Raw genomic sequence first — 106,111 nt, 5'->3', positions numbered from 1 at the left:
TCTTTTCACTGGACCTCGGTAGAATCGACAATAAACTAAACTATACTGTCAGAGCTGAAGAAGGGTCTCGGACCTGAAACAATAACTGTTTCTCTTTCCACAGATGCAATCTGACCGACTGAATTTTTCAAGTACTGTTGCTTTTGTGTCTTTTAGACGATTTTGCCTAAAACAACTGATTGCTAAATCAATCCAATGCTGAATGAATAACTGTGTTTTAAATGGACCTTGTGTTTGTCGTCATTGCAGGATCATTTTGCCATTTTTGGATTACTAAAATAAAGAAATATTTTGAATAAATTGTTTTTGTTTATTGCAGAAGAAAGCAGGTAAACGGAGAGGCCAAATCATCTGCACATTGATTCAACCCAAGACCATAATGTATAAGATAATTTGTTTTTACAAAGTTGTGCTTCCTTCACTCACCCCCTTTCAAGAAAGCTGTCTACTAACAACAAATGCAGTGCCTAATATACTATTTAAAAAGTGGCTTATAGTTTTGAAGATAATGAAAATAGCATGTAAAGATAACCTACGTTTTTTAAGGAAAAGTTTAACCCTTCATTTAAAGTTCATTAGTATAATGGAATAAGATTTATTAAAAAAAAATAGAATCCTAAATCACTGACCTAGGTACTTTTAACACAACATTCCATGTACACAAATGTATTTTGTCAAATCCTACCTTTATAGATGTCTTGTATCTTTGTTTATATGGAAATATATTATACCTAGTTAACAAAGCATATTTTACGCAATTATTTTGCCCACATTCACGTGACTATCATTTAAGGTTGAAAAATTAGTAGGTTCATTACGTCTCTCATTTACTTAAATGGATCAAGTGATGTCTATACAATGGCACAAATTATATTGTAAATAAATAAATATTTGTCCCACTGTTTGTGTTATTAATTGGGCGTTTCACTTTTTGTTTTTAGGGCTTATTTCCCAGATGCTTTTACAATGCTCAAAGCAAAATACGCCTTCTGAAGGCAACTTCTGAAGCATGGTTTCACTTCAGGTGCCCTATAATTAACACAGAGCATGCCTCGGCGAGGGCCTTGGGCTGGCAGTGAAAGTCACTGTTGGTAAATACGTAAGGCTTATTTCCACACATCAGACCAATGCAATTAGAGAATTATAGAACTGTTATAGAGTGACACAGCGTGAAAACGGGCCCTTCTGCCCAACTTGCCCCCACTGGCCAACATGTCCCAGCTACACTAGTCCCACCTGCCTGCGTTTGGTCCATATCCCTCTAAACTTGGCCTATTCATTTACCTGTCTAACTGTTTCTTAAACGTTGGGATAGTCCCTGCCTCAACTACCTCCTCTGGCAGCTCGTTCCATACACTCATCACCCTCTGATTCTTATTTATTATTTTCCCCTTCACCTTAATCCTATATCCTCTGGTCCTCGAGTCACCTATCCTGGGCAAGAGACTCTGTGCATCTACCCAATCTATTCCTCTCATGATTTTATACACCACTGTTGTGGCCCAAAAGTAATTCAGTTTCTTGAGTCGATGTAAACTCCTTCTGGACCAAACCTGTTATTTCCATTCCCCCACACTTTCCCCCCATATTTCTGAAAGCTATACTCTCTCAACTGCCTGTCCATTTTAAGACACAAAATATTGGAGTAACTCAGCAGGTTAGGCAGCATCTCTGGAGAATATGGATATGTGACTGTCTTTTGAGTTGGGACTCTTCCCATTTACAGTCCATTTTCCCTTGTCCATCTTCTTTTGGTTGTTTCAATTGTGCATGTAGACAGTGAGTTCAAAGGTTTGTCCCCATAACTTGAATGTCTATATCCAAAATTCTAAATCTATCCCTTTCTTATCGAGTCCATACTATTACAGCCGATTAAAGAAATTGTAAAACACACACATAGCTCCAGTGCTCACTACAATATTCAACCTCTCCCTGAACAAGTCCGTGGTCCCTGCCTGCTTCAAAAAATCCATCATTGTACCGGTACCAAAAAAATGCCTCCTCAGCCTGTCTGAATGACTACCGTCCGGTGGCCCTTACCTCGGTAGTTATGAAATGCTTTGAGAGGCTGGTGAAGAAACACATCTGCGCCTTCCTCCCTCGCAACATGGACCCGTTGCAGTTCGCATACCGTCCGAACAGATCCACGGACGATGTGGTCTCCCAGGTTTTGCACACCGCTCTCTCTCATCTTGACAGCCAGAAGGGGGGCTACGTGAGGATGCTGTTCATAGACTTCAGTTCAGCCTTCAACACGATAGTCCCCACCAGACTGGCCGGGAAGCTACTGGAATTGGGGCTCAACACCTCCCTGTGTGCCTGGGTCCTGGACTTTCTCACCGCCAGGCCCCAGGTAGTCAAGATGGGAGGGAATACATCGAAGTCCCTCACCCTGAGCACAGGATCGCCCCAGGGTTGCGTCCTCAGCCCCCTATTGTACTCCCTGTACACACATGACTGTGTGGCTAGGTTCAGCTCCAACTCAATAATTAAGTTTGCTGATGACACTGTGGTGGTGGGCCTGATCTCAGACAACGATGAGAAGGCCTACCGGGAGGAGGTGGCTGATCTAGCACTCTGGTGCCAGGATAACAGCCTCCTCTTGAACATCAAAAAAACGAAGGAGCTGATCGTGGACTTTAGGAGGGCACATCATCTGAGGACGTACACACCATTGAGGATAAATGGGGATCCTGTGGATAGGGTGAGCTGTTTTAAATATCTGGGAGTCCACATCTCTGAGGATATGACATGGACATCACACGCCGCAGCACTCGTGAGTAAGGCAAGGCAGCGCCTTTACCACCTCAGGCAATTGAGGAAATTCAGAGTGTCTCCGAGGATCCTCCAGTGCTTCTACGCAGCGGCTGTGGAAAGCATCTTGTCCGGAAATATTACCATCTGGTTTGGGAATTGCTCTGCCCAGGACAAGAAGGCTCTGCAGAGAGTAGTGCGTTCAGCCGAACGCACTATGGGAACTTCACTCGCCCCCCTGCAGGAACTACATCAGGAGGTGCAACTCCAGGGCCAATAAAATCATGGGAGACCCCTTCCACCCATGCAATGGACTGTTCCAGCTGCTACGGTCAGGCAAACGCCTCCGTTGCCATACGGTGAGAACGGAGAGGTTGAGAAGGAGTTTCTTCCCAGAGGCCATTCGGACTGTAAACTCCCATCTCACCAGGGACTAACTTTACTGAACATTTTTCCTTCCAATATTTAATATGTAAAAGAATATGTGTGTGTTTATGATTGTGTTTATAGTTTGTTTGTTTGTTTGTCTTTTTGCATAAAGTCCGCGAGCATTGCCACTTTTCATTTCACTGCACATCTCGTATGTGTATGTGACGAATAAACTTGACTTGTCTTAACTTAACTAATCCGTCAGATGAATAAATATTGCAACATTCACATTTTCATTATATTGTTGCACTCTTATTTTAGAAATGAAGGTTTAAAATGACCAAATAAATTCCATCACCAGCACGTTATGGAAAATTTATATATGGGGAGAGGGTTGGGGGGGGGGGGGGGGGGGGGGGGCATCATGACTGAAGTGTTTCTTTTTCTCTTTCCTTCTAAATTCTTTCAACCAACCCTCACCATACTTCAGCTTGCATCATTCCATTCTTTACCCTAAAACTTTGTGGGTAAAGAATGGAATAGCTGTGCATTCTCTTGGAATCATTTTCATTCCTGGGTCTTATTAGTATGCTGTTGAGAGTATGTGAAATCGGCCAATTTGCCTGTTGATTAGGTTGGCAAGTTGAACCTCGGCAAGCAATTTTTAGGATGTCGCGCAAATGATGTCCAAGTGGGACAGGCCCTTAAGGCAGCAACTCTACCACTATGCCGCCCCAAACTAGTGTTTTATGTTTTCCCACATAGAAGGTGATCAATGGTAGGTATGGAGTCTATGGGCCTGTTCCGATCCTGTATCTCTCCATACTAACCACTTAATGTCATGGGTCAGTTGCTTCCATTCTAGTTCTGGCCCTTGCACTTTGAGTGATCATGGGCCAGAAATTCCCAGGAATGTGTCGCATTTCTTCAAGGCATTGGGAACCTATCATCACCATCTTCTCTACAAAGTCCTCCAAATTCACCAGACGGTTATGTGATCCAATGTCGGTGTCCTCTCCCAAGCTAATATTCCCGGTATTGAGATCCTTAACACATGGAATGGTAATTGCCAGTCACGGTGTTCACACACCTAATGTTAAACCCTGGAAACTGACACTATTTTGCGTCTGCAAAGGAAAGAAACAAAATTACAGTGCAATGTTAAAAGACGCAACACAGGTGGATAGGGCGGTTTTCCGCCTTCCACCACGGTGAGGTATGTGGAGGGGTCACTGTGGTGAATGTTTATGTTAAAATGTCTTTTGGGTGTTCCATTGCTTTTTATTTGTATTGCTGACTTGGCAAATGAAATTCCCCGTATGTTGCAAAACCCGTATTATTGTGATTGTAAAGGGGGCAAACGGTACGCTTTCATTCATCAATTGCGGAATAGAGAGCGAGTTAGGACCGTCACTCTGCAGCTTTATAGGACACTTGGAGTTCAGTGTGCATTCTGATCATCTCATTACAGGAAGGATGTGAAGGCTTTGGAGAGGGTGCAGAGGAGGTTTACCAGAATGCTGCCTGGGTTAGAGGGTGTTATCTGTAAGGAGAGATTGGACAAACTTAGATTGTTTCCTCTGGAGCGTCAGAGGCCGAGAGGAGACCTAATAAACGTATATAAAATTAAGAGAGGCATCGACATGTTAGGACCATCAGAACCTTTTTCCCGGGGTGGAAATGTCAAAGACTAGAGGGCACAACGTCAAGGTGAAAGCGGATTATGCAGAGCAGGTTTGTTTACATAGAGTGAAAAAGTTACTTTTATAACTACTAAACCAGGTTCGCTTCTTAATAAACAGACACCACACAACTGTTTGGTAGACCAGTTCAAAACTTTACTTAACATCGGCCGATGGAAGGGAGCGAGAATTCCAGCTAAGTGACCAATATAGACACTCGACTGTCCTCGGTCCCCTTCTCTGAACAACAGAATTACATTGCCTTAAATAGGGTTTTTTTTGTCCCCTTAGCACATTTCACAGACATTAGTCATGGTCAGAGGTACAGGAAAAGGTTTCCACAGAATGCATCACATCAAAGGCCTTTTGTTTACATGTTACAAGATAACATTGGCCATTTGGTTTACGACATTTTATCTTTCTACTTCCCTGGTTCCTCTCTCGTCCTTCATAAACATTGGCCATTTGGATAATGCCATTTTATCTTCACAGAGATCACCCTAGCTCTTTCGCTGCTTCCTCGCTGTCATTTGGTCCCTCGTAAACATTGGCCATTTGGTTTATGGCATCTTACTTCACAGATATGACTAGCTGTTTCTCTCTTCCTTTCTCGCCTCCTCCCCCATAACATTGGCCATTTGGTTTACGGCATCTTACTTCAAAGAGATCTCTCTAGCTTCTCCTCTCTGCTTGTCACTTGGGAGACAATGTTATAGGATTTATTATCTCACACACCGCAACCTAAGGCAAGCCTAATTTGACAATAAATATAAGCTGTAAGCTAGCCCAGAAGCCAATTTAATATCTTCTTATATTTTTAACTAAAATTCAGCTTCATCATTCCATCCTTTTATCAAAATGTTGATAACAACTACAGTCCTTGCTGAGTACATACGAAAGACCATAAGCATCTCATCAGACAAATTAATAGTACACTAGTAACACAATCATTTCATAGTGGACAATCGTTCCACAAGTCCCTCCAAACAGTTTAAATGGCCACCAACCTCCCCCGGACGTGACACTAATATACTACCATAGGACAGGAAAAGGATCATAAAAATTGCTCAGCCTTTATTCGGCTTCGCTTGGAATTCCCCTTGTGCTGGTGTAACTGGTTCATGCTTCTCTTGTGTGGCACTGCATTTGCAACATAACAATGCCCTGTCACAAATATACTGTTTCCTAAATATACACCAGTGCCTTGGTTGTGGCAAAAACAGGTAGATTTAACTGGCCTTTGTAGATCTCTTACTGTCTGTAGTCAGGGTATCTTTGCTGTGCTTGTCATGTTTGACTTCAATCTTGTTTAAAAGGAGGTGTGTACCATCCTTTAAATGTGGGTTAGTCCGCAAGTTTGCCATTCTGAAGAAAGTTCAGTCCATGTGGGCTGGGCCACCCCAGAATAAAGGGAGCATCAATAGCCCATCGTCCTTGTTTCCACAAACTGTTCACAGTCAATCAAATGTATCCAGCGACGATGATCTTCAATCTTTACAGCAGTTCATGTTGTTAGCAACACTTGGTTGTTCTTTTCAACACAATCTCAATTTCTTCTTGTCCCAGCACCATCATCGTATAGCTTTTATGGCCTTGGTCACTGGTTTCCAGCAAAAACTCCTCCAACCTGGGAATGTAGATCTGGCAAGACATGGGTTAATTGCCGTCCATACATAATTAGTTAATTGCCCAGGGCCTGTAGGTGGCTTCCCCCCACTCTCTAGGGGGTGGACGCAGCAACTTTTCCTGCATCAATAAAAAGTTGTAAATCTTGTTCCCAGCTGAGTTTCTCCAGCAATTTTGTCTACATTTGATCCTCCAGAATCTCCAGTTCCTTCTTAACACTTCCCTGTGAACTTATTCTTTAATCCGATTATATCCGAAGAGGCTCTCCCCACCTAAATATTCAATTCTCCAAATATGTTCTCTTCCCCACTCTACTTTATCTTCTCACCTTTTATCCCTCATTGTGAGTTCCCTCAAACCCCCTTTTGTAAGTCATAAGACAATTTTTCATCTACCATCATTTCCCTCAAACAGCCCATGCTTCAAAATCTTTTTGTTTGCTTGAAAACATTAATCTTGCTTCATTTGCATTTTAAAAGACAACCTCTGTTATCATATCAAAACAATCTTTCCCAAAAGAACTCACTCAGAATCAGTAATCAATAATACATTTTCTTTTTCTCTGTAATTTTGACATTTCCAATCTCATTTAACACTTTAATCGGGAAGAGTCTTTTTTTTAAAAAACTTGGTTCAAAAGATTTATAATCAACCAACACATTTTATCATTCGAGTATAGCTCCGCCCCCCATTCATGACTGTTTCTTAACGGAGCACACCATAAACTGTCCATTTGCATTTTAAAGGACAAACTTCTTAAAGCGACACACAACTTTGCTCATTGCTTCGAATTTCACACATTCCACATACAAAAAACATTGCTTTACAATCAGTACATATACAAAAACATTGTTTTACCAGCAGTATATAATTTCATCTTCAAAGACGTCTCTTTGTAATTTACTTTCCCTTTTTCTGACAAGACTTCTGTTTACCAAAATTCTGGTTACCTAACCCTAATTGGACATTGATCCAGATTATGATTAGTCAGACTCCCCTTGACTTTTCAGTCTCCCTAGCTCTTTCCTCATTTCTCCATCAAATTTCCCTTCATCCCCAATTTTTTTATAACATAGTTGCCTGTCAGAAAAAGATTTACCTCCGGGGTAATTTTGTTTTGCAATCCCCATTGACTCTTTCCACCATCCCAGATGCCTGTGGGTGGTGTATACAGTGAAATTGCTGTTGAATATTACAATGTGCACATATTTCCTTATTAATAGTGGTTAAAATGAGGACCATTGTCTGAACTTATGACATTAGGTAGGCCAAACCTGGGAATAACTTCTCTTAACAACAATGTTACCATAGTTTCAGCAGTATTATTAGTGGTTGGTAGAGCTTCACTCCACCTGCTAAATAAATCTAAAATCACTAATCAATATTTATAACACTGGGCCCTTGGCATTTCAATAAAATCAATCTGTATGCATTCAAACGATCGTGATGGCATTGGCGTCACTGCTGAGGGTATCTTAATTGATTTGCCTGGATTACTTTGTTGGCAAATTTTACATTCAGAGGCCTGCCACCACATTTCCTTTGTTATCCTATCATTCCCTCCTTACCAGCATGGGTAAGACGAGTAAAAATGTATCGAATACACCAACTTGTCCAAGCGGGGTGTGCTGAATCAATGGCACAGCCCTCTTGTTTCCATAGTTATTATTATATATGAGAGGCGTCCCTCTGTAATGTACATACCTCCTTCATGTTTGGCAGGACCGTTCTATTTACTAGCGTCTGTTTACGTGCTGTCACCATGCATTTGGATGTACAGGCTGCATTGTTTGGATACACTATCAGCAACTCATTGCCTTTTGCTATAGGGTCCCCAGCACCAGTGTGTGCAGTACATTTAATAATGGCCAGCTGTTCTGGTAGCATCAATGCCTTAAACAAATAACGCACAGAAAGGCATTCCCGTGCTCCCAATCCTGGGGAGCTTTGTAAGGTCAGAACTTCGAGGTATAGGGATGTTACTGACGGAGCTGCCAAAGGTAAGGATGCCATTGCTACTGGTAGGGCATAGGGAGGTGGACATCTCCCAAGATTATCTAACTCCTCATCTTCACTACCAAATAGGGCCGTCATGCCAGACATGAAGTCTCCAGAGGATTTACCAGTACTGGGTTTATTTTTTACTAACCATCACCTGTTTCTCACCTCCTGTTTGTCTTTTAATTCTATTCTCTTCCTCTGCCCACTGGCATTCTAGTTGCAATACGTTCCATCCTTTCCGAGTGCTATCCTTGTTTCTTAACTCTATCCCCTTCTTACATACAGTATCCATCCAACTTCAAACTCTATACTCTCCTCATGCTTCTTCACTGCTTCTGCTTCCCATGTTTTAATTCCTTTCTTCCATTTCTTTCCTGCCTTCCTTTCCCATATAAATGTCTACATTCCATGTTCCCCCTACTGGCCAGGCTTCATCCCCTAACCGTTTGGTCAACTTGTAATTTAACATTCTAAATTTCTTATTATACTTATGATTCAAATAACACATATGTTGGACTGTTATCCAAATTAAATTAAATTAAATTTCTTTATTTATATAGCACATTTTTAGTCAACTTGCATTGACCCCAAAGTGCTTCACATAATTACATCCACACACACAGGCAAAGGTGGGTGAAGTGTCTTGCCCAAGGACACACACAGGCAAAGGTGGGTGAAGTGTCTTGCCCAAGGACACAACGACAGTATGCACTCCAAGCGGGATTCGAACCAGCTACCTTCCGGTTGCCAGCCGAACACTTAGCCCATTGTGCCATCTGTCGTCCCGAGCATTCCCCATAGATAGATAGAAAGAGAGAGAAAACAGACTTCTTAATTCCGAATCATTCCAAATATATCAACCAGGCCGACTCGCTACTCGAGACCCCAGTTTCTCAATTTGGCTGACTTTTTAACTCTTTAATATACGACCCAAGTGTCTCAACGAGGCCAACTCGATAACCGAGACCCCAGTGTCAACCTGGCAGACGTTTTAAACTTAATATACAACGCCACTTATTTCTCAATCCGACAATTCTGCGGATGTCTCAATAAGCCAGACGCACACCTCACCCCCCCCATTCAACCCGACAAATCACGGATGTCTCAACGAGGCCGATGAGCCCTTAGTAGAGATAGAGAAAAAGAGAAAACAAAGTGAGATAGACAGAGAGAGAGAGAAAGAGAAACCACTCACGTCCTTCTTAACAATATACACAAGCCCTTCTTAAAAATACATGCACAATTCTGTCTTAAAAATACATACACAATCCCTTCTTAAAAAAAAAACATATAAAACCCAACTGGTCTTACCTTTGTCTGTTTCTAAGAACCTCGGCAGGGAACCAATTCAATGTCTGATGAAGGATCACAGATGTTCCCGGGAGTTTCTAGGGAGTCGGTCTTACAAGGGGGCCGATAGAGCTCAGTTATCTCCCTTCCAATCCCGGCAACCTCTGCAACCTCTTGCACAGTCAGCCGTTGATGTGGTCCCAGCGAGGCCTGCCAAAAAAACGCCAATGAAAAAGTTACTTTTATAACTACTAAACCAGGTTCGCTTCTTAATAAACAGACACCACACAACTGTTTGGTAGACCAGTTCAAAACTTTACTTAACATCGGCCGATGGAAGGGAGCGAGAATTCCAGCTAAGTGACCAATATAGACACTCGACTGTCCTCGGTCCCCTTCTCTGAACAACAGAATTACATTGCCTTAAATAGGGTTTTTTTTGTCCCCTTAGCACATTTCACAGACATTAGTCATGGTCAGAGGTACAGGAAAAGGTTTCCACAGAATGCATCACATCAAAGGCCTTTTGTTTACATGTTACAAGATAACATTGGCCATTTGGTTTACGACATTTTATCTTTCTACTTCCCTGGTTCCTCTCTCGTCCTTCATAAACATTGGCCATTTGGATAATGCCATTTTATCTTCACAGAGATCACCCTAGCTCTTTCGCTGCTTCCTCGCTGTCATTTGGTCCCTCATAAACATTGGCCATTTGGTTTATGGCATCTTACTTCACAGATATGACTAGCTGTTTCTCTCTTCCTTTCTCGCCTCCTCCCCCATAACATTGGCCATTTGGTTTACGGCATCTTACTTCAAAGAGATCTCTCTAGCTTCTCCTCTCTGCTTGTCACTTGGGAGACAATGTTATAGGATTTATTATCTCACACACCGCAACCTAAGGCAAGCCTCATTTGACAATAAATATAAGCTGTAAGCTAGCCCAGAAGCCAATTTAATATCTTCTTATATTTTTAACTAAAATTCAGCTTCATCAAGTGTAGTGGGTGTCTGGAATGTGCTGCCAGGAGTGATGAAGGAGGCAAATACAATGGCCTGCAAGAGCCTGTTCGGTAAGCACATGGATATGGATCGCATGCCAGGGGAAGAAATTAATTTACTTTAAAGTTATGTTCGGCACAAGCATTGTGGGCCAAAGGGCCTCTTCTTGTGCTGCACTGTTCTATGAAGCAGGAGGTGATAACAATAGATATAGATATCTTTTTCTTCTTTTTCTTTTATTTTGAACGATTAAAAAAAAGAAGAAAAGAAAAGATGAAAATTATATATATACATAAATACATACACACATACATATGCATGTACATATATACATACATACATATACACATATACATAACATATATGTACATACATAAATTACAAAATCAAAAGCCAATTTCAACATAATACACACTAGACTCGTTCGAAAAGGGATAGGAAGAAGCCTATGCTTGTCAAGTCCTACCCCCATTCTTCACCATTAACAAATGCAAAATTCAATAAAATAAACTAAACAGACAATTCAAATAAAACTACTCCAATCAAGCTATTAAGAAAAAAAGAACAAAAAGAACAAGCACCATTAACATCTGTGAGATTTAAATTCTCCTTCCTCATTACTGTACTTTTCAAAGATATATCTTTTGTACATTTTTTTAAATTGCATTATATTCATACTTTGTTTAATCGTTTCGTCAAGACCATTCCACAAAACCACCCCACAAATGGAAATACACATACTTTTTAAATTGGTCCGAGCATAATGCTGTTTCAAGTTTAGTTTGAGTTTAGAGATTGAGTTTTGAGCATGGTAGAGCATTCTGAGATATCTTGGTGAACGGCTGCTAGCCAGCAGCCGTCCGTTTTAAACTCGTTTTTTTTATAGTTCTTAGTGAGTCCTGTTTTTTTGTTTGTAGGGGATATGGTCTTTTAATGTGGGGGGGTAGGTGTAACTTTATTTCTAGGTCCCTACCTGGTCGGTGTGGCAGCCTTTTCTCCGGGCTGCCCGTCGACCCGTCCTCGTGGCCTACCTGCGGGCTTGGAGCGCCATTTCCTGGCGGGGACCGCCCAGCACCTCGGCCTCGGCGGCGGCACAGCGTTGGAGCGCTGGAGCGGAGCGGAGCGGAGCGGGCGATGCCTTGCCTGGGTCGCCGCGCTGGAGTGACGCGCTGGAGCTCTGGCGAGCTGGACCGCCGAGAGCAACATCTCCGGGCTGCGGGTCTGCGGAGCGGAGAGGCGGCAGTGCGGAGAGGCGGCGCCGACTTTGTCATCGGGAGCCTGGGAGCTCCAAACCGGCGCGGCCTTGTCGGCTTCGGCAGCCGCGGGCTCCAACCAGGAAGCGGCCGTTCCAGGTGGCCCAGCCGCCGAAAGGACTCTCCCGACGCCGGGGCAAGACCACCCGGTGAGAACGGCCAGGGACATCGGGCCTCCGTAGAGGCAATTGCGGTGGCCTCAATAGGCCTGATTTTGGGGTGAACATGGGATGGGGACTGGACATTGTGCCTTCCTCCACAGTGGTATCCATTGTGGGGGGATGATTTTTTTTTGTCTAATTGTAGTCCTGTAGATCTGTGTCCAAGATGGCTGCCGTGAAGAGAGAGTGGACGCTGGCGCGCTTTGGCTGCCGCTGCTCTCTCTTCACACTGTGCTTTTGATTTTGTTTTTGGATTGAATTCTGTTTTTAATTTGTGTCTCTGTGATGTCTTTTTTACTTGTTCTATTCCGATTATATGTTTTTATTCCGATTACTATGTAAGGTGTCCTTGAGATGTCTGAAAGGCGCCCATTAAATAAAATTTATTATTATTATTATCAAATCTGGAGCGCTACCTGCAGTTTGACTATTCAAAATGGATGGGGATTATTGTGGTGAGATCTAACAACATGGAGAATAGATGCAAGGGTTTGATAATGACTGAGTTGAGGGAGCTGCTAGGTATTGTCAAGGTGTGGAAAAAAGATATGGACCTCCAAGGAGATATGAGAATACTTGAAATGGAGCTCCAAATTTCATAAATACCAGCCTCTAGGTTGGTTTAATGTCACGTGCCGAGGTGTAGTGAAAAGGTTTTTGTTACGTACTAACCAGTCAGCGGAAAGATTACAATCTAGCCATCAAGACAGTACAGATACATGATAAAGGGAATAATGTTTGGGTGTAAGATAAAGTCCAATTAAAGATAGTCCGAGGGTCTCCAGTGAGGTAGATAGTAGCTCAGAACCGCTCGCTCTCCAGTTGGTGGTAGGATGGTTCAGTTGCCCGATAACAGCCGGGAAGAAACTGGCCCTGAATCTGGAGATGTGGCAGGACTAGAGGGTCTGAGCTATAGGCAGAGGTTGGGTAAGTTTGGACTCTATTCCTTGGAGCACAGATGGATGAGGGGTGATCTTGTAGAGGTGTATAAGATCATGAGAGCAATAGGTAAGGTAGATGCACAGAGTCTCTTGCCCAGAGTAGGTGAATTGAGGACCAGAGGACATAGGTGTAAAGTGAAGGGAAAAAGATTTCATAGGAATCTGAGGGGTAATTGTTTGACACAAAGGGTGGTGGGTGCATGGAACAAGCTGCCAGAGGAGGTAGTTGAGGCTGGGACTATGCCAACATTTAAGGAGCAGATGGACAAGCACATGAATAGAACAGGTTTGGAGGGTGATGGACCCAATGCAGGCAGGTGGGACTAGAGTAGCTGGGACATTGTTGGCCGGTGTGGACAAGTTGGGCAGAAGGGCCTGTTTCCACACTGTATGACTCTATGTGCGTCTTAACACTTTTGTACCCCTTGCCTGATGGAAAAGGGAGTGACCTCTGTGCATCGGTCCCGGGGTCCAGGAATGAAAGGGAGGAGGTCTGATGTCTGAGAATTTTCCAGAGCATGTTGGTAATTGGAGAATGGTTCTGACTTCATTGGATAAGAATGCCCTGCAGTCTTGGGGAGGAATGTGATCTGTCACCTCTGGGGAAATGGTGGGGCAGAACATAGATCAAGTAGTAACGGAGGGCCCTGTTCAAACTCAACCGAGCTATTCTGGAATCTTTTTGAACTCTTGCATCTTATTTCAAGGCTGCTTGCTAGCTAACTCTTGGCCTGGAGATGGACTTTAAATATCCATTAGAGTTAAACGCTGCAGTTTTGACTAAGTAACTAGAATGTAATTGGGATGTGCACAGGGAAAAAATGATAATAAGATACTAAAAGATAAAAGCTAAATTGCAACAATATTTTAGGTTCTATTAATCAAAAAAGCTTCCTTATCTAATCCTTTAAAAGCAAATTATAATCCTACACACTTTCAAGATTAATTGAGTTGTCTCTATTATTGAGTAATAATCATCATAATCCTAATCATACTTTATTAGCCAAGTGTGTTTGCAACATACGAGGGATTTGATTTGTCACACAGTCATACCAATAAAAAGCAACAGAACACACAAAATGCATTTTAACATAAACATCCACCACAGTGACTCCTCCACATTCCTTGCTGCGATGGAAGGCGAAAAAATCGCAGTTGACGGGACGATCTTACTCTCGTAGCCAGCGGTGGGCCTCATCATTGGGGCGATCAAGCTCCTGCGTCAGGAGGGAGGGGGGGGGGGGAGATTCTCAGCTCAGGTTGGGGCTAGTCAAATATCGTGCGGCTTTTTGAGCTTCCCGACGCTGGTCTCTTACCCGAGACTGCAAGCTCCTTGATATTAAAATCCGCAGGCGTCGGTTGGAGCGTCAATCCCAAGCAAGGAATCGGCTCCGATGGTAAGCCCACGCCCCGCGGTGGGGCTCAAAGTCCGTCCCGAGCGAGGCCTCCAGCTCCACGATGTTAGGCCGGAGTACAATCCGGAAAAAATCGCATCTCCGGCAAGGTAAGAGATTGAAAAAAAGTTACCCACGACTCCCCGCCCACCCCCCACATAAAACAAACCAGAGGACACTAATACATACTTTTTAAACACACTAAAACATTTTTTTAAAAGACGGAAAGGACAGATGGACTGTTGGCGTGGCTGCTATCAAAGTGTCACCCGGTAACGTGATCATATTACCGGTAAGCTGATAGAAGCTCAACTCTAGTTTATTACATTAACATTCTATGTTATGGCTGCAAGGCACGAAATTTCATTCAGACTGAAAAGTCTGAATGACAATAAAGGATACTTGATACTTGATTGAAGAGTGTACTGACAATGGAACAATGCAATTCTTCCTGCAACAGGACCATTAATGCAATAACTCACAGATAAATATATAATAATCAATAATAAAAATAATTAGTAACTAATTCTAAGTAACAATAATAATGTAAAACTGAAGTCCACAGTGCAACCACAGGCAGTCTTGAAGATCATGGTTGTTGAGCTTACTGTGGTGGAGTGTTCAAGATCTTGATGGTTGCTGAGAAGAAGCTGTTCTTGAACCTAATGGTGATGGTTTTCAAAATCCTGTACCATCATCCTGATGATGGTTGTGAAATGAAGGCAGCAAGTATCATCAACAGGGTGGTATGTCGTTGATGATACTTGCTGCCTTTTTGAGGCAATGCCTCCTATAGATCTCTTCAATCGTGAGGAGCTCAGTAACTGTGATGGTCCAGGCTGTGTCTACCACTCACTGCAACTGGTCCAAAACGCCGAAGCGAGACTCCTGACGGGCACCCGAAAAAGGGACCACATCACCCCGATCCTGGCCTCTCTCCACTGGCTCCCTGTGCGGTTCCGAATAAATTTCAAGACCCTCCTCTTTGTCTTCAAAGCCCTCAATGGGCTTGCACACACCTACATTAAAAGTCTTCTCACCCACTACACCACCTCCAGGTCCCTCAGATCGGCCGACTTGGGGTTGCTGAATGTCCTGCAGTCTAGGCATAAGCTCAGGGGCAACCCCGCCATTGCGGTTGCAGCTCCTAGACTGTGGAACAGCATCCACCTTCCCATCAGAACTGCCCCCTCCATCGACTCCTTTAAGTCTAGACTAAAAACTTATCTGTACTCCCAAGCCTTTCCCGACGTCTTCTGAGCGAGGGCTATTTGTATATATGTATGTAGTTTGCTTGTGTATACTATTCTTATAACAAATGTGAAGCACTTTTGGTCAACGAGAGTTGTTTTTTAAATGTGCTATATAAATAAATGTGATTTGACTTGACTTGACAGTCGCTGAGTTACTGAACCAGGCCGTGTTGCAACCAGTCATTATGTTCTTTATCGTACACCTGTACAAGTTCGATTGAGTATTTATCGACATACTGAAACTCTTCAATCGTCTGAGGAAGTAGATGCGTCGATGATCATTCTTTGTCAGAGCATCGATGTGGTGACCCCACAAACAGGTCTTCAGAGATATTGATGCCCAGGAACTTGAAGCTGTTAACGCTCTCCACCGCTATTCCATCAATGAAGACAGTTTTGTGGATTCATGGATTTCTCCTGAAGTCAACATTCAGCTCTGGGGTATGAATAAGTATAGTGAGATATGGGTACAATGAAACTCTTAGAGGCATAGAACCATACAGTGTGAAAACAGGCCCAACTTGCCCACACCGACCAACATGTCCGATCTACACTAGTCCCACCTGCCTATGTTTGGCCCATCTATCTATCTATATCTATCTATCTATCTATCTATCTATATCTTCTATCTCCTATCTATACTATTACTAAAACTCTCATCTTGTCCTCTTCCGGTTTGCATCGTTTTTAAATTGGCGCATAAACGGTACCTATATCGATAGGATTTCTTCGCCACTTTACTCACCGTTCTCTGCTCCAAGCGCACCAAGTTTTGTTCCGATCGGTGGAATATTACAAAAGTAATGAAGGTTTAATAAATCGTGAGATCAGCAGATTGGTCTTCTCGCCTGTCGGTCACCATGAAGGTAAGGCCCCTTCCGGCACCCGCTGTCAATCACCGGGACGAGGAGAATAAAGCCCTGGAGGCGGTGAGTGAGAGAGTCCAGAGTCCGTGAGTGAGAAGCCCAGCCGTCCGGCCCGACAGCTGCCCAGCCTGAGAGCACCCCACACAACCCCTCCCCCACACAATCCCTCCCCCTCACACAACCCCTCCCCCCACACAATCCCTCCCCCCCACACAATCCCTCCCCCTCACACAATCCCTCCCCCTCACACAATCCCTCCCCCCACACAATCCCTCCCCCCCACACAATCCCTCCCCCTCACACAACCCCTCCCCCACACAAACCATCCCCCCCACACAATCCCTCCCCCTCACACAACCCCTCCCCCACACAATCCCTCCCCCACACACAATCCCTCCCCCTCACACAACCCCTCCCCCCCACAAACCATCCCCCCCACACAATCCCTCCCCCTCACACAACCCCTCCCCCACACAATCCCTCCCCCCCCACACAATTCCTCCCCCTCACACAAACCCTCCCCCCCACAAACCATCCCCCCCACACAACCCCACAACCCCTCCTCAACCCCTTCCCACCCCAACACCCCTCCCCCCACACCATTCTCTCCCCCTTCCTACACTCCCCCGCCAACACACACCCCCCTCCCCTCCCAACCCACACCCCCCTTGCCACACACCTACCCCCCCTCACCTCCTCCCCCCCCACCCCTCCTCCCCCCCTCCCCTCCCACACATGAAGAGGAGGGGGAGGGAGTGCTTGGGGATGAGGGAAAATGAGCCGCACCTGCACAGTTAGGGGCTATGGGTGAGTGGTGGAATATTGCATTGGGGAACGGGTGAGTGGTGAAATATTGCGTTGGGGAATGGGTTGTGTTGGGGGACCCGGCCTCCCATGTGACTGGAACCCAACGGCTCCCACAGTCTAGTATATTGCGAAAACTCTCATGTTATTTGTCTGTCTGTCTGTCTGTCTGTCTGTCTGTCTGTCTGTCTGTCTGTCTGTCTGTCTGTCTGTCTGTCTGTCTGTCTGTCTGTCTGTCTGTCTGTCTGTCTGTGGTTACTGAAATTACACCAAAACGGTACACAATAGCACTACAATTTACTCACCATTGTCCTGTGGTGTGGTGTATCAGGTTTCATTCAGATTGATGTTATATTTTACAGGTTATTCACATTTTAGGGAGATGGAGGGACAGGAAGGAGGTAGGGAGGGGAGAGGGATTATGGTGGGATGGAGGGAGTGACTGAGGGTAGGGGACAGAAGAGGGAGGGTGAGGGAGGGCACATAGAAAACACACAAAACATAAATTATACTTAAATTACACACAACTTTTACAACCCACTGTTAATATGCCATGTAGGCTGAAGCAAAACAGAATCGTCCCTCCCCACCCACCCCACCCACCTCACCCAACCCATAGTTAGATTTAAATCCAAAGTTGTGTTGCGCCATACTATCCTTGTAAGAAATCGGTGAAGGGTGTCCATGTCTTGGAAAAATGATCTGGTTTTTCTGCCAAGACAAGTCTAATATTTTCAAGATGTAGTGTCTCGGACATGTTTGTAATCCACATCTTAAGAGTAGGGACTGACGTGTGTTTCCAAAATTTAAGTTTTCGTTTTTTCGCCGTTATCAGGCCATAATTAAGGAAACGTCTTTGAAATAGTGATAGCTCAGAACAGGCTTCTGACGTACCTAGAGTGATCAGTTCCGTGTCAGGATCCAATTTTATTTTTAGTGTTTTAGAAAAAATTCCTCTCCAGAAATTACGTAACTTTATACAAGAGGCAAAAGAATGGGTTATAGTTCCTTCCTGAAGGAGACATTTATCACAAATAGGCGATACATTTGGGAAGATCTTATTCAGTTTAGACTTTGAATAATAGCGTCTGCGCAGTATTTTAAATTGAATTAACGAATGCCTAACGTTAAGAGAACAGTTGTGTATATATAGAAGGTTTTCCTCCCATCTGTCTTTTAAAATTTTTAGGCCAAGCTCATCTTCCCAAGCTCTTCTAATTACTTCTGACGATGGGGTTTGTATATTTAAAAGGGTGTTATACAGATATGATATTAACTTGTTTGAATCCGAGTTTCTATTCATACTTTCGTCTAGTGTGTCTGGAAACATAGATTGATAGTCTTGGATATATGATTTCAGATAGTCTTGTATTTGAAGGTATCTAAAATATTAGCTACCTTTCAGATGTAATTCTTGAAATGAGAGAAGAGTTCCCATCTCATAAAGATCTCCCAGTCTTTTCATTCCTAATCTTTCCCAATGTGTGAACGTTTTGTCTAAAATAGACGGCTTGAACGAAGGGTTGCTGGCAATTGGTGATAGAAGAGATAGATTTCTCAGTTTAAGGGCTGACCACTTGTTTCCAGATTCGTAGGATACTGTGGATAATCGGATTTTTCTCATATAGTGTTTTCTTCTAATTTATTGGAGAGAGAAGAATCGCGCCTATATTAAAAGGCGAACAGTCCTCTCTCTCCATTAATAACCAGTTTACCTGTTGGCATGTGTTGTCCATCCAATAGATTACGTTTTTAATATTCGTTGCCCAGTAATAGTATAAAAGATTGGGGAGAGCCAATCCGCCAATTTCTTTGGGTTTTTACATAGGTGTTGTTTATGGATTCTGTGTGTTTTATAATCCCAAATAAAGTTTGTGATCAGAGAGTCAAGTTTTAAACAAAACATTTTAGGAAGATAAATCGGTATTGATTGAAATAAGTACAGGATTTGAGGAAGGAAGATCATCTTTATGGCATTTATTCTGCCTATGAGAGACATCGGAAGCGTTTTCCAAAATTGAGTAAGGGCATTTAATTTGGTAATTAATGGAGGAAAGTTTGCTTGAAATAGAGAAGTGTATTTTCTAATTACGTGAACTCCAAGATATTTAAATTTTTGCGTAGCAATTCTAAAAGGGAATTTTAGAAGGCGTGTCGGATCTTGAGGTTTTATTGACATGATTTCATTTTTGTTCCAATTTATTCTGTATCTACATTGACTTAACACAAAAGCTGTGATCGAGGACAGTCAAAAGCCCATAACTTTCTTAAAAATTAAGAGAACTGAAAGAAACTTTCAGTTATTATAGGTTGAAGCATTCTGAAACAAATATGAAACAATCTTACTTGGATGACCTGAAATTAAAGCATATAATTAGTTAGTTAGCTAATTGTAGCTAATTACAAAATTCAATTACTAGATCTAAACATCTATCCATTTCTTAAGAATAGATTAATTTTTAAATCTCATTGTCATGGATTCATAGGCCAAATGGAAGGAATTTAATGTTTAATACCTGTAAATTAATGGCCATTTAAATCCTCGATCTTGCGAGTGGGTTTTTCTGGAACGCGATCATTTGGAACGTTGCGGTTGCAGTGAATTTAAACCCCATATCGGCAGGAAAAATACTGCCGGTTCGTATGGGGGGAAAATCATCGTTTTGCAACGTAAAATGTGAATTAAAGGCATCTTAAGGAGCACTTTTATACATAAAATAAACGGCTTTCCTTTACCTGTCCCGTTGTTGGTGTTGACGGCTTTAGAAGCTGATTTTAAAATTACTCCAGCGCTGAACTTGTCGGGCGAATAAAAAAAAAATACACAGAACGCCCGTCGGAACGATTCTTCAGCAAAAGATTGCACTCCAACGAAATATAATCCAGGATAAGGTAGGAGAAACCCACGTTTTAAACCTCCAGAACAATTTTTTATTGTACATTCCTTCTAGTTTTAGGGAGAAGGTTAACAGGAAATGATCGGAAATAATGCTATTATGATATTTGGGATTAGTTGTAAAAGGTATTAATTTTGTGTCCACCAGAAAATAGTCAATACGTGTATAAGTTTTATGTACGGATGAATAAAAGGAATATTCTCTTCCGGATGGATTTGCAATCCTCCACACGTCTGTTATATTTGTATTTTTTATATACGTATTTAGGAGTTCGCTGGATTTTGATTTTGTGTTATATCTCTTTTGTTGTGAGGATTTATCCAAATATTGATCCAAAACACAGTTGAAATCTCCCCTGATTATCAGGTTTTGCTGGGTGGAATCTGAGATTGTGGATTATCAAAGTTGGGAGCGTAGATATTCACCATAGTAAGTGGGTTAGAATATATCTCCCCAGATAATTTAACGTACCTACCCTCTTTATCTGCTATGGTGGTTTTATGTTTAAATGGTATACCCTTACGGATTATAATTGCAGTACCTCTGGTTTTGGAGATATAAGAGGAGTGATATATTTGACCGATCCAGTTAGCCTTCAGCCTGATATGAGCTCGATCTTTGAGGTGCGTCTCCTGTAAAAATATTATATCGGCATTAATCGATTTTAATTGGGCAAGAACCTTACCCCTTTTAATTGGCTCATCATTGCCCCTAATATTCCAACTACAAAATGTAATTCCTCCAGTTTTCTTCAGAGGGACGTCTTGCATTATAGCTTACATGGATTCCCTTGTTTCAGATGGGGCAACACAATATATAAAATCAACCTTCTGGATGTTGGGTGGGTGATCCCAATTGCAAAACCCTGCAGGAATATCACAAGAAAACGTGCCTTGAGAAGAATAAGCGAAAAAAGTGCTAAATAATGTAAATAATACAAACAAACAGCTTTTGAAGACACTGTGCGTGCAGCCCACCCCCTGGTGTGATATTTTGTGTGAGCTTCCGTGGATGTTAATTACATTTAGCTCCGCCCCGTACAGAGTAATATTGCAAAAAAAACCCAGACTAAACAAGATATTATATAAAAAGAAAAAACAGAAAGCAGACCGTAAATAATTTCCTCTGTTACATTTCTTCTTATAGCTTGCCTCTGAGTGGTATTTACTATTTAAATATCCTATTTAATATCCTATTTAAATTACAAAATCTTACTTATTAATATTAATATGTTAAATACATAACTGGTCAATTAAAAACCGTCAGGCTTGAAGGGGTCAATTAGAACCTCCAGCAGACTCACCCGCAGAACGAGAGCTTCTAAACCTCTTCACCTCATACTGCCACTTGCCAATACCCATTATCACCTGCTTGACCCCTCTTCCTCTGCTAGAGCCATGCTGCGACTTACTCTCCTCTCTTATTGTCTTAGCCCACCCAAGTTCCCCCCAATAGTCCACACTAAATCCAGCCTACAATAAACTACTGTTACCCCAGCTCACATCTCCTTCCTCTAGGAGGAAGGAGAAACTCCGCGGGTGCAGCAGCATCTATGGAGCGAAGGAAATAGGCAATGTTTCGGGCCGTAACCCTTCTTCAGACTCACAGCCTCATATTATCAAGAGCTTGCTTACGTAAGTCAGTATGAGTAGCTGCTAGTTACTGCAATGTCCTGCAGACCGATGCTGTAAATGGACTTTAATAAACATGTGTTGTATCTTGATGTGTGTCCGACTCGACTCATTACAGAAGTGAATCAGACAGTGCCCTAACCAATGGAAGGACCGTTCAGAAGCCTGATAACAGAGGGGAAGTAGCTGTTCCTAAATGTGGTGGTGTGCACTTTCAAGCTTCTGTATCTTCTGCTCGACAGGAGCGGGGCGAAGGAGATGATACAAATCTTTGATTATGTTGGCTGCTCTTCCATAGTGTAGATGGAGTTAATGATGAGTTTTTAGGTTTGTTTGATGGACTGGGCTACATTCACAATTTTCAGCAATTTCAATTTGATTTGGTCAGCGCTGCTCGCAAACCAAGCTATGATGCGACAGTGTGCTTGCTATGGTGCATCTGCAGGAGTTTGTAAGAATCATTGGCGACACATCACATTTCTGAGGAAGTAGAGGCATTGTGTATCTTGTTTAAGAAGGAACTGCAGATGCTGGAAAATCGAAGGTACCAATCATGCACAAACAAATTAAGTACTTAAATGAAGTCTGAAGAAGGGTTCCAACACGAAACATCACCTAGCCCTTTTCTCCAGAGATGCTGCCTGACCCGCTGAGTTACTCCAGCACTTTGTGTCTATCTTAAACACTTTTCGTTTACTTTGGTATTGTGAGCACGCGAACTCATTCACATCAATGCCATGATCTCTCCTGCTGGATAAGACGTACCCAGTGCGGTTCTGAATCAATTTCAAGCTCCTCTTTGTTTACAAAGCCCTTAACGGGCTTGCCTCCACCTACAATAAAAATCTGCTTACCCACCACACCACCTCCAGGTCCCTCAGATCGGCCGACCTGGGGTTACTGACCATCCTGCGGTCTAGGCATAAGCTCAGGGGCGACCGCGCTTTTGCGGTTGCAGCTCCTAGACTGTGGAACAGCATCCCTCTTCCCATCAGAACTACCCCTTCATCGACTCTTTTAGGTCGAGACTTAAAACTCATCTTTACTCTCAAGCCTTTCTTGAGGTCCTCTGAGGGAGCGCTGTATGCATGTATTTATGTATGTGTTGTTGATCTATGTACCACTGTTTGTAGCATGTTAGTACCTGCACCAATGTAAAGCACTTTGGTCAACGAGAGTTGTTTTTAAATGTGCTATAGAAATAAAATTGACTTACATGTACAAGTGAGTTTATTGTCATTTGTCCCTGAAGTGACAATGAAATTCTTTCTTTGCTTCAGCACAACAGAACATAGTAGACTTGACTTGACTACTCAATTGTCTTGGACATGAGTTGGTGTGGGCTTTAGGACCCAGGAGGAAAAAGGAAGTCCTTATTGGCGAGTGACATTGCTATTTAAAGATTACCCTGAGTCAGGGAAGCTGGGACCCGTCATGACCGGGCTGCGAGGCGAGGCTCCCTGTTGAAGTGGCGGCGTGACTGAGAGGGGAAGGAGGCGAACATGGAAAGCCTGGGAGCCTGCACCTCTGCACAAGCCGATGCCCTGAGGGCAGAAATGTCTTCGTTCGAGGAGGAAGTGTGTGAAGTGGATGCTGAGGAGGAGGAAGAACTTGGAGAAAGGTGACACAAAGGCAATTGGGAAGAGGGGAGGGTAGGGAGGGTAACAACTTTAACCGCGGGACGTTGTTCAGACTAAAAGCTGTCAGAGTTATAGCGGGCCCTGTGCAATCATTCACTGGGGCCACTGATCAAATGTGATTCTGGGGAGCTCCAAATCGGTTTCGCCCGCAGTTGAGTTTGGCAGTGGCGGTGTTTGCAGTGCGGGCTATTTAAAGTGACTCGGACACCAGATACCATCCACTCCCTCTGCCCCTCCTACCCGCTGTCTGCTGAAACCAAAATAATTTTGCATGAAATTGAATGTCTGTCGCATGGCCGTGTTTCCCAGGCAAGAATATGATTGAAAATATTACCACCCCTTCCTGTGGTCATTTATCTTTCTGGTGGGTAGTTGAATTAGCCGAAGGACAAGGTTAATAGAAGGATCTCTCAGTGACAAGCTGAACATCAACTGGCCGTATGATGCTTTAGATGTCTTTGTTCAAGGCTCTCTCAAATGGATATTTGTTGTATTTAGGATCAAAGTTGTAATTTATACTAGTTTGGTTTAGTTCATTGTCACATGTACTGAGGTACAGTGAAAAGCTGTTTAAGAAGGAACTGCAGATGCTGGAAAATCGAAGGTAGACAAAAATGCTGGAGAAACTCAGCTGGTGCAACAGCATCTATGGAGCGAAGGAAATAGGCAACGTTTCGGGCCGAAACCCTTCTTCAAACCGTGAAAAGTGAAAAGCTTTTGGTGCATGCTAACCGGTCAGCGGGAAGACAATACATGATTACAATCTTGCCATTCACAGTGGACAGATACAGGATAATGGGAATAACATGAATAATGGTCAGTGCAAGATAGTAAAGTCCAATCAAAGATAGTCCGGGGGTCTCCGATGAGGTAAATAGTAATTCAGGGCTGTTCTCTGGTTGGGGTAGGATGGGTCAGTTGCCTGATAACAGCCGAAAAGAAACTGTCCCTGAATCTGGAGGTGTGTGTTTTCACACTTCTGTACCTTTTGCCTGATGGGAGAGGGGAGAAGAGGGAGTGGCCGGGATGCGACTCGTCCTTGATTCTGCTGGTAGCCTAGCCGAGGCAGCGTGATGTATAAATGGGCGAGGTACAAATGGAGTCAATGGAAGGGAATACTTTTAATTCAGAGCTACTTTTCATGATTTTACATTAAAATTATTATGGGGGGGGGGGGGGGGGGAGTGGAAATGGGGGTAGGGGAATGGGACGTAAGACCAATAAGATGGATACCAACGGTTATAGTCAAACGGCTTGGAAACAGGTCCTTTGGCCCATCTATACTAACCCCACCTGCCTGCATTTGGCCCAGATCCCTCTAAATCTGTCCTAGCCATGTACCTGTCTGATTGCTTCATAAAGGTTGGGGTAGTCCCTGCCTCGACTACGTCCTCCGGCAGCTGGTTCCATGCACCCACCACCCTTTGTGTGGACAAGTTATAATCATTGAGATGTATAGTGTGGGAATGGACTCTTTGGCCCATCTTGTCCATGCCGACCAAGTTGGCAGATTGGGCTAGACCCATTTATCTGTACTTGGCCCATAGCTCTCTAAACCCGACCCATCCACATATCCTATAACAAGAAACTGCAGGTTTATACCAAGACAGACACAAAGTGCTGGAGTAACTCAGCAGGTCGGGCGGCAACGTCTCCGGAGAACATGGATAGGTGACATTTCGGGTTGGAAGTCATCTTCTGAAGAAGGGTCCTGACCCGAAACATCGCCTGTCCATGTTAGACAATAGACAATAGGTGCAGGAGGAGGCCATTCGGCCCTTCGGCCCTTCAATGTGATCATGACTGATCATCCCCAATCAGTACCCCGTTTCTGCCTCCTCCCCATATCCCATGACTCCGCTATTTTTAAGAGCCCTATCTAGCTCTCTTTTGAAAGCAACAGAAAATTGGCTTCCACCACCCTCTGAGGCAAAGAATTCCACAGACTCACCACTCTCTGTGAGAAAAAGTGTTTCTTCGTCTCCATTCTAAATGGCTTGCTCCTTATTCTTAAACTGTGGCCCCTGGTTCTGGATTCCCCCAAAATCGGGAACATGTTTCCTGCCTCTGTCCAAGCCCTTAACAATCTTATATGTTTCAATGAGAATCCCTCTCATCCTTCTAAACTCCAGAGTGTACAAGCCCAGCTGCTCCATTCTCTCAGCATATGACAGTCCCGCCATCCCGGGAATTAACCTTGTAAACCTACGCTGCACTCCCTCAATAGCAAGAATGTCTTTCCTCAAATTAGGGGACCAAAACTGCACACAATACTCCAAGTGTGGTCTCACTAGGGCTCTGTACAACTGCAGAAGGACCTCTTTGCTCCTATATTCGATTCCTCTTGTTATAAAGGCTGACATGCATTTGCTTTCTTCACTGCCTGCTGTACCTGCATGCTTACTTTCATAGACTGTTGTACAAGGACCCCCAGATCCCGTTGTACTTCCCCTTTTCCCAACTTGACGCCATTTAGATGTTCTCCAGAGATGCTGCTGCCTGACCTGCTGAGTTACTCCAATAGTTTATCTATTTATCCATATACCTGGTTGAGAAATTATATTTAACAGTTGAATTTGAAAGCACTTGGAGCTCTGACCTTATGGAGTTTGGAAATATACCATATAACCATATAACAATGACTGCAAGGAAAACAGGCCATCTCGGCCCTTCAAGTCCATGCCGAACACTTATTTTCCCCTGGTCCCATCTACCTGCACTCAGACCATAACCCTCCATTCCTTTCCCGTCCATATACCTATCCAATTTATGTTTAAATGATAAAATCGAACCTGCCTCCACCACTTCAACTGGAAGCTCATTCCACACAGCTACCACTCTCTGAGTAAAGAAGTTCCCCCTCATGTTACCCCTAAACTTCTGTCCCTTAATTCTGAAGTCATGTCCTCTTGTTTGAATCTTCCCTACTCTCAATGGGAAAAGCTTATCCACGTCAACTCTGTCTATCCCTCTCATCATTTTAAAGATCTCTATCAAGTCCCCCCTTAACCTTCTGCGCTCCAAAGAATAAAGACCTAACTTGTTCAACCTTTCTCTGTAACTTAGTTGCTGAAACCCAGGCAACATTCTAGTAAATCTCCTCTGAACTCTCTCTATTTTTGTTGACATCCTTCCTATAATTAGGCGACCAAAATTGTACACCATACTCCAGAATTGGTCTCACCAATGCCTTGTACAATTTTAACATTACATCCCAACTTCTATACTCAATGCTCTGATTTATAAAGGCCAGCACACCAAAAGCTTTCTTTACCACCCTATCTACATGAGATTCCACCTTCAGGGAACTATGCACATTTATTCCTAGATCCCTCTGTTCAACTGCATTCCTCAATTCCCTACCATTTACCATGTACGTCCTAATTTGATTTGTCCTCCCAAGATGTAGCACCTCACACTTATCAGCATTAAACTCCATCTGCCATCTTTCAGCCCACTCTTCCAAATGGCCTAAATCTCTCTGTAGACTTTGAAAATCTACTTCATTATCCACAACACCACCTATCTTAGTATCATCTGCATACTTACTAATCCAAATAACCATACGGTAAAAACAGAAAGTATTTGCATCGATAAGGGAAAGACTGGGATGATGCATCGTCAGAATTCATTAGGTCGGGCATTTTCTGTTTACGTTTCTCTGCCACAAGGCCCTGCCAACGTCTGAACTGGATACTCAGCAGCCCTTGCATTGAATCTTGATATCAAGGTATCTGTGTACCAAGTGGTTCTTGCAGAAGGCACATCAAGTATAACTGGATCTCTGCGTTCCCCGCTACCGATGTCCACCAGCGCTCAATTTGCAAGTTATAGGAGTACAATTAGGCCCATCGAGTCTACTCCGCCATTCAATCATGGCTAATCTCTGCCTCCTAATCCCATTCTCCTGCCTTCTCCCCATAACGCTTGGCACCCGTTCTAATGAAGAACTTGTCTATCTCTGCCTTAAGAATGTCCAGTGACTTGGCCTCCACAGCCCTCTGTGGCAATGAGTTCCACAGGTTGTTTAAGAAGGAACTGCAGATGCTGGAAAATCGAAGGTACACAAAAATGCTGGAGAAACTCAGCGGGTGCAGCAGCATCTATGGAGCGAAGGAAATAGGCAAAGTTTCGGGCCGAAACCCTTCAGGGTTTCGGCCCGAAACGTTGCCTATTTCCTTCGCTCCATAGATGCTGCTGCACCCGCTGAGTTCCACAGGTTAACTACCCCCTGACGAGTGTTCAATGGTTCTCTATTATTATCCCATGTTACCAATGCACATTGACTTTCTTTTTTTGCATATAGTTCAGTACAATTATTATTATACATGAGTACAATCCCAGATTAAGTACAGAATGCATAGAAACAGCCCACTAAGTCCATATGCATTAGAGTCACCAGGTCTTGGCACTATTATGTGTGAATGTGTGTGAATGTGTGAGTGTGAGTGATTGGTGGTGGTCGGAGGGGCCGTAGGCGCAGATTGGCAGCCACGCTTCCGTCAGTCTGCCCCAGGGCAGCTGTGGCTACAGAAGTAGCTAACCACCACCGAGTGTGACTGAGGAGTGAATGAATAATGCGATGTAAAGCGCCTTGAGTATTAGAAAGGCGCTATATAAATCCCATCCATTATTATTATATTATTAGCAAAGGCCCAGCTGCTGCTGGCCATAAAGGCTCATTGCTGCCATCAGCTCCATCGGAATCGTCCAGCATACCATCATCCCTCTCCGCACCCGGCCACCTTCACCCTTTGTGCCCCGGGAGCACCCCCCGCAGCCAACCTTGAGGGCACGGAAGGTGAGACCCCCCCCCCCGGACCTTCTTACCGCCCACAGATATAGGCACAAAATGCTGGAGTAATTCAGTGGGACAGGTAACATAGAAACATAGAAAATAGGTGCAGGAGTAGGCCATTCGGCCCTTCGAGCCTGCACCGCGATTCATTGTGATCATGGCTGATCATCCAACTCAGTATCCTGTACCTGCCCTCTCCATACCCCCTGATCCCTTTAGCCACAAGGGCCACATTTAACTCCCTCTTAAATATAGCCAATGAACTGGCCTCAACTACCTTCTGTGGCAGAGAATTCCAGAGTACCACCTCTGGAGGAAAGGAAAAGGTGACGTTTTGGGCCGAGCCCCTTTCATCCGACTGACCGGCCCTGTGTTCAAATGTCCGTCGCTGACTTTCTGCCCCTTCCTCTCCAGTTCTCTGGTCCTCGGGCAAGAGCAATGACTGGTCTCGGTGGCTTCCCTCTCCAGGCGGGTTGTCGGTGCTGCGACGAGCCAGCCACGCCCGCAGCGGCCCACAGCCCGTATTACATCAACATTGAAGCAGTTGAATGACATTTGACCAGTTCTGTCTCATTCAGATGTCTTTTCATTTATCCACATTTTTAAAGCAAAGAAAACCAGGGAAAGACTACGGTAAATGTGATGGGCGGCTGTAACAAAAGCCACATACGCAAGGATGTTTCACAAAATAGAGCTATGTTGATCGCTACATATTTCAGATTTCCATTGGCCAATTATTGCTGGCTGACTACTTTAGTTTAGTTTAGAGATACAAGGCAGAACCACTGAGTCTGCGCTGACCAGCGATGCCCACACATTAACACTACCCTACACACACTTGGGGCAAATTACACTTACACCAAGCCAATTAACCTACAGACCTGTACGTCTTTGGAGTGTGGGAGGAAACCGAAGATCTCGGAGAAAACCCATGCAGGCCACGGGGAGAACGTACTGTACAAACTCCATGCAGACAGCACCCGTAGTCGGGATCGAACCCGGGTCTCTGGCGCTGCAAGCGCTGTGAGGCAACAACTCTACTGCTGCGCCACTACTTCATAACATTTTATTGCTTCCCCCAAAACATGCGTCACAGTGTATCTCCAGGCTGTAATATGTGTGATCTACGACTAAATCTGTCCCGGTTTCTGTTTTCAGGATAAATTCCCTTTAGTCTCGATTTTGATTATTGTTGAAAACTCTCTCTGACCCATACTGATCTTTTGTTGCAAATGAACCCACACCTGATATCCTACGTTACATGGGTCAGAGAATCGTGTCAAAAATAATTACAATCTTCAGCCAGCGCTTCATATGGGTGGGTATGGCTTTGATTCAGGACCCATCAGCGCACGGAACGTTTCAATGGTGACGTATTGCCTCCCTCTCAACTTTCATTCGAGGTCACGTATGCTTTTGGTGAATTCTTTCTTGCCATTTCACACGGCAGTAGTAAACAGTCTAAGTTTAGCAACAACTTAAAAGTCTATTGAACTTGAACCCTCCCTTTATCGTTTGCTTTAGGCTACCTTGGCTCGAAATGCAACAGTACAAGGAAGCCTAGATGTATCTTTTTGCTCAAGTTGCAGCAACATCTCTTTAGGGATGTCAGTTAAGGGAGGAACTGCAGATGCTGGTTTATACCGAAGATAGAGACTAAATTCTGGAGTAACCAGCGGGTCAGGCAGCATCATTGGAGGATCATCTCGGGTGGGAACTATCCTTCAGACTGAACGTTTGCAACCCGAAACGTCACCTGCACCTTTTTTTCCAGAAATACTGCCTGACACCCGCTGATTGTTCTACTCCAGCATTTCGTGTCTATCGTGTCAGTGCATGTATGTGTATATAGTCAGATTAGTTCATTATGATATACATCAGGGTGCAATGAAATTCCTTGTTCGCGTGAAGCTCATTCTATGCAGAATAAATGATCATGACAAATACAACAATAAAGACAATGATGAATGGAAAACAGCAGAATGGTGCAAAGATAATTGAATTTGGTAGAAGTAAAGGGGCTGTCCCAGATTTGTGTCATTTGCGTGCCATTTACGCGACATCATTTACGTGTCACGATGCACGATGTGACGCGCACCTGATGCACCCCCCCCCCCCCCCCCCCCCCAGGATTTGGGATTCACGAAACCTTTGCGCGCCACCGCGTGACTTGTAAATGACGCCCGAGTGGGACAGGCCCATTAGAGTACAAGGCAGCACGCACCTCTGGGAGGGAAGGGGGTGAAAAAGAGATGGTTGGTTGAGGGTGGCATAAAATGCTGTTAAACAGTGGGTCAGGCAGCATCTCTGGAGGAAAAGAGTAGGTGACGTTGAGAAGTGTGCCTCCTCAAAGCTGAGTGCCTGGACTTTTTAAAAAAATTTTGTCTAGTTAAATGTAGTGTTGATGTTTTTTAATACTGGTTTTAAATGTGTATATGTGGGGGGCGGGGGGAAAAGGGGGAAACTGTTTAAAATCTCTTCCCTGTACGGGAGACCCGACCTTTTCCTTATCGGGTCTCCGTTGTCGTTGGGGCCTAGCACCGTGGAGCGGCCTCCAGCCTGAACGACCCGGGGGCTCCAGTCACGGAGCCTGCGGAGCTGCGGACTTACCATCGTGGGGCTGGCCGGCATCGGAGCGTGGGGAGCGGTGGTGACTCGCTGCTGCGACTCGACTCCTGGGGCTCGGAGGCTCCAGCTGCAGGTCCGGTGGACTGGGACATCGGGAGCTCGCGGGTCCGGGGGGAGAGAGAGACCGCTTCCCGGAGCTCCCGCAACGAGACTTCTCCAGCCCGTGTCGCGGGGTTGGAACGACCCAGAGCGGGGCCGTACATCGCCCGGCGCGGCTTCATGGCCGTGGGACATTACAGCGCCTGCCGGGGGCTCCAACTTTGTGACTTTTAGACCGGGAGCGGGGCCGTAAATCGCCCGGCACGGCCTAAAATGGCCATGGGACTTAGCATCGCCCGCCTGGGGCTTCGACATCGGGAGAGTCATGGAGAACAGGGGAGAGAAAAGCCTTTGCCTTCCATCACAGTGGGTTCACTGTGATGGATGTTTGTGTAAATGGAATTGTGTGTATGTCTAGGAATTGTCTTTGTTTGTATGGCTGTGGAAACAGGCAATGATGGTCCAAATCTATACGGCTGAGGCTGAAATGACAATAAATTGTATTGTATTGTATTGTATTGTGAGCTCCTGCATCTTCTCCCAGAGAGGAAATGGAATGGCCAGGGTGGCATTAACGATATTTCCAACTGTCCCAGATACAATACACTGAAGATCTGTCCTGCGCCTATCAACGCCTCCACCTCTTTCAAAGATTGGGGCGGTTTGGTATGCTGACTAATACTCCCTTGAACCTCTCCAGCGTACAGTAGAGAGCATATAGACTGGTTGGATCACAGCCTGGTTTGGCATCTTGACTGTGCAGGAATAAAGAAGGTTACAAAGAATGGTGGACACTGTCTAGTCCATCACGGGTACTGATCATTGAAGGGATGTCTAGGAATCGCTGCCTCAAAAAGGCAGCCAGCATCATCAGAGACCCACACCACCCTGGTCCCTGGCCACGCTCTCATTTCATTCTTGCTATCGGGAAGGTCGTATAGGAGACTGAAAACTATTGCCCAGGTTCCGGAACATGACCGGAAGCAAGTGACAACATGACATACAGTGACAGTTAGGAATGACACATAAAACATTAAATATTAACAATAAAACATTGTCAATTAAACATGTGAATTAAATAAAATACCAGAGCAAAAGGAGACAACAGATTTTTGGTTATTGAGTAGAGCTACTACTCATGGAAAAAAAACTGTTTTTATGTCTGGCTGTGGCAGCTTTGACAGTCCGGAGTCGCCTTCCAGAGGGAAGTGATTCAAAGAGTTTGTGGCCAGGGTGAGAGGGGTCAGAGATGATCTTGCCCGCTCACTTCCTGGCCCTTGCAGTGTACAGTTCGTCAATGGAGGGAAGGTTGCAGCCAACAACCTTCTCAGCTGATCGGACGATTCGCTGCAGCCTCCAGGTTTCGTGCTTGGTGGCTGAGCCAAACCAGACCATGATGGAGAAGGTGAGGACAGACTCTACGATGGCCGTGTAGAATTGGACCATCATTGCCTGTGGCAGATTGTGCTTCCTCAGCTGCTGTAGGAAGCACATCCTCTGTTGTGCCTTTTTGACTGTGGAGTCGATGGTAGCCCCCCACTTAAGGTCCTTGGAGATGATGGTACCCAGGAACTTAAAATACTCCACAGATGTGACTGTGGTGTTGTTGATGGTGAGTGGGGTGAGGGGAGGGGGAGCTCTCCTAAAGTCTACAATCAATTCCACTGTCTTAAGAGCATTGAGCTCCAGGTTGTTGCGCTCAAAGATCCTATAGCATGCAAGACGTAGTACGGTCATGGGCAGATTCATGGGTAATTTTCGGCCCCTTTTCCGTAACCGGCTTCCATCTCCGCACCAAAGATCCCATAGGATAATAGTGCGGAGACGGAAGCCGGTTACGGAAACATCCTCGCAAAAATAAAAGTTATTTGGTAAAAATCTTCTCCTCATTTTCAGAATTTTAATTTATTAACACAAACTGTTCCCCTGCAACGTTGATTTCACTGCGAGTCGGGTCGGGTTACTGAAATGGATGAAAAAAAGGCCCACGTTCCGTTCCATTGCTCACCGCACGTCAGCCCATTGCATTTAGCAGGAGTGGTCTATCTTGCTCCGCTATAGGATCTTAGGTTGCGATAGTACCAGGACGCCAGCTGTATCACTTCCTGTCTCTAGGCAGATTCCTCCCCATCCTGGATCAGTCCAATCAGGGTTGTGTTGTCCGAAAACTTGAGAAGCTTGACAGAGGAGACTGTGGAGGTGCAGTCGTTGGTGTAGAGGAGAGGGGAGAGTACGCAGCCTTGCGGTGCTCCTATGCTGAGGGTCTGCGGGTCCGAGATGTGCTTTCCCAGCCTCACATGCTGCTTCCTGTCTGTCAGGATAATGGGTAACCTTTTCACACAAAGGGTGGTGAGTGTGTGGAACGAGCCACAGGAGGAGGTAGATGAGACGGGTACTACCGCAAAGTTTAAGAAACTTAAGAAGTTTAAGAAAATGTAGTACGTGGATAGGATAGGTTTAAAGATATGGGCCAAATGCAGGCAGGTGGGACTCGTGTAGACGGGGCATGTTGGTCGATGCGGGCAAGTTGTGTTGAAGAGTTTCCACACTGTGTGATTCTATGATATGACAATAAACTTATACTTGACGAGTTAAACGAGTATCTGAAATAAGACGAAAGGGCACATGCACTCTACAGCTGGTATTGAACTTGCTGAGGGGAGGTTTCTTGAGAACTAAGGGGATTACTGTTTTTAAATAGTATTCGTTTACAAAGAAACCAGGATACTGGGTGAAAGGCAAAATATTGCAGGTACTAGAAATCTGGAAAATAGAAAGTGTATCTTGCAGGCAAGGTTGTGACTGAGATCCTTTGCAAGAACTGGAACGTGTGCACAGGTGTGAAGCAAATGCGACTACTGGAGACTGTGCGGTCGCCACATGGTTGCCGGGGTGTCACCTGTATGGTCGTGAGTAGTCTCCTCAGTCGCCCAAAGAGTCGTAGCGTCTTTCAGGTCGCCGCTGGATTATCAACATGTTGAAACATTTTCGGAGACGGTCGGCGACAATGGGTTTGACGCCAATGAGCGTAGCTTGACTTCTCCTGGCGTAGGTGCTGTCGTAGTTGTCGCCAGGTTAACCTAGGTTGTAGTCAGGTGACATTACACACGTTATTTCATGTGGCGACCTTGGGTTTGAGCCAACTGAGCGTAGCTTGATGTAGGTGCTGTCGTAGGTTGTCGCCAGGAAGTCGTAGTGTGTCGCCAGGATGTCGTCAGTTGTCGACAGGTGACGTAGGTTGTCGCCAGTGCCGACTTCGGTGAATTTCAATGTGGTCGTTGCTGGCAGTCGCTTACAAAATTGCCTAAGTGGGACAGGCCCATTACAGTGCTTTCAGCCCCCGAGATGCAGGTTCGATCCCGACTACGGGTGCTGTCTGTACGGAGTTTGTATGTTCTCACCGTGACCGCGTGAGTCTGCTCCGACATCTTTGGTTTTCTTCCACACTGCGTACAGGATAGTGTTAGTGTGCGGGGATCGCTGGTCGGCGCGGACTCGGAGGGTCGGATGGCCTGTTTCGGTGCTGTATCTCTAAACTAAACTAAACAAAGAATTCTTATGGTCCTGTCCCACTTAGGCGACTGCAGGAGACTATGAAGTCGCCACATGTTCGCGGGTGGTTGCCGGGGAGTCGCCTTCATGGTCGTGAGGAGTTCCCACATTCTGGGAACTCGTCGCGGCCTCATTATGGACGCCGTGAATTTTTCAACATGTTGAAAATTTAGCGGCGACTAGAATGAAGCCGCCATGGAGAGCAGCGAGAACTCTCGTGCCGTATGTGGGTCACATGGAGGTCCTAATGGGTCGCCAGGAGGTCGAAGGTTCTCGTAGGTTCTTGTAGGTTGTAGCCGGTGCTGACCGGTTAATTTCATTGGCTCATTGGGGAAAGAAAAGGTAAGCAGTAGTTTTCAGAACCAAGGGTAACCGACTGATAATGTTAAATGTCTGCCGAGCTTCACAGCCGTGTATCTCTGGCTTCTTAAAAGTTGCCTCCTCTCCTTCATCCTCCCCCCTCCCCCTATAAAGGATTTACCATACACTGTGCTTTAGCCGTCTTAATTACAGCGCCAACCTTCCTGTTCATCGCGGTGTGTGTCTGTATCACCTTGGCTTTGCACCATGTGAATTTCAGACAGCTTGCCCTGTCCCCCACCTTTGCGATGTGTTTGTGTGTGTGTGTTCCACTCTGACAGTCGCCGTTCCAGTTGCCAGTTTTTCAGGCGACTGTGGGCAACTTGACAGTCGCATGCAGTCGCCTGAAAAATCGCCTAAGTGGGACAGACCCAGCAGAAGGTTAAATAGGGTAGACTCGGACAAATACACATAATTATTCCAGGCCCACACTCAGAGAATGAAACAGGGTCCCGACCCAAAACGTCTCCTATCCAGTGATGCTGCCTGACCTGCTGGGTTACTCCAGCATTTCATGTCCTTTTGTGCATTAACCAGCAACTGCAGTTCTGTGTTTCTTGTTAGACAATGATAATAGACATAAAAAGCTGGAGTAACTCAGCGGGACAGGCATCATCTCTGGAAAGGAATGGGTGACGTTTCGGGTCGAGACCCTTCTCCAGACTGAAGAAGAGTCTCGACCCAAAATATCATCCGTTCCTTCTCTCCAGCAATGCTGCCTGTCCCACTGAGTTACTACAGCTTTTTAAGTCTATCTTTGGTGTAAAGAACTGCAGGGGTTACATGAAATTAGGGAAATCAACATTAGTACCACCGTGGTTTTAAGCTGCCAAGCACAATATGAGGTGCTGTTCCTCCAATTTGCGCTGGGCCTCACTCTGACAATGGAGGAGGCCCAGGACAGAAAGGTCAGTGTGGGAATGGGAGGGGGAGTTAAAGTGCTTGGCAACCGGGAGATCACGTTGACCGAGGTGGACTGAATGGAGGTGTTCAGCGACACGATCGGCAGGTCTACGCTTGGCCTCGCCGACACATGCCGATGTATGCTCAGGTTTCCTTCAACATTTGCTGCCCGTTTATGGGTTCAAATACTGCAACACCTAGCTGGGGTAGATAAAGGCTTTGGACGACCTGCCCTTCAGACCATAGAACAGTAGAGCACAGGAACAGGCCCTTCTGCCCACAAGCCTAAAGGACCTGTCCCACTTAGGCGATTTCTCAACGGACTGCCGGCGACCGTCAATTCACTGGCACTCGCTTGAAAAACCGGGAATTGGAACGGCAAGTGTCAGAGTGGAACACACACACACACACAAACACATCGCAAAAGTGGGGGCTAGGGAAAGCGGGGGAGCGCTGTCTGAAATTCACACGGTGCAACGCCAAGGTGATACAGATACACACCGCGATGAACAGGAAGGTTAAGATGGCTAATACAGTTTACGGTAAGTCCTTTAAAAGAGAAGGAGAAGGAGTGGAGACACTTTTAAGAAGCCAGACAACTTTTAATAAGCCAGAGATACACAGCTGTGAAGTTTGGCGGACATTTAACATTACCGGTCGGTTATCCTTGGTTCTGAAAACTCGTGCTTACGTTTTTTTTTCCCAATGAGACAATGAAAATGCCCGGTCAGCAAAGGCGATTAACTAAAACTACCTAAGACTACCTCGACTACCATAACTACATGGCGACCCCTCTACAACTGCACCTACGACTACAAAAGTACCGATTTTCTCCATGGCGACCAATTTTTGGTCACAGAAAAATTTTCAACATGTTGAAAAATTTACGGCGACCATACTGAGGCCGCGACTAGTTCCCAGAATGCGGGAACACCTCGTGCAGGTCCTCCTGCACTCGCCCAAAAAGTCACCTAAGTGGGACAGGCAGGGAGGTAGTGATCATAATATGGTTAGTTTTAATCTGCAATTTGAGAAGGAGAAGGTTAAATCGGAAGTGTCAGTGATGCAGTTGAACAAAGGGGACTATGAAGGCATGAGAGAGGAGCTGGCCAAGGTAGACTGGAAAGGGATCCTAGCAGGAATGATGGTGGAACAGCAATGGCAGGAATTTCTGGGCATAATCTGGAAGACACAGGATCATTTCATTCAAAAAAGGAAGAAAGCTTCCAAGGGGAGTAGGAGGCAACCGTGGCTGACAAGAGAAGTTAGGGATAGAATAAAACGGAAAAAAAAGATGTATAACTCAGCAAAGAGTAGCCGGAAGCCAGAGGATTGGGAAACTTTCATAGGACAACAGAAGGAAACAAAACGGGCTATACGGGCTGAAAAGATGAAGTACGAAGGGAAGCTGGCCAGGAATATAAAGAAGGACAGTAAAAGCTTCTTTAGATATGTTAAGGGGAAAAGAGTAGCAAAATCAAATGTGGGTCCCTTGAAGGCAGACACGGGTGAAATTATTATGGGGAACAAGGAAATGGCAGACGAACAGGTACTTTGGATCTGTCTTCACTAAGGAGGACACAAACAATCTTCCTAATATAGTAGTGGCCAGAGGATCTGGGGTGACAGAGGAACTGAAGGAAATCCACATTAGGCAGGAAATGGTGTTGGGTAGTCTAATGGGACTGAAGGATGATAAATCCCCAGGGCCTGATAGACTGCATCCCAGGGTCCTCAGGGAGGTGGCTCTAGAAATAGTGGACGCATTGGTGATCATTTTCCAATGTTCAATAGATTCAGGATCAGTTCCTGTGGATTGGAGGATAGCTAATGTTATCTCACTTTTCAAGAAAGGAGCGGGAGAGAAAATGGGGAATTACAGACCAGTTAGCCTGACTTCGGTGGTGGGAAAGAGGTAATAATGGGGCATTTGGATAGCAGTAAAAGGATTAGTCCAAGTCAGCATGGATTTATGAAAGGAAAATCATGCTTGACTAATCTTCTGGAATTTTTTGAGGATGTGACAAGTAAAATGGATGAAGGGGAGCCAGTGGATGTAGTGTATCTAGACGTAAGGCTCGATGTTGGGGCCGCAAATGTTTACCATATATATTAATGATTTGGAAGAGGGAATTAGGAGCAACACTAGCAAGTTTGCGGATGACACAAAGCTGGGTGGCAGTGCGAACTGTGAAGAGGATGTTAGGAGGTTGCAGTGTGACCTGGACAGGTTGAGTGAGTGGGCAGATGCGTGGCAGATGCAGTATAATATAGATAAATGTGAGGTTATCCACTTTGGCGGCAAAAACAAGGGGGCAGATTATTATCTCAATGAGGTTAGGTTAGGTAAGGGGGAGGTGCAGCGAGACCTGAGTGTCCTTGTACACAAGTCACTAAAAGTTGGCATGCAGGTACAGCAGGCAGTGAAGAAAGCTAATGGAATGTTGGCCTTCATAACAAGAGGATTTCAGTATAGGAGTAGAGAGGTTCTTTTGCAGTTGTATAGGGCTCTGGAAAGACCACATCTGGAGTATTGTGTACAGTTTTGGTCTCCTAATTTGAGGAATGACATCCTTGTGATTGAGGCAGTGCAGCGTGGGTTTACGAGATTGATCCCTGGGATGGCGGGACTGTCATATGAGGAAGAATTGAAAAGACTAGGATTGTATTCACTGGAGTTTAGAAGGGTGAGGGGGGATCTTATAGAAACATATAAAATTATACTCACCTCCCTCCGTGTGGAAAACGTTGCCACTCTGATTTCGAACAAACAGTTCCCCATCTGACCTCAAACCGATGTCCTCTTGATTTCCCTACTCTGGATAAAAGTATTTTATTCTATAGGATGCTGCTCAACATGATATCAGTGTGCCACAGCGGAGATTTGTACAACTATTCCACAACTTGTGAAGGGGATGCATTCCTGGAAAATTTTTCAATTAGCAAAATTTTGTAAACAGATAATACTAGACAAAATGCATTACATTGTATGTTCTTAAAACTGACAATGGTGCACAATTGATGCAGTGACTAGTTTTATCATAGAACATAGAACAGCAAAAGAACATGTTCTTCAGCTCATAATGTATGTGCCAGACCCAATGCCTAGTTAAACTGATCTCACCTGCCTGTATGATTCATATACCTCTATTCCTGCATCTCCATGTGCCTAGTTAAAAGCCTCATAAACGCCACTATCGCATCTGTCTCCACCACTACCCCTGATAATGGTGCGCACATCTCCATTCATCTTTCCCCCTCTCACCTTATAGCTATGGTTGGACATGTTCACCCTGGGGACAAAAGTTCTGACACTCCTCTCTCTCTGTCTCTCTCTGTCTCTCTCTGTCTCTCTCTGTCTCACTCTGTCTCACTCTGTCTCTCTCTGTCTCACTGTCTCTCTGTCTGTCTCTCTATCTCTCTCCGTCTATCTCTCTCCGTCTATCTCTCTCCGTCTCTCTGTCTCTGTCTCTCTCCCTCTCTCTGTCTGTCTCTCTGTCTGTCTCTCCATCTCCGTCTCTCTGTCTCCGTCTCTCTGTCTCCGTCTCTCTGTCTCCGTCTCTCTGTCTCCGTCTCTCTGTCTCCGTCTCTGTCTGTGTCTGTCTGTCTGTGTCGGTCTCTGTCTCTGTCTCTCTGTCTCTCTCCATCTATCTATCTATTTAGATGTAGACATGTATCCCAAAGGGTCAAGTATGTTTGTGAAAATGCATAAAGGGTCACAAATGGAGGAGTTAATGGTGATTCATTTACAGTATGTATGTGAAATGGTTTGGGAATGTACGTTGCAAGTCTGCCTTACAACTTTGTTCTGCTTCTTCTCTGATAGCCTGAAGGATGTCACGACAGACAAGTCGGTGAAACCTAAAGTGAATTGCATTATGTCCAGTTCCTCCTTCACAATGCTGACCGTTCAGGGTGAGGACAGTGGGATTATATGGGAGACGGTCTCTAGTAGCCGGTGTTCCACCCCATGGGCATCAGAAAGCACCGTGTCCGATGCCAACAGCGTGGAAAGCAACACTCTCCCCTTCCCCCCGGGAAAAGTCATCTTTATAACGGACCAGTTGACTCGGTCTTCGGCTGCGAATGGACATCGGAGCAGTAAAAGGGATAAGTCTGGGAAGCGTCGCGTTGAGGCAGCGGAGCCGAGGCCCGGAGATGCTGTGAAGATACCCAGAAATAATGTGTGTGTTGCAAGGGGACACGCAGGGACAGCTGAACCAGCCGTGATATTAGGAGCTGCAATGGACAGCGTGACAAATTCAAGACTGGTGAAGGATTCGAATGAATCGGAAGGACGGTCTGAGTCACCATTGGAACATGGACCGACATTACCGAAAATAGCAGGAAAATCCTACGAGGATGGAAATGTGAGCCGTCATCTACCTGTGTCCGTGGAAGAGGACATCCGACCACACGCCCCAGTACATTGTCGAAAGAAACGCCACCTTGACACTGTGAGTCCGAATGAGCAAAGTGCCACGCCGGGGGATAGCCGTTTAAACAATTTATTTTCAACAACACCCGAACAACACCTTAATATCTCTCCAGCAAAACTCTCACGAGAGCCGGGTGAATCCCAAGCTCCGAAACGTTTCTCAGACACGGGACTTAGTTCAGCATTGCATGAAAGGAGCGATTCAAGACTGCCGTCAGAAACCAGTCCAAAGCCGATGAGGGTTTCACGTTCAAAGGAGACTTGTAAAGGCACAGAGTACGTTTTGTCACCAAGCAAGGCGGCGACAGCAAATGGGACAATTTGTACAGGCAAGGGTGAGTTGCAAACGCGTGGCGTTACTGGTTCATCCTCGTGTCATGAAACATCTATCCCAGAAGGTGTAGGTTTAGAAGTAGCATCTGCTGCACTAGAGCATGCCTCGTATTTAAACAGAAGTCCGACTGGACTAACGTTAAAGAAAGCAGTGCCACATCATTTTCCACGCAAGCAAGAAGTTGTGATACATGAGGGTCAGACTCCCCCAATGACACATCCAGAAATCGAACATCGAGGGGCTTCCACCACCTCCCAGTCCGAACTTATCGAGCCTCTGGCAAATGCAGAATTGGGAGTCGGTTGTAAAGACGTGGACAATTTTGTACCAGTCATCAAAGATGAGGGTGTGGAAGCTCTAGATGGAGATTTGCAACATTCATCTTTGGCTCCTGCTCTTGGGAATTGTGTAGATTGGGAAACCCCGCATCATTCAGCAAGACAAGAAGCGAAGATAAGTGACAAACTGTTTTACTCGAGGGCGAATCCGGATCTTTTGGAAGCGCTGGACGTGGATCTGAACGGATCCTTTCACGGCATGTGCAGAGCGGGGGAGAAAGATCGCCACTCGTTGTTAGTAGGGCTGGAAGATGCGGCGGGGAAATTACACGGTGAAACAGACAGGGAGATTCAGAGGGCGGCTTTCAACATTGTGGCTGAAGGCTCGGAAATACTCAACATCATTGCTCCAGCAAGCTATCATTCAGTGGACCAAGAGGCGTGTAGCAACATGCAGAAAAACCTGACATATTTGCAAGCCAATCCCATTATCAAAAGGAAAGACTTTGAAGATGAAAACTCACTGAGATTGCTGGGTCCCCCACAGCATAGCAACCCTTTGATTTCATGGAACCACAATCCTTTCACCATTGGGAAATCCAAACCTTCATCCGTGGAACATTCTGATCATTTTCAGGTAGCTGGGCCTACTTCCAATTTGGTCGGGTCAAATCCTTCCGATGGGATTGGAACCAATCCTACACATGGGAATGAGTCGAACCCCTCCCATGAATTTGGATCCAATCCTTCCCAAGCAAATGGCTCCAATCCTTCCCATGGGATTGAGTCCAATTCCCTGCCATCCCAGACACCCAATCCTTCCACCGAGGCAGCTCCCAATTCCACCTCAGCCGAGCAATCCACTGCGGTTGCCACGGCCTCCACGAAGAGCAGAAGCAAGGAGGTCGACTATTTTGAAAAATACACCTTGGTGGACGAGCTGGTGCCCATCGAGATCGTTGCAACAGAAGATTGGTCGCTAGAAACGCTGGCTCCGGGGTTGGAAAATCCCTCCGTGACAAATCGAGATAACGGGCCGAGCTCCGAGGATACGAAGCTTTTTAATTTTGACGAGTTCGACATGTCTGGAAATGCTGGCAGCTGCATTCTGGACGGAGCGGAAAACTATGGAAGGACGGACTTATCTGTACAAGCGCGCACGCCCAAGACATCCCGTGGAAGCGAGCAAGAAGATGCCAATAATAATGCCGGGGCATTTTATCAGAAGGAAGCAGGTTCTTTGCTGTTCGACACGACGGAAGGCATCCTATCGCGCTCCCACGACTTCCCGATCTCAACCAAGCTGATCGATATCGCCCTCCTGGAGGAGCCGCCTGCCCTGGCCTTTTATTACAAAGATCTGTACGAGGAAGCGAAGGGCCGGAGGGAACAAAACAACGAGCAGTCAGACGAGGACGGCAGCAACCCTGAATTTTCCTTCCCCTGCCAGTCGTCCGACACGGAGGAGGGCAACGGCTTGTACTTCGAGAAGTACGTCCTGAAGGACGATATCCTGGAGTCTATGAGCCGAGTGGCGCCGCAGTGGGCGCCTGTGGGCGAGAGTGGACAGCCGCTAGCCGTTGCAATTGGTGCCAAAAGGCTGTTTACAGAAAACCACGACCAGTTTCCTGCGATAGACGTGGACGAGGCAGGAGTCCCAGGGCGGGAGAGAGATTCTGAAAAAGCAGCGGAGGTACAACAAGCGGGGGAAGAAGAGCCGAAGGAAGAAGATGAAGCTCAGAAGGCTGTGTCCGAGCCTCCGTCCATACAAGTATCAGAGGAAGCAGGGTCGGCAATTGAGATGAAGGAAGAGAATTTTAACGAGATGTCAAGTGAAGAAGTACAGGCCACTCACGTGTCACCTCCTGAGGAAACCTTTCACGCAGAAGACATAATGTCAATCTCCTCAGATGTTGAAGAGCATTCAGATACAGGGCATCTTGCCAACATAAACCATTCATTTGAAGAGTATGGAGTCCTCTCCAGTGAACCAGGATTAGAGGATGTTAATGCCGTGGCAACGCTGGAAATGAAAGATACCCTGGAATGTATATCCAAGGACAAAACACCGGTTTGTCCGACTGAACTTGAGATATCGAAGGAGGAACAGTCTGGTGAACAAGGAGGATCTGAAGAAGGATCTGAAGTGGAAGACGAAGCTGAGTTGGAGCAGGAAGCTGACCAGGAAGGGCTTGGAGAGCCCATAACTATTCAACACAAGGCATACGATCAAATAAGTGAAGATGAGCCCATGTTAGTGACTGAAGAACTAGCTCCACAGATGTTGACCGAAGAAGATGGGGACACTGTTCACACGATGGGTGAAGAGGTCTACAAAAGTGTCAGCCTGGAAGGTGAGCAACTATGTACAGAGTCAACGGAAACAACTGGAGCTAGCGATGCAATGGGAAGGCTACAAGCTGAAGTAATGGATCTACAGACAGTTGAAAGCACGTCAAAGGAAAAGACCGGCCTTGAAACGGAAAGCCAAGGAAAGCCTGTGGATGAAGGAGTTTCACGAGGAAAGAATGATGTGACGACATCAGAAGTCAATGATGATGAAATGATCCCCGATCTTGCCGGAGAATTGCAGGAGGGAAGACGCCTGGCCGATGACTTTGTGCTGCTGCTACAGGGCGAATGTGAGACAACTGAGGTGCCGACGCACACAATACTTCCTGACGTTTTCACCTACGAACAAGATTCAAGGCAGATCTTTGAAGATATTCCAACTGAGGAAGATCCTCATGGAACGATCAGCAAAATAGAAGATCATGGCGTGAAGCCTCCCCAAGAGCACTACCATCAAGATATTATCCATGATCAAGCAGATGATAACATTGAAACGCATCTTCATGAAGACCAAGTGAATCTACTGGCGAAAGATACAGAGGAGGAATCCACGGATTTTATTCTACCGGAAGATGTGAACATTATCGAGGATGAAAATAGCCACCCATGCCTCGATGATCTGGAAATTGTAGACAAGGAAGTGGAAGAAATTAATCAAAAAGAGACTGAAGAATTGAATGTCCAAACGACAAAGGGGGAAGATGCTGAAGAGCTAATCACACCGAGACCAGCAAAGTCAGCAGACACTTACTGCGTTACCTGCGGCTTTCCTATTTTTGCAATCGATAAGCTGTTCGGGGAACATCAAGATCATGATGTCATAGCAATAGATACCGCTGTGGTGAAAGTTAAAGTAAGTAACTTCCTTTTTATAGACTCGATGAGTCATAGAGTTTTACAGCGTGTTTTACAGGCCCTTCAGCCCATCTTGTCCACACCAACCAACATGTCCCATCTACACTCGTCCCACCTGCCTGCGTTTGGCCCATATCTCTCTAAATCTGTCTTATCCACGTACATGTTTAAATATTTCTTAAACATTGCGATAGTACCAGCCTCAACTACCTCCTCTGGCTGCTTGTTCCATACACCCACCTGCCTATGTGTGAAAAAATTCTCTCAGGTTCTTATTAAATCTTTTCCCCCTCATCTTAAAACCTATGTCCTTTGGTTCAATTAAAAAATAAAAATAAAACTTACTTTTAGATCATCTCTCACACTGAAGCATTTGTTCCAAATTGCAGCCTTATGGTACAAAACATACTCTGTGGTACTTGGTTAAGGTTAAGCAAACTTGTGCCATACCATATCAAATGATCAAAAAGATGAAGAAGAGTCTCGACACGAAACGTTGCCTATTTCCTTCTATCCATAGATGCTGCCTTCCCCGCTGAGTTTCTCCAGCGTTTTAGTCTACCTTCGATTTTCCAGCATCTGCAGTGCCTTCTTAAACAAATAGACAATAGGTGCAGGAGTAGGCCATTCGGCCCTTCGAGCCAGCACCGCCATTCAATGTGATCATGGCTGATCATCCCCAATCAGTAACCCGTTCCTGCCTTCTCCCCATATCCCCTGACTCCGCTATTTTTAAGAGCCCTATCTAGCTCTCTCTTGAAAGCATCCAGAGAACCTGCCTTCACTGCCCTCTGAGGCAGAGAATTCCACAGACTCACCACTCTCTGTGAGAAAAAGTGTTTCCTCGTCTCCGTTCTAAATGGCTTACCCCTTATTCTTAAACTGTGGCCCCTGGTTCTGGATTCCCCCAACATCGGGAACATGTTTCCTGCCTCTAGCGTGTCCAAGCCCTTAACAATCTTATATGTTTCAATGAGATTGCCTCTCATCCTTCTAAACTCCAGAGAGTACAAGCCCAGCTGCTCCATTCTCTCAGCCTATGACAGTCCCGCCATCCCGGGAATTAACCTTGTAAACCTACGCTGCACTCCCACAATAGCAAGAATGTCCTTCCTCAAATTAGGGGACCAAAACTGCACACAATACTCCAGGTGTGGTCTCTCTAGGGCCCTGTACAACTGCAGAAGGACCTCTTTGCTCCTATATTTGATTCCTCTTGTAATAAAGGCCAACATGCCATTCGCTTTCTTCACTGCCTGCTGTACCTGCATCCACCCCATATCCCCTGACCTCGCTGTTGAGTTGGAACCAAAAGATGGTTAGTTTAGTTGAGTGGTTAGTTTATTATTGTCACGCGTACCGACATACAATGAAAAGCTTTTGTTTGCATGCTATCCAGTGAAAGAAAACACGATACATTATTTCAGTGATGCCGCCCACAGTGCACATATAAAGGGTACATCATTCAGTGCAAGATAAAGTCCTGTAAAGTGTGATTAAAGACAGTTCAAAGGTCTCTAATGAGGTAGATAGTAGGCCAGACCACACTCTCGCTGGCGAGACGACAGTTCAGTTGCCTGCTACCAGCTGGGAAGGAATTGACCCTGAATCTGGAGGTGGGCGTGTTTTCACACTTCTGTTCCTCTTGCCTGATGGGAGAGGGGAGAAGAGGGAGTGACTGGGGTGAGACTGGTCCTTGATTACGCTGCTGGCCTTGCCGAGGCAGCATGATGTGTAGATGGAGTCGATGGAAGGGAGGTTGGGCGAGTCCAGAACCAGGGGCCACAGTCTTAGAATAAAGGGGAGGTCATTTAAGACTGAGGTGGGAAAAAACTTTTTCACCCAGAGAGTTGTGAATGTGGAATTCCCTGCTACAGAGGGCAGTGGAGGTCAAGTCACTGGATGGGTTTAAGAGAGAGTTAGATAGAGCTCTAGGGGCTAGTGGAGTAAAAGGACATGGGGAGAAGGCAGGCACAGGTTATTGATAGGGGACGATCAACCATGATCATAATGAATGGCGGTGCTGGCTCGAATGGCCGAATGGCCTCCTCCTGCACCTATTTTCTATGTTTCTATGTGATGGACTGGACTATGTCCACAAATCTCTGCAATTATCTAATACTAATGGTGTAAACTAAACAAAATTATTTAATGTCTGATTATTCCTTGCATAGTCTTGTTCCTGCTATTGATATTTTAAATGTCTTGCTGGAAGCAGCATTGGTTGAATGGTGATCAATAAGGAATAAAAATACATCTTGTGGAGGATGCAGGTTTAAGGCGAGGGGAGAGAGGTTTAATAGGAGACTGAGGGCCACCTCATTCACACAAAGGGTGGTGGCTGTATGAAACGAATGGCGGAGGAGGTAGTTGAGGCAGGGACTGTCATAGAGTTTAAAACACATTTGAACAGGTACATGGATAGAACAGGTTTAGAGGGATGCGGGCCAAACGCAGGCAGGTGTTGAGTTCAGTTCAGTTTATTGTCACATGCACCGAGGTACAGTGAAAAGCTTTTGTTGCGTGCTATCCAGTCAGCGGAAAGATAACACAAAATTACAATAAAGTCATTTACACTGTATAGATACATAATAAGGGAATAACGTTTAGTGCAAGGTAAAGCCAGCAAAGTCCGATCAAGGATAGTCTGAGGGTCACCAATAAAGTAGATAGCAGTTCAGCACTGCCCTATAGGAGAGAAACAGAAATATAGAAACATAGAAAATAGGTGCAGGAGTAGGCCATTCGGCCCTTCGAGCCAGCACCGCCATTCAATATGATAATGGCTGATCATCCAAAATCAGTACCCCGTTCCTGTATTTTCTCCATCTCCCTTGATTCCTTTAGCCCTAAGAGCTAAATCTAACTGTCTCTTGAAAATATCCAGTGAATTGGCCTCCACTGCCTTCTGTGGCAGAGAATTCCACAGATTCACAACTCTCTGGGTGAAAAAGTTTTTCCTCATCTCAGTCCTAAATGGCCTACCCCTCATTATTAAACTGTGACCCCTGGTTCTGGACTCCCCCAACATCGGGAACATTTTTCCTCCATTTAGCCTGTCCAATCCTTTAAGAATTTTTAATGTTTCTATAAGATACCCTCTCATCCTTCTAAATTCCAGTAAATACAAGCCCAGTCGACCCATTCTTTCATCATATGTCAGTCCCGCCATCCTGGGAATTAACCGGGTGAACCTACACTGCACTCCCTCAATAGCAATAATGTCCCTCCTCAAATTAGGAGACCAAAACTGTGCACAATTCTCCTGGTGTGGACTCACCAGGGCCCTGTACAAACTGCAGTAGGACCTCCTTGCACCTAAACTCAAATTCTCTTGCAATGAAGGCCAACATGCCATTAGCTTTCGTCACTGCCTGCTGTACCTGAACGCATACTTGGGGGAAAAGAGGGAGTAGCCAGGGTGCGACTGATCCTTGGTTACGCTGCTGGCCTTGCCGAGGCAGCTTGAGGTATAAATGGAGTAAAGGGAAAGGAGGTTGGTTTGTGTTTGGGCTGCGTCAACAATTCGCTTGGTGGGACCAGTGTAGATGGAACATGTTGGTCGGTGTGGCCAAGTTGGGCCGAAGGGCCTGTTTCCATGCTGTATGACTCTATGACTAATAATTTAGGATTAGTTGTCAAACAATCGTGAAGTCACCTCCCTTCTGCACAAAATCTATTGCAGTGAGGGTAGTCCAGAAAAGTGTGGAATAATCTGTACCAGGCAATTCGGGAGAGGTGGATTCACAGAACTGCAGAAGCTGGTTTACAAAAAAATTACAGGAGTAACTCAGTAGGCCAGGCAGCATCTCTGGAGAACATGGACAGGTGATGTTTTGGGTCATGGAGTTATAGAGTGATACAGTGTTAAAACAGGCCCTTCGGCCCAACTTGCCCACACCGCCCAATACGACCCAGCTGCACTAGTCCCACCTGCCTCCGCTTGGTCCATATCCCTCCAAATCTGTCCAATCCATGTACCTGCTAACTGTTTCTTGAACGATGGGACAGTCCCAGCCTCAACTACCTCCTCTGGCAGCTTGTTCCATACACCCACCACCCTTTGTGTGGAAAGGTTAAATCTTTTCCCCTTCACCTTGAGCCTATGTCCTCTGGTCCTCGATTCCCCTACTCTGGGCAAGAGACTCTGTGCATCTATCTGATCTATTCCTCTCATGATTTTGTACACCTCTATAAGATCTCCCCTCATCCTCCTGCGCTCCAAGGAATACTCAACCTCCCTCACCCATTCCTTCTCCCCAGCGATGCTGCCTGTTCCGCTGAGTTACTCCAGCATTTTGTGTCTATAGGTTTAAGAAGGAACTGCAGATGCTGGAAAATCGAAGGTAGACAATAATGCTGGAGAAACTCAGCGGGTGAGGCAGCATCTATGGAGCGAAGGAAATAGGCGACGTTTCGGGCTGAAACCCTTCTTCAGACCTTCTTCAGAAATTTTGTGTCTATATATATTTTTAATTTAGTTTAGAGATGCAGCGCGGAAACAGGCCCTTCGGCCCACCGAGTCCATGCCAACCAGCGATCCCCGCACAACCAGCGTAACCTACACACACTAGGGACAATTTACATTTACACCAAGCCAATTAACCTGCAAATATTAACCTATACGCTATTTTGAGGTTCACGCTATTTTTCAAGTAAGTAATCTCCGAGTAAAATGTGAGGTGCCTTAGTTCTTTGTACCATAACTAAAATCCACATGGAGTATTTCTGTTCATCAAAGTAACAGGCCCGCAGTAAGTATAGTAGATTATTCCAATAAACATTGTTACAAGGATGTCCGAGGAATATGGTTTATTAATCCATGGGATGATAAATGGTGCAGACTCGGTGGGCCAAAGGGCCTGTTTCTAGGCTGTATCTCTAAACTAAACACATATAGTTATCTTTCAATAAAGAACAGAAAATGTCTGACTGGAGACAAACTCACAATATTTGGACTCAGTAAATTATTTAAATATCCAGATTAAGTTATTGCTGGATATCAAATGATAATGGACGATTGCTTGCGACCATTTTTGTAGCAGCTGGTTAATTTCTGGAATATTAGTCATTGCCTGTGTCATGTTTTATCTGTCAGACATATTAATTTAGGGAGTATTGTGATTTAATGAGAGCAGTTAACAGCTGTAAATTCAGTGGCTGTGGAGAAGCATTAGCCGTAAATTCTCATATGTTCTGCATTTTAGTTTAGTTTAGAGATAAAGCAAGGAAACAGGCCCTTCGGCCCACCAAGTCCACGCCGACCAGCGATCTCCACACATTTATTTATTTAGCGAATGCAAAGTCCTTTAGCCAAGCAGTTGCCTCTTGATCTGCTGTATGAAGGGTGACAAGTCCTCCTTTGAGTCTTTGTTGAGGGCATGCTTCAATGATGTGTTGCATTGTTTGCTGCTCTCCACAAGCACACCATGGGGTTGGACTGCTGCCCCATTTGTGAAGGCTGGCCAAGCAGGGGCCATGTCCAGTCCTGAATCTATTCAGCATCGTCCACTGCTTCCTTGGGAGATTGGTGCCAGGGTGGGTGGGGTCTGACACCAGATGTTTATTTGGGACGTCCTTGGACTCCCATTCCCTTTTCCAAGCTGATTGGATGGTGAAATCAGCTGGTGGTGGGTTCTTCCAAATTGGTCGTCTAGATGGAAGTCGAGCAGTGGGTGGGTTGAAGATGTCCATGTGAATTGGCAGATGAGGGGAGTTTTTGGTCTTTTGGAGCATCCTTTGAGTGAGGACTACTCGCCGGATTTGTGGAGGGGCTATGTTGGATAGGACAGGGAGCCAGGGGAGTGGTGTTGAGCGGATTGTTCCTGTGATGATCCTCATTGTTGAGTTCAATTGGGTATCCACATGGTGTGTGTGGGATGACCTGGACCAAACAGGGGCACAATATTCGGCTGAAGAAAATGCAAGGGCTAGTGCTGAAATGCGCAGTGTGGGGGCAGCAGCCCCCCACTTTGAGCCAGCAAGCTTACTGAGGAGATTGTTTCTGGACTTCACCTTAGCTGCTGTTCTTTTAAGATGTTCCTTGAAGGATAGGGTCCTGTCAAGGGTCACTCCGAGGTAGGTTGGAGTGGGGGCATACTTCAGTTTGGTCCTGCTCAGATAGATGTTTGGTTCTCTTGTGGCTTCTGCATTATGGAGGTGGAACACACTGGAGACCGTTTTTGCTGGGCTTGGTTTTAGGCGCCAGGTTTTGCAGTACTCGTCCAGTTTAGCAAGGTCTTCATTGAGCACCTGTTCCAATGTTCCAAAATCTGGTGCTTGGAAGGCCAAACAGATGTCATCTGCATAGATGAATTTGCGGGATTTGGTGGTGGGTAGGTCATTTGTGTAAAGGTTGAACAAGGTTGGGGCTAAAACTGACCCTTGCGGGAGCCCATTCTTCTGCATTCTCCACACATTAACATTATCCTACACACACTAGGGACAATTGTTACATTCACACCAAGCCAATTAACCTACAAACCTGTACGCCTTTTGGAGTGTGTGGGGGAAACCGAAGATCTCGGAGAAAACACACGCAGGCCACGGGGAGAATGTACAAACTCCGTACAGACAGCACCTGTAGTCAGGATCGAACCCGGGTCTCTGGCAGCATCTCTACTGCTGCACTCCCGTGCCACCTATGGTATTATTTGCATTAAGATTCCTCCTGAGACATGGTGCCAGATAATGTTGAGGTAAAGTGATGTGCAGAAATAAACTGCAGATGCTGGTTTTCACCGACACAAAATACTGGCGTAACTTAGCAGGACAGGCAGCATCTGTGGAGAGGAATGGATGACGCTCTGTGTTGAGACCCTTCTTCAGACTGAAAGTAGTGGGTGTGGGGGAGGGGAGGGGGGGGGGGGGGGGGGGGAACGGAATTGGAGGTAGGAAAAGACCAGAACAAATTATGCCTGGCGATAGATGGCCAGGAAAGGGTGGGGCCCATAAAGGCTCATTGTTGGCTGGGGAAGAGGTGATAGCGAAGGGGTGCAAGGATGCGAACAGTGGAACTAATAGGGCAGCTAGAGTGGAGGAGGGAGGGGGAAGGAGGGAAAGCAGGGGTTGGCTGGGGAAGAGGTGATAACGAAGGATTGGTAGTTTGGTTTAGTTTAGTTTAGTTTACTGTCACGTGGACCAAGGTACAGTGAAAAGCCTTTGTTGCTATCCGGTTAGAGGAAAGACAATACATGATTACAACAGTGTACAGATATAGCTGGTATTACCCAGTTACAGTTTTCGTGCAATAATATATAATCTTTCAATAAAGAATAGTTAATGGATCAATGGAGAAAAACGAATTCCTCCATTGGCCTCCTCTATTGTCAGAGTGAGGCCCAGCACAAATTGGAGGAACAGCACCTCATATTTCACTTGGGTAGTTTACACCCCAGCGGTATGAACATTGACTTCTCTAACTTCAGATAGCCCTTGCTTTCCTTCTCCATCCCCTTCCCCTTCCCAGTTCTCCCACCAGTCTTACTGCCTCCGCCTACATTCTATCTTTGTCCCGCCCCCTCCCCTGACATCAGTCTGAAGAAGGGTCTCGACCAGAAACGTCGCCCATTCCTTCTCTCCATAGATGCTGCCTCACCCGCAGAGTTACTCTAGCATTTTGTGCCTACCTTCGAGAAAAACTAATAATATTTTGACACAGTGATTTTAAGTATCCAGATTCAATTATTGTAGAAATAAAGAATTGGCATGTAGTAAAAGTAATGCTGTGGTTGTTGTGGGAGAATTCAACATGCAGGTAGACTGTGAAAATCAGGTTGGTACTGGACCCCAAGAAAGGGAGTTTGTGGAGTTTGCCTTCGTGATGGATTCTTTGAACAGCTTGTATTGGAGCCTACCAGGGAGAAGGCAATTCTGGGTTTAGTGTTATGTAATGAACCGGATTTGATAAAGGACCTCGAGGTTAATGAGCCATTAGGAGGCAGTGACCATAACATGGTCAGGTTTAATCTACAATCGGAGAGGGAGAAGAGTAGATCAGAGGTGTCAGTGTTGCAGTTGAATAAAGGGGACTATGGGGCCATGAGGGAGGAGCTGGCCAGAGTTGACTGGAAAGATACACTAGCAGGGATGACAGTGGAACAAAAGTGGCAGGTATTTCTAGGCATAATACAGAAGGTGCAGGAACAGTTCATTCCTAGGAGGAAGAAAGATTCAAAGGGGAGAATGGGACGACCATGGCTGACAAGGGACGTCAGGGACAGTACAAAAATTAAAGCGAAGAAGTACAACGTAGCAAAGATGAGCGGGAAGCAAGAGGATTGGGTAATGTTTAAAGAACAACAGAAGATAACTAAAAAGACAATATGGGGACAAAAGATGAGGTATGAAGGTAAGCTAGCCATGAATATAAAGCAGGATAGTAAAAGCTTCATTAGGTATGTGAAGAGGAAAAAATTAGTTAAGACCAAAGTTGTACCCTTGACCGAAAAATGTGAATTTATTATGGGGAACAAGGAAATGGCAGATGCGTTGAACAGGTACTTTGGATCTGTCTTCACTAAGGAGGACACAAACAATCTTCCTGATATAGTAGTGGCCAGAGGATCTGGGGTGACAGAGGAACTGAAGGGAATCCACATTAGACAGGAAATGTGTTGGATAGACTGATGGGACTGAAGGCTGATAAATCCCCAGGGCCTGATGGTCTGCATCCCAGGGTACTTAAGGAAGTGGCTCTAGAAATCGTGGATGCATTGGTGATAATTTTCCAATGTTCTATAGACTCAGGGACAGTTCCTGTGGATTGGAGGGTAGCAAATGTCATCCCACTTTTTAAGAAAGGCGGGAGAGAAAACGGGGAATTATAGACCAGTTAGCCTGACATCGGTGGTGAGGAAAATGCTGGAGTCAATTGTAATGGATGAGATAGCCGCACATTTGGATAGCAGTAACAGGATCGGTCTGAGTCAGCATTGATTTACGAAGGAATTTTTTGAAGATGCAACTAGGAAAATGGACAAGGGAGAGCCAGTGGATGTAGTGTACCTGGACTTTCAGAAAGCATTTGGTAAGGTCCCACATAGGAGATTAGTGGGCAAAATTAGGGCACATGGTATTGGGAGTAGAGTGCTGACATGGATAGAGAAGTGATTGGCAGACAGGAAACAAAGAGTAGGGATTAACGGGTCCCTTCAGAATGGCAGGCAGTGACTAGTGGGGTACCGCAAGGCTCGGTGCTGGGACCGCAGCTATTTACAATATACTTCAATGATTTGCATGAAGGGATTCAAAGTAACATTAGCAAATTTGCAGATGACACAAAGCTGGGTGGCAGTGTGAACTGTGAGGAGGATGCTATGAGAATGCAGGGTGACTTGGACAGGTTGGGGGAGTGGGCAGATGCATGGTAGATGAAGTTTAATGCGGATAAATGTGAGGTTATCCACATTGGTAGCAAAAACAGGAAGGCAGATTACTATCTAAATGGCGTCAAGTTGGGAAAAGGGGTAGTACAACGGGATCTGGGGGTTGTAAACCCTGGAGTTTAGAAGGATGAGAGGGTTTCTCATTGAAACATATAAGATTGTTAAGGGCTTGGACAAGTTAGAGGCAGGAAACATGTTCCCGATGTTGTGGGAGTCAAGAACCAGGGGCCACAGTTTAAGAATAAGGAGTAAGCCATTTAGAACGGAGACGAGGAAACACTTTTTCTCACAGAGAGTGGTGTCTGTAGAATTCTCTGCCTCAGAGGGCGGTGGAGGCAGGTTCTCTGGATGCTTTCAAGAGAGAGCTAGATAGGGCTCTTAAAAATAGCGGAGTCAGGGGATATGGGGAGAAGGCAGGAACGGGGTACAGATTGGGGCTGATCAGCCATGATCACATTGAATGGCGGTGCTGGCTCGAAGGGCCGAATGGCCTACTCCTGCACCTATTGTCTATTGTCTATAACTGCAGATGCTGGTTAATACAGAAAGGTGAAGAAGGTTCCCGACCCGGAATATCACCTGTCCATGTTCTCCACAGATCCTGCCTGACCTGCTGTGATACTCCAGCACTTTGTGTCCATTTGCAGATTAAATTATTGCTGGATGTTAAATTCTTCCTGATTTAATAACGGGGGAATGATTTTGAAGAACAGGGTTGAGGTTTAGTTACGGTTTTAACTCGAGAATGATTAGTTATCATAAACTCTGTTTATTGAGGAGTTTTCTGATGCTATACTCTCTGTGTTGCTGTGTACTTCATAAGTTCATAAGTGAGAGGAGCAGAATTAGACCATTCGGCCCATCAAGTCTACTCCGCCATCCAATCATCGCTGATCCATCTCTCCCTCCAAACCCCATTCTCCTGCCTTCTCCCCATAACCTCGATGTACTAATCAAGAATCTATCTATCTCTGCCTTAAAAATATCCACTGACTTGGCCTCCATAGCCTTCCGTGGCAATGAATTCCACAGGTTCACCACCCTCTGTCTAAAGAAATTCCTCCTCATCTCCTTCCTAAAGGAACGTCCTTTAATTCTGAGGCTACGACCTCTGGTCCTAGACTCTCCCACCATTGGAAACATCCTCTCCACATCCACTCTATCCAAGCCTTTCACTATTCATTTAAAGTATATGAAGTATACAGAGTTGGAGACAGCCACAGGTAAGGAATGTAGTTCTGTGGAGAGCGCCAGAGACATTGTGGGTTTGTTGGTGGCAGCTGAACCCTGATGATGAATCTTTTTGCTGGGGTAGATAAGGGCAATCGGGCAATGTTTAGGTTTAGTTTAGAGATACAGCAAGGAAACAGGTCATTCGGCTCACCGAGTCCACGCCGACTATCGATCACCCGTTCACACTAGTTCTATGTTGTCCCACTTTCCCATCCACTCCCTACACACAAGGAGCAATTTACAGAGGGCCAATTAACCTACAAACCCGCACGTCTTTGGGATGTGGGAGGAAACCAGAGCACCCGGAGGAAACCCACAGTGCCATGGGGTGAAACCGCACACAGACAGCATCTGAAGCCAAGATCAAACTCGGCTCTCTGGCGTTGCGACTCTGCCAGCTGCGACACAGTGCTGCCCTATTGTCTAGCGCAAGGGATTTCATCTCGATGGGGTGAGATTACCTCAGGTGGGACCATGGGTAGTTTCATAAGGTCATGATTAATAAATAGTGTTGTCATGGTAGAATCATGGAACTGCAGATGCCGGTTTACAAAAAAAAGAGCTGGAGTAACTGATCGACATAACTGTGTAATTAGTGATTCTTTCAATGTTTCTAAAATGTAGGCTTACTTTTGCAGAAGGGAATGAAACATAGAAACCTAGAAAATAGGTGCAGGAGTAGGCCATTCGGCCCTTCTAGCATACACCGCCATTCAACATGATCATGGCTGATCATCCAACTCAGTATCCTGTACCTGCCTTCTCTCCATACCCCCTGATCCCTTTAGCCACAAGGGCCATATCTAACTCCCTCTTAAATATAGCCAATGAACTGGCCTCAACTACCTTCTGTGGCAGAGAATTCCAGAGATTCACTACTCTCTGTGTAAAAAATGTTTTTCTCATCTCGGTCCTAAAGGATTTCCCCCTTATCATTAAACTTGAGGGGGGAAAAAATATTTCCCACCCTCCACCCCCTTTAGGGAAAAATCCTCGTGCAAAACAATAAATGGGCGGCACGGTGGTGCAGCGGTAGAGTTGCTGCCTTACAGCTCCAGAGACCTGGGTTTGATCCTGACTACGGGTGCTGTCTGTACGGAGTTTGTACGTTCTCCCTGTGACCTGCGTGGGTTTTCTCCGGGTGCTCCGGTTTCCTCCCATATTCCAAAAGGTACAGGTTTGTAGGTTAATCGGCTTTGGTAAAATTATAAATTGTCCCTGTGTAGTATAGTGCTTGTGTATGGGGATCGCTGGTCAGCGTGGACTCGGTGGGACGAAGGCCTTGTTTCCATGCTGTATCTCTAAAACTAAAAGTTTTGTTTAGTTTAGATACATCGTGGAAACGGGCCCTTCGGCCTACCAGCGATCACCTGTTCATTTTGGGTCTATGTCAACCATGTGAGTTTACCCCTGGGTTCTCCGGTTTCCTTCCACACTCCAAAGACGTAGAGGTTTCCAAGTGAATTGTCTTCTATAAATTTCCTCTCTCACGTAGGATAGAACAAGTGTACGGGTGATGGTTGGTTGGTGCGGACTCGGTGGACCGAAGGGCCTGTTTCAGCCCCGGGGGGTATCTCTAAAGCTAAACTAAACTCATAAGGTGACAGCTTCCGAAGTTAACAACTGTGACCAGTGGCATGTTTCATGGCATAAGAGATTCTTCAAACATTTGTTTTGTAATAACTTATTTAATGGATCTCTTTGCAGGAAAAGTTGGACGACTTTGTGAAGACCGCTGGAGAAAAGGCGAGCAGGATTGAAGAATTTGTGGCAGAGCTGGAAGATTCATTCAATGCTGTTGAGGTGGGTGGTATGTACAATGTCACCTTAAAAACAACCGATGCTGGGGTAGTTGTGTTGTGGAATCCGCGGGGAGCTGTACAGCGAGGTGGCGCAGCGGTAGAGTTGTTGCCAGAGACCCGGGTTCCATCCTGTCTGCCGGTGCTGTCTGTGCCGAGTTTGTATGTTGTCCCTGTGACCGAGTGGGGTTTCTCCGGGTGCTCCGGTTTCCTCCACAGAATTGGCTTTGGTAAAATTCTAAATTGTCCCTAGTGTCATAGAGAGATAGAGCATGGAAACAGGCCCTTCAGCCCAACTTGCCCACACCGGCCATCATGTCACCAGCCACACTAGTCCTACCTTCCTGCGCTTGGTCCATATCCCCCCCAAACCTGTCCTATCCATGTACCCGTCGAACTGTTTCTTAAACATTGGGGTAGTCCCAGCCACAACTACCTCCTCTGGAAACTTGTTCCATACACCCACCACCCTTTGTGTGAAAAAGTTACCCCTCAGATTCCTATTAAATCATTTCCCCTTCACATTAAGCCGATGTCCTCTGGTCCTCGATTCACTTATTCTGGGCAAGAAGACCCAATCTATTCTTCTCATGGTTTTATACACCTCTATAAGATCACTCCTCATCCTCCTGTGCTCCAAGGAATCGAGTCCCAACCTACTCAACCTCTCCCTATAGCTAAGACCCTCTAGTCCTGGCAACATCCTCGTATATCTTCCCTGTACCGTTTCCAGCTTGACAACATCTTTCCTATAACATGGTGCCCAGAACTAAACACAATATTCTAATTATGGCCTCACCCACGTTTTATACAACTGCAACATGACCTTCAAAACTTCTGTACTCAATACTCTGACCGATGAAGGCCAATGTGCCGAAATCCTTTTTGACCACCTTATCTACCTGCGACTCTACCTTCAAGGAACCATGCACCTGCACTCCTAGATCCCTCTGCTCTACAACACTACCCAGAGGCCTACCATTCATTGTGTAAATCCTGCCCTTGTTCGACATCCCAAAAAGCAACACCTCATATTTCTCTGCATTAAATTCCATCAACCATTCCTCCGCCCACCTGGCCAATCGATCCAGATCCTGCTGCAATCGTTCACAACCATCTTCACTATCTGAAAAACGACCCACTTTTATATCAACAGCAGCTAATTTTGCCCTGTATGTTCTCATCCAAATCATTGATGTAGTGTGTAGGAGACAATAGACAATAGGTGCAGGAGTAGGCCATTTGGCCCTTCGAGCCAGCACCGCCATTCAATGTGATCATGGCTGATCATCCACAATCAGTACCCCGTTCCTGCCTTCTCCCCATATCCCCTGACTCCGCTATTTTTAAGAGCCCCTACTATCTAGGTCTCTCTTGAAAGCATCCAGAAAATCTGCCTCCACCGCCCTCTGAGGCAGAGAATTCCACAGACTCACCACTCTCTGTGAGAAAAAGTGTTTCCTCGTCTCCGTTCTAAATGGCTTACTCCTTATTCTTAAACTGTGGCCCCTGGTTCTGGACTCCCCCAACATCGGGAACATGTTTCCTGCCTCTAGCATGTCCAAGCCCTTAACAATCTTATATTTTTCAATGAGATTGCCTCTCATCCTTCTAAACTCCAGAGTGTACAAGCCCAGCTGCTCCATTCTCTCAGCATATGATAGTCCCGCCATCCCGGGAATTAACCTTGTAAACCTACGCTGCACTCCCTCAATAGCAAGAATGTCCTTCCTCAAATTAGGGGACCAAAACTGCACACAATACTCCAGGTGTGGTCTCACTAGGGCTCTGTACAACTGCAGAAGGACCTCTTTGCTCCTATATTCGATTCCTCTTGTTATAAAGGCCAACAAGCCATTCGCTTTCTACACTGCCTGCTGTACCTGCATGCTTACTTTCATAGAATTATGTACAAGGACCCCCAGACCCCGTTGTACTTCCCCTTTTCCCAGCTTGACGCCATTTAGATAGTAATCTGCCTTCCTGTTTTTGCTACCAAAGTGGATAACCTCACATTTATCCGCATTAAACTTCATCTGCCATGCATCTGCCCACTCACCCAACCTGTCCAAGTCACCCTGCATGAGAGTGCTGGTGTATGGGCTGATCACTGGCCAGCATGGACTCGATGGGCCGAAGGGCCACTCTCCGCGCTGTATTTCTAGTCTAAAGCACAGAAACACGCCCTTCGGTCCAACTGATCCATGCTAACCATCTTTCTTAACTGAGTTAATCCACATGCCTGCAGCTGCCCCGCACCCCTACAAACCTTTCCTATGAAATGTACCTATCTGAGTGAATTTTAAATGTCATGTTCATAAGTCATAGGAGCAGAGTTAAGCCATTCCGCCCACCAAGTCCACTCCATCATTCAATCATGGCTAATCTATCTTTCCCTTTCAATCCCATACCACTGCTTCTCCCCATAACTCTTGACACCGTACTAATCATAATTGTTCATTATTGTCCAGTCATAATTGTATCTGTCTCTGCCACCTTTCAAGCAGCTTGTTCCATGTACACACCACCCTTGGAGTGAAAAAAATCATCATTTACTCCCTTTTAAATCTCTCCCCTTTCTCACCTTAAACCTTTACTGAAAGACTAAGATGGGGAAAAAAAAAGCAAAATATTGGCAAAAGATAGTAAAATAAGTTCAATTTACTGACCATTTATAACCATAACCATACAGTGTGGAAACAGGCCCTAACCTGCCCACGACGACCAACATGTCCCATCTACACTCATCCCACCTGTCCGCCTTTGGCCCATATCCCTCGAAACCTTTCCTGCTCATGTACCTGTTTAAATCTGTTCAAGCACTAATCTTGTGCAGTGAATGGTAGAAAGATCTCCAATATTGATAAGAAGGCCTCAGTGCAATCTCTGAATGGAATGATATTAAACATGGGCATTTGTAGGTTAATTGGCGTTTGTGAATGGCCCGAGTGTGTAGGGAGTGGATGGGAAAGTGGGAAACATTGAACTAGTGTGAACGGGTGATTGATGGTCAGTGTGGAATTGGTGGGCCGAAGGGCCTGCTTCCATAGCTGCATCTCTCAAATTCAAACTGAAACTAAACTACCATGGAAACGAAGGAAGCCAACAATCTGGGGAAGGCAGAAAATGCTGGAGGAACTCAGCGGGTCATTCAGCATCTCTGGAGAAAAGGAATAGGTGACGTTTTGGGTCGACAATGGCTCCTGAGCCAAAATGTCGCCCGTCCATGTTCTTCTGGGATGCTGAGTTTCTCCAGCATTTTGTGTCTTTCCATGAAGGAAGCCAAGCTAATTCCACGCTGTCTCTTTGAAAATCCTCAGGAAAATTGCACGAAAGAGGAGAAGTACCTTGAGGATCAGCATGATGAAGTCATGAAGCTGCTGCTTTCACAGTACACAGAAATGTCCCAGGTCCTGGAAGAGGAGAAAAAGATGAAATTGGAACACTTGTGCGACCAAATGGTCAATTACCGATGTAACATTGATTTCGCAAAGGAAACTGCGGAGAAGACAAGGGAGAGTGTGGAGCTTGATGACGTGGAGTTCCTAAAGGTATCTATCTTTACCCTAGATTTGTTCATATTATGGATATGGTCACAATACGGCAACTTGATCTCCCTTCTTATCCGCAGAGATCGAAACTGAGCACAGTTTTGTGAATAAGGGGCGGGCCGTTTAGGACGGAGATGAGGAAAAACCTTTTCACCCAGAGAGTTGTGAATCGGTGGAATTCTCTGCCACAGAAGGCAGTGGAGGCCAATTCACTGCATGTTTCATATGCAGTGAATAGATTAGATATCTCAGAGAGATAGATTGATCAGAGAGTTAGATATAACTCTTAGGGCTACAGGAATCAAGGGATATGGGGAGAAAGCAGGAAAGGGGTACTAATTTTGGATGATCAGCTATGATCATATTGAATGGCGATGCTTGGCTCAAAGGGCCTACTCCTTCACCTATTTTCTATGTTTCTATTTTCTATGTAATATACTAAAGAATTTTAAATACTAGGTATAGATCCTCAGTTTTACATAACGTGCGTAGACAAAAATGCTGGAGAAACTCAGCGGGCGAGGCAGCATCTATGGAGCGAAGGGAATAGGCAACGTTTCGGGTCGAAACCCCTTCTTCAGACTTCCAGCATCTGCAGTTCCTTCTTTTAGATAACGTGGGCTGTGATAATAGGCCTGTTATACTGGTGCAAGTAAGAATTTCATTGTTCCATTGTCAGTAGTAAAGTCCCAAGAGTTTATTGTCATGTGTCCCAGGTTGGACAATGAAATTCTTGCTTGTTGCAGCACAACGGAATATTGTAAGCATAAATACAGAACAGTTCAGTGTGTCTATATAGCATAGACCACACATATACACATAAATAAACAGATAAAGTGCAATAGGCTCTATGTTGTTCAGAGTCTCTATGTTGGTGAGTTTAATAGCCTGATGGCTGTGGGGAAGAAGCTGTTCCTGAACCTAGTTGTACCAGATTTCAGGCTCCTGTATCTTCTACCCGATGGTAGCAGAGAGATGAGTGTGTGGCCAGGATGGTGTGGGTCCTTGATGATGTTGGCAGCCTTTTTGAGGCAGCGACTGCGATAGATCCCTTCGATGGTGGGGAGGTCAGAGCCGATGATGGACTGGGCGGTGGTCTCAACTTTCTGCATTGTTGTCCGCTCCTGGACATTCAAGTTGCCGAACCAAGCCACGATGCAGCCCGTCAGCATGCTCTCTACTGTGCACCTGTAGAAGTTCGAGAGAGTCCTCCTTGACATACCGACTCTCCGTAATCTTCTCAGGAAGTAGAGGCGCTGATGAGCTTTCTTTATAATTGCATCAGTGTGCTGGGACCAGGAAATATCTTTGGAAATGTGCACGCCCAGGAATTTGAAGTTCTTGACCCTTTCCACCATCGTCCCATTGATATAAATGGGATTGTGGGTCCCCATCCTACCCCTTCCAAAGTCCACAATCAGTTCCTTGGTTTTGCTGGTGTTGAGAGCCAGGTTATTGTGCTGGCACCATTTGGTCAGTGGGTCGATCTCACTTCTATACTCTGACTCGTCCCCCATCAGTGATTCGTCTTACAACAGTGATGTCGTCGGCGAACTTGATGATGGAGTTCGCACTATGACCAGCTACGCAGTCATGAGTATAGAATCATAGAATCATAGAAAGTAGGTGCGAGAGTAGACCACCAGGTCCGTCGAGCCCGCACCGCCATTCGCTCATGGCTGAACACTAAACAGACACCCTTACCCACAAACAGTAGACACAAGACACAGAACACAAGACACTACCCTCCCCTTTATACCTCTATCTCCCCTCTCCACCCCAAGAACCGCGTGATCTCCTGGGGGAGGCAAAGAACCGGATAAAAACCCAGGTCCAATTCGGGAAAAAAATCCGGGAAATTCCTCTCCGACCCCAATCCAGGCGATCGACACTTGTCCAGGAGATCACTCAGGTCTTACTATACTAACCATACCTAGGTCCATATCCCTGCCCTCTCCCCGTAGCCCCTTATCCCCTTGGCAGCTAAAAAACCCATCTATTTTAGATTTAAATATATTTAATGTTTCTGCTTCCACTGCTCCCTGGGGCAGTGAATTCCATAAATTAACCACCCTCTGGGTGAAGAAGTTCTTCCTCATCTCAGTTTTAAAAGAGCCCCCCCTTATTCTGCAACTATGTCCCCTAGTTCTAGTTTCCCCGATCATTGGGAACATCCTCGGTGCATCCACCCGATCAAGGCCCCTCACGATCTTATACGTTTCAATGAGATCGCCTCTCATTCTTCTAAACTCCAAAGAGTAGAGTTCCAGCCTACTTAACCTTTCCTCATATGTCAATCCCCTCATTGCAGGAATTAATCTTGTAAAATAAAAAGATAAAGATAAAATCTTGTATAGAGTGAGTACAGCAGGGGGCTGAGCACGCAGCCTTGAGGCGCTCCCGTGCTGATTGTTATCGAGGATGACACACTTCCACCAATACGAACAGACTGTGGTCTGTGGATGAGGAAGTCGAGGATCCAATTGCAGAGAGATGCGCAGAGACCCAGATCTGAGAGCTTGGTAACCAGCTTGGAGGGAATGATTGTATTAGATGCTGAGCTGTGGACAATGAATAACAGCCTGACATATGAGTTTTTGTTGTCCAAGTGGTCCAGAGCGGAGTGGAGAGCCAGTGAGATCGCATCCACAGTTAATCTGTTGTGGCGGTACGCGAACTGCAGTGGGTCGAGGTTCTTGTCGAGGTAGGAGTTGATATGCGCCATAATCAACCTCTCAAAACACTTCATCACCACAGACATTAGTGCCACTGGTCGATAGTCATTGAGGCACGTCACTTTGCTCTACTTGGGCACCGGCATTATTGATGCCCTTTTAAAGCAGGTGGGAACCTCAGACCTCAGAAGTGAGAGGTTGAAAATGTCCGTGAAAACTCCAGCCAGTTGATCTGCACAGGTTTTTAGAACACGCCCGGGTATACCATCAGGTCCAGGCGCTATCCGAGGATTCACCCCTCTGAAGGAGCTTCTGACGTCGGCCTCTGTGACAGTGACTGAAATAAAATCACAGCGAATGGGGGCTCGAGAAGGCACATCAGTGTTCTCCCTATCAAAGCGTGCGTAAAACGCATTGAGCTTGTCAGGGAGTGATGTTTCGCTGACAATTGAGCTGCCTCCTGATTTTGCCTTGTAGGAGGTGATGGCTTCCAAGCCCTGCCACAGTTGCCAAACATCTGTCTCATCCTCCAGCTTGGAGCAGAAGTCCCTGTTAGCCTTTTTGATGGCCTTACCAAGGTCGTATCTGGACAATTGAATGACAATTGAATACTCTTGACTTTTGACTACAGAACGCTAAGATTTGACATGAATTTTTGAAAATGTGGTTGCTTTTCTTCACAAATACAAAACATACCCAGATTTGTATCTTTGATATGTTTTAATCTATGAACAAGCACTGGCTGCTATAAGGGGTGGCACAGTGGCGCAGCGGTAGAATTGCTGCCTTACAGCGCCAGAGACACAGATTCGAACCCGACTACGGGTGCTGTCTGTACAGAGTTTGTACGTTCTCCCCGTGACCGTTCTCCCCTAGTGTGTGTAGGACAGTGCTAGTGTGCGGGAATCGCTGGTCAGTGCGGGCTCGGAGGCCTGGAGGGCCTGTTTCCGAGCTGTATCTCTAAATAAACTAAACTAAACTACAAATGAAAATAGATACAAAATGCTGGTGGAACTCAGCGGGACAGGCAGAATCTCTGGATGAAAAGGAACGGGTGACGTTTCGGGTTGGAACCCTCATTAAGAAGGGTCTGAAGAAGGGTCTTGACCTGAAACGTCACCCATTCCTTCTCTCCAGAGGTTCAGCCTGACCCGCTGCGGAGGTACCCCGACGTTTAAGAAACAGTTAGACAGGTACATGGATAGCCTGACCCGCTGCATTACTCCAGCATTTTGTGTCTATCTTTGGTGTAAACCAGCATCTGCAGTTCCTTCCTGAACAATAAATAATATATATATTCAAATATATACCATTATATAAATATATGCACACATGAATAAATAAACTGATAAAGTGATAAATAACAGATAATGGGTTATTAATGTTCAGAGTTTTGTCCGAGCCAGGTTTAATGGTTCCCATTCCCATCCCAGATGGCTGTGGGGAACTGAGGAACTTTTAGTGAATTTGAGGAACGGCATCACTTATTTTTGTCCTGATGTGTACTAATTGCCAACATATGCAGCCGCAGCCGCCCGACTCATCACCCACACCAAATCCTGGCATCACATCACTCCAGTCCTCAAAAAACTTCACTGGCTTCCCATCTCCCACCGGATCACCTACAAAATCCTGGTCCTCACCTACAAAGCCCTCCACCATCTGGCCCCCACATATCTCACTGACCTCCTCTCCCCCTACCAACCCTCACGGTCCCTCAGATCCACATCAGCCGGTCTCCTCTCCATCCACAAGTCCAACCTCCGCAGTTTTGGGGACAGAGCCTTCTCCAGGGCAGCTCCCAGGCTCTGGAACTCCCTCCCCCAACTGATCCGCAATTCCGTGTCCCTCCCCATCTTCCAGTCCCGCCTCAAGACCCATCTCTTCACCTCTGCCTATCCTTAGCCCCACGTCCCCCTCCCTTTTCATCTGTGCATTAATTGCCTCATATTGTGTTTTGTATTGAATTCTGTCTTTACTTTGTGTACTAGTCATGTCTCTACTATTTATTTCATTCCCCTTACATGTTTTTCCTATACATGCTCAATTTTTGTAAGGTGTCCTTGAGACTCTTGAAAGGCGCCCATAAATAAAATGTATTATTATATGTATATCCACTTATGACTGGTTGCTGTTACGAGATTGCACGCACCGAAAGATTTGGATTTATGACTCAATAACTTTGGTGGCAAGTAGCGATAATTTATCTAGCAATCAGTCGCCACCAATAAGTTTGCAAGTCGACGCACAGCACTTTTGAAATATAAATGACAACTTATTTATTAATGTGTAATTGAAAAACAAAAAATATGCAGATGCAGAAAATCTGGCATAGAAACAGAAAACGACTGACTGGGGACTATTGCAAGACGGGGGAAACCCACGCAGTCACGGGGAGAAGGTACAAACTACGTACAGACAGTACCCGTGGTCAGCATTGAACCCGGGTCTCTGGCGCTGTACGGCGGCAACTCTACCGCTGCGCCAGCGTGCCCCCCCCATGATTATAGATGTTGTATTCCAGTTCATAGCAGTACCCCTCTCATTCTGTGACTATAGTAATTCCAAGTGCTTCCAACACTAGAGGGCATTGAACTAAGGTGAGATGGGGAAGTTGGATGGGGATGTGCGGGGGCAAGATTTTTACACTGAGAGTGGTGGGGACCTGGAACACATGGCCAGGGGTGGTGGTGGAGGCAGATACAATAGTGACGTTTAAGAAGCTCTCGTATAGACACATGGAAGTGCATGGAATAGAGGGAGATGGATCACGTGCAGGCAGATGAGATCAGTTTAACTTGGCATCATGTTCGGCACTGACATTGTGGGCCGAAGGGCCTGTTCCTGTTCTGTACTGTTCTGTGTAATTACATCCAGGACAGAATAGTGGCTCATACATCAGTGATGAAAGTATTAAGTGTGTATTGAATAAAGCATGATGTGTGGAAACTTTGGAAACTTCGGAAGCAGCCTGAGGTGTCTATAATGGAAGTCAGCCTCATTGGGGTGGATTTTCCTCCTGCTTGGCGGAAATCAAGCAAGCAAGCTGTTAATGTCTCACGCAAAGTAGTGGCGGGCGTATGGAACGAGCTGCCAGGGGAGGTACCCCAACGTTTAAGAAAGAATTAGACAGGTACATGGATAGGACAGGTTTGGGGGTATAAGGCCCAAACGTGGGCAGGTGGGACTAGTGTAGCTGGGACATGTTGGCCGGTGTGGGCAAGTTGGGGCAAAGGGCCTGTTTCCACGCTATGATTCTATGACTCTAATATCCTATTTTCAATAGTTTTCTCAGCAGTTTCACTATTTTATCATACTTTTATTGCCAATGACTTTGGGAACCCCTCATGATAGGGGTTGGAGCATTATGACTTTGTGCCTGACTGCGCATTAGTGACACAATATTTCTCACCTCATCAAAGCAGGTCGATACTGCAGTTTCTAGCTCACTAAAGCATTCTAACTAAACCCTTTTGCCTAAATGAAATAATTTGTAAAAGATCTGCACTTTATTACATTAAACAAAGCTGCTAATTAAAATATTTGTCCAAAGAGGCTTTTATATGAAATCTTATGGAAAATATACCACCTTTCGTTACCTTGGGCATCATGGGGCTGTGTGCAACTGATTAATTACTTGTCAAATGTACTACTGCAGTAGGATGGGATCCAATTTCAGCACTGCAGCATAACCTACCACCAAATAATCTGCTTTTGATTGTTCCAGTCAATACACATTAGATTATGTTGCTCTGGACACATTAGATTAAAGATAGACACAAAGTGCTGGAGTAACTCAGCGGGTCAGGCAGCATCTCTGGAGAACAAGGGTGGGTGACGTTCCGGGTTGGGACCCTTCTTAAGTAGGGTCTGAAGAATGGTCCTGACCAGAAAGGTCACCCATCTTTTTTTTCTCCAGAGATGCTGCCTGACCCACTGAGTTACTCCAGCACTTTATGTTTATCTTGGGCATAAACCAGCATCTGCAACTCTTTGTTTCTACATGTTATGTCGGACCGGACACGTTAGATGATGTTGGTCAGGACATGTTAGATCATGCTGGTGTGGTGTGGACATGTTATATTACCTTGGTCAGGCCACCTTTGACCAGGAACAGGTGAATTTACCCAATGGTTTGGCTCCCCTCTCTCGGAGTGGAAAAGGTTTAACTCAATTGAGATGCATCATATTTCTCACCATTCCACTGACATGCCATATTCAAGGCTCTGAAGCGGAGTTTGAAATCGTAACTGACCTAATACCAGGCAGAAATGCCCAACTCTGCCTTAAAATGACTGGCAAACTGTTGAATAACTGGATGAATGAACTCGTTTGACACGCATTTCACTGCTCTCTGCACCAACCCCAATCTAAATAACAGCCTTGTTTTGGTTTATTTAATGTTCATAGCCAACGTTACTAAATGTTAAAGATATTGGATGCTGAGAACCAGAGGAAATAGGTTTAAGGTGAGGGGGAGGAAGATTTAATAGGAATCTGAGGGGTAACTTTGTCAAACAGTGGGTGGTGGGTGTATGGAACGAGCTGCCGGAGGAGGTAGTTGAGGTAGGTACTATTACAACGTTTAAGAAACAATTAGACAGGTACATAGATAGTACAGGTTTAGAGGGATATAGGCAAAATGTAGGCTGGTGGGACTAGTTTGGCTGGGACATGTTGTTCGGTGTGGTCAAGTTGGGCCGAAGGGCCTGTTTCTAGGCTATGTCATTATGTTAGTAATCAATTGAGAGACAGTTAATTTAAAATTACTTTGATTCCCTATGAAATCCAAGTATGAGTGTATGGAAAATATCTTAAATCCTTCCTGCTAGATCCGTAATGCTAAACTTGTACCATTGAAAGAATGTTTAACCTTTTGCTGAGAGCTTGAAGGCCTCTTTTTAGCTGTTTAATTTTTCATTTCTGCTTCTCCTCCTCATCCACAGTCCTTCAAGATGATCAATGGCAGGTACATTTGGATTGATCTATCTCTGCTTTCTTTAATTAAAGAGTGGTGTTACAGGCAAAGCTCACAGTCGATCAGTGCTCTGGCAGTGGAAAACCTAATGGCCTTGAAGTTCCCAATTAATACATGTGGCAGATTGTCTTAATGCTGTACTAACCCTGTGTGACTTTGGTGCATCAAATTGTAGTTTGAGGGTTGTGCATGTACTCGGCGGGGCACTAAACTGTTTTTTTTTTAGCAAGATAAACTGTAATATTCTGGATTCAACAATAACGTGGGCGGCATGGTGGTGTAGCTGGTAGAGCTGCTGCCTCACAGCGACTGAGTCCCGTGTTCAATCCTGACCTCGGGTTCTGTCTGCGCAGAGTTTGCACATTCTTCCCTGTGCGGGTTTCCTCTGGGTGCTCCTGTTTCCTCCCAGATCCTAAAAGATGTCGGGTTTGCAGGATAATTGGCCTCTGTAAATCGCCCCTAGTGTGTAGGGAGTGGATGAGAAAGTGGGATAACATCGAACTAGTATGAGGCGTGGACTCGGTGGGCTGAAGGGCCTGTTTCCAAGCTGTATCTATAAAACTGAAAGTTCAGTTTAGTTTGGAAATACAATGTGGAAACAGGCCCTTCGGCCCACTGAGTCCGTGCTGACCAGCGATGCCCGTACCATAGCACTGTCCCACACAGGGACAATTTACAATCTTTACCAAAGCCAATTAACCTACAAAGCTGTATGTTTTTGGAATATGGGAGGAAACCGGAGCAACCGGAGAAAGCCCACGCAGGTCACGAGGAGAACGCAAAACTCCGTTTAGACAGCACCCGTAGTCAGGATCGAACCAGGGTCTCCGGCGCTGTGGGGCAGCAACTCGACCGCCATCCTAACCAATAAGTTGATGTATTGTTTCAACAGAAACAATAAGTTTAGAAAACAAATTGTTGTCTCATTTGCTCCCACAATGGGCAAAGCAGCCCTGTGCATTGGTCTTGCCCTTAAGCTCCTATGAGAGTCAATGCTAGAGTCACACTGTGCCAATGCATAGTTTTCTCCAATGCATCGATATTTGGATTTAAGCAGCAGTAAAACCTCCTACTTCATTTGGCACAAGTGCCACCTGCTATCAAAGCAGATGTAGTGCCAGGCTCCTGTTGTTTGTGGGACCCACGCAACTCACGATGCTGCGGGTGGTGTAAGAAAGAAAGAGAGAGAGAGAGAAAGGCACGAGGAAATGAGCCCACGGCTATTTCTCCGGCTGTTATCTCGACATCTTAATGTAGAAAGATAGACAGAAAATGCTGGAGTAACTCAGTGGGTCCGGCAGAATCATTGGAGAAAAGGAATAGGTGACGTTTCGGGGTTGTTTGAAGTTGGGCACTATTGGCAGATAATGCATATTTATGCAACACCTGCAAACGTCAACCTTTTTAGCCCAAAGACCCACGTTTCTCTGGAATATCCACACCACTCATGATTTGGGGGCAGTCAATAAGACACTTGTCCTCTGAATAATATTTGCTGCATTACACACAACATGAGGCAGCATTAGAACACATGTAGAAGTCAAAGCTCGCTTGCAATGCTAATGACAACAGCTCAACTCCCTCGAGCTCCGATTGTCAGCTGAAGATAGACACAAAAGTGGCGGGGTAACTCTACCCGTGAGGCAGCAACTCTGGCGAAAAAGAACGAAGAGTTCCGACGCGCAATGTCACCCGTTCCTTCTCTCCAGAGTTGCTGCCTCACCCGCTGAGTTTCTCCAGCATTTGTGTCTACCTTCGGTTTTTTCAGCGTCTGCAGTTCCTGAATTGATACCGTAGTTTTGGATATAGCTCAGGAAATTACTGAACATTATTCCACTTTCCATCAGTCTCTGTCCCTCCCACATCCTAGTTCTCCGACTAATTCTCTTGTTATCCTGATTAAATATTACTGATTCTATGCCGCATTGTCACGTTCTCCTCAGCTAACACTGAACCATTCTACATTTCCTTATCATCGTCTGCTTTGACCTGTCGTTTTCACATCGTACCCTTCCATATCTCTGTGTCTCCATCTCCGCTGACTCTCAACCTGAAACATCACCCATTCCTTCTCTCCAGAGATGCTGCCTGTCCTGCTGAGTTACTCCAGCATTTTGTGTCTATCTTTGGTGTAAACCAGCATCTGCAGTTCCTTCCTACCTTGATTCCACTTACATGATCTGCTCACTTTAATTTGAGAAATAAATCAGTGTTTCTGGCAGGCTGTTATTTTTTTTAAATTGCTATTGCAAAAAAATTAGTTACCGAATTCCTTCCAGTTTGTCTAAGTTGTTTAATTTCCAAAATAATTCACTCTTGTCAGAACAGTTTTACTTGTGAAATTATGACAGATTCACAGTTTCATCTGCCACTGATAATTCTAGTCCTTAAATGCCGAGAAAACGGTTTGATAAAACAAAATATCTTTTGGCAAATTGCAGAACCCGCTGGAAATGCTCAGTGGGTTAGGCAGGGAACAGGAAACAGCTGTGAACACCTCCCAGCTCGGTCCGCATTAACCAACCTGATCTCCCGGTGGCTCAGCACTTCAACTCCCCCTCCCATTCCGAATCCGACCTTTCTGTCCTGGGCCTCCTCCATGGCCAGAGTGAGCACCACCGGAAATTGGAGGAGCAGCACCTTATATTGCGCTTGGGCAGTCTGCACCCTAGCGGCATAAACATTGAATTCTCCAATTTCCGGTAGCCCTTGCTGTCTCTTTCCCTTCTCAGCTCCCCCAGCCCTCGGGCTCCTCCTCTTCCTTTTTCTTTTCTTCTCTGCCCCCCCACCCTACATCAGTCTGAAGAAGGGTTTCGGCCCGAAACGTTGCCTATTTCCTTCGCTCCATAGATGCTGCTGCACCCGCTGAGTTTCTCCAGCACTTTTGTCTACCAACAGGAGCAGGAGCAGGCAACAAAGGGCGGCACAGTGGCGCAGAGGTAGAATTGCTGCCCTACAGCGCCAGAGACTCTGGGTTCGATACTGAATACGGGTGCTGTCTGTACAGGGTTTGTACGTTGCCCCTTGCGTAGGCTTTCTCCGAGTGCTCCTGTTTTCTCCCACAGATGAGCAGGTTTGTAGGTTAATTGGCCCTCGGTAAATTGTCCCTAGTGTTTAGGATGTGAAACAGGATAACGGGTGACCATTGGTTGGCGTGGACTTGGTGGGCCGAAGAGCCTGTTTCCACGCTGTATCTCTAAACTCAACTCAACTCAACTCAACATAGTTAACAGTTCAGTTCAATGACCTTTCACCAGTTCTGCATTGTCAGTGGGATGGAATAGCCAAACAAATACTGAATAATTATAAGGTAGACAAAGATGCTGGAGAAACCCAGCGGGTGAGGCAGCATCTATGGAGCGAAGGAATAGGTGACGTTTCGGGTCGAGATTATGTAAGTATAAGTTCCTTTAAGATTCTGATAGACACTTACTGCTAATAATCTACTAACTGCGATTAGCCAAAGTGAATTACGTGTAACTGTTGAATGATCATCTATTTACAGCGTGATATCTGCTTTTGAGGCTGCAATTTCTCTGGACCTGAAGCCAAAATGGTGTTCCTCCTTTGATGACGTTGCAATCAAATCTTCAAGATGTGGATTTGAGTCCTTGAAAAACCTGCCTGGTACTACTATTAACGTTTATTGGCTACATATAATGTCATTACTGCAGAGAAACTTTTCTCGTTAGGTGCAGGTTTCATGGATGGTTTGAGGATGTTGGGGCAGTGAGAAAATTAACACGATTGGGGATGTTATTAAAGGGGTAAGCAGTGACTTTCTGCGCTGCTGGAAGCATTATTATTTTGCTGCTATCTAGAAAGCAGTAAAATGAATAGACAAATATCAATGCATTAGTTATACTATAAGGTAATGCCCTATAAGGTATGCCCTAGTGTAGGTATAGGTTTATTATTCTCACAAGAGGGCCGCACGGTGGCGCAGCGGTAGAGTTGCGGCCTTACAGCGCCAGAGACCCGGGTTCGATCCCGACTACGGGTGCTGCCTGTACGGAGTTTGTACCTTCTCCCCGTCACCGCATAGGTTTTCTCCAAGATCTTCGGCTTCCTCCCACATTCCAAAGGCACACGGGTTTGTGGGTTAATTGGCTTGGTGTAAGTGTAAAATTGTCCCTAGTGTGTGTAGGATTGTGTTAGTGTGCGGGGATCGCTGGTCGGTGCGGACTCAGTGGGCCGAAGGGCCTGTTTCCGCGCTGTGTCTCCAAGCTAACCTAAACTAAACATGTAGTGAAAAGATTTATTTTGCATGCTATCCAAACAAATCAGATATAGAAACATAGAAACATAGAAAATAGGTGCAGGAGGAGGCCATTCGGCCCTTCGAGCCAGCACCGTCATTCATTGTGATCATGGCTGATCGTTCCCTATCAATAACCCGTGCCTGCCTTCTCCTCATATCCCTTGACTCCACTAGCCCCTAGAGCTCTATCTAACTCTCTCTTAAATCCATCCAGTGATTTGGCCTCCACTGCCCTCTGTGGCAGGGAATTCCATAAATTCACAACTCTCTGGGTGAAAAACTTTTTTCTCACCTCTGTCTTAAATATCCTCCCCTTTATTCTAAGAATAATCTGTATGCTGTACATAATATCTGGATACTTTCAAGAGAGAGCTAGATATGGCTCTTGAAGATAGCGGAGTCAGGGGATATGGGGAGAAGGCAGGAATGGGGTGCTGATTGGGGATGATCAGCCATGATCACATTGAATGGCGGTGCTGGCTCGAAGGGCCGAATGACCTACTCCTGCACCTATTGTCTATGAAGTGTAGGAAGGAACTGCAGATGCTGGTTTATACCGATGGCAGAGACAAAATGCAACAGTGCATGAAGATGACAGCGTTTGGTAGGGGAGTGGGGGGAAGTGGGTAAGAGTGGGTCATTGGACTTGATATTTCCCAGCTGCTGACTTGCCAATGACGCCGTCTCTTTCAGCACTCATTGAGCGCCTGCGGAAATGCTCCCGATTTTGCCATCATTTTCAGCTCCCCCAGAGCCATTCTTCCTCCTCATTAATATCACAGCTTTGGCCTCAATGGTATAATACAGTAATCTTGCCAATTAACCACAAAATATTGCTTCAAGCTATTTGCAATCCAGCCAAAATTCAGTTCAGAACATGGGAGTTCTCACGTCCTTTGGGAGCCTTTTAAGGATGAGAGGGAATCTTATTGAAACATATAAGACTATTAAGGGTTTTGGACTCGCTCGAGGCAGGAAACATGTTCCCGATGTTGGGGGAGTCCAGAACCAGGGGCCACAGTTTGAGAATAAGGGGTAAGCCATTTAGAATGGAGAAAAGGAAAAACTTTTTCACCCAGAGGGTTGTGAATCTGTCGAATTCTCTGCCTCAGAAGGCAGCGGAGGTCAATTCTCTGGATGCTTTCAAGAGAGAGTTAGAGCTCTTAAGGATTGCGGAGACAGGGGATATGGGAAGAAGGCAAGAACGGGGTACTGATTGGGGATGATCAGCCATGATCACAGTGAATGGCGGTGCTGGCTCGAAGGGCCGAATGGCCTACTCCTGCACCTATTGCTTATTGTCTATTAACTACGTTCCATGAGTTTTTCCGAATCCACAACGACCAGCGAACCCCGTACATTAACATTGCCCTGCACACACTAGGGACAATTATACATTTACACCAAGCCAATGAATCTACAAACCTGTACGTCTTTGGAGTGTGGGAGGAAACCGAAGGTATCGGAGAAAACCCACGCAGGTCACGGGGAGAGCGTACAAACTCCGCACAGACAGCACCCGTAGTCAGGATTGAATCTGGAGCTGTGGCGCTGTAAGGCAACGCTGTGCCGCCCTCATTGGCTTTAAGGTGAAAGGGACAAAGTTTGAAGGAGATGTGTGGGGAAAGTTTTTTACACGGAGGTTGCTCGAACGTGCTGTCTGGAGTGATATTAGAAACATACAGCACGGAAATAGGCCCTTCGGCCCATGCTGTCCAAGCTGCCCTATCTATGCTAGTCCCATTGGCCCACGTTTGGCCCGTATTCTTCCAAACCTTTCCTCTCCTTGTACTTGTCTAAATGTGTTTTAAATGTTGTTATAGTACCTGCCACAACTGGTTCCTCTGGCATCTTGTTCCATAATACTCACCACCCGCCGAGTGAAAACATTGACCTCGGGTTCTTATTCAATCTTTCCCTCTCACCTTAAACCTATATCCTCAGGTTATTAATTCCCCTACACTGGGTAAAATGACTGTGTGCATTCACTTTATCAATTCCCCTCAAGATTTTATACACCTCCATAAGATCACTCCTTAATCTCCTGCACCCCGTGGAATAAAGTCCCAGCCTGCCAAAACTCTCCTTATAGCTCAGGCACTCAAATCCTGGCAACGTCCTTGTAAATCTTCACTGCACTCTTTGAAGCTTAATGGCGTCCTTCCTGTAGCAGGGTGACCAAATCTGAGCTCTGCACTCCAAATGAAGCCTCACCAACATCTTGTACAACTGCAACGTTAAGGGCCTGTCCCACCAGCATGCGATTGCATGTGTCTAGCGCGACCAAACGTGGTCGCTTGAGGCGTACGGCAGCGCGGGGCCGGTCCCACTTCGAAGTGCGGGGGCGTATAGAGTTGTGCGGGGCTGGTCCTGACATCGTGCGGGGCTCTGAAAATCCCGCACTGTCCGAAAATTCTGCGCGACAATGGCCTGTCGGTCCGCAGGCGCATTGAGGGCGTACGCAGTGTCTTGACGGCGTATGCAGCGTCTTGACGGCGTACGCCGTGTCTTGACGGCGTTCGCCTAGCGCGTGCTGTTGCGTGATGACGTCACCGCCCGACGCCGTGCAACGTCCAAATACAGTCGGCCCGCCTCCTGCCCAGCTGATTGGTGAGTATGATGTAAATTACGTCATGCGCGAACTTTGCGCGTACTTACCGCGAACTTAGTGCGAACTCCGCTTCCGTTTGGTCGCGTCAAACGCATGCAATCGCATGCTGGCGAGACAGGCCCTTTACATCCCGACTTCTGTACTCAATATCCTGGTTGCGCCAATATGCCAGAAGCCTTCTTTACGACTTGTGATGCCACTTTCAGGGTGGTGGTGGAGGCATATTCAATCGTGGCATTTAAGAGGCTTTTAGATATGTGCATGGTTATGCAGGGAGTGGGGATATAAGGACCATGTGCAGACAGAGGAGGTTAGTTTATCTTAGAACATAGATAGAACATAGAACAGTACAGCACAGGAACAGGCCCTTTAGTCCCATAATGTTCGGACCAAACATTATGCCTAGTTTGAAGCATCTCATCTGCCTGTACATGATCTCTCCTCAAAAGGGGAGATAACAATTGGGCTGCAAGATGAAGACAGGAGGGTGTGGAATTGAGGGAGGGGTGGTGTAACTGGGACGCCAGGTATCACCGTTGAGCCCTCTGGAGATGTTGTGGGCTTATCAATGAAGGAGGGTGCCCACCTGCTGACCCCGATGACGTACCTACCCTACCTTTCACCACTCCAATCCCACTGCAAATAACAAGAGAGCCGACTTACTACAGGGATTGAAACATCAAGTCCTATTGGCTCTACTACATATCCCTCCATTCCTTGCATCTCCAAGAGCCTATCTACAAACCACCATCTTAAACACCACCATCATAACTGCCTCCACCATCTCTACCGGCAATGCGTTCCAGCCCCCCGCCTCTCTCCATAAAAAAGAACTTGCCCTGCACATCTCCATTAAACTTTCCCGTTAAAATTTCAATAATATTTCATAGGACGATGTGTTTTTGATTTATATGAAATCTTTCTTTTTTTTTTTGCACAGGATTTTAATTGTGTTCTTTTTTTTCAGTTCCCCATTCTCCGACAGTTGTTCCCCAGGAGCCCAACACTGCAACGAGCACAACTATAACAGTCTACTGGACAGTGGCGGAGGACGATGTCATCGATTACTTCCAGGTTTTCTGCATGGATCAGTCAGAGGGAAGCGGAGACGCAAGTGGTGAGATCCCGAATATGGTTAGAGTTTAGAGATACAGCCCACTGGTCCAGAAGTGGGAAAACACACACCTCCCGATTCATGGGCAGGGCCAGCAGCATAATCAAGGACTAGTCTCAATAGACAATAGGTGCAGGAGTAGGCTATTCGGCTCTTCGAGCCAGCACCGTCATTCACTGTGATAATGGCTGATCATCCACAATCAGTACCCCGTTCCTGCCTTCTCCCCATAGCCCCTGACTCCGCTATCTTTACGAGCTCTCTCTTGAAGACATGCAGAGAATTAGCCTCCTGAGGCAGAGAATTCCACAGATTCACAACCCTCCGTGTGAAAAAGTTTTTCCTCATCTCCGTTCCAAATGGCTTACCCTTATTCTTAAACTGTGGCCCCTGGTTCTGGACTCCCCCAACATTGGGAACATGTTTCCTGCCTCTAGCGTGTCCAAACCCTTAATAATCTTATACGTCTCAATAAGATGCCCTCTCATCCTTCTAAACTCCAGAGTGTTCAAGCCCAGCCGCTCCTTTCTATCAGCATATGACAGTCCCGCCATCCTGGGAATTAACCTCGTGAACCTACGCTGCACTCCTTCAATAGCAAGAATGTCCTTCCTCAAATGTGGAGACCAAAACTGCACACAATACTCCAGGTGTGGTCTCACTAGGGCTCTGTACAGCTGCAGACGGACCTATTTGCTCCTGTACTCAACTCCTCTTGTTATGAAGGCCAACATGCCATTAGCTTTCTTCACTGCCTGCTGTACCTGCATGCTCACCCCGGTCACTTCCTCTTCTCCCCTCTCCCATCAGGCAAGACGGACTGAAATGTGAAAAACACACCTCCAGAATCTGGGACAGTTTCTCCCCAGCTGTTATCAGGAAACGGAATCATCCTATCACAACTAGAGAGCAGTCCTGAACTACTATCTACCGCATTGGAGACCCTCGGACTGTCTTTGATCTGACTTTATCTGGCACTAAATGTTATTGACATTATTCCCTTTATCACGTGGATTGCTCGATAGTAATCATGCATTGTCTTTCCGCTGACTGGTCAGCAGGCAACAAAAGCTTTTCACTGTACCTTCGTATGATACGATAGGATACAATAAAACTTTAATCATCCCTGGAGAGAAGTTGGTACACGTGATAATAAACTAAACTAATACAAATACTGAGTCCACGCCGTTCACACGAGTTCTATGTTATCCCACTTTCTCATCCACTCCCTGCACACTAGGGGCAATTTTACAGAGGACAATTAACCTACAAACCCCGCACGTCTTTGGGTTGTGGGGGAAAGCCGGAGCACCCGGGGGAAGCCCATGTGGTCGTAGGGAGAACATGCATACTCCACACAGACAGCACATGAGGTGAGGATCGAACCTGGGTCTCTGGCGCTGCGAGGCAGTGGCTCTACCCACTGTGCCGCCGTGACGTCCATTGAACAGTGTCCGGTTTTGGACATGTTTGCTTCAATACATTAACAATCTTCAATACCTACAGCCGGCAGTACTGGGTAAGTAATTGCCGTGATATACAATACATGTTATTAATAATGTTATTAAACCTCCGCCAGCTGGTCTTCTCGCTACGTGATGCGTGTTTCAAACAAATCATAAGTATAACTGCTCTGGCACTGGACGGTGCGCATTTTCCCTTTGTAGGTCATATCAATAGATGCGGCCGCGCTGAATTCTATCTTTAACTTAAAGCCGCAGGATGGAGCTGTCTTCTTTAGCACTGTTGCTTCGCCGCCACCGCCTCCTTGCTGCACAATGGCAGCGATTGCGGGGCCGAGATCCTGCCGAGGTTTTTTAAGTTCTGAAATTGAATAACTCTCAATACTGAATCAGAATATATTTACTGTAGGAGATGCTGTCCGGCTCCTCTAGTTGATACTTAAAACAGACCTTCATTCACGGTTGGCTCAAGAGTAACTCGGGAGAGGAACTTGGTACATCGCAGAAATGAAAAGTAAACGTCAAACTTAGACGTACACGAGGGAACTCGTTTAAACTCGTGAACATAAACTTGGAATCTCGCAGACAACCACGAGTGTGATTTTTTTTCTTTCACTCGGGATCACTCGTGGGTGTACTTGCACCGTGAGACAGGGCCATTTGAAACTTGGAGATTTTTAATATACTCTGTCTGAATCATCTTTGTCATCTCTCCAGCAGCTCTCTATATACACACTTGGTTCTATATTGAGAGATGCCCCTTCTGGTTAGCTACATTTTCTTTGTAAATTGCTGTCTCGCTTAGGGTCATGTTTGCCTGTGTCGATCCTCACTCTACCATGTGAACCCTCGTGCCGAGTTGTATATTTGAGTTGTTATTTTATGGGTAAGTATGCCATAGACCTCACTCTGAAAGGTGATTCCCGATAGATTCTGAAGCATGATGCGTACAACGATGTTGCAGGAATGCCCCATTGGGCCTGTACGCGCTGGAGTTTAGAAGGATGATGGGGAACCTCATTGAAACTCAGTGAAATGCCAGGATAGAGTGGATGTGGAGAGGATGTTTCCACTAGTGGGAGAGTCATCATAGCCTCAGAATACAAGGATGCACCTTTAGAAAGGAGATGAGGAAGAATTTCTTTAGTCAGAGGGTGGTGAATCTGTGGAATTATTTGCCACAGAAGGCTGTGGAGGCCAGGTCAATAGATATTTTTAAGGCAGAGATTGACAGATTCTTCATTAGTGCGGATGTCAGGGGTCATCATCATCATCATCATCATCATCATCATCATTCTTTATTGTCATCATGCAAAGCAACAAATTGTACAGCGCAAAATGAGAAGACGTTTCCCAGGGAATACCGGATCATCGCACATAAAAACTTAAACATTTCACACATAAATAAAAACAATCCAGTTCCTGATAAAAAACAGTACGAATAGTAAAAAAAAAAAAAAAGTGCAGGTAAAAAAGCAACATTAAAATACAATTTAAAAAAAAGTCGTTAAATGTCCAGGGCAGCTGATTTAAGTGACCTGAGCCAGTGCCAGAGTTATTACTCAGTGCCAGTTATTAAATTGTCAGTGCAAAAGCAGCAGAATCAGGTGGAGTGACTGTTTAGCAGCCTCACAGCCTGTGGAAGGAAGCTGTTTAGCAGTCTGGTTGTCCGGGCTTTGATGCTGCGGTATCTCTTTCCTGATTGCAGGAGATCTAGATGTGTGTGGAGGGGGTGCAGTCTGTCCTTTGCTATGCTCAGTGCTTTTTTCAGGCAGCGGCTCTGGAACAGTTCTTGTACCGAGGGTAGCGAGACACCAATGATCCTCTCTGCTCCCCTCACTACCCTCTGCAGAGACTTCTTGTCTGAGCAGTTACAGTTGGAGTACCACGTGTTCATGCAGTACGCGAGTACAGACTCCACCGTACCCCTGTAAAAAGTCCTGAGGATGTTGGTGGGAAGTGAGACCTGTTTGAGTTTCCTCAGGTAGTGCAGTCGCAGATGGGCCCGTTTAACAATCCCAGTGATGTTCCTGGACCAGGTGAGACTATCTGTTATTTGCACTCCGAGGAACTTTAACTTTATAGGGTTTAAGGCAGGAGAATGAGGTTAGGAGGGGATAGATCAGCCATGGCGGAGTAGATTGATGGGCCGAGTGGTCCGAGAACCTATGAACGTATGAAAGGATGCTGCAAATGTTTCAAGCAATGACCCAGCATTAGTAGCCCCCAAGGGAGAGTCATTGATCTGTCTCTCCTGCTGTGGATGTGATCTGAGCTACTGAGAATTTCCAATGGTTTCTGATCTTGTCTTACAAATGCAGACACTGCAAGTGGAAGATTACCGTTGCCCTTTCATTGTTAGTGAGCTGCCAAACATTGTAGAAAGGTTCAGGGGATACGGGGAGAAGGCAGGAACGGGGTACTGATTGGGGATGATCAGCCATGATCACATTGAATGGCGGTACTGGCTCGAAGGGCCGAATGGCCTCCTCCTGCTCCTACTTCCTATTGTCCCTTACATTTGTTCTTTCTAGGTAGATTTATATGTTTTTATCCCAAAGAAAAGTTTGTTTTGTGTGTTATTGTCACGTGTACAGATATCCAATGAAACGTTGGGAGCAGCTCCATCCAAGACCGCAAGAAATTGCAGCGAATTGTGGACGTAGCCCAGACCATCGCACAAACCAACCTCCTGTCCATTGACTCCATCTACACCTCACGCTGCCTCGGCAAGGCCAGCAGCATAATCAAGGACGAGCCACTCCCTCCTCTCTTTTATTCCTGAGGAAGCGCTGTCCTGTACGGCTGCCTGTCCTGCAGCTGTCCGTTTATTTTCACTTCTTTTTTATTATTTTTAGTACGTTAAAGTGTGTAGTCGGGTGGTCTAATCTTTTTATGTGTGGGGGGGGTGGTGGGGGGGAAGGGGGAAACTGCTTTTTCAAGTCCCTACCTGGTCGGAGAGGCTGCCTTCCTCCGAGCAGCACCTTCGACCTGTCCTCGCGGCCTACCAGCGGGTCCTGAAGCGACGTTTCCTGAGGGGACCTGGCCAGAACCTCGGCTTTGGCGGCGGCACAGCGCTGGAGCGCTATCGCGGAGCGGGCGATGCCTTTCCTGGGTCGCCGCGCTGGAACTCCAGTATGCTGGGACTGCCGATGAAAACATTGTGGAGCCGCGGTTCTGTGGAGCGGCCAGCTGCGGCGCTGAACTTTACATCCCGGAGCCTGGGATCTCTCGCCGAGATCGTCAGTGTGTGGAGCTCCGTCAAACGCGGTCTGTTGGCTTGGAAGCCGCGGTCTCCGGTAAGAAGGCGGCCGTTCCTGGCACTCCAAGCCGCTGGGGGTTCTCCCGACGCCAGAGCACCATCACCCGGCGAGAAGATCGGGCGCCGTGGCGGCGACTGTGGAGGCCTCAATAGGCCCGACTCTGGGTGGACAAGAGGATGGGGACTGGACTTTGTGCCTTCCCCCACAGTGGTTCCCACTGTGGGGGGATGTTTTTGTGTTGAACTTCTTGAATGCTATGCTGTATTTTTATTAGTGTGCTGCAAGGACATCTGAATTTCCCCTGAATAAGGGGATTAATAAAGTAAATCTAATTTAATCTAATCTCCCCTCTCCCATCAGGCAAGAGGTACAGAAGTGTGAAAACGTCCAGATTCAGGGACAGTTTCTTCCCAGCTGTTATCAGGCAACTGAACCATCCTACCAACAACTAGAGAGCTGCTATCAACCTCATTAAAGACCCTCGGACTATCTTTAATCAGACTGTACTGGACTTTACCTTGCACTAAACAATATTCCCTTTATCCTGTATCTGTACACTGTGAATGGCTCGATTGTAATTATGTATTGTCTTTCCGCTGACTGGTTAGCATGCAACAAAAAGCTTTTCACTGTATTTCGGTACACGTGACAATAAACTAAACTAAACTTGTTCTGCATGTTATCCAGTCAAATCACACACACATGAGTACACTAGATCCTCTTCTGGAACTACACGCAGAGAGAGTCCACGTTCCGGCAATTTCTGTGGCAATGAAAATTCCAATCATGGCCTGCGGAGATATGCGTTTTCTTATTTTCTCACTGCTGAGGTCATTAATATAAGGTAGTATTGTTGGTAAATTCTACGCTACAAAATAAGTGCTATGTGAATAGGGCCACCTTTTCTTCCTGTGTCCAATATACATTTCTGCAGCTGCATTGGATAAATATAAATTAAACCATAAATAGTTTAACTATGGGTGTTGTTCAGACTTTAGACTTTAGAGATACAGCAGGGAAACAGCCCACTGAGTCTGTGCCGCCCAGCAATCACCCGTACACTAGCACTATCCCACACACAATTTTACCAAAGCCAATTAATCTACAAGCCTGCACGTCTTTGGAGTGTGGGAGGAAACTGGAGCACCCGGAGAAAACCCACACAGGGCGAACATCTATACAAACAACGACCGTAGTCAGGATGGAACCCGTGTCTCTGGCGCATGTCGGGCGGCAACTCTACGCTGCGCCACCGTGCCGTGCTCGTTTTAGAGCATATTTGTTGTTAAATAAGAAGCCGCGTTTGACAACGCCCTGAATCTAATGGGTGGTGTTTTTTCTTTTCAAAGGGACAACAGCGGAAGAGTATAAGATGGCAGTGAAAGAAAGTTACTGCACGTTGGACAGTCTGGAACCCAGTAGGTGTTATCTGGTCTGGGTGATGGCCGTGAATTTCGCAGGGTGCAGTTTGCCCAGTGAAAAAGTGACCATTCAAACTGGTAAGTGCGTTCACGCAACTTGGCCGAAAAATCATGATTTAAAAAAAAAAAAAAAAATCTAATTTAAACAGGGATAGTGCATATTAATAAACATTTACATGTAAATATGCAAGATTATAATCAGTAGCTAATTTCCATCTTTAGTGATAATGTCTTTTAATTTATGAGTGGAAGTTCCACAGAAGCAGAGAGTTACTTCCCTTCTCCATTGTTCAATATGGAGCAGCTTATTGGGCAAAAAAGCACAAAGTGCTGGAGTGATTCAGTGTTTAAGGAGGAACTGCACATGCTGGAAAATCGAAGGTAGACAAAAATGGTGGAGAAACTCAGCGGGTGAGGCAGCATCTATGGAGACAGGCGACGTTTCGGGTCAACCCACATAGATGCTGCCTCACCCGCTGAGTTTCTACACCATTTTTGTCCACCGAGTGATTCAGTGAGTCAGGTACCATCTCTGGAAGGTACCATGTGGATAGGCGATTATGTTTCTGGTCGGGGTCTTTCTTCAGACTGATCGTAATGGTGAAGGGGAGGGGGGGGGGGGGGTGGAAGCTGGAAGAGAGGCGAGGGCAGGACAAAGCCTGGCAAGCGATAGGTGGAGCACAAAATGCTGGAGTACCTCAGAGGGACAGGCAGCATCTCTGGAGAGATGGAACGGGTGACGTTTAAGGGCTTGTCCCACGAGCATGCGGCGAGCGGGGGCCGCGCGGAGGTCGAGTGATCCCGTACGAGTTGACGTGAAGTTCGAGCGAAGTCCGCGGGAAGTTCGCGCGTGACGTACGGCGTCAAGACGCTGCGCACGCCCGTTGAGGAGGTGCCTATGGCCTCAATGCGGCTGCGGGCCGGCAGGCCGTTGCCGCGAGGAATTTTTGGACAGTGTCAAGTTTTTCAGAGCCCCGCGCGATGTTGGGACCAGCCCCGCACGGCTCCGGCGATCTACGTGGGACCGGCCCCACGAGGCCGTACGGCTCAAGCGACCACGTTAGGTCGCGCTTTCCGCATGCAGTCGCATGCTGGGGGGACAGGCCCTTTAGGGTCGAGACCCTTCTACCAACCCGACACGTCACCCATTCCTTCTCTCCAGAGATGCTGCCTGTCCCGCTGAGTTACTCCAACATTTTGTGTCTACCTTCGGTTTAAATCAGCATCTGCAGTTCCTTCCTACACAAATGATAGGTGGATACAGGTGAGGGGGTTTGATTGTCAGATGGGTGGGTGAATGTCAGTGATGGAAAGTAGTTTAAAAAAAAAGTCAGATATGGAGGGAAGAGGGGAGAAATGTGAAGCCAGAGGAAAGGATAGAGGTGGAAGGGGACGGGGGGGTAATGGGTGCGTTTCCAGGTGGGTCACAGCGAAGGGAGAGGGGAGAAATGGATGGGGGTGGGGAGGGGGGGATTTATCCATGCTGAGAGGTGATGGAGCTGCAATGAATGATAAACAGACACAAGAGACTGCTGACGCGGGAGCCTTGAGCAAAATACAAAGTGCTGTTGGGATCCAGTGGGTGGGACGACATTTCGGATTGGGACCCTTCTTCACACTGAGCCATCAACCTGAAGAAGGGCCCCAAACTAAAATGGCGCCCGCAGGTTTCCCTCCACAGATGTCGCCTGACCTGCTGAGTCCCTCCAGCAGTTTGTTCCTGTTTGCTGCAATAAATGACAGAGGGGAGAGGGTGGCATGATACTGGGAGAATTGGGGGTGATGATCTTTCATCAGAGCTGCTTCTAGTTTAGTTTAGTTGAAAGACACAGCGTGGAAACAGGTCCTTCATTCCACCCAGTCCAGGCCGATCAGCATTAGTTGTGTCTTAAATGCCAGGGACAATTCACAATTTCCAGAAACCAATTAACCTCCAAACCTGCACGTCTTTGGAGTGTGGGAGGAAACCAGAGCACCCGGAGAAAACTCACGCAGTCACGGGGAGAACATGCAAACTTGATACAGACTGCACCCGTAGTCAGGATCGAGCCCGTGTCCCTGGCGTTCTAAGGCAGCATCTCGACCGCTGCGCCACCGTGCTGATCTAAACAAGAGCTCATCAAGTAGATACATTGAATGCATTTTCCTGTCTCCACTAAAGGTCCCTGAGCTGCTGGTAACTTATAGAATGGTTTAGTTTTAGTTTAGGGATACACTTGCAGAAACAGGCCCTTCGGCCCACCGAGTCTGCACCGACCAGCGATCCCCGCACACTAACGCTAGAGTCAATTTACGATTGTACCAAGCCAATTAACCTGCAAACCTGTACGTCTTTGGAGTGTGGGAGGAAACCGAAGCACCCGGGGGAAACCCACGCAGGCCACGGGGAGAACGTACAAACTCCGTACAGACAGCACCCGTAGTCAGGATCGAACCAGGGAATCTGACGCTGTAAGGCCGCTGCTCCACCGTGCCGGCCAGCTGCTGTTCCTGTTTTATTTCTTTTTGGTCTTCCTGTTTTGCCCTTCGCTTGTACAAGGGCTGATTCTCACTGCGGGATGCTGCCTTGGACAAGGGCTGTTTCCCTAAGGCTTCCTTGCTTGGCATCTCATCCAACTGCCCGTTGCATGGATCTCGATGCCAATAGGCTTCTTGGCAGTAAGGAACGTCATAATTAAAACCAAACCCATTCTGTCAGGCATTCCAGAATGGGCCAATAGAAAATAGTCACTTTTTCCACTCCCATTTTTCTAACTATATGGCAATATTTATTAAATATCAATTTTCACTGCTGTGTGGTAAATTCAGCTACATGAGCTTCATCCAGCGTCCCCATTCTCCGACGTCCCAAAGGATGAAGGTTGGTCGATTAATCGGCCACTGTAACTTTCCTCCAGTGTGTGGATGGGTGGTAGAATCTGGGGAGTTGATGGGAACGAGAGTCGTGCAATAGACAATAGGTGCAGGAGTAGGCCATTTGGCCCTTCAAGCCAGCACCGCCATTCAATATGATCATGGCTGATCATCCACATCTTGAAAGCATTCAGAGAACCGGCCTCCACTGCCCTCTGAGGCAGAGAATTCCACAGACTCATAATTCTCTGTGAGAAAAAGTGTTTCCTCGTCTCCGTTCTAAATGGCTTACCCCTTATTCTTAAAGCATACAGCAATGAAACAGACTTGGGCCCAACTCATCCATACCAACCATCTCAGCTAGTCCCATATCCCTCCAAACCTTTCTTAGAACTATACCAGTACAACTCTACCAATGTCTTTTAAATGCTGTTATAGTACCTGTCTCATCTACCTCCTCCAGCAGCTCGTTGCTTATACCCACCACCCTCTGAAAAGAAAAGGTTGCCCTTCAGGTTCCTATTAAATCTTTCTCCTTTCACCTTAAACCCATGCCCTCTCTTAATTCTTAATTCTCCTACTCTGGGAGAGGAGAGGGACGTCGGTTCATGGGCCGATCCGGTCGAGGGTGATGGATGAAGGCCCTGCAGGAGCCTGGGGCTTGCCTGGATCAGGAGCCGCTCCAGTAGACTGAGGGCGCGGCCCGACCGAACTTTGGAAATGGCCCCAAAAACACGGCGGCGCCCACATGTGTAAATATGCAGAGAGAATCTGACTGTGCAGTTGCACCTGCGACAAATAAAGCATCACTGAAACATTGAACTTGCAAACTCCACAGAGATAGCACTGGTGATCAGGATCGAACTCGGGTCTCTGGCTGTGTGAGACAGCAGCTCTACCAGCTGTGCCACTGTGCCGCCCAAGTACTGAGAATTTTCTTTGTGGAATTAATAAATTGCACGTCAAAGTTCATGGCAGAGAGATGCCTAACCCAATATTCCTTTTCTCCAGAGATGCTGCCAGACCCGCTGAGTTAGAGTCATAGAGTGATACAGCGTGGAAACAGGTCCTTCGGCCCAACTTGCCCACGCCGGCCAACAATGTCCCATCTACACCAGTCCCACCTGCCTGCGCTTGGTCCATATCTCTCCAAACCTATCCATGTCCTATCCATGTACCTGTCTGACTGTCTCTTAAACGTTGGGATAGTCCCTGAGTTATTCCAGTATTTTGTGTCTGTAATCTAATTTTGACTTGTCGTTTCCACAGTTCCAGCAGCTCCTTTGATCAATTCCGCCGAATGCACGGTGAGCTGGGACAGTGCCACCATACGCTGGACCACCGCCGGGGATCTCAATGCGGTCGACTTTTTTATCCTTGAGTTCCACAGACAAAATGATCTTCAAAAGTCGAAATTCAGGTGGGTTAAACTTCCCGCCGGTGAAGTCTTGCTTTTTAATTCCGCGGTTATTTTATAAACAGTTTATCCCGTGATGTCAATAGCGACAGAGACGAGAAGTCGGTCACAGAGTGATATAGCGTGGAAACAGGCCCTTCGGCCCAACTTGCCCACACCGGCCAACAATGTCCCAGCTAAACTAGTCCCACCTGCCCACGTTTGGCCCATATCCCTCTACACCTGACCTATCCATGTACCTGTCTGACAGTTTCTTAAACATCGCGATAGCACCTGCCACAACTACCTCCTCCGGCTACTAGAAACAAAGAAGCAAAGAAAATAGGTGCAGGAGTAGGCCATTCGGCCCTTCGAGCCAGCACCGCCGTTCAATATGATCATGGCTGATCATCCAACTCAGTATCCTGCTTTCCCCCCATATCCCTTGATTCCGTTAGCCCTGAGAGCTATATCTAACTCTCTCTTGAAAACATCCAGTGAATTGGCCTCCACTGCCTTCTGTGGCAGAGAATTCCACAGATTCACAACTCTCTGGGTGAAAACGTTTATCTTCATCTCAGTCCTAAATGGCCTACCCCTTCTTCTTAAACTGTGACCCCAGGTTCCGGACTCCTCCAACATTGGGAACATTTTTCCTGCATGTAGCTTGACCAATCCCTTAAGAATGTTATATGTTTCTATAAGATACCCTCTCATCCTTCTAAATTCCAGTGAATACAAGCCCAGTCGACCCATTCTTTCATCATACGTCAGTGCCGCCATCCCGGGAATTAACCTGGTGAACATTCGCTGCACTCCCTCAATAGCAAGAATGTCCTTCCTCAAAGTAGGAGACCAAAATTGTGCACAATACTCCAGGTTTGGTCTCACCAGGGCCCTGTACAACTGCAGTAGGACCTCCTTGGTCCTATACTCAAATGTGTTCCAAACACCTGCCATCCTTTGTGTGAAAAAGTTACCCCTCAGATTCCTATTAAGTCTTTCCCCCTTCATCTTAAACCTATGTCCTCTGGTCCTTAATTCCCCTACTCTGGGCAAGAGACTCTGCGTATCCTGTTTGTGAAGACTTGCCTTTTAATTCCACAATTATTTTACAAACAGCTTATCCGGTGATTTCAATAGCAATGGAGACGAGAATGATTTTATCTGTGGGCAACAGTCATTATGTTGTATGTTCCTGTGATCAGTTGTACAGCATCTAGCTGTCTCAGTATTATGATTGCCATCACTGCAGCCCTATAATATAAAAGGTGCATTTGGTAGATGGAAAGGATGACCCTTCTCTACACGAATCATCCCCTAATCCTTTTCCCCAGAGATGTTGTCTGACCCGCTGAGTCACTCCTGCATTTTGTGTCTATCTCTAACTAAAGATAGTTTGATGGTCTCCAAAGAGGTAGATGGGAGGCCAGGACCACACTCTAGCAGGTGAGGGGACCGTTCAGTTGCCTGATAACAGCTGGGAAGAAACGGGCCCTGAATCTGGAGGTGTGCGTTTTCAAACTTCTGTACCTCTTGCCTGGTGGGAGAGGGGAGAAGAGGGAGTGACCGGGGTGAGACTGGTCCTTGATCTACCCCATTGCTGGCCTTGCCGAGGCAGCGTGAGGTGTAAATGGAGTCAATGGAAGGGAGGTTGGTTTGTGCGATGGTCTGGGCTGCGTCCACAATTCGCTGCAATTCCTTGCGGTCTTGGATGGAGCTGTTCCCAAGCCGTGCTGCGATGCTTCCCGATAAAATGCTTTCTGCAGCGCATCTGTAGAGGTTGGTGAGTGGTGTTGAGGACACACTAAACTTGCCCATTTAAATGCCTGCTTCTGTGATCTGAATGGTATTCCACACTCAGCCGGCCATTAAAATAGAACAGCGAATACTACAGATTGATTCAGCTTTATTAAGACTGTGAAAGCTGGTCGATGATTTTTTAAATCTGCCAACTATAGTTTTGCTATTCTTTGGGTGCTGAAACGGCAAGCAGCATTTATAGACAACAGACAATAGGTGCAGGAGTAGGTCATTCGGCCCTTCAAGCCAGCACCGCCATTCAAAGTAACATAAGCAAATTTGCAGATGACACAAAGCTGGGTGGCAGTGTGAACTGTGAGGAGGATGCTATGAGAATGCAGGCTAACTTGGACAGGTTGGGGGAGTGGGCAGATGCATGGCAGATTAAGTTTAATGCGGATAAATGTGAGGTTATCCACTTTGGTGGCAAAAACAGGAAGGCAGATTACTATCTAAATGGCGTCAAGTTGGGAAAGGGGAAGTACAACGGGATCTGGGAGTCCTTGTGCATCAGTCTATGAAAGTAAGCATGCAGTGAAGAAAGCAAATGGCATGTTGGTCTTTATAACAAGAGGAATCGAATATAAGAGCAAAGAGGTCCTTCTGCAGTTGTACAGAGACCTAGTGAGACCACACCTGGAGTATTGTGTGCAGTTTTGGTCCCCTAATTTGAGGAAGGACATTCTTGCTATTGAGGGAGTGCAGCGTAGGTTTACAAGGTTAATTCCCGGGATGGCAGGACTGTCATATGCTGAGAGAATGGAGCAGCTGGGCTTGTACACTCTGGAGTTTAGAAGGATGAGAGGGTATCTCATTGAAACATATAAGATTGTTAAGGGCTTGGACACACTAGAGGCAGGAAACATGTTCCCGATGTTGGGGGAGTCCAGAACCAAGGGCCACAGTTTAAGAATAAGGAGTAAGCCATTTCGAACGGAGGCGAGGAAACACTTTTTCTCACAGAGAGTGGTGAGTCTGTGGAATTCTTTGCCTCAGAGGGCGGTGGAGGCAGGTTCTCTGGATGCTTTCAAGAGAGAGCTAGATAGGGCTCATAAAAATAGCGGAGTCAGGGGATATGGGGAGAAGGCAGGAACGGGGTATTGATAGGGGATGATCAGCCATGATCACATTGAATGGCGGTGCTGGCTCGAAGGGCCAAATGGCCTACTCCTGCACCCATTGTCTATTGTCTATTGTCAATGTGATCATGGCTGATCATCCCCAATCAGTACCCCGTTCCTGCCTTCTCCCCATATCCCCCGACTCTGCTATTTTTAAGCCCTCTCTTGAAACTCTTTGTTGTTTATCTCTTTACATCGCTCTCTATATCTCTCGTTTTCCCTTTCCCCTGACTCTCAGTCTCTGAGTCTCGACCTGAAACGTCACCCATTCCTTTTCTCCAGAGATGCTGTCTGACTCGCTGAGCTTTTTGTGTCTATCTTCGGTTAAAACCAACATCTGCAGTTCCTTCCTACACAGCTTGAAAGCAATGATGGTGACAGTTTGCACAAGCCCTTGAAAATAAAAAGAAGCAATGTGATCATTGCCGATCAGAGGAAAGAAGCAAAAAGTATTTGCCATCACTGCTCGTCGACATGGTAACGCACGTCATTCAGTCTGTAAAAGTGTCCCGACCCGAAACGTCACCTATCCATGTGCTCCAGAGATGCTGCCTGACCCGCTGAGTTACTCCAGCACTCTGTGAAACGTCACCTATCCATGTTCTCCAGGGATGCTGCCTGACCCGCTGAGTTACTCCAGCACTCTGTGAAACGTCACCTATCCATGTTCTCCAAAGATGCTGCCAGAACCGCTGAGTTACTCCAGCACTTTTTGCCTGCATTAGAGCGCATGAGGAGAGGTTGGACAAGCTTGGATTAAGTTCTCTGGAACGCCAGAGGTTGAGGAGAAACCTTTAGACGTTAGAGATACAGCACAGAAACAGGCCCTTGGAGCCAAGGTATCTGTGTTGCCCCGAGGCAAGGCCAAGCCAGCATTGTCCACATTCCGTGACTTAACTAAAGGGAAGTTGGGAAGTTGTTTTGGCTCAGTGACAGCCCCAGAGAGACCGGGCCCTGCTTGCATCCAGGACCATTAGTAACACTGCCGTTTTACGACTTCCATTTGGCTTCTTATTTTCTCTTTCAGATCTGTGGCAGGGATCCGAGGATGTGAGCAGACAGTCAGCCTACCGCCCATGGAGAACTTCCTATTCTTTGTTAAAGCTGTGAACAGTCTTGGACCTAGTGACATCAGCAAACCTGCACTGATTTCCACTAAAAGTAAGAGAATGAGAGAATCCTGCTTATTGTTGCACTATTGTTTGAAATGGAAAAGCACGATGACCAGAGTCCTTTATCTATTTTAGACCGTAGACTGTGGTGGCGCAGCGGTAGAGTTGCTGCCTCTTACAGCGCCAGAGACCCGGGTTCGATCCTGACTATGGGTGCTGTCTGTATGGAGTTTGTACGCTCTCCCCGTGACCGTGTGGGTTGTCCCCAGGTGCTCCGCTTTCCTCCCACACTCCATAGACACAAAAAGCTGGAGTAACTCTGCGGGACAGGCGGCATCTCTGGAGCGAAGGAATGGGTGACGTTTCGGGTCGAGACCCTTCTTCAGGGTCACCCATTCCTTCTCTCTTCTTCCTTGGTGTTAGTGTACTGGGGTCGCTGTTCAGCACGGACTCGGTGGGCCAAAGGGCCTGTTTCCGCGCTGTAACTCTAAACTTTACAGGTACTGCGCGGAAACAGTCCCGTCGGCCTGCCGGAGAGAGGGCAGGGGATAAATTTGTGTGTGAATCCATGTGAGAAGGGAGATAAAAGGGATGGGGTGGAGGGGGTTGTAGGTTAGTTACCTAAAATTGGTGAATTCAATTCACTTCATTGTGTCTCCATTTTACACCTTGAACGATCTTATCCCGTTAGGCAAGAGGTACAGAAGTGTGAAAATGCACACTTCCAGATTTAGGGACAGTTTCTACCCAGCTGTTGTCAGGCAACTGAATCATCCGATCACCAACTAAATAGCAGTCCTGAGCTACTATCTACCTCATTGGAGACCCTCAGACTATCTTTGATCTGGACTTTCTCTTGCACTAAACGTTATTCCTTTTATCATGCATCTGTAAACTGTGTCGGCTCGATTGTAATATTGTCTTTCCGTTGACTGGTTAGCATGCAACAAAAGCTTTTCATTGTACGATAAATTAAACTAAACTAAACTAAGCTTATTATTGCAAGTTATCCAGTCAAATCAAACCATCTCTGAGGGTATCATCCACCTCACTGGAGAACTATCTCTCATTGGAAGGTACACAAAAATGCTGGAGAAACACAGCGGGTGCAGCAGCATCTATGGAGCGAAAGAAATAGCCAACGTTTCGGGCCAAAACCCTTCTTCAGACTGATGGGGGTTGGCGGGGGGGGGGGGGGGGGGGGGGGGGGGGGGGGGAGAAGAAAGGAAAAAGGAGGAGGAGGAGCCCGAGGGCTGAGGGAGAGATAGGAAGGGGAGGAGACAGCAAGGGCTAACAAATTTGGGAGAATTCAATGTTCATGCCCGCAGGATGCAGACTCCCCAAGCGGAATATGAGGTGCTGTTCCTCCAATTTCCGGTGCTGCTCGCTCTGGCCATGGAGGAGACCCAGGACAGAGAGGTCAGATACGGAATGGGAGGGGGAGTTGATGTGCTGAGCCACCGGGAGGTCGGGTTGGTTAATGCGGACCGAGCGGAGGCATTTTGCACTAAACGTTATTCCCTTTATCGTGTATCTATACACTGTTGATGGCTCAATTGTGTTCATGTATTATCTTTCTGCTGACTGGTTAGCATGCAACAAAAGCTTTTCACTGTACCTCTGTACATGTGACCATAAACTGAACCAAACTAAAAAGTTGTTAAAATAATTGTTTTAATAGCTTCTTATAAAATAATTTGTTACTGAACAGGTACCCGCTTTCATCTGAACAAAGAGACAGCCCCTCCAAACATGCAGTTGTCTGAAGATGGGACAGTAATTCACTTTGATGATCTGGCAATGGAGGGTGCGAGTCCACTGTCTGAGTGAGTAGCCACAGCCCCGGGTTCAATCCTGACCTCGGGTGCTGTCTGTGTGGAGTTTGCATGTTCTCCCCGTGTTCGTGTGGGTTTCCTCCGGGCACTCCAGTTTCCTCCCACATCCCAAAGACGTACAGGTTTGTAGGTTAATTGGCTTTGTAAAAACAATAGTTTCTAGTGGGCATAGGATAGTGTTAATGTGCGGGGATCGCTGGTTGGAGCGGACCCGGTGGGCTGAAGGGCCTGTTTCCGCGCTGTATCTCTAAACTAAAAGTGAGATAATATAGACCTAGTGTGGGCGGGAGATTGATGGTCGGTGTGGACTCTTTGGCGTGAAGTTATTCCTGTAAATAAATACTAAAGGCAGTAACACATGAAAAGAACGATTCTACTATACAGTAAACCCATGGAACTCTTTATAATGGATTTTGGTTATGGCAGACCTTCACCTTCAGGCTGGGCTGCCGACAGCTCACCCGGCCTGCACCGCGTCCCCGGCCTCCCCAGGCCGTACCTACTGCCGCCACCGCTGCCGCTCGCAGGCCGGGGCCGTCAACTCACCCGGATCCCAGGCCCAGTTCCAGACCGAGAGTCTGAAGAAGGGTTCCGACCCGAAACATTACCTATCCATGTTCTCCAGAGATGCTGCCTGGCCCGCTGAGAAAATTGGTTGGCAGACAGGAAACAAAGAGTAAGGATTAACGGGTCCCTTTCAGAATGGCAGGCAGCGACTAGTGGGGTACCGCAAGGCTCGGTGCTGGGACTGCAGCTATTTACAATATGCATTAATGATTTAGATGAAAGGATTAAAAGCAACATTAGCAAATTTGCAAATGACACAAAGCTGGGTGGCAGTGTGAACTGTGAGGAGGATGCTATGAGGATGCAGGGTGACTTGGACAGGTTGGGGGAGTGGGCAGATGCATGGCAGATGCAGTTTAATGTGGATACATGTGAGGTTATCCACTTTGGTGGCAAGAACAGGAAGGCAGATTATTATCTGAATGGTGTCAAGTTCGGAAAAGGGGAAGTACAACGGGATCTGGGGATCCTTGTTCATCAGTCACTGAAAGTAAGCATGCAGGTACAGCAGGCAGTGAAGAAAGCTAATGGCATGTTGGCCTTCATAACAAGAGGAGTTGAGTATAGGAGCAAAGAGGTCCTTCTGCAGTTGTACAGGGCTCTAGTGAGTATTATGTGCAGTTTTGGTCCCCTAATTTGAGGAAGGACATTCTTGCTATTGAGGGAGTGCAGCATAGGTTCTTCCCGGGATGGCGGGACTGTCATATGCTGAGAGAATGGAGTGGCTGGGCTTGTATACTCTGGAATTTAGAAGGATGAGAGGATATCTTATTGAAACATATAAGATTAACAAGGGTTTTGACACGCTAGAGGCAGGAAATGTGTTCCCGTTGTTGGGGGAGTCCAGAACCAGGGGCCACAGTTTAAGAATAAGGGGTAGGCTATTTAGAACGGAGATGACAAAAAACGTTTTCACCCAGAGAGTTGTGAATCTGTGGAATTCTCTGCCTCAGAGGGCAGTGGAGGCCAATTCTCTGGATGCTTTAAAGAGAGAGAGTTAGATAGAGCTCTTACAGATAGCCGAGCCAGGGGATATGGGGAGAAGGCAGGAACGGGGTACCGATTGTGGATGGTCAGCCTGGGTCTCCTCCATGATCACAGTGAATGGCGTTGATGGCTCGAAGGGCTGAATGTACTACTCCTGCACCTATTGTCTATTGTCTATTGTGTTGCTCCAGCACTTTGTGTCCTTTTTTTAATTAACCAACATCTGCAGTTCTTTGTTTCTACTACTTTGGGTCACAGAGTGATACAGTGTGGAAACAGGCCCTTCGGCCCAACACACTGACCAACATGTCCCATCTACACTAGTCCCACCTGCCGGCATTTGGCCCACATCCCTCTAAACCTGTCCTATTCATGTACCTGTCCAAATCTCAAACGTTATGATAATCGATACTTATACAATGAAACTCTAATACTCTGTAATCCCTTACTCGGTTATAGTGGTCAATCAGCAATAATAGACAACTTTCTCTACCCACCTCCGTTATAATAAGGATTTACTATATTGTACTTGATGGTTTGATGGAGCCTTTATTTTACAATTAATCTTGAAAAAGGGGCAGTATTGGATTAAAACATCTCCCCCAAATTTACTATTCTTTAATAAATCGCTTAAATTGACACAAAATGCTGGAGTAAGTCAGCTGGCCAGGCAGCATAAATCCCTGACCTAAACAAGGACAACTTGTATTTCAAGAGGACATTTAATCTGTGAAGGACGATATCAAACTATACTAGCCAGCGCATAAGTGGAGATAATAGGGCTGATAGTAAAAACGTTGGCCGGGAGTATGCTTGTCTCTCTGAAGAAGAAGTTCCCACTGTATCACTCAATAACTCTGTGACCCTTTAGCCTTTTGGTCCAATATTTAACCAGTTGGGTGACTATCCTGTAGAGTGAGTGAATTGGATACAGTAGACGAGGTTGCAGGAGGTGCGAGTGAATCTCTCCCTCACCTGAAAGGACTGTCAGGGTCTCTGGTCAGAGTCGAGGGAGGAGACTACAGATACTCAGCACAACTGTCTGTAGGGAGAGGAACAGCATTAACATGTCAGGTCGATTATTAATCTTTATTCAGCATCAACGGGTATTTTTTGCTTTGTAGTCACTCTTTCGACATACTTGAATGAAGGCACAAGGAACTGCAGATGCTGGCTTACAAAATGAGACACAAAATGCTGGAGTAACTCAGCGGGTCAGGCAGCATCTCTGGAGAACATGGATAGGTGACCATCTGAAGTCTGTCGACCCGAAACGTCACCTATCCCTTCTCTCCAGAGATGCTGCCTGTCCCGTTGAGCTACTCCAGCATTTTGTGTCTATCCTCGGTTTAAACCGCCATCTGCAGTTCCTTCCTACACATGCTTGTCATTTACTGGAATGCCCAGCCTCAATGGGCCGCGTAAGCTGATTTAACAGTAACTTCCGCACAGTTATTGGAGAGATATTTGAATGCAGATAGAGGCAAGCAGGGACATGGTGATTGCATTTTGAAAGGACTATCGCAAGCATATTGGGGGGAAAAGACCTGGTACAAAGCACGAAAGGGCAGTAGAACCTGACAGATTGGGCAGCATCTGTGGAGGAACCAGTCTGGGAAGGGTCTCGACCCATCTCCTTTTCTCCAGAGATGCTGCCTGACCCGCTGAGTTAAGGGCTTGTCCCACTTGGGCGTCATTTGCGCGTCACGCAGATGGCGCGTGAAGATTTTGTACATCCCAAAATCCTGGGGAGCCGCGGGCGACCGCGTGCCACTGCCTACGTCTCCACGCACCATGCGCGCATCACGTGCGTGTCACCACGCGCGCGTCACACGTCGGGATGAGTAAATGATGTTGCGTAAATTACACACAAGTGACGGCCAAGTGGGGCAAGCCCTTTACTCCAGCATTTTGTGCCTATCTTCCGAGCAAATGGCTTTCTTTATATGGAGTGATTCGAGAGTAAAGCCATTCCACGTATCTCTCATATCTCTGACTGTCCCAGTCATTCATTTAATTCTGCTTTTAAATCTTCCTCCCATCCTCTCGGGTGTGTCATGATAGCATGCATACAAAACAATTAATTAGGAGTAAGGGGACGGTTAAATGAGGTGGAATCTCCATCACAGGCCCAACCAGGGAAACTGAACAAGATTATTCAAAGGCAGTGATTGTTTCATAGTCATGTATGCCCACACCGACCAACATGTCCCAGCTGCACTAGTCCAACCTGCCTGTCTTTGGCCCATATCCCCCTAAACCTGTCGTATCCATGTACCCGTCTAAATGTTTCTTAAACGCTGCGATAGTAATTGCATCAATTACCTCCTCCGGCAGCTCGTTCCATAGACCCACAACCTTTTGTGTGAAGAAGTTACCCCTCAGCTTCCTATTAAATCTTTCCCCCCCTCACCTTAAACCAATGTCCTCTGGTTCTCGATTCCCCTACTCTGGGCAAGAGGTTCTGCGTTTACCCGATCTATTCCTCTCATGATTTTGTACACCTCTGTAAGATCGCCCCTCATCCTCTTGCGCTGCAAGGAAGTTTCATCCGCGATTCGTCTTCGGCTCGATTGGGAGTCCCCATCTCCAGGTCATGAGAGTCTAGGAGAGGCTCAGAATAAAAGGACGTAGCTTTAGAAAGTCAATGTATATTATTACGGCGGAGATTGACAAATTCTTGTTTAGTACGGGTGTCAGGGGTTATGGGGAGAAGGCAGGAGAATGGGGTTATGAGGGAGAGATAGATCAGCCATGATTGAATAGCAGAGTGGACATGATGGGCCGAATGGACTCATTCTGAACCTACAACTTATGAACTTATGACATTCCTAGTTCTCATTCTAACGTGACCGTCCATTCGCTGAAACCCAGCAGACCCGGATGAGTAGCAAAGAGACGCACAAAACTATAGATGTGGCGATCTGGAGCAAAGCACAAAAGTGCTGGATAAACCCAACAGATCAAGCAGCATCTGTGGAAGGACCAGTCTGAAGTGAGGGTCTCGACCCGAAATGGTGTCTTCCAATTCCCTCCACAGACGCTGCCTGAGCAGCTGTGTTCCTCCAGCACCGTGTGCTTCAGATAAGTAGCGAGCAAGAGTGCAAGTTCATAGAAGATTGAGGGGGATCTTATAGGAACTTACAAAATTCTTAAGGGGTTGGACAGGCTAGATGCAGGAAGATTGTTCCCGATGTTGGGGAAGTCCTGAACAAGGGGTCACAGTTTAAGGATAAGAGGGAAGTCTGCATGGACCCGTTGCAGTTCGCATACCGTCCGAACAGATCCACGGACGATGCGGTCTCCCAGGTTTTGCACACCGCTCTCTCCCATCTGGACAGCCAGAAGGGGGGCTACGTGAGGATGCTGTTCATAGACTACAGTTCAGCCTTCAACACGATAGTCCCCACCAGACTGGCCGGGAAGCTACTGGAATTGGGGCTCAACACCTCCCTGTGTGCCTGGGTCCTGGACTTTCTCACCGCCAGGCCCCAGGTAGTCAAGATGGGAGGGAATACATCGAAGTCCCTTACCCTGAGCACAGGATCGCCCCAGGGTTGCGTCCTCAGCCCCCTATTGTACTCCCTGTACACACATGACTGTGTGGCTAGGTTCAGCTCCAACTCATTAATTAAGTTTGCTGATGACACTGTGGTGGTGGACCTGATCTCAGACAACGATGAGAAGACCTACCGGGAGGAGGTGGCTGGTCTAGCATTCTGGTGCCAGGATAACAGCCTCCTCTTGAACATCAAAAAAACGAAGGAGCTGATCATGGACTTTAGGAGGGCACATCATCCGAGGACGTACATTCCATTGAGGATAAATGGGGATCCTGTGGATAGGGTGAACTGTTTTAAATATCTGGGAGTCCACATCTCCGAGGATATGACATGGGCATCTCACGCCTCAGCACTCGTGAGTAAGGCAAGGCAGCGCCTTTACCACCTCAGGCAATTGAGGAAATTCAGAGTGTCTCCGAGGATTCTCCAGTGCTTCTACGCAGCGGTGGTGGAAAGCATCTTGTCCGGGAACATTACCATCTGGTTTGGGAATTGCTCTGCCCAGGACAAGAAGGCTCTGCAGAGAGTAGTGCGTTCGGCCGAACGCACTATGGAACTTCACTTGCCCCCCTGCAGGAACTATACATCAGGAGGTGCAACTCCCGAGCCAACAATATCATGAGAGACCCCTTCCACCCCTGCAACGGACTGTTCCAGCTGCTACGGTCAGGCAAACGCCTCCGTTGCCATGCGGTGAGAACGGAGAGGTTGAGAAGGAGTTTCTTCCCAGAGGCCATTCGGACTGTAAACCCCTATCTCACCAGGGACTAACTCTACTGAACGTTTTTCCTTCCATTATTTATTATGTAAAAGAATATGTGTGTTATGATTGTGTTTATAGTTTGTTTGGTTGTTTGGTTGTTTGTCTTTTGCACAAAAGCCCGCGAGCATTGCCGCTTTCATTTCACTGCACATCTCGTATGTGTATGTGACAAATAAACTTGACTTGACTTGACTTGACTTTTAGGACCGAGATGAGAAAAACATATTTCACACAGAAAGTGGTGAATCTCTAGAATTCTCTGCCACAGAAGGTAGTTGAGGCCAGTTCATTGGCTATATTTAAGAGGGAGTTAGATGTGGCCCTTGTGGCTAAAGGGATCAGGGGGTATGGAGAGAAGGCAGGTACAGGATACTGAGTTGGGTGATCAGCCATGATCATATTGAATGGCGGTGCAGGCTCGAAGGGCCAAATGGCCTACTCCTGCACCTATTATCTATGTTTCTAAGTGTATCTCTGCTCATTCCCGGGGCTCTGCAGGTCGCTGGAGCTATTTCACCAACATCATTCAGACAAAACAAATCTGTAAAGCGACGTGGGGGGGGGCGACACAGTGGCACACCGGCAGTTGCTGCCTTACAGCACCAGAGACCCGGGTTCATACCCGGCTACGGGCGCTGTCTGTACGGAGTTTGTACGTTCTCCCCGTGACCAGGGGGGTTTTCTCCGAGTGCATCGGTTTCCTCCCACACTGCAAAGACATGCAGGTAAAATTGTAAATTATCCCCAGTGTGCAGGATAGTGCCAATGTACAGGGTGATCGCTGGTCGGCACGGACTCAGTGGGTGGAAGAGCCTGCTCCCGCTCTGTACCTCTAAAGTCTCAAGTTAAATCATAGTTTTGTTTGTGGAATTTTAATAAATGTAATTTCAAAGTCCCAGCGAAAGTACTCTAAAAAGTTTCAGGTAATTGGTATTGTTATCATTCAGTATCTAACCTGCGGCAATATTGTATGAGCACTCTATCAATGACATTATACAACTCTTAAAAGTAGACCATTTATAGCTCTGCTTTAATGGTGAACAGGCACCGCACAATAGGCACGTTATTCCTCCAGCAAAGGAATGCGTAACAAAGAAGTTGTTTCTTCTCCAAAAAGTTTCCGAGGTATAAATTTCCGAAATGATGAATTTCTGTCTTCCCAATGGACTTGAGGTAACTCATTCTCTGATGACAAACACAAGGGCCGCGGGCCAAGTCATTACCTCATCAGAGTGGCTCCTCTGGGCCGCCGTCTGGTGGTTCAATCACGGGTATTCAGTTTCCCTCTCAGTCTGCCCGCAGGTCATATGACTGTTCCTGCAACAATTTAACCTGCTGCCAAAAGACATATTCCATGTCATGTAGGTCTCAGTCTGGAGAAAGGTCTCGACCTGAAACGTCACCCATTCCTTCTCTCCAGAGATGCTGCCTGTACATTCTGCTTGCACTGAAAACCTCCGGCACTCCTTCTTCAAAAGTGGAATTGTGAAGCATTTCCTTGAGCACCTTCCTCTTTGATTTGTCGTTTTCACACCTTACCCTTCCATATCTCCGTGCCTCTCTCTCTCCCCTAACCCTCAGTCTAAAGAAGGGTCTCGACCTGAAACGTCCCATTCCTTCTCTCCAAAGATGCTGCCTGTCCCGATGAGTTACTCCAGCATTTTGTGTGCATATTCCGTGTCAATTGATTATCCTGTACATTCTGTAAATCTCTTTACTCCTTCTTCAATAGTGGAATCATGAAGCATTCTCTCCATCAACTGTACGACTAGGACGTTTTGATTTAAAAGTACATTTGTATGTTCATACGTGGTAGGAGCAGAATTAGACCATTCAGCCCATCAAGTCTACACCGCCATTCAATCATGGCTGATCTATCTTTCCCTCTCAACCCTATTCTCCTGCCTTCTCCCCATAATCCCTGACACCCGTACCAATCAAGAATCTGTCAATCTCTGCCTTAAAAATAACCATTGACTTGGTCTCCACAGTCTCCTGTGGCAATGAATTCCACAGATTCACCACCCTCTGGCTAAAGAAATGATCTCTAATTCTAACTCGGGTTGCGCTCTCGATGTTTCTAGTTAAGACTGAGTTTGCAGTCAACAGAAGTTGCAGCATTTGGGAGGGGAGGAAAGTATCGGCGGGCCGACGAGAAGGTTCGAGGGGGAAAAAGAGGATAACAGGGCAGCACGGTGGCGCAGCGCAGCGGTAGAGTTGCTGCCTCACAGCGCCAGAGACCCGGGTTCGCACCTGACCACAAGCGCTGTCTGTACGGAGTTTGTACGTTCTCACCATAACCACGTGGGTTTCATAGAAACATAGAAAATAGGTGCAGGAGGAGGCCATTCGGCCCTTCGAGCCAGCACCGCCATTCATTGTGATCATGGCTGATCGTCCCCAATCAATAACCTGTGCCTGCCTTCTTCCCATATCCCTTGACTCCACTAACCCCTAGAGCTCTATCTAACTCTCTCTTAAATCCATCCAGTGACTTGGCCTCCACTGCCCTCTGTGGCAGGGAATTCCACAAATTTCCTCTGGGTGCTCGGGTTTCCACCCACATCCCAAAGGCGCACGGGTTAGTCAGTTAATTGGCTTTTGTGAATTGCCTCTGGTTTGCGAGGAGTGAATGCATTAGTGGGATAACATAGAACTAGTGAGTCCGGGTGATCGAAGGTCATCGTGGACTCGGTGGGCCAAAGGGCATTTTGCCATGCTGTGTTTCTTAAAGGTCAGTGCAAATTCGAATATCACTGTCCCATCATTGGTGCACGGCACAATAAAAGACCTTTGAAACCTTTGAATTCTTTGCGCTAATCAATTTGTAATTGTGTAAATGTCTACCTTTACATGTCTGGTCTTCATAACAAGTGGAGTCGAGTATAGGAGCAAAGAGGTCCTTCTGCAGTTGTACAGGGCCATAGTGAGACCACACCTGGAGTATTGTGTGCAGTTTTGGTCTCCACATTTGAGGAAGGACATTCTTGCTATTGAGGGAGTGCAGTGTAGATTAATTCCTGGGATGGCGGGACTGTCATATTTTGATAGAATGGAGCGGCTGGGCTTCTATACTCTGGAATTGAGAAGGATGAGAGGAGATCTCATTGAAACATATAGGATTGTTAAGGGTTTGGACACGCTAGAGGCAGGAAACATGCTCCCGGTGTTGGGGGAGTCCAGAACCAGGGGCCATAGTTTAAGAGAAAGGGGTAAGCCATTTAGAAGGGAGATGAGAAAAAACTTTTTCACACAGAGAGTTGTGAATCCTCTGCCTCAGAGGGCGGTGGAGGCAGGTTCTCTGGATGCTTTCAAGAGAGAGTTAGATAGAGCTCTTAAAGATAGCGGAGTCAGGGGATATGGGGAGAAGGCAGGAACGGGATATTGATTGGGGATGATCACCCATGATCACATTGAATGGCGGTGCTGGCTCGAAGGGCCGAATGGCCAACTCCTGCACCTATTGTCTATTGTTTACCTTCCATGTAATTAATGGTTCAATGGTTCTTTATTATCACATGTCCAGAGGTACGGTGAAATTATTTTATTGCTTACAGTTTAGTAAAGTATTACAATACATAGGCACATTCCCCGATTAAGTAGAAAGTGTATGGAATTAGTCCATTAAGACCATATCCAAGAATCGCCAGGTTTTGGCACCATTTTGTAGTGTCCAAGTTGTTTGAAGTGCTGCTGGTCATAAATGCCCATTGTTCTGCAGTGATGCAGGTTCAGCCTGGCCAAGCGAAGCTCTAGGCTTCGATTCTCCATCGAAGGTAGACACAAAATGCTGGAGTAACTCAGCGGGACAGGCAGCATCTATGGAGCGAAGGAATGTTTCGGGTCGAGACCCTTCTTCAGACTTCTGAAGAAGGGCCTCGACCCGAAATGTCACCCCTTCCTTCTCTCCAGAGATGCTGGCTGGCCCGCTGAGTTACTCCAGCATTTTGGGTCTACCTATAGAATGAAGGTCGAGTCGCAGGTGGATAAGGTGGTCAAAAAGGCTTCTGGCACTTTGGCCTTCATCAGTCAGAGTATTGAGTATAGAAGTTGGGAGGTCATGTTGTAGTTGTCGGGACCCTTCTTCAGACTGAGTGTCAGGGGGAAAGGGAAACGAAAGATATAGACAGTGATATAGAACAAATGAATGAAAGATAAACAAAAAAATAACAATGATAAGACGTTGGTGAGACTGCATTTAGAATATTGTGTTCAGTTCTATGAACCATGTTAGAGGAAAGATATTGTCAAGCTTGAAAGGGTTCAGGAAAGATTTACGAAGATGTTGCCAGGACTAGAGGGTGTGAGCTATAGGGAGAGGTTGAATAGGCTGGGTCTCTATTCCATGGAGCGTATGAGGATGAAGGGAGAACTTCATGTTCTCCCTTCATGTTCAGGGTGTACAAAATCATGAGAGGAATAGATCAGGTAGATGCACAGGGGAGTTTACCCAGAGTAGGGGAATCAAGGACCAGAGGACACAGGTTCAAGGTGAAGTTTAATAGGAATCCGAGGGCTAACTTTTTCACACAGAGGGTGGTGGGTGTATGGAACAAGAGGTAGTTGAGGCTGGGACTATCCCAACGTTTAAGAAACAGTTGAACAGGTACATGGATAGGACAGGTTTGGAGGGTTATGGACCAAGCACAGGCAGGTGGGACTAGGGTAGCCGGGACATGTTGGCCGGTGTGGGCGAGTTTGGCTGAAGGGCCTGTTTCCACACTGTATCACTCTATGACTCTGTGACTCTAACAGTTCTTTATGGGTGAGAGGAAGTTGACAACGAGGCATACAAACCAGTAAAATTAATCAGGAGGAGAGCGAAACTAGTTGAATAACTAGTGTGGGGGAGGGGCGGAGAGAGAGGGGATGCAAGGGTTACTTGTAGTTAGAGAAATCAATATTCATAGCGCTGGGTTGTAATCTGCCCAGCGCGCCCCACCGCTGCTCTGCGCCGCTGCAGGCTGCGTCTGGTCCGCGCGCTTGGTCTCCTGGAGCAGCGCGTAACTGCACTCTTTCCACAGGTCCTCTGCTGTTCTGGGAGAAACGTTACCAGCTCGAGGCCGACACTACTGGGAGGTGAGGGTTGACCGGTGCGAAGCCTACAGGATTGGAGTGGTGTATCCTGTCGCAGACATCCATGCACTGGGGACAAGCAACACGTCCTGGTGCATGCGATATTTTGCAACGCCTGCAGGGTATGAATGATGCTTTATTTGCTCCATCATCGCGCGATGCAGAGATTGTTGTCGCTAGATTTTCAGAAAGCCTTTGATAAGGTGCCACACCTGAGGCTGCTAAGGAAGATGAGAGCCCACGGTATCAAAGAGCAGATACTAGCATGGATAGCAGGTTGGCTGGATGGCAGATGACAAAGGGTGGCAATAAAGGGGGCTTTTTCTGGTTGGCTGCCAGTGACTAGCGGAGTTCCGCAGGGGTCGGTGCTGGGGCCGCTGCTCTTCACGTTGTATATTAATGATTTGGACGAGGGGATTGAAGGCTTGGTGGCCAAATTTGCAGATGGCACGAAGATAGTTGGAAGGGCAGGTAGCGTAGAGAAAGCAGGGACTCTGCAGAAGGCATGGACAGGTTGGGAGAGTGGGCAGCGAAGTGGCAGATGGAATATAGTGTAGCAAAGTTTGGAGTCATGCATTTTGGTAGTAGGAATAAAGGGGTAGACTATTATCTAAATGGGGTGAGAATTCAGAAATCGGAGGTACAAAGGGAGCTGGGGGTGCTGGTGCAGGATTCCCAAAAAGTTAATTCGCAAGTTCAAGAATTCAAGAGTTCATGAGAGTTTATTGTCATGTGTCACAGATAGTATAATGAAATTCTTGCTTTGCTTTAGCACACCAGAACATACGAATCGGTAGTAAGGAAGACAACACAATGCTCGCATTGATTTCGAAACGACCAGAATATACAAACAGGGATGTAATGCTGAGGCTCTATAAGGCGCTGGCCAGACTGCATTTGGAATATTGTGAGCAATTTTGGGCCCCATATCTGAGGAAGAGGTGCCGTCATGCAGCAGGCCTCCTGCGGACCGATCTGCTGTTAATGGTTATTGCATCATTGAGAGTATTTGCTGAGTAACTATTTCAGCCACGGATTATTATATTTCCAACAGATCATCGCTCCAATGCCAAGAGTTTCTTCACACCTCCCACATCATTTTTAAAGAAATACAAAAGTGAGATTGCAGGCATTTTCTCTTCATCATGTTGAATTTACAGTGATTTGACTCATGTGAAGGCTTTAATATTGGTCCCGTGTACCAAGATATCAAGGGACCAGAGGGAGAGGCTTGGATGGAGTTTTTCCACTAGTGTAGAGATGATGCATCCACTAGTGGAGTCTCGGACCAGAGGTCACAGCCTCAGAATAAAAGGACGTACCTTTAGGAAGGAGATGAGGATGGTGAATCTGTGGAATTCATTGCCTCCGAAGGCTGTGGAGGCCGTCAATGGATACGTTAAGGAGAAGATCAATAGAGTCTTGATTAGTGCAGGTGTCCGGGGCTATGGGGAGAAGGCAGGAGAATGGGGATGAGAGGGAAAGATAGATCGGTCATGATTGAATATTGTAGTGGACTTGATGGTCCGAATAGTCTAATGGCCCTGTCCCACAGTACAAGTTCATTCCAAGAGCTCTCCCGAGTTTAAAAAAAAATCAAACTCGTGGTAAGCACGGAGAATGAACGTTGCGGGTACGTCGGAGCTCGGGGACGTCTCTTAGCGGCTCGTAACGCTAACGGCTGGTACTCGGGAAGAATCTCTAACGGCAGGGAAGCACGGGAAGACTCGTGAAGATTTTTCAACATGTTGAAAAATGTCCACGAGAGCCCCGAGTACCGACGAACGGCCATTACCGTAAATCTCCGAGTTCGAATCAGGGCAAACTCGGGAGAGCTCTTGGAATGAACTCGTACCGTGGGACAGGGCCATAATTCTGCTCCTAGAACATATCATAGTCATTCGCCTGTATATCCCACATTTTCTGTGTGGTCGTTGCTTAGTTGTATTCTGTTCCTTTCGTTCAGTTTGTTACCTTATTAACATTTCTATTTTTCCAATAGGCATAGATATGAATTTATTCACGACAGTACGTTGCACGATGTCCTGCTGACAGATTTCACAGCCAGCGTTGGCGTTTTTGCGGACTGCGGCGGCGGTCTATTGTCATTCTTCAACGCCCATAACGGACAGCTACTTCATACTTTCAGGCACCAATTCGTTGACTTCATCTGCCCAGCATTTGTAGTTGAGAAGCCTGGCTTTCTGTCAGTGTGCACAGGAGTTGATTTACCTGAGTTTGCTAAACACAGCTAATGCCTAAGCATTTTCTTACCGGTAGAATCGCCAATTGTCCATGCGGGTAGCTGATAACTGCTGCATTCTTTATATTTCCACATCCCAGAGCTAACCAGGTACAAAGATACAAGAAGATATGTGTAGGAAGGAACTGCAGATATGTGTAGGAAGGAACTGCAGATGCTGATTTAAACTGGAGATAGACATAAAATGCTGGAGGTATATTCTACACTGTTGTATTTAAGTTATTATTGACTCGTTATGAAGGACTATCCACAATTAAGTTCCATGGTGCAATTAAAGGTGCTGAACTAAATAGAAGGATAATATGTTCCTTTTTATTCTCACCGCAACAAAACTTCCGGTAGATCTATCCAACTTGCCACATGGCAATCACTATTTATTGGTTTTATTTAAATTGATTTGAATTGAATAAATTTTACTATCCAAATATGTACACATACAAGGAATTTGCATTGGTGCTCCGCTTGCAAGTAACAACATGATATACAGTAAACAATTAAAAATAAAACATTATAGTTTAAACATGTGAAGAATGAAATAAAATACCAGAGCAAAAGCAGGCTACCGACTTTAGGCTGTTGAGTAGAGCTACTGCTCATGGAAAAAAAAGCTGTTTTTATCTCTAGCTGTGGCGGCTTTGACAGTCCGGAGTCGCCTTCCAGAGGGAAGTGCTTCAAATCGTTTTTGGCCAAGGTGAGAGGGGTCAGAGATGATCTTGCCCGCTCACTTCCTGGCCCTTGAAGTGTACAGTTCATCAATGGAGGGAAGGTTGCAGCCAATAACCTTCTCTGCTGATCGGATGATTCGCTGCAGCCTCCAGGTGTCGTGCTTGGTGGCTGAGCCAAACCAGACCATGATGGAGAAGGTGAGGACAGACTCTATGATGGCCGTATAGAATTGGACCATCATTGCCTG

At 46.2% G+C, this 106,111-nt stretch overlaps 1 protein-coding gene across 1 annotated transcript; it reads left to right on the top strand.

Moving 5' to 3' along the window:
* The first annotated feature begins 23,297 nt into the window (after positions 1 to 23,297).
* On the top strand, positions 23,298 to 105,623 carry cmya5 (cardiomyopathy associated 5). The gene is made up of 13 exons (XM_033018589.1): positions 23,298 to 23,548; positions 39,674 to 44,102; positions 56,431 to 56,526; positions 59,843 to 60,073; positions 67,695 to 67,717; positions 71,232 to 71,353; positions 75,566 to 75,715; positions 81,788 to 81,937; positions 85,982 to 86,132; positions 90,060 to 90,193; positions 91,856 to 91,970; positions 102,884 to 103,057; positions 104,938 to 105,623. The coding sequence occupies exons 1-13, from the start codon at positions 23,430 to 23,432 to the stop codon at positions 105,188 to 105,190; spliced, it is 6,147 nt and encodes a 2,048-aa protein (XP_032874480.1). The 5' UTR covers positions 23,298 to 23,429; the 3' UTR covers positions 105,191 to 105,623.
* Positions 105,624 to 106,111: the final 488 nt, after the last annotated feature.

This window comes from Amblyraja radiata, chromosome 3 (assembly GCF_010909765.2).
Source record: "Amblyraja radiata isolate CabotCenter1 chromosome 3, sAmbRad1.1.pri, whole genome shotgun sequence".
Taxonomy (NCBI): domain Eukaryota; kingdom Metazoa; phylum Chordata; class Chondrichthyes; order Rajiformes; family Rajidae; genus Amblyraja; species Amblyraja radiata.
Note: the sequence above shows the minus strand (reverse complement) of the source record. Positions and strands in the feature narration are given on the sequence as shown.

What these genes read in the sequence shown, in the direction of transcription:
- cmya5 (XM_033018589.1), top strand. Translation starts at nt 23,430, where the DNA reads ATGGAAAGCCTGGGAGCCTGCACCTCTGCACAAGCCGATGCCCTGAGG. An exon ending in GTCCTTGAAAAACCTGCCTG is followed by an intron (nt 71,354 to 75,565) that starts GTACTACTATTA and finishes CTTTTTTTTCAG; the next exon opens with TTCCCCATTCTCCGACAGTT. An exon ending in AAAAGTGACCATTCAAACTG is followed by an intron (nt 81,938 to 85,981) that starts GTAAGTGCGTTC and finishes TCGTTTCCACAG; the next exon opens with TTCCAGCAGCTCCTTTGATC.